Below are 143,408 nucleotides of genomic sequence, written 5' to 3'. Positions count from 1 at the left end.
CTGTAGGCTTTATTAAGACCTGTTTTAATGTATTCTAGGTTTAGGGTTGGATTGAGAGGTACAAACAAACCAGTGCTAAAGACTATTCTACCAGGCTGGCACATACACTGATACATTTGACAGTCATGCATTTGATTTCATCTATGTCTTTGTATGCCGGTCCAGCCCCCATACCCAAAGACAGGCTTACCACCCTGTAAAGAACATAAAATAAACTTCACATGCCCAAAAATAATACTCAGTCAAGTGAGAAAAAGCGATTTTACAATGTGGATAGATTGTCTATTCCTCATTTTGAGAATAAAAGCTCTGGGAACAAGGTCTTTAACATTTCTGACATGACCCTGAAAGCTTTATCAAAGCCTGTTTTCATCAATTCTAGAGTTAGGATTGGGTTTAGAGAGCCCACTCTATAGAAGGCATATAGTAAGCTTCACATGATCAACAAATTTGTCAGTTAAGCAATCATAAGCAAGATTCTATTTTAGATTTAGGAATAGGGTTGGGTTTAGACTTACAATTGACATACAAGTACAGCTGCTATACTCAAACGTAGGCTCACCTGTCTGTACATTTCAGAAAATAAGCTTCAAACGATCGAACAAAAGTGTGTCCCCTCCCAAAGATTATCAGCAAGTTTAAAATGTGCTCTGACATTTTCCATTTAGGAGAATGCTTATGCTTAACAATTTAATTCTGACATGTTACAGTATGCCCTAGCCAGTTTTCACCTAATCTAGTTAGGATCAGGGTTGAGTTTTGAGATGATGGTTTAAGATTAGGTGACGCTGTTACAGACAGATACTGATTCTACCAGGAAATCCCAGATGACTTCACTTACCTGGGGATTATAACATTGCTCACCGGTGATCTTTTTGGCACACTTGGAGGCACCAAGTTTTACATTTCAGATAGCCTCTATTAATCAGACAAAAATAAAGAAACTTGTGAGTTAGTGGTTCAGTGTTGGTGCTAACCCAAGCTTGGTAACCTCAAGTAAAAGCCAATGGGACAGGTACGCGTCTGCTAAATGCCGTAAATGTAAGATGGCCTCTCTCTGTTGCTTCCTAGGTTAGTTCACACACAAGGGGTAGAAATGACTTTCATGGGATAGTGTTAAGAAAAGGCTTATATATCAGACAATAGTTTTCAAAGGATCAAGCATACGTGTCATCCATACAAAAACCAGCAAATTTTAAATGTTTATATAAAGCCATATATTCTGATCTGGAGAAAAAAAATCTTTGGCAACTAATTCTCACAAGTGTCCTCCAAAGCCTATTTTGTATTCTAGGTTTAGAGTTACAACAGATTCACCAGCTGATCAACAATACATTTGCCAGCCAAGTGTTAACCAACAACTTTAAAATATTTTTCGATTGGGAGTAAAGCTGTGGTAATGAATGCTTAAACGTCTAAATTCTGATGTGACACTAGGCAAGCCTGTTTTTCTATTCTAGGGTTATGGTTGCATTTAGAGATATCAAACTGGTGGCAAACAGTAAGCTTCAAATGAGAAATCGAGTTTGTGATTAAGATGGTCATTTTGAAATTGAGATTTGATCACTGACAAAATTAACCACCAATTTCTACTGATCTGTGACATTATTTTAATACTTATTTTAGTCTGACTCTTGTAATTAATATTACAAAAACACACAAAAAAAAAAAAGCTTTGCACATTTCCGCTTTGAATAGCCACAACAGTATTTAACGTTAGTAGTAGTAGTAATGCATTAGTATAACGGTGGGCTATAAGGAGGAGGACGCAAGTGCTGAGAAGAGCGAGATTTATTAGGAGCAAATTCAGAGTCATGGTCATTATCCGTAGAGTACGTGGACACATGACAAGAACAAAGGCTAGGATCACGAACAACTAAAACACAAACAGCGGCTAGCACGAAACACACGGAGGCTAGAATAAACGAAGTCTAGAAATGCAGGCTAGGAAAAATAAACACGACTTTACATACATGGAATACATACAGCTGTTAGACTTAGATAAACAATGAACTTACTGACATACATTAATTCAACGAACAGCAGAGACACAGCACCCCAGACAGGGTTTTAATGTATGAACTAATTAACTCTAAATCAGACACAGGTGAAAGTAATAACAGGCGTGGGAAAAAAACAGACGAGGGGCGGAGAAAACGAAACCAAGGAACGATACAACTAGGAAGTAAAGGAAAATAGAGACGCGGCAGAGAAACCATGGAAACAGGCAGTCAAGGAGGGTGGCCATTCGTGACAATTAGTAAAAAAAAAAACAATAGCTAATTTTGTTGCATTCATTTTCATGTATTATGAACGACGTCTTGTCTCCTTAAGCCAGTTATTTTTCCTGCTATTGTAGTATGTCTGTCATTATCTTGGCAATGCAACTAGGGTTCACTTAAGAAATTGTCTGATAAAAAGCTAACAAATAGTTTTCAATTCACCAAATAAAATGATATCAACATCAGAATAGGCTAAATTAAAATTAATGTGTGATAAAAAGCTTTTTATCATAAAAAAGATCACTGAGGTAAATCATAGCCTTGGTGAGGGTAACTAACAGGTGAAGGAGCGTCTTATTCAGATAGCGATGTCTCCTGGTGATGCTAGCTCTTTGTCAGATTACTCCAACAGTAAGAATGATTCAGAAATTTTGCCGCTGTAAAAATAGATTCTGGAACACATCAAACACTACATCACCTGGACCAGATATTCCAGATGTTAATGGTAGGTTGAGCCAGGTGTCCAAATATGTAGGCTATGTTTACTTTCAATTTATCAATAAATAGTGATCAAAACCTAAAAATTACAATTATCTTACTGACATTTTTATTATTTATTTTATAATTAATTTTGTGTTATAGTATAAAAAAGCATGCAAATTTCTAATTGACAAATGACTGCTATGCTATTTTTGTAGTCCTGGAATCCTGGGCTTTCCAGTGTTTCATGTTCTTGTGCTGTGGTGAGAAGCAATTCATCCTAACACCTGTTCAACCCAACCCCTCTGAGGTACTCCAATCAATTCCCCTTACAGAGCATGGTTAAGAAATGCTCCTCAATCACACACACTCACATACATACACACTGCTTCATAAAACAGTTTAGCAATCTAATCAATACATTCTGTTCTGAATTGTATGGCTACATAAACACTGTAATAAACAATAAAATGTGCTACCAAAGTGAGATATACTGCAGTGCAGAGATTTAAGATAAATCAATCCCACTGACCTCAGAAAATTCAGAGACTACAAGGGTTACTACTCTAAAAGCCAATGCAAAGTACTACTACTAATCACACTCACCCTGCATGTGTATCTCTCAAGTTTCCTATTGGTATAGTGTGTGGCTGTGTTTTGAGGCCATAAACATACATCCATTACTAAGCATATAACAGAATGTCTCCAGTCAGACTCAGATTGGGCACACACACACACACACACACACACACACACACACACACATATGAACCTGTACAGTACTGTAACTATAATTATAAAATATAACTGTTTGGGAGTTTGCTTATGCTGTCTGCTTATGTTCAAGTTCAAGTACAAGTGTGGTTTATTTGTCACATACATAGTCATATGTATAACTCGCAGTGTTCTGTCCAAACTGAAAAAAGAAAAACAGGGGTGCATAGAGAAATATATATTCTATATATATACAAAAATATATTAACAATGTATGTACAATATATGTATATTATGTTTATATACACAATGTACAATGTATATATGGATATGTATATATGTATGTACACAATGTACAGAATGTACTGTTCAATCTTGTAATTGACATATTTACAGTTATATGTTACATGGTGGTAATTGAACATATTTACAATTATGTTACATGGTGCTGGTGGTCCCCACAGTTTATCAGTTTCCCTGATTCAGGGCCCGAATGGCCTGTGGGAAGAAGCTCCTCTTCAGTCTCTCTGTCTTGGTCTTCAGTGAGCGAAAGCGCTTCCCTGACCTTAACAGAGAGAAGAGCCTATTGTTGGGATGGGTGGGGTCCTTCACAATCCTCCTGGCCTTGGTCTGGCACCGCTTGTAATAGATGGTCTGCAGGTCAGGAAGTTCCGTATGAGTGATGCGCTCTGCTGAACGCATCACCCTTTGGAGTGCTTGTCTGTCCTGCTTGGTGCTGTTCCCAAACCAGACTGTGATGTTCCCTGTGAGGATGCTCTCGATAGTGCAGGTGTAGAAGTTCCGCAGTACCTTGGAGGGCAGTCTGAAATCTCTTAGGCGTCTGAGGTGGTAAAGACGGTGACGAGCCTTGTTTGCCAGGGAGTTGGTATGGCGGGACCAGGACAGGTCCTGCAAGATGCGAACACCAAGGTACCTGAAACTATCTACTCTTTCCACTGTGGTTCCACTGATCCTCATAGGTTGGTAGTGCCGCTCCTGCTTCTTGCTGCAATCCACGATCAGTTCCTTTGTCTTACTGACGTTTAGGAGGAGATTATTTTCCTGGAACCAGTTTTCCAGGTGTTTAATCTCCTCCAGGTAGGCCCTCTCATCATTGTCCGAGATCAGGCCCATGACAACGGTGTCGTCAGCAAACTTGACAATGATGGTGGAGTTGGAAGTGGCTGTGCAGTCGTAGGTGTACAATGAGGAGAGCAGGGGGCTTAGGACACCACCCCGAGAAGCTCCAGTGCTGAAGGTAAGGGTGGATGAGGCACAGTTGCCCACCCGTACTGATTGTGGTCTGTCTGTTAGGAAGTTGGAGATCCAGTCGCACAGGGATGTATGCAGTCCTAGATCCTCCAACTTAGTAGTGAGTAGGGAGGGGATGATAGTGTTAAATGCTGAACTGTAGTTGACAAACAGCATTTTAACATAATTACCCCTCCCTTTGTCCAGGTGGGTCAGTGTGGTGTGGAGCAGATGTGCAATTGTACATCAGTGGAGCGGTTGTGGTGGTATGCAAACTGCAGTGGGTCCATGGAGGCTGGCAGTGAAGATGTGATGAAATCTCTGACTAGCTTTTCAAAGCACTTCATCACAACTGATGTGGGCAGTGGTTAAGGTACTTGATTTGTAATTGTAAGGTTGCTGGTTCAAGGTTCTACTGCCAAGTTGCCACTGTTGGGCCCCTGAGCAAGGCCCTTAACCCTCAGTTGCTCAAGTTATACTCAGTCATAATTTTAAGTTGCTTTGGATAAAAGCGTCAGCTAAATATTGTAAATTAAAGGTGGAATTTTGAAAAGACATGATATTGTAAAGTGACTTTTGCTGTATTATTATATAATGTGTATACATTTCATACACCAAAAGGTAATGGACAGACAGTCAAACAAACCAACAAATAGGCTTTAGACATCTGTGTATGAAATCAGAGTTTAAAAGTGCTCCTGGCACCTCCTACTGGTCACACTCAATATAATGATTGCCATGTTATGGCCCTGCCCCCTCCTCAATTGTCTTCGTGTGTGTTCATCTGTGTTGCCACACCCTCTAGTCATCCACCTGTTCTGTGTTATGTGTAATCATCTTGAGTGTATATATGTCTCCCGTGTTATAGTACGTGTTGTTAGTGTTTGAGTTGTGCGTAGCATCTTGAGGTTGTCATGTGTGTTGCATGTTTGCAGAAATAAAATTCTGTTTCATCGTGCCTCATCCCCGCATCCTGCTTGTCCTTGACATATCACAGTGATCATTTCAAGGCACAGACAGTCAAAGTTGTTTAATGTTTTCATACTTTAAAAATTAATCCTTTCCTGTTTCTATAGTACAAAGAAGCATCTCAGAGAAAGAATGGGTTTCAAACCAAAGGTTGAAATTATACACAAGTAGATCCACCTTATTCTCCTACTTGTCTAGGTAGGAGCGTAGCATTAAGGACATCCAAAAAAGGCAGAGAGACATACTGCATTGTTGGAGCCCAGCACAGACTTATGGTATACCATGGCATGTATTTTTATAGCATTGTGATGTCTCCTCCTTTTCATTTAGGGGCAATCGCTATGGCATGATATATTTTTGACTCGCATTCTCTTCTTGCACAAAATTAATCCTGCTTCTTATAATCTACTTTAAAATGTGCATATTATCATTTTATGACCAATTTAGGCATATTCATAAGAGAGTCAGGCTACCCTCAATCTCCATCATCCTCTGAAATTCAGAAATATGGTTAACAAGGAAATATTGTACTACATGTAATAACCTTGTGCTTTGACATGTATAAAATACAAGCCTTCACAACAATTATAATAAGCCTTTATAAACTAAAATGTATTTTGTTTAAATTATAAGCATGCTTAAAGAAGACGGTATTTCTCAGTATTCCACTGTCAGGAGCAGCTCTAGCTCTGAATATTCCTGATTAAGTTGATTGTTCTGAATAATTTGTCCTTCAGTTTCTTTGAGGAGTATGGTTTCATATTGGACAATGAAATTGATAATAGAATGATCTGATTCTTTTGTAAAAGTTTCACCTTTCCAAAGGAGGCCTTTGTCTTGTTTTGTCCTACCACATACAGGTTCTTCACTTAAAACATGTGCATGACTAAATCCCCTGTTAATCTGCAAGCATAAAGCTGCACTCTTTGTCCATCCTCTTCAAGGAACAAACAATGGCTAATCACAGGATCACAGTAGCTCTCAATTCATGTCAAAGAGAAATTTTGAGTGCCCTCTACCTCTCTCTATCCTCGTCTCCACCTTGCACAACCACTACTAGCCATATGTGTTCTGTGTCCTAACCCAACTCTTAAAATGTTCAGCAAGGGACCCATAATAATGAACTTGTAATTGGCTGAACCAGTTAGCAAACTAATCGCTTTGATTATTTGTCAGTCTCATGTAAACTGAGAAAATAACATCATGAGATAAAAAGCAATTAGGTGCAATTGAGAGATTTGCTAAGAGATTGACCTTTTTGTCAGATGTTTAAGATAACTGCATTAGTTTTGTAACGGAATTAGCATTGCTTTATTTGTGCTGGATCCTGCTAGAACAAGTACCTGTTATATTTGGAGCACCTGCATTCTGGAAAATTAAGTAATAAGTAATCATACTAATGTTAGGTCTATTTTGAATGCTACTCAATTAACTGGAGCACTTTTGCACCAATATTTTTTCATCTGAATGAGCCCCTTCAGTCTTCGACACTGGGCAAATGCACTAAGCAAAGCATACAAATGACTTTGTGCTTGTTCAGACTACAAGGCAGGATTTCTTGGTGAAATTAAAGTGACTTTTATTTGGAAAACTGCAAACTATCTAGGCCTATTTTGTTTATAGCTACCAATCTCTGCTACTTGAATATATATAAATATATATATCTCCTCAAAAAGAGGGTGGACAGCACTGATTAGGCAAGAATGGGTTGCCATCAGTCAAGATTTTGGCCAGACGCTGATATCCAGCATGCTAAGGCGAATTGCAGAAGTCTTAAAAAAGATGGGTCAACACAGTAAATATTAATTATTTGCTTAAAATGGATGTATTTGTCAATAAACAGTTTTTAAAACCTTATGAAATGCTTGTAATTGTACTTCACTATACTATATAAACTGACAAAAAACATACACATATATAATTAAGTCAGTGAGCTTTCCTAAAAGTATGACATGACATGGGCACATAGACACACACACACATACACACACATACACACACTTCAGTGCATCAGGGAGTGATTTTATGCATGCTTTTCACACGCAGTGTGAACTTATGTGGGATGCCCAGTTGAAGTAATTTCTCCTCAAGCTTAAGAGAGAAAGAAAGACAACACAGAAAACAATTCACAGTTATTGCTTGTTAAATTTCTATCACTTTACTGATTCTGTTTCTGAATATACAGTAGAATATGTGGTAAAACATAGCTCTAGATATATAAAACAAAGCTCTAGATATTGTAATACTTAGATTACAAAAATTTAGATTCCAAATGGTGAATATTATGGTATAAATACTATAAATACAAACTAAATAAATAAATGCTATGAATAAAACCTGAGAACCTCACCTTTATCAGGACCACATTCTCAATATAACTCACTGTTAATTCTTTCTGAGCATTGACCATTACCCTCAGGGTGATCACGTTACCTGTAAAATCCCAGTTAAAAGGCTATACATTGTAAGTTTGATTTTGAAATATTTTATTTCAAATATAGCTATTTATAACTTTAATTCTTCATATTGCTGCTTACTATATAAATGTGTACTTGCAAACACACCTACTACATATTCACAATATTTAATTTCTTTGCATGCAATTTCAAAGTATTTGAAGCAGCTTTTGAAAAATGGTAGATTTGATACACAGTAAAATAATTTGTTTTGTGTTTTACCTATTTCTAATTTATTTCTAATGCTTGCACAAATAATGGAGAACAAAAACACACATTTATGCAACACCACATACTTAAGTTTAAACACGTACTTCCTGGTTTAGTTTCACTGTCTGGGATGGATGATGGTTCATCTGTGGAACTCACTGTGAAAACCAAGTCAACCGTCAAACAAAAACTTTGCCTCAACATATCAGTGTGCATTTTAATTCAGAAATAATGTATAGTTAATGTATAGTTAGTTATACAACACGATAAGCACAATACATTGCACATTATTATGTAATTGCATAAATATGCGAGTTGATTTTGTAGTCTCATAAGGAAAATATATACAATCCTACACATTTATGTGAAGGAGAGCACAGCCTTAAATAAATAATAAATAAATTTAAGTATATCATATTTTAAATAAATGATTAAAAAAAATTGAACAGCAAATAAATTGAGCTGCCACCCCCAGTCCTGTCACTGCAATTAACCCTGAGGTAGCCCACAATACCCCTCTTGGAAGATCTCCTTATCAAGATGCATTGTGAGACTAGCCTTTGTTTTCCGGTACCTTCACCCCTAGGACAACTTATAACATCCATCCTGAGAGGCCTCTGTTATCAAGACCAGAATTCGTTTGGCTCTGACAGGATGGCACCTCAACCCTCTTATCAGGTCCTCAAAGCCACTCCATAAGAAAGGTTTATTACTCTGCAAGACTCAGAACTTTATGACCCCAGATCTGACCTTGGAAACAAAAAGACCATGCAATACCCCAATTGGAATTTAAGAATGACTTCACAACCCAGAATACCTCAATCAGAAAGAGCATATTCTTGAAGGACTACTGGATTTTAACCTTTCCCATACAAAATGTCACTATCGGTCCCTTCCATCTTCCGTGTTTTCCCTGTCTTGTGTTTAATTCCGTTCCATAGTTTCATTTTGTCTTCACCTTGTTTGATTGCTTACACCTGTCCCTCATTTCTAGTTTTGTGCAGTTCATGTATATAAACCCTATTGTGTGCCTTGGTCGTGGCTGTTCATTTGAATGATTTGTGAATGTGTTTCGTTGTGGTTCATTGATTGAATGTGTTTAGTTCATTGCATTTGCATGTTTATTTGCATGGTTGTGTTCGTTTGTACTCCGTGTTTCCTAGCCTTTGTGTTTCCTAGCCCCAAGTTTTTTCCTAGTCTTTTGTTATAGCCTGATTCCCCTGTTTGCTTTCGTGTACTCTTGTTTTGTTTATTCATGTATCCCCGTGCTCTATGTGTTGGCTCTTTGACCGTGGACTACGTTAACGACTCTGATTCTGGATTTGCCCCAATTAAATCTCCGCACATGCGTCTGCCTCCTTACCGCTCAATGTTACACAAAAGGCCTTCTTGCGAGCATCACACCAAGACCAAATTCAAATAAAGGATGGGTTCATTATTGAATTTCAAGGATGCGACAAGATTTTTTTTATTGTGTGTGCTATGAAACCACAGCATCCCTCAGTGGCTTTACCGGGTCCCCCATCTTGACTGAATAACCATGTATGGCCCAACACTGGAGATTATGATACACATAACAACCCAAGTATACTAAATTCCAAGTAAAAGTACTAGCCATCACCACTAAACTGTTGTGAGCCTCCCTCTCTCTAATTTTAAGTAACCTTTCCTTGTGTCTTATTTAAATTATTCATGAAATTATTATACCTATGTCTTGAGCCTATTTTCGTAGTATTTGAATATTGTAATGTTCCAAGCACAAGCAGATACAGAGTTGAATACAGTATTATGGTGGATGCAGTTTATCAGAGAACAGGGAACGTTCAATAATGTAATCCAAATATACACACGAAGGTCAAAGTCTAGAAAGCAGTCAAGAGGCAACCAAAACAAAGCAAAAATAAACATCCTTTATGTATCACAGCTGCTCTTTGCATCCTGCCAAGCCTCCCCACATTACAAAGTATCAATATATTTCCCTCTGTAAGGTTTGGCACCAGATTGAGGCCCCCACCAGGGGAAGGCCTCGAATCAGGCACACTACCAATCAGGCTTGATGTACAACAGCTGTGCTAGGTCTATATAAGCCCAGTGACCCAGTCACTCAGTGCTGGGTCTTTGCTAAAGTGTTGAGCCAAGCTCCTAGCCGGGAACTCTGGGTATTGAGGTCTGTGAGCCCTTTTGCTACACATCTCTTCTGCTCTTCGAAGGTGCCTGTGTTTTTACACTCCCCCTCTCTTCTCCAGTTTTCTTCTTCAAGTCTGTCTCTCTCTCTCTCTCTCGGCTTCCCTTAGTCACTAAAGCACCTCCCTGTTATCGGTTTTTGTTTGGGAAGTTTTAGAGTTTTGTTTTCTCCAGTACATTGGGGCTGCCATTTTTCCCGTGGTGTCCTTTGTTTTCCCTTTTTTTCCACGCTCAGAGTGGTGTTTAATTTTTTTCCACCTGTTTTTTTGTCCTCCATCCCAATGGGGATCCTTTGATATACGGAGAGGTCATTTAATGGCCGCCACAGTCTAGCAGGATCTCGTTTGCCTTGCAACAAAGCGGCCAGGGTTCCCTCTCCATGTTTGTTTGGTTTTTTACTTCTGTTGTTTTAACTGTTCTAAGATCTAACTGTTTTTCACATGGGCCCACCATCATTAAAGCGTGGTAGCTCACCCAGTGTTGGTGTCATCACCTATCTGACCTGAGTTCAAGCACCATTACACCCACTTTCTTTCCTTTACTTACTATATTAAATTACTCCATCAAAGCCAGAGATGAGACAAAGAAAGCATGAATAAACCCAGAAGTAAGTTAGGAGAAGTAAGTGCTTGAAACATCGTTTTATTTTACATGTCTGTCTTGTATCCAATTTGTTAGTCTAAACTCATTTAATTTGCTTTCCACTACTCTGTCAATGTAAAGTCATCCTCTTTTGTTGTTAATATTAGTTTTGTTTGGCCAACAGTAATTAGTTTTAGTTTAGCCAAACTTAGTTTTATTCATAGCTATGTCCAGGACACGCTCCCACATCGATACCTGCAAGATACGAGGAACACCTTTACACCAGCTCAGAAACCTCAGGGCAGTCCTTGGGCAGTGGATTAGGGTCACTAATAGCACAAAATGAAGTTTGGAATCCATGTGGCATATGCTCACCCAACATTGATTCACAACAAAGCTCTCCTACCATGAGCGAACTAACTGAGAGCTGTGTTTTCCATTCATATGCTATCTTGGTGTGTCTTTAGCAAAATGTAATCCTATAGATAATTCTGTCCAGATTAATATTTTCTCCCCTCGTTAGTCTAAATAGCAATAGGAATAGAAATACACCCCCCCCCCCCCCCAAGCAGTTCCCCATTAGCTCTGTTAGATATGAACTAATTCAGAAATGAGACTGACATAACGTTAATGAACTTTTGGTAATTAACCTGTAATATATGATCATTGTTTCCCTATATTTAGGATGGTACCCCTTTTTCATAATTCATAAAATTATATATTTGCTACCAAAGAATAATGAAAAGAACACAGCATAGTTCAAGGGTCACATTAAACTGAGCATTACTTGAAAATTTTACACCATTAGGAGTTAGAATAGATTCAAAATCACATTTTATATGGTCACATGCCTATTATACTGTGAATGATGCAATAAAGTCCAGCAGTGTGGGTCTATGGTAAAAATATTGCTTTAATTAATAGTTCCATGATCTAGATAAATATTGTCTGATGGAGATTTAAAGTGTCCTCCAAATTGCCAGTGGAAGGTTCTTGATTAAAATATTGTACCTCTTTGGGGAAAAATACAGTTTTAAAGATTTATCCTGTATCATAGTTGCAGGATGAGATATCAGTGTTCCAATGAAATTTTTGACACCCTAGGTTTCCTAGTAGGGGGGCTGAACTCTGCCACTGTAGATAGTGATAGCCTTGTGGTGTTTAGGTTTATCCTAATTTATGGCTGGATGATTGAGACATCCTGGTATCAAAACTGCTGTGTGGGAATTTATATATATATATATATATATATATATATATATATATATATATATATATATATATATAAAATTCTCCACTCACCCTCCCCAGGTGGTCTTTTTACTCAGGTCTTCTACCAAAGGCCTGGAAGCTTGAAGGTCCTGCATAGTATCTGAGCAGATCCCAAGATTGCACTCTGCTTAACAGAGATTTCAGATGTTGCTAGAGCCACTCTCCCAGTTTGGGGGAAACAGCCCCTAGTGCTCTGATTACCATGGGAATCACTGTTACCTTCACCTACCATGGCTTTTCCAGCTTTTCTTTCATCCATTAGCATTTTTCAAGTATTTCATGTTCCTTGTTCCTTGATCCTTATGCTGCTATCACTTGCGATTTCTACATACATCACTATGGACCTCTTATGCTGTTTGTCCATCACTACTATGCCCGGTTGGTTATCCATTACCATCCTTTACCATCAGTCTGTATATGGAAATACCACAGGATCTTAGTTTCATTCTCCTCCAATTTTGGGGGCATGTCCCACTTTGACCATGAAACTCCAGTCAGTACACAGCACAGATGTTTCTATGTACTATGCTTGCCACTTGGTTATGGCAATCCATGTATGGCTACCTGCTAGTATGTTGAATCCTGCTGGATTGTCTCAGGAGCATCATTGCACAGCCTGCAGCTGCCTGGAGTGGTAGATCATAGCCTCTACTGCTCTCATATTCATAACTTGTTCCTGTGCTGCCATGATTAGAGTCTCTGTGCTGTTTTTCAATCAAACCTTTTCCAGCCTTTGGTAGGATTTTTCTATATCAGCCACCTCCGCTATTTGCCGATGGCATATACCATGGGGGGGGTTATCCTCCCATGATGGTTCCTGCTCCACCTCATTCCCATCCTCCTCGGGTTTCTGCTGTCTGAGGTATGCCACTGCTGTCTGCTGTCACTAAGCACTTCATCACTTGGGGCTATCTTCCTGGTGTACTGTTTCATCCTGGATAATGGCTCTCAGCTCCCCTCCTTCCACTTAGTGTACAGTGTCAGAGTGCTGTATTTGAGTTCAAACCCTTCATGCAGTGTGAGGGGGTTTCATTGCCTTGATGTCAGTAGCTTCTAGCTCCATTTACTCAATAGCTTCTATCTCCATTTCTATTCCATTTCCAGTAGCCCACATCATCAGCTTGCCCTTGTCCCCCCAGCATCTGACAATTCTGGGCGACATCCAAGCCAGTGAAGCACATCCCAGAAACAACATCTGAGAATCTGAGATCTCTGTCCAGAAGAGATCAGTCCTGGGAACAGCTAAGATACTATGCAAGACCTTCAAGCTCTCAGGCCTCTGGTTGAGGACAAGATGAGTAGGGAATTTTTTTTGTAATATATATAGAGAGAGAGAGAGAGAGTTAATACATACCTTCTGGTTGGGGTTTGGCTGTGTTGGTCACTGTGCAAATACATTATTATTAATTATTAATTAACTAATTAGCACTTGTATGTCTTTATATAAATTTAAATTCAGGAGATGCAGACCATCATTTCTTACATTTACAGATGACAACACCAATAAAGCATTTTTTCATTGCATGTTTTGATTTCAATAGTACAAACCTTCTGGTTTGGGTTCACTGATTGGGGTGGCAGGGCAGTTGGTGGGCGTGGTCACTGTGCAAAAAATGAAAGATCTCTGTTCTGTTCTAGCCAATGTTGGTATTTTATGTTTTGTCAATTTCCTTTTAGACTTCTGCTATTGTGTTCTGCTTTTTGTTTGTTCAAATGTATTCTAGATCTGTTCATCTCGGTCTCCTGACTCTTGACAGTTTACAAGACCCTAATTATGCATTTTCCATTATTAAATCTCACTCTTTGCCACATTTGCGTACACCTCGTAATCGCTCCTCATTACACCATTATTCATATATATCACTACCAAATATCTGACCCCAAACATTACAAAGAGGAATCTGTAATGAGGAAAGATTTGAGAACAAGTGCAAGCACTGAGAAGGGCAATTTTCCATTTATAGCAAATTCATACACTGAGTCAGAAGTATGTTCAAGGCTCAAATAACCAAATGTTGGTATTAAATAACCAAATAATCCATGGACGGAGCTGTACCATAATACATGACAAGGCTAAAGAACAGGACATGGGAATCCAGACAGAGAAGTAGACCCAACAGAAAACACAGACATGGGCTAGGTACACTGAATGTATGACTTATTTTTTGTACTTTTGTAAGCCTCTCTGGATAAGACTAAATGCCGTAAATGTAAAGATTGACATATTCAAATGTGCCACTGCCAAACGTCCAGCCCCGAACATTCTTTGGCTGATTTCCCTTGATCTAAAGTAAGGGGAAGCCATATAAATTTGATGTCTCGGCTTATTTTGGTTCAGACCGTACATACCTTCTTGTTTGGGTTCATTGGTGGTAGTGGTTGGGAATCTGATGGTGTTTGTAGTGGTGTTAGTCTCTGTGAAAAAAAAAAAAAAAAGAATGAATGAATATGTGTCTACGTCTTATTAACTGTTGCATTGATCAGTTAATATATAGGAATTATTGAATATTGTGCATAAAAATGAACAAAGGGAAACAAATTGACTATGCAAACAAGGTAAAGTGCATTTTCTTTCAGATAGTACATAACTTCTGGGAAGTTTGTAAGTTTGGCTATATTATTTGTTGATAAATAAATAAATAATCACACATGTAAATACTAGTTACATTAACATAAATAGTAAAGTGAACAGTACATTTTAATACAATAGATGCAGACCCTAATCTTTTACATTCACCAATGTCAGTAGCAATAAAAGGTTTTCTCATTGCATGGCTTGATTCAGATAGTACAGACCTTCTGGTTTGGGTTCACTGTTTGGGGTAGCAGTGGGTCTGGTGGTGGTAGTCACTGTGCAAAAATATATTCATTGATGAATGAATAAATGGATGAATAAGCATCTATGTATTGTATGTAGTGTTCGCAGTGACTAAAAGATTGCACTTCAGAAAATGTAATAAACTAAACTGTAGTAACTAGGTCCAGATATACTTTTCCTATATTCTTATATGTCATTATCAATTAAAAAAAAACATTTACATGACCACGTGCTTTGGATCAGATAATATGTAAATTCTGGTTTAGATTCACTGGCTGGAGTGGAAATTTCTGTGTAGGAATCTTAGGAGTGAATGAATGAACAAGCGAATAAAGCAGTTTTCTTATCCATCTTATATAATTTACAATGATATATAATATTATTATTATTTTAAATGGAAAACTGAATTTGATTTCTAAGCATATGATTATGGGAAAAAAATGAATTAATGTGTATTTCTGTCTTTATATACCATTTATTCTGGTATTAATACAAAATGAACAGTTTTAAGGCTGAGGATATATGGTCAATACTATTACTTAATATCAAGCATTTATGTCTACATGTATTATTTAAGGAACTACTGCCAGAAATCAAGTTGTAGTAATTCACACATCCATTCCTATAACTATGTCATTACAAGTAAAAAACAGTTATATCAGCACACATTTTGAATCAGATATTATGTACCTTGAGTGGGTTCAACTGTGGGATTCACTGTGTGAAAAACAAGCAATTAAATGTTGTTCATCTTAGAATTATATTATTTATAATAATATAATTTAAATAACAAAAGCAACTTGAATGTGATGTTTAATGTCTTACTGGGAACAAAATCCACCTAATTGTTTTTTAATCCGCCTCTCTTGCAACACCTCACTGACCATCAACAGCAAAGATGTTAGTATTCTGGACTTAGAACTCCTTGCGCTTTTGGGGGTCATAACATTTCATTGTTTTGGGCTAGTATTAGGCTAGGGACAAACTGACACTGAATAACTAAGGCCAATTTCAAGTGACTGATGATCACCTATCATCAGCTCACTGTTGCCCCTGATCGCTTGTGTGTATTTACACTCAAACAGACCAAACAGACTACAGCTGATGAATAACACACACACATTCTGCATCTGCGCAAAGGAAAATAACTCCACAGGAAACCGGCACTTCCCAAGGCACAGGCTTCTTATAATGAGTAAATTGAGTTGTGAGTGACTCACACTTTTTCTTGAGCACCTTCCTTCCATAAAATTGTATAATGTCAACATAATAACAAATGTTCTACTTGTACTCTAGGTAGCACACCAAAACCACTGTAGCCACAACGCATAAAAAATTCTTATTCAGTTTCTGTCTATATTATCTCATTTGCAATTATATTTAAGCTGAACAACCAATCATACAAATCTCCCTCACAGCCAACCACCAATGCTGATTCAGCTGGCCAAAACAGCACAGACGAAGACTGACTAGAGCCAATGGTGCAGAACCCAACACACTGAGTACAGGTGACAGTCAGTCACCAATTCCAATGGCTTGATGCCATATGACAGCTGATAGTTGAGTCAGTGTGTCCCTAGCCATAGATTTGCAGTATGTTACTGATTCACATATGTCAGTACAAACATATTTGTACGTCAGGATGCATCTTCTTTCAAATAGTACAAACTCACTGATTTTAGGTCATTTTTTTGGCTGTGTAAGGCACGTTTGTCAATGCAAAGACAACCTAATTACAATGCACATAATAAATTCTGCATTATTGATGGTGTATGGTGTAAGCTTTGTTCAGTCTGAACTCACAACTGTAGCAGATGAAAGGGAGAGCAGAAAAACAGTTCTCATTTGTCCATTTCCCATTGTTACTGAAGGACACTGCTGTACAGTGCTGATCATTGGAGTCTATCCCAGAGTTTTTTCCATTGTCCGGCTCTAAAGATCTCCAGAAAGTGAAAGTTGAGTTATTCTGATCTGACCATGTAAGGGTTTTGTATAATCCTATCCAAATTCCCATCCAAATGCCATCCAAAAATGTTGTGTCTATACTTTCCAGTGTTCTTTGGAAGATCTCCATGTTCTCCTCAAGGTTTCTCACACTGGCCAAGTCTAGGTAATGTTCTCTGCAGTAACTCTGAGCATCTATCCAGTTTTTTGGCTTAGACACTGGAACGTAAGTGGCAATATTTTTACCTGTAAATACAAAGTCAGATGACTGATCAATGAAAATCAATGAAAAAGTCAAACTTATAAAAAAATAGAACATTTTCTTACCATCATAGCAAACAAATGGATGTTCTTCTGAACAAGATTTATCAATCCACTTTCCACCGTATATTGACTTGGTTTCATATAACATCAGTCCACAATAGTCATTTCCATCTTCATTACGAGGATTGTATAACCATTTCCTATAGTCTCTCTCTCCCTCCTTGTAGAACTGTGGGTCTTCCAGAGACCATCTCCAACTGTTCTTCAGGTCGTCATACAGTCCAATCCATGCAGAACCAGTATAAGTGTCACTGACAGACTGCAGTAGCCTGCTCATGTCCTCCATGTTGTCTACAGTGGCCAGGTCAGTTTGAGTTTGTCTGCAGAAACTCTGAGCCTCAGTCCAACTCTTAGGCTTGTTCATGAAGTGGTACTGATGATGGGAACCAGTTTGCACTACTGACAATGAGAGAAAAATATGAATATGACAATGACAGATGTTTTGTGCCAGCTATGACCAATCTCATCATGTTAAGAAATTATAAAAAATGTGGGGGGAAAATATTTGGTTTAAAATTAATGTGCTTCTTTTCCAACCAAGAAATTAGGTCTAGACACAATGTTACTTTACAATTAACAGCTTTTATATCCAGTCACACACCACTGAGAAGCAGCAGCCAATTGCACTCTTAACCAGAAAACTCAGCCCCCTGGGGGACTAAAACAATTGCAGGAGGGGAGCAAGGACAACACTCAGTAAAGAGCACACTTCAACACTAGGCAGATACACAATGATTCACACACACTTACTAGGACCATTTTATTAGACATGCAGACACTCAATCATGCACACAGATCAGCACAGTTTATTTGGGATAGCTAATTTACCTAACCTCCATGTTTTGGGGCTGTGAGAGGAAACCCATGCAAACATAAAAATAGGGATTCAAATATGAGACCCTAGCACTGAGAGGCAAACATACTAACCACCAAGCCACCATGGTGCCCACTTAGACTAGTTACTTCTATGACTATATATTTGTTTGACATTTTTGGCTATGCTTAACTTGATTGATTGTTTACCTGAAGGGGAGATTATGCTAGGAAGATCAAGATTGCTTCTGGAGATCTACACTTCTGAGCTCTTTTCATAAAGAATCCCAGTAACCTAACTCAGCAGCTCCTGAAGACCCTAATTAGCCAGGTGATTGAAACTGTACAAAAATCTCAATTGTGCCTAAGCACCTTGGTGAAACATGATATCTTTCTCTACAAAACAAGAGTACATCTCTAGTTGTGCAGAGCTGGATTCTTGTCCTGACACAATGGATTCAACTCATCAGCTTATGCTTGCTGTGGTCTTTCAGAGATTGATTATATCCAAAAAGACTATACCTAAGTTACTGTTTAGCTGTACTACACTAGATACATTACCTGAGTAGCAAATGAATGGGAGAGTAATGTTACAGTTCTCCTCAATCCATCTGCCTAAGTCTCCAAGGCTCACAGCAGTGCAGGCTGGACTCAAATCCTCTAATCTTGAGTTTACATGTTCTGTTTTCCAGTACCTAAAAGATGAATTACTCTGATCTGACCATGTTCTGGTCCTGTGCAGTCCAATCCAAACAAAATTCTGTCCCACCAAACTGGCAATTCTAGAGTTTTCATCCTGGTTTTTGATGCTTGCCAGGTCAGTGTGATGTTCTCTGCAGTAGCGCTGAGCTTCTGTCCAGTTTTTATAATCAGCTATCAGAACCAGGCTCTCATTGGGTTTTTCCCTTCCTAATGAGAAAGACAAACATACTTTTATGTGTTATCATTTTAGGTCCATTCTTAAAAGATCTGTTGCATGTTAGAATAATATTCCATAGAATAGGTCATATTTCTACCTTTCTTTGTAATTAGTTCTGTAATTTCTTGATATGTTTTCCAAACAAAATCTACAATTTTAAATGTTTTTGATATAATAAGAAAAATGATTTGTTGTAGAGGAATATTTTCAAGATGCCCCAGGAGAGAAACTAGATTAAAATTCCTTTTTGTGGATAAGTTCTTATCCTCCATCTTTCAAATCAAGTGCTTTGCCCTAGTAAGTGTTTTCTCTGCTAATCTACATCTGAATCACATTAACAAGCCTTTGGCTGAGTCTGGCTTGTCAGAGTAGAAGAAACATTATGTAAGCCAATGAAAATGAGGAGAGTTTCGGATTCATCCAGGTTATCCAATAGTAGTAAACCTTGATTGGATATGGCATGTGATTGGATGTATTTTGCATAGGGAAGTAATTGTAGCCCCCAGTACAGAGTTGTGGCAAACAAGTTAAAAACTCAGAAAAATGAACAAAATTCAGAACTGCTAAAATTTAAAGATTATTTAATTTTGTCAGGAATGGCTGCCCTCCTGGCATCCCTGTTTCTGTGGTTTCCCGGTCGTGTTTGTTTTCCTTTGCATCCCTGCTCTGTTCCTTAGTTTCGTTTTCGCTACCCCTCGTCTGCTCCTTCGTTCCAGTCTGTGTTTTGGTTCTCCCTGTTCCTATGTTCACCTGAGTCTGTTTACTGCCTAATTGCCCTGGTTATTTGTAACCTGTGTTTTGTCTCCTAGTTTGTCAGTTATTTTGGTAAGTTTGGTTTGTCCATCGTGTCAATATTATGCTTGCTATTATTATCCTCACCCTTGCCTTGTCATTTGCCGTGTTCATGTCTTACCTTGTCTCTGTGTTTTCCCCTTTGCCTCTGTTGATTTTGCCCTCCATGATTGTTTCTTTCATTTAATAAACCACCTCCCTGCACATGCACTCTGCCTCTCGTCTGTTCCTAAGGGAATTTGTTACAGAATAATCGACCTAATTTAAAGAGAATGCAGCAGGAGAGCTTCAGCCCATCGCATCCCATCCTCTTCGCTTCAGCAACCCACACAACGAGGGACGCTGGATTACTCCCTGAGGCAGAGTTGGATTATCTCAAGACTCTGCTCTCCACTCTCAAGGATGGGAAGCCTCTGGTTTTGCCCTGACTTATGGTGGCTCCAAATAAATATGATGGGGAGGACCAGTTGGTGGGGAGATTCGTTATGCAGTGCCGCATCTACCTCCAGTACCTGACCTGCCCTAATCCCCCTGAGCTAGTGAAGGTACTCTTCATGAAGACCTTTCTTTGGGGTAAAGTACTAGATTGGTCTGAATTAATATTCCAGCACAGAGCTCAGGAAGCCAGGACTGTGGAGGGTTTCTTCCAACTGTTAACAGCACGGTTTGCAGCAAAAACCACAAACCTGCCTTTTGCAGCTACTCCCCTCTCAGCTACTCAGCCAGCCAGAAGCGCGAGAGATGATGCCGCCCAGCCAGACCCAGTCCCCGGCGCGAGAGATGACACTGCCTAGCCAGACCCGGTCCTCGGCACGAGAGATGACTCCATCAGTTCTGTTCCAGTCCCCGGCACAGGAGATGTCACTCATCCTGATGCTGTTCCTATGCCCAGCATAGTGGATGCCATTGCCATGAATGTTCCAGGCACAAGAGACACCACCAGTTCAGTTCCCTTTCCAGTTCCCGGTGCGAGAGACGCCACAAAGTCTATTCCGGTTTCCATTCCCGGCGCGAGAGACGCCACCAAGTCTGTTCTGGTTACCGTTCCCGGGCATGGGAGACACCGCCCAGCCCGATCGAGTTCATGTTGTTGGTGTGGAGGTCGCCACCTGGCAGGATCCGGCCCCCATCGCGAGAGACACCGCTCGGCCGGATCCAGGTCCTGTTCCCGGCATGAGAGACACCATCCATCCTGTTCCTGTTCCCAGCCTAGTGGTGGCCTCCTGGCCTATCCTCACCACCCAAAAGGTCTCTCAATCTGTTCTTGTTCCCTTTGTCAGGTTTGTGCCTGTAGGTGTACTCTTGGATCTCCCTGGAGTGCCGCTGACTGCCATAGCCACGCCACCAAACCCTGCAGCACTGCTGAGTAGCGCAGCCCCATCTTCGGGCCTCCCCGACCCGCCACCGACCAGCGCAGCCACGCTTCTGGACCCGCCACCGCTGATCACCATAGCCATGCCTCCAGACCCTGCAGTGCCGCTGAGCAGTGCAACCCCATCTTCAGGCCTCCTGGACCCACCGCTGCTGAACGCCTTAGCTGAGCCTCCAGACCTCCCTGCAATGCTGCTAACAGCCGAGGCCACACCTTTGGGCCTCCCTGCAGCACCACTGACTGCCGAAGCCACACCCCTGGCCCTCATGGGCCTGCCGTTGACTGAGGTAGCTGGTCCCCTGGTCCTTCCTGGCCTGTTGTCAGGACCTACCTACCATGGCTGCTGCACTGCTGGAGCCCCAGCCAAACTCCGTGCCTAGAGTGGAGGACGCTGCTTTGCCTGTCCCTGCTTCCAGCGTGGAGATCATCACCCTGTCAGCCCCTGCTCCTGGAGTGGAGGAGGCCACTCTGCCCGGCCCAGCGCCTCATGCCCAGCCCGTCCCGGCACCTCATGCCTGGCCTGCTCCTGTGGTCGCTCCTTGAGACTCCCCTGTAGCTACTACAGGTGTGGCTCCAAAGACAGGGAGCCAATAACCCTGGAGGCCCCTCTGTCAGCCTCCCAGCCTCCCAGACCCATGCCTGGTGTCATGTCTGTAACTCCTCTGCCCCCTAAGGCTGCTGTGCCAGCCCCCAGTACTGCTCCCTTGTCTGCCTCTGTATCCTCTGTTCCTGTTTAGCCTGCTCCGGTTACCAGTTTTGTCTGTGTTCCTGTCTGTAGATCCATGCCTGTTTGTCAACCTAGTGAAACCCATTACCCTACCATATGGAATAAGTGTTTCCTTGCCCGTCCCAGTGCCTGTGTCCATGCCAATTGTGTATTTTGTTCCTGTTCCCAGGTTGGTCCTGCTAGATATATTTACCTCTGTCTTTCCTTTTGCTTCTGTTGCTGTTTCCATGTCTGTGCCCACTACCAGCATGTCCCCGCTCTTCTCCTCTCCTAACTCCACGCCCACCTCCCGTTCCGGCCATGTTACTAGTCTGCCTGCTTTTCCCCATCCTACTACCATCCCTAGGTCTGCCCTGACTCCTGTGCCGGCCCAGGGTTTGGCATTGGATCCCCTATGTGCCCCGGGCCCTGCCACTAAGCCTGGCAGTAGTCCTGCCCCTGGAACTGTCCCTTCATTGTTTACTCCATGTGTTTCCTCATCTGCTTCCAGTCTGATCTTGTCGTCCCTAACTCCACTTTTTGGCCCTGTCTCTGCCTCATTTAGCCCTTTGGTTCCTGCTGTCTGCCTAACCTGAACTCTTGTTTGTTCCTGTGTCTAGACTGGTTCCTGTCCCGGCTCCTTGTCTTACCCGTTCTGTTTCTGCCAGTGCCTCGTCCTTGTCCTGTGTTTCGTTTTGCACGCCCCGGTGTTGTGCTTTAATTGGGGGTTCTGTGAGGAATGTCTGCCTTCCTGACGTCCCTGTTTCCGTGGTTTCCCGGTCGTGTCTGTTTTCCTTTGCGTCCCTACTCTGTTACTTGGTTTCATTTTTGCCGCCCCTCGTCTGCGCCTTCGTTCCAGTGCGTGTTTTGGTTCACCCTGTTCCTAGTTTAACCTGAGTCTGTTTACTGCCTAATTGTCCTGGTTATTTGTAACCTGTGTGTTTTGTCTCCTAGTTTGTCAGTTATTTCGGTAAGTCTGGTTTGTCGGTCATGTCAGTATTACACCTGCTATTATTGTCATCACCCTTGCCTTGTCATTTGCCTCATTCATGTTTTACCTTACCTCTGTGTTTTCCCCTTTGCCTCTGTTGATTTTGCCCTCCATGATTGTTTCCCTCATTTAATAAACTGCCTCCCTGCACATGCATTCTGCCTCTCGCCTGTTCCTAAGGGAATTCATTACAATGTTTTTGTCAATTTCTAAGTTACGCATATACTGTATGTATCATTTTAGTTCCTCCATTAATATTAGTTTATTAAATATAATTTTAATCCCAAAGGTAGCCAAGATAGCATGTCTGAGGAATACATAAATTAGTGATGTATTAAAGGATAGATTTTGAGATTAATGTTCCATTAAGCAATGTGAGACTATATAGGAAAGTTGAGGTGCTCACCATCAAAGCAAACAAATGAGACGGAGTTATCACAGGAATAAATGACCCATGCACCATTGTAAAATAACACACAAAAAAGCTCTCTCCCATAAAGACTCGATAGTGCTGGGATCCAGTTCCTGAAGTCTCTCTCTCCCTCCTTGTAGAACTGTGGGTCTTCCAGAGACCATCTCCAACTGTTCTTCAGGTCATCATACAGTCCAATCCATGCAGAGCCAGTATAAGTGTCACTGACAGACTGCAGTAGCCTGCTCATGTCCTCCATGTTGTCTACAGTGGCCAGGTCAGTTTGAGTTTGTCTGCAGAAACTCTGAGCCTCAGACCAAGTCTTAGATTGATTCACAAAGTGGTAATTACTAGGAAGGCAGGAGGACAGCAGCCAGACTCCTGTAGTCAAATTCAAAATATTTTGTGTACTATATGTTTATTTCTATAAAAAGAAAATTTCTTAGTTAAAATTTCCAATTTAACATGAAAATGATCATTTTTTAACTGGGGAAAGGAAAAATTATCATGCAATTCAAAGCTGACCTGATAATAGTAGGATGGAAAACATGACTGTCTTGACAGAAAAATTCAAGGTGTACTGAAAGAAAAATTCAAGGTGTTCATTCATTTTATGTAGGCCTCTTTTTTTACAATATTTTTCTATCATACATTCAGGTGTGCTGACTGTCCTGTGATTTGTTCGGTCAGTTGGCTATTTAATTTGCAATCAGCAATTAAAAAAACTGAATTGGCAACAGTCACATATAAAAACAAATGAGTATTTAAAAATATTAAAGAAACAAATAAAGGTCTTACCAGTATAAAGGTCTTACCAGTATAACCACTTCATCGGAGTGTAAAATTCAGATAAAATCACCTCAGTGTGTTACCAGAAAAATGAACCTTTCTCAGTGAGTTAAAAACTATTCACTAGCATGAATAAGCCTTTGTAGGTTTAGTGTCTGGGATAAGCAATGAAAACAAAGAGATGCTGCACTAGTATCAGTCTAAGCCCAATACAGTAATATGATCACAGACTGACCTATATACAACATGTCCTTTTATTACTGAGCAACTCCTACCAAATCCAGCAAGACAAAAGATGTGAGTTACAGGAACCTGTCAGTACAGGGTTAAATAACAAGCAGCCATAGAGAATTAAATACAATAGGATTGGGCATCTTTTAAAATACTGAAGTATCTATGAATACATTCATTGAACAGTATTAAAAATAATTATTGGATCATTTATACTACAACATTCTAAATGCCTAATCACAATGAGTGTGTCATCCATACAGAAAGTGTTAACAAGAAAATGTTACTACACAGTAACAATATTGCAAATATATATAATCTGCAACAAATAAATATAATCTGCAAAATATTTAATGAGGAGTTGGGAATTAAATTATGCACACTAATTTGTATATCTGGTAGGGGCTCTAAATTTTTAATTAACGTTGTTCATACCATTAGGTAACAAATTATATACTTCAGCATTAGTAAGCTGTAGGTAATGTTAACAATGTAAGTAACCCATTTTTAAATACATTTCAGTGCTGCCTAAAATAAACTGTGTCACGATCAGTCCCTTCCATGTTCCGTGTTTTCCATGTCTTGTGTTTTATTCTGTTCCATAGTTTCGTTTGTCCTCACATTGATTGCCTGTCCCTCATTTCTAGTTCATGTATTTAAACCCTGCTGTGTGCCTTGGTTGTGGCTGTTCATTGTTTCTTTGGAGGTTTGACTGTTTGTTTCATTTTTGAATTAATGTTTGTTTCTTTGTGTTTATCTTAGCCTGCTTCCCTAGTTTGCCTTCGTGTGTTTTTGTTTTGTAATGTTTCCTCGTACTCTCTGTGTCGGCTCTGGGACCCTGGACTGCCTTAATGACCCTGATTTTGGATTTGCCCCTATTAAATCTCGCTCCTCTCAGCACACGCGTCCGCCTTCTTACCGCTCAAAGTTACACTATGATTAATGCTTGTAGATAATTGGGAAGTTTAACATTAAGCATTATTATTCAAATGTTCGAGGTAATATGGTTACAAGAAGCAAAAACAACTGGTGTCAACTGGAATTAATAGTTTGTTAATATTTATTAGTGCTGGAAAAATTGCTTTCAAATTATTTTGAAGGTAAGCAATTAGACCTGTTGGTTAACCAATATGCAGTACAATGCCATAATATATTACAGATGCATCAAATAACAGAAGGTTACTTGAATGCATGTATGAAAACTAGCACCACAAACAAATATATGAAGCAAATATTGAATATAGAACGTTTCACTCAAAATTACAGCAATGTTTCCTATTTGCAGCACTTCTTAAAATGCTGTGCTTTCCTTAATCTGAATCAATACAGTTACCAAGCTCTTTCAAGCTTGGTCAGGTAAACTGGAGCAGGAAAAAGATAAATATGACTAAAGAGTCCACATGACTAGAAACTGTTGTAGTGCCGCATGTAATCTGACCAAACCAAACTGGGCAGTTTGACTGGTTACAGTCACCACCCCCAGTTTACCTGAGCTGATGTGAAATATAATAGAGAGAGAGAGAGAGAGAGAGAGAGAGAGAGAGAGAGAGAAGGAATCTGCTTTTTAATTAGCTACACTGTTGTCATTTAGTCATTGAGTGGTGTAGTTACTTAGTACTAATTCATTTGAACACTGTGTTTATCAGTTAAGATGATCTTAACATTATAATGCTTCTAGGTGCAACTGCAACACATGCATCCACATAACGGACATCTGAGATGCTAGATAAAGGCCCCTAGGGTTATTGTATTATTAGAAAAGGTGGAATAAGAAATCAATGCTCACAGGTGTCAGGTAATTCCTCCCCTGGGGGAAAATATTTTTAAAAATAAATGAAATACTCTCTAAAATCAGAAACATTTAATACACCTGAGAAAAAGCTGAGACCAGAAGAATATTTTGTTTTGTTTTGTTGTACTGTGTGGTTGACCCTGATGTCCTAAACAAGCTAGAGCACAACGATTGTCATAAGCTGGCAGTGCAAGGTTAGAGTTATACATTCTTTGTAACAGTTAAGATGAGTTTAATATCACAATACTTTTGGGAGATGTGACCCTGTGGTTTAGTTTTAGATCCAGACATCATCACTGGCAGAGATCTTTTTTCCAGTCAGTAAGAAATCATAATTTGCACTAGATTTGATTTATTAGGCACCTGGGAAAATGTCATCCTGCTTTTTCAGAAGTTAAACTTTTGAGCCAATCAGTCTGATTAATTATATATATTTTCCACCACTTTTATCTAAATTGACTTACAATTATGAATGAGTACAACTTGAGCAATTGAAGGCTAAGGGCCTTGCTCAGGGGTCCACTGGTGGGGCTTGAACTGGCAACCTTCTGACTACTAGTCAAGTACTTTAACCACTAAGCTACCACTACCCTGTCAGTCCTGCGCAAATACAACAGCTGCAATCTTTAAATATATTTTTCCGGACTGTTTTCTTTGTGTGAAAGTAAAAGCAAAAATAATGCAACATTACTAAGACACAGAAGAGTTTGAGTCAGATTGACAGAACTCTCAGGAATTCCAGTGTAATGATGTGAAGACACAACAGGTTAAACTGCTGGATGGGGAGCCAAATAAACAGTGTGGGCTTTATTTATAATTGATTTATAATTTATTATATTATATAATTACAATTGATTGATTTAAAATTGTTCTAAAGTTGGTGTCAGGCTTAACTTTTGAGTCTAGACAATATCTGTCCCTTGCAGGAGGGTGCTGTTCTCATTTCTCATAACACAGAACTCCACATTTCTTTTCTCTGCCAAGCTGAAGAAATGCCCCTATTGTATTGTATGAAGCTATTGCAAGCTTGACCATGAAGGAGAGTTCATATTAATCTACCCATCAGAGCAGCCTGGCCACCATGGACCCACCCATGGATCAGCTGCACATGATTGGCTCATATGCCTGCTCCACCTATTTTCCTTAAAACCAAAAACTAATCCTGGGTGCAACTGATACTGGGTGCATCACCATCACCATGAACTCTCCTGATCACGTTAAGCTGTTTTACTATACACACTCTGAATGGAACTAACAAATGATTCTCACAGAATAATACAAGTAATCATTTCCTAAGGTTTATAAGATATTCTTAGAAATAAAAACATATTGATAGATCGGATTGATTGGTTTGATGTTGTGGGGTTCTCTGAGCTTGACATTTTGGTTGCAAATGTTTTATCACCAGTCAAGGTGACATCATCAGTGCGAGCATCATTGTGTACTTAGTCATGGGTTTTTGTCATTATATAGATAAGTGTTGTTTGATCCTCAAACGCCACTGTTTACTCATCAGTTGGAGGCAGTCTTCTGATAGGACATTGAATGGCTGGTTAACTGGGTCTTGAAATCAAACCTCGGTCGCAGGTTGTAGGCTGACCTTTGATTGATTGATTGGATTGATGTAGGGCCCTGGTCCAGCTCGTCGTCATCTGGCTGAGCATTGATTGACAGGTTGGCCACATGCCGGTTGCCGGGCAGGGCAGATTGGTTTTCTTTTGGTAGTTCATGTCCTTCTTTCATATTGGGAAATATGAATTGGCCAGTTCTATGTGCTTGTTCAGAGATAGCTCCGTAGAGTACCATGCCACCAAGAATTTTCTTGCATGCCTTGTATTTGCTTGGGATATGATTTATCCATATCTAAATTGAATTTGTGTCCCTCATTGTCTTTATGAATAAACATCAGTGAGAGTGGATCGTGTTGCTTGATGGCTAACTGGTGTTCCTATAGGCGAGTGGAAAGCCTTATGCCCATTTGTCCAATGTTGTGCTTGTCACAGTTATTGCACTGAATTTGGTAAATAATGTTGTTTTTTTGCTTGATTTGAAGCTCAGAGAATCCCATAACACTGAACCAATCAACCCAAGCTACCAATATTTGTTTTAATTTCTAACTCATTTGGGTGTACTGCTCTCAATTCTGCTCAACGATGGGAGGACTTTGCCTACCGGCAAGTTTCGACTCACAAGCAACTATTCTTTCTTCACAAATGCCTTTCACATAGTATTCTTCCATGGATTATCACCCACAGACCTCCAATAAACCATCTGCAGGCATTGACAATAGCAAGACAAAATGGTGAATGAATGAATGAATGCTACGCATGCTCATCACCGATGCACATAAATGATTGAAAAAGTATGAATGAGAATGTCATTAATGAACAAAGAAATGCATGTCTACAACTACTTGGTCCTAAACTGTTACAACAACTGGAAAATACAATAGAATGACAGACTAATAATGTTCGAGAGGAAAAGAGATCCGTGTTGAAGGTGAAACTATCAAAAATAACCAGGGAACCTACAAACAGGCAACAAGATGCATGGATTAAGAACATATCCCCATGATCGCTGTCTACAATAGAACAAAACATTCTTGTCAAGGGGTTAAACTTTAATTTCAAAGATGCAGCAAACAGAGAATACCTGGCCGACTTTGAACATGTAATCAAAACAAACAATCTACTGGAACAAATACAACATAAAATATGACAAACCATAGTACTGGCATTATACCGCAAACACACAACTCATGCTCTCACCAAAACTGAGCAAAACACACTGAATAACTTGAGGAACAACAAAAGCCTAGTCATCCTACTGGCAGATAAATGGCACACAATGGTCATCATGGACAAATCAGAGAGTAAAGGACCTTCTCATAAAGTAAAGGTCCTTCTCAATGACATCACAACCTACATGCCCATCGACAAAGACCCTGGTTGACTAACAAGATAAACACAACTCTTAAAAAGCTGCTAGAATTACAGCAAATAGCCAAACAAGAGCACTGTAAGATGAAAGCAAATGAAAGCAATATCGCACAGTTCTACAGACTGCCAAAGATTCACAAAGAAGGCCTGTCTAAAGAGCTCTGGAGAAAATTGCGTCATCTCATCAGTAGATCAAAACACTCAATAAACAACTTACAACAATTTCTAGAAAAACTCAAAGGAATAAAATTGGATGAAGATGAGACAATGGTCATTTGACGTTACTGCATTATTCATATCAATCAAGCAAAACCTAGCCATGCAAACTGTAACAGATCTTCTGAACAAGCATGAATGGAATAACCAAACTCTCACATGTGAAAGCATTTGCAAACTCGTAGAGCTCACAATGTTAACCTATTTCAAATTCAACAGACAAATCTACAAACAAATACAAGGGACACTGATGTGATCCCTGATGTCTGGATTCATCGCAGAAGCTATAATGCAAGAACTGGAGAGAAGAATAATGCCCAGCATCAACCCCAAACTATGGATAAGGTACATGGATGACACTTTTGAACTTGTGGAAAGAAAACTCAATGAAACCCTTGAAACATCTGACTATCGAAAGAAGACACACACTGACCAAATACTCAACTATTACAGCAATCATCCAAAATGCTACAAACAGAGATGCGTAAGAACTTTGTTCCATAGAGTAAATACACATTGCAACACAGAAGAGCTAAAAAAGCAAGAAGGACATCACTTGTTCAAGGTATTCGCAAATAACGGATACCTACAAGCCTTCCTGAGGAGATGTCTTATCAAGAAACCGAACACTGTACAAAACACACAAACAACAACGAAGCAAGTAACTTTACCCTATGTCAAGAATATCTCAGAGATGACCGCAAGACTACTTCAATCTTATGGCATCAAAGTTTCACACAAACCAAACACAACATTGAGAAGTGTGGTTTCCAAACCGAAATCAAGCAAAAAAAAACAAAACGTTATTTACCAAATTGAATGCAATAACTGTGATGAGCACTACGGTGGACAAATGGGCAACAAAAGCTCTTCACTCGCCTACATGAACACCAGTTAGCCATCAAACGACATGATCCTCTCTATCAGTGATGTCTATTCATGAAGACAATGAGGGACACAAATTCAGTTTAGATACAGTTAAAGTCATATCCCAAGCAAATACAAGGCATGGAAGAGAGTTCTTCGAGGCATGGTACTCTATGGAGCTGTTTGTGAACAAGCACATAGAACTGGCCAATTCACATTTCCCAATATGAAAGAAGGACATGAACTACCAATAGAAGGTCAATCAAGAAACTCAACCAGAAGACAGAGAGACAGCCAGAATTTTTTTTAGCCCAATCAGAGAGGTGTAGCTGGCTGCCTTGCCCGGCAACTGGCATGTGGCCAACCTGTCGATCAATGCTCGGCCAGAAGATGACGAGATGGACCAGGGCCCTACATCAATCCAATCAACCAATCAAAGGTCAGCCTACAACCTGTGACCAAGATTCTGTTTCAAGACCCAATTAACCAGCCATTCAACGTCCAATCAGAAGACTGCCTCCAACTGATGAGTAACCAATGACATTTGAGGATCAAACAACACTAACCTATATAACAACAAAACGACTAAGCACACAATCACACTCGCATTGATGATGTCACCTTGAGTAGTGAGGAAACGTTTGCAACCAAAATGTCAAGTTCAGAGAACCCCATAACATTGAATTCTTATAACGTTTATAGCAAATCAAAGTTAAAAGGAAAAAAAAACATTTTGTGTTCTTAGTTTGCCATTCAGTTAGAATTTATTCATCTCAGGGTGAGATTGCCTTTACTAGCTCATTTAGGGCCCAGGACCCTGATTCTCTGTAAATATGATTCTGTAAAGCTTCTTTGTGACAAAGTGTTGTAAAAAGCATTTGAATTGAATTGATCTGTTTTGTTTATTTTCCACTCTTCACATAAGACAACTTTCTCCTCAAATGAATAGGTGTTCATAGGAACATTTGAATTAATCTAACTCATCAACTTAAAACCCCTAGCCACACCTCCTAGAAGTAAGTTAAACAAAAACAAACCCAAAGCACACCTACATATTAGTCTGTACTTGTATGTTCATAATATACCAAGTAATGTAATTGGTTATTTCATATCCTTCTGGGATTGGCCACAAAACATCAGTGTGTCAGTGAGAGATGTTTAGCACTTAATGAAGAGCTCTTATTAGTCATGGTCTCTTACTAACCAGAGCTAATAGCTTACAACTGGCTAATTCACATCTAATGATCCTGCAGGAAAAGCTGACATTTTGCGAGCTGTTGCACAATTCTTATGGGTTCTACACACTATTGTGTTGAACCCATGCCAGAAAAACCATGTTCTGCCTCCACAAAAAAGCTCGTTAACAATTTTACCGACTAATTTATTTGTTTAATGAAGTGATTTGATGCATACTCAACACTCTTTTTGAGCCTTCTCTCTGGCAATACTTTCATCATTTCATGTTGCAGTCAAAATTAAACTGCAGCTTCTTATTTTCACCACACATTCAATCTATACCACTGACAGCCCATTTGACCTTCAACTTCAACCTCTAATCACATGAAGAACTAATAGGGCACCATATTTACAGACATTAACACCAATTCAGACATTTGTGGTGACTGGTGTTCACTGATGGAGATGGAGGCATGATAATAAAAATCATTTTTCTAGGCATGGAGACTTCAACATTGTCACAGTGCACCAGGTGCCTAGAAGGAGGGACACACCCACTGCTACACATACACACACACACACACACACACACACACACACACACACCTGCCAACCTCTCAATTACCAGATTACTAGACCCATGCACCTGTGCCTTGTTTGCTCTGTCTCTGATTTAAAGCCCACAAGTCCTCTCTTATAGTACTGTACCTTGCTTGCCTGTACAGCCCCTAGAAAATTATGCATACAAGCCTGCTCTCACTTTGCCTCTTCATGAGCCATTATTGCAAGGTGCTTGTTTTAGCATACTTGTGTTTATTTGAGTTAGCTCAGTGAACTCACAGCTGTAGCAAATAAAAGGAAAAACAGTGAGTGAAGGATATTGCTGTGCAATGACAAGTGTAATATATTGTTTAGGCTGTACCATGGCAAAATCAGTAGGGGGTAGTAGTCATTTAGCAGTACAGAGCACAGTAGAATAGAATCAAAGTTCAAAGTTTCTTCGTCACGTTCATAGTCATATAATAGAATACAAACAAATACATACAATAGAATAGAATAAAACTTCATTGTCCAACCAAGGTTGGAATTTCTTAATTTAGACCTCAAATTCAATTAAAGTATACAGAATTATCAATTATCAAGTGATTGTCTTACAAAAAAAAAAATCTATGCAGTTAAAATTTTAAATTTTTTTTTGCAATGTGAGAATCATAGTAAATAATATATAGTAAAAATGTTCTATACTCACTATATAATGTATATATATATATATATATATATATATATATATATATATATATATATATATATATATATATAGTACTCCACATTTTAACAGTGCAATTAAAAAGTAAATAGATATATATACAATAAATATAGTGCAAGAATGTGCTTACAAAATGTATTTTGCGGTTTGTCATACTGAAAGCCTACAATTAGCTTTACCTTTTCTGTCTGATTGATTCCTTTCAGCTCTGATTGGAGGACCATAAGGATACTTTTGCACCCGCCAACCATGAGTCCTCTACCCATGGGCCTGATGCCATATTCAGTGTACATGCTGATATAGGAACACCAGTCTCAGTATCCATGCCATGTCCTACAGTGACCATTTGGTCAAGCACAGAGATGCTTATTACTCCTATCTGCAGAAACAGTGGTATGGTCAAATTACCCCTTTCCTCTATAACTGTCTGAAACTATATACCAATGTGAAGCTTTTGTTAAAAATGTTCAAGCAAATTAGTGCAATCTATTAACACTCTCAGCTGTCTTCTCAACTCCTGTTTGTTTAGAATCTCACGATTCCCTAAACTCTTTGACCCACTTTGCACAGACTGATTCAGACTTTGTCTCTGTACTCATTTCTAAATCTAGTCCTTCTAATCCTGCCAGTTTGATCCTGCTCCAAGCACCTTCAACAAGACCTTCTCATCTGTTATCTTATGCCCCCTCTCTCACCTCATCACTAAGTCTCCTGAGATCAAATGTACATGCACAGTTCTGTTCCTCTCCTTCTTAAAACTGCTGTGATTACACCAATTCTTAAAGAAGCTGAACTCAAACCTTCCGAACTATTTAATTACAGACCTATTTCTAATCTTGTGTTTCTATCCAAACTGCTGGAATGAGTGGTAGCAAGATCCATGGCTAGATCCCAGGATTTTAATGACAAGATGTGTTCTGATAAAAAAAAAAAAAAATTAATATGACAGAGAGAATGTACTTCTTGATGGCTGCCACATTCACCTGCCACTATTCATTTTTATTACTAAAAATAAACAAAAATATAAATGAAACTAAAGTATAGTTTATAAAATCTCAAATAAGTGTTTTCACTTATAATAAAGATATAAAGATATAGAATAAACGTTATACGAATAAAACATTCACTTTACAGTGAAGTTACGCTGGGGTCCCACTGTACCATTACCTTCCTGGCATATACCTTACCTGTACTTTTCAATGTGGTCGCTTGAGGGCGAACGAGATATTAATATATCATAATATGTGAACATTCCAATAGAAGAAGTCGAAACAACCGGCTGCTCAGTTTTTCGATTGACGGAGATACAGTTGTGTGTGCAACGATGGAGGAGCCAAAAAATAAAGAGAAAAACCAGCCTGAAAAGACGGAGGAAAAGGATAAACAGCCACCAGGGAAAGACAAAGAGAAGAAAGAGGAGCAAGAGTTGGTGAGCAGTATCAGTAATTCCTGCTGAAACAGTTTTAACTAGCTAGCTTTGTCTTTAAAGACTAGCATAGGAACGAAGCAGGCTTGCTAATTTGCCTGAGTCACTGCCTGCATAGGCCAGAATGCTGCGTTGTTCTAATGAATGCGCTTATTCGCTATAGTACCACAGTCGTAAACAGTTTCATGTGGCGTTATTTTCGTTCGCATTATTTGCTACCACTGTAGCAAGGGCTACTTCTTTATATTGGGCTGTTTTTGTAAAAATCGACAAGCTAGTTAGCTGGTAGGCTAAAGCGAGTTAGCTAGCTGCTGTTACTTAGCTTGCTTGTATAGTTACTTATCGTAGGTAGGTAGCTAGCTAGCTAGCTGGCTGTATTGAATGACAGCGGTGAAGTAGTAAACTAAGCTAGCTAGCTAGCTATGGGTCGACAGACTTGTGCTGCAGTATTTATAATAAGTCAAAAGTGTATTTAGTCTTTATTTTTGTATGCAACACGTTTAAGGTAGTTGGATAGTCTACCTTGATAATTACCGACTCTTGTTATAACTGTATAGAGAACCCTAGATGCTCTTCTGGTAGCCTGTCTCTTTGGCATACGTGGACTAACCAGTTTTTAAGAAGTTCTGTTTTTGTTTTGCTAAGACCGAACTAACCTACTTTGTTTGAATTTTGTCTAGTCGGAGGAGGACAAGCAGTTGCAAGAAGAGTTGGAGTTGCTTGTTGATAGGCTGAGTGTGAGTATGGCTTTTAAGTACTTTTTTAAAAATGTGGTCCTTGTTTTTGTTTGCATGGGTTTTTTTGTTTGTTTGTTTATCATCTTGAAAAAACTGGTAGGCTTGGATGTCTTATTATGTCGTATAATAATTGTACGTTTTACACTCGCTCTCTCTTCCCCCCCCCCCCAGGAGAAGGATTCCTCTCTCTACCATAATGCTCTGGAGGAGTTACGTCGGCAGATTCGCTCCTCCACAACATCCATGACCTCTGTGCCAAAGCCTTTGAAGTTCTTGCGACCACACTATGGCAAGCTGAAAGAGATTTATGAAGGCATGGTTCCTGGGGAGAACAAGGTGTGTATGTTGACACCAGTGTATGCATAAATGTCAGTTTTTTGTTTACTACTCCTCAAATTCAGGACTTGATCATCACAGTCAGTTTGTGTGAAATCATCTTTCAAAGCAACTAGCATATGATTGGTTATTAATTTTCACATGTTGTAGTCATGAACAGTTGTCATCAGAAAAGGCATAGGAAGCTTAAATTCATGAACACACAAACCCTTGAATTCAAAAATAGACATAAGGCATCCTTATGGCTTCTTTGAAAAATGTTCTTTTGCTTCATTCTTTCAGCGATTTTGTGCTGACGTGGTGTCTGTCCTCGCCATGACGATGAGTGGTGAACGGGAATGTCTTAAGTACCGCCTACTGGGCTCTCAGGAGGAGCTAGCATCCTGGGGCCATGAATATGTCAGGTAAACATTGCTAATCACCAGAAATGTGAAACATCGATAACAACCAGACAAACACCAGGTTAGCATCTCTAAAGAAAAAAAAAACGTCAGGTAAAAATCTCTACCATCATAAATGTGCTAACCATCGCTAACAACCTGGAATTCCTTAGAGGAACATCACTAACAGCTGGAAATATGTTAAATAAACATATTCTGCTAATATCCAGGAATAACTTGAAGGAATATTGTTAGACTTCATCTGGGTTATAAACTCATCATGAAGCATAATAGTTAGGAAAACATTGCAACCGACCAGAAATGCATCAGATAAGAACCACTAAGAACCAAGAATAGCTTTAAGGACCATGAAAAACAACCAAGAGTGCAGCAGGCGAACATCACTAAAAGCCAGATATAGACCAGGTTAACATTGTTAACAGCAAGGAATATGTCAATGGAACACACCTAACAGACTCAAATATCTTAGTGGAACCATATTCCTGTAAGATCACTGAAGATCTTTTGTTTCTCTGTCTCTCTCTTTCCATCTGCACGTGTGTGTGTGTATGTCACTCATGCATAGGCATCTGGCGGGCGAGGTCGCCAAAGAGTGGCAGGAGATTGAGGAGGGTGACAAGGTGCAGCAAGAGACCCTGCTGAAGCTTGTCAAGGAGATCGTACCCTACAACATGGCCCACAATGCTGAGCACGAGGCCTGCGACCTGCTCATGGAGATTGAACGCCTCGACATGCTTGAGATGTACATTGATGAAAACGCCTACGCAAAAGTCTGTCTCTACCTCACCAGGTAAGCCCTCCTCTCATCTCCTCCACATTGCCTCTAAATGGCATATGCTATATTAGGATATGTTACATGGGACTAACATTTCACATTAATATAATGCTTCCTCTAATCCAAGTTTCATTTTCTTGTATTTCTCTTGCTTTCTTTGTGTTTATTCTTCTTCTTTTGTTTACTCTCTACTGCTTTACTATCTCTCCTTCTCTCTCCCCATCTTTGCTTCTCTTTCTCAATTTCCTCTTTCACTCCCTCATTTCTCTCCCTGTCTCCCTCTTTCTGCTTCCCTCCCTCTTCCCTTGCTCTCTCCCTCCAATCTTCTCCCTGTAGCTGTGTCAGTTATGTTCCTGAGCCAGAGAACTCTGCTCTCCTGAAGTGTGCGCTGAATATCTTCCGCAAGTTCAGCCGTTATCCAGAAGCCCTCAGGTTGGCGTTGATGCTCAACGATGTGGAGCTGGTGGAGAACATCTTCACCTCCTGCAAAGACATGTAGGATGTCAGCATGTTTACAGCCGTCATGCGTCTACCATCACACAGGCATTGTGGCTCATTTAAACCTAGTTATAATAACCACAGACCAGTGAAAATTATGTATAACACTACCACTTTTAAATTAATGTGTTGGTGCTGTGTGTAGCGTTGTTCAGAAAGAGATGGCCTTCATGCTGGGGAGACATGGCATGTTTCTGGAGTTGAATGAAGATGTAGAAGATTATGAGGACCTGACAGAGATCATGTCCAATGTACAGCTCAACAGCAACTTCCTCGCCCTCGCCCGTGAGGTAGGAAAGTGTTTGTTTGTGTGTGTGTGTGTGTGTGTGTGTGTGTGTGTGTGTGTGTGTGTGTGTACAATTTAGTTTCTTTGTGTGATATGTGAATGTTTAGTGGTGTGTTTGATGTAGCTTTCAACTCAGTGGTGTTGTAACTGTAGTTTCTGTACTGAAGTTGTTACTTGGACTAAATATAATGTAATAAAGCATGGAGTATTTTATTAGCTGGATCACCAAAAGAGGATTGGTTCTCTCTTGGTCATCCCAAGGTTTTTTCCTTAATTCCACCCAGGGAGTTTTTCCTTGCCACTATCAACTTTGGCATGCTCATTAGAGAGATACATCCATACATTTTTAAAGCTGCTTTGTGACAGTTCGTGCTGTGGTGATTGTACTTGTTAAGTTTGCTCTGTGAGTAGTGTTGTAGTAGTTTCTGACTGTGTCTGAGTTCTTTTGTGGTAATTGTAAAAGCACACTGAGAGTAGTGGTGTGGTTGTAGCATCTAAGCGTGCTCTATGAGCAGTGTTGTGGTTGTAGTTTCTAAGCATTTTTTGTGAGTGGTGTTTTGGTTGTTGTAGCTTCTAAAGCGTGCTCTATGAGCAGTTTTGTGGTTGTTATAACTTCTAAGCATGCTCTGTCTGTGGTGTAGTTTCTAAGCGCGCTCTGTGAGCGGTGTTTTGGTTGCTTGTAGCTTCTAAGCATCCTCTGTGAGCATGTGTTTTGGTTGCTTGTAGCTTCTGAGCATCCTCTGTGAGCATGTGTTTTGGTTGCTTGTAGCTTCTGAGCGTCCTCTGTGAGCATATGTTTTGGTTGCTTGTAGCTTCTGAGCGTGCTCTGTGAACATGTGTTTTGGTTGCTTGTAGCTTCTGAGCGTGCTCTGTGAACATGTGTTTTGGTTGCTTGTAGCTTCTGCGCGTGCTCTGTGAGCATGTGTTTTGGTTGCTTGTAGCTTCTGCGCGTGCTCTGTGAGCATGTGTTTTGGTTGCTTGTAGCTTCTGCGCGTGCTCTGTGAGCATGTGTTTTGGTTGCTTGTAGCTTCTGCGCGTGCTCTGTGAACATGTGTTTTGGTTGCTTGTAGCTTCTGAGCGTGCTCTGTGAACATGTGTTTTGGTTGCTTGTAGCTTCTGAGCGTGCTCTGTGAACATGTGTTTTGGTTGCTTGTAGCTTCTGAGCGTGCTCTGTGAGCATGTGTTTTGGTTGCTTGTAGCTTCTGAGCGTGCTCTGTGAGCATGTGTTTTGGTTGCTTGTAGCTTCTGAGCGTGCTCTGTGAGCATGTGTTTTGGTTGCTTGTAGCTTCTGAGCGTGCTCTGTGAGCATGTGTTTTGGTTGCTTGTAGCTTCTGAGCGTGCTCTGTGAGCATGTGTTTTGGTTGCTTGTAGCTTCTGAGCGTGCTCTGTGAGTGAGTGGTGTGTTTGTAGTTTCTGAGCGTGCTCTGTGAGCATGTGTTTTGGTTGCTTGTAGCTTCTGAGCGTGCTCTGTGAGCATGTGTTTTGGTTGCTTGTAGCTTCTGAGCGTGCTCTGTGAGCATGTGTTTTGGTTGCTTGTAGCTTCTGAGTGTGCTCTGTGAGTGAGTGGTGTGTTTGTAGTTTCTGAACACTCTCTGTAAGTGGTGGTTGTCATTTCTGATGTGTGCTCTTCCATCCGCAGTTGGACATAATGGAACCCAAAGTTCCAGATGACATTTACAAAACTCATCTGGAGAACAACAGTAAGGCTTTTCTGCTCACGCTTTCTTTTCTTCTTTCTTTTATACTCTCTCTCTCGTTATGTCTTGCGCATTTGTCTTGGTCCTGAATCAATTTCTCTTTTCCATCTTGCTTCCATTTGTAGTAGTTTAAGACAGCTTGTGTAGCAGTATTAGTAATTTTTTCACTTTCTCTCTCTCAGGATTTGGTGGCAGTGGGTCTCAGGTAGACTCTGCTCGTATGAACCTGGCCTCATCATTTGTTAATGGATTTGTTAATGCAGCATTTGGTCAGGACAAACTTCTCACGGAAGACGGCAATAAATGGCTCTATAAAAACAAGGACCATGGTAAGACACCTACATATGAATAGCACGATTCCAGGAATGTAAATATTTTATCAGCTTTTTAATATTTATATGATTTTTTATGTGATTGTGTGTGTAGGAATGCTGAGTGCTGCAGCGTCTCTGGGCATGATCCTGCTATGGGATGTGGATGGAGGTCTCACTCAGATAGATAAATATCTCTACTCATCCGAAGACTACATCAAGGTACATATGCACTTATTTTTGCATGCATTTTGTGGTTTAAGAAGCAATTAATTCTGCAGCTCATGTTAACTCAACTTACTTTATAGATTTTTTTTTATTATTATTATTTTTATTTATTTTTTTCTTCCCCCCCCTCTGTGCCTAGTCTGGGGCCCTGTTGGCATGTGGTATAGTAAACTCTGGCGTGCGTAATGAGTGTGATCCTGCTCTGGCCCTTCTTTCGGACTATGTCCTCCACAACAGCAACGTCATGAGGATAGGCGCCATCTTTGGGTAACGCACTCGCACATTATTAGGAACCTTCTTGTGCTATTCATGTTAGCCTATGCTATGATGTGTTCATGTTTAAAGTTGCTGTATCAATGTTCCAGTTCTTGTTAACTTGCACCCAACTACTGAAGGAGTCTACCTCTTCCCTTTAGTCCCATAGTTTCCACTCAAACCTCTCTCCAAAGCTACTCCCAAAAAGATATGCATGTTTAGCCCTTAGCCTACCCTTCTGTGTGTCATGTGTATACACACAGTTATTGACCGGCAGGGAGGACAGCTTTTCCCATAGAGAAGTCTCCTGATTGATTGGTTAATATAGGTGGACTGGTCTTGTTGGAGTTTCTATTAAGATTAACCATGGACCTTTGTGATGACCTAGGTTGGGTCTGGCTTATGCAGGCTCGAACAGGGAAGATGTCCTATCTTTGCTGCTGCCCGTAATGGGAGACTCCAAATCCAGTATGGAGGTCCGTCTGGTTTTACACCTGTCATTCTTTTCTCTTTTTAAACTTGGTTTGAAATGTATCGATGTGTTTTTTCCAGTAATAATAAATGCATTTTTGGTAGCACTTTGTCAACTTATTTTAAATAAGTTTCATACAGATAAAATACAGAGCAAAAAAGATAAAGATCTTAAAGATCTTTAAAAGATCTGCTTTCCTTCCACTGTTTTTGGAAGGAGGTCTTGGGCCTTTATTTGAGCATAGTCTCTTTACCTTTTGTGCGGCGTGTATGTAGGTGGCAGGTGTGACAGCATTGGCTTGCGGGATGATCGCCGTGGGCTCCTGTAACGGTGACGTCACCTCCACCATCCTGCAGACCATCATGGAAAAGAGCGAGCAGGAGCTGAAGGACACGTACGCACGCTGGCTTCCCCTCGGCCTTGGCCTCAACCACCTTGGTAATGGTGCTGTGGAAATGTAGACCAGGTGGTCAAGACCTGGAGAGTTTTAGTTCCCTCAAACAGATTATAAGAATTTTCTGATGGTGTAAATAGTTGAACATGGTAAACTATGGACTGGCCAAGGATGGAGCTGAAATTCCCTGTATAAATTCCTAGTGTTCCTAGTAACTAGATGGAGAATTCAACTTCCAGGCCTGGATTATGTAATCACTGGTGTTTTATTGAACAGTTTACACAAATGACTGGCCACTTTGTGGCTACTTATCTGATTCCTAGGTAAAGGGTGGGATAATTATAACACCTCAATGTTGAGGATGGAGATTCAAATACTATATGGCCAAATGTATGTGGACACATGACAAAAAAAAGGGGATATGTGACCCCTCGGTCAAAAGAGCTAATGCTCTAGGCAGTAAGGCTAGGCACTGATGTTGGATGAGAGAACCTGGCTTTCATTTCATCCCACAGGTGTTCAGTTGGGCTGTGTTCAGGGCTCTATGCAGGCCACTGTATTTCCTCCACACAATACCATGTCTTTTATGGACCTCGCTATGTGCATAGGGTTACAGTCATGTTAGCACAAGAAATCACTTTTCCCAGAGTGTTGGTTCAAAGTTGGAAGCATATACTTGTCTAGTGTCTTTCTATGTGGTAGCATTAATATTCTCTTGAACTAAAGGCCTATCCCAAACCCTGAAAAACTTTGAGAAATTTTCCTGTTGGCACCATTTATTGCCTAGCATATTGCAAAAATCAGATTTGTTTGTCAGACTGCCAGGCAGTGAAGAGTGGTTCATCCCTCCGGAAAACGTTTTCATTGCTCCAGAGTCAAGTGATGGCGTGCTTTACACCTCTCCAGCTGGCACTTGTCATTGAGGGTAGCGACCACATAAATCCATTTCATGAAATTCTCGACACAGTTCCTGCACTGATGTTGCTTCCGTAGGGAATTTGGAACATGGTATTAAGTGATGCAACAGAAATCAGATGTTCTTTACAAGCAACATGCTTCAGCACTCAGTGTGACCACTCTGTGAGTGTGCGTGGTCTACCACGTTGTGACTGACCTGTTGTTGCTCAATGACATTACAAGTGATTGCACAGTTTAGGACTGGATTTTGGTTTTGAAGTCTAAAATAGGTTTAGCTGAGTTGGTCTAGAATAAGCTCAAATTGAAAAGGTTGAGTTCCTAAATTGAAAATGCTTTTGCGGGGTTTAATCTTTACGTGGACAGCCATTTCACTGTGTTTGAGGATGCAACAGATTTTGGGTTTATCAGTCTACTTAGACCTTCACCAACCAGCACATGCAGATATGTGATGCACTGTCTTGAAGTGTGTTTTTGTGTGTGTGCAGGCAAAGGCGAGGCAATAGAGACCACTTTGGCAGCTCTGCAGGTTGTTCCAGAACCCTTCCGTAGCTTTGCAAACACACTTGTGGACATCTGTGCTTATGCAGGTAAGAGTATTATTCACACATACACATGCACACTCATTGCTTGAGGCCTGTACAGGTCCATACATTCTTATACATACCAGTAGAGATGTATAAACACTTCCAAGCTGCTCACCACTTTATCCTTCTCTCTCTCTCTCTCTCTCTCTCTCTCTCTCTCTCTCTCTCTCTCTCTCTCTCTCTCTCTCTCTCTCTCTCTCTCTCTCTCTCTCTCTCTCTCTCTCTCTCTCTCTCTCTCTCTCTCTCTCTCTCTCTCTCCCCACACACACACACACACACACATTCTCAGGTTCAGGGAATGTTCTGAAGGTGCAGCAGTTGTTACATATCTGTAGCGAACACTATGACACAAAAGATAAAGAGGACGACAAGGACAAGAAGGATAAAAAGGACAAAGAGAAGAAGGAAACTGCAGCAGACATGGGCTCCCACCAGGTGCGTGTGCATGTACTGATGTCAAGTTATCTGTTGTGAGTTAGCAGACAATTATAAAATATGTCTGGTAAATGGAAACGGGACAGACGCTTTTATAGGATTTAAAAACATCCGGGGCTTAGGACAAAACATCCGGGGCTAGTCAGGAGCTCTGTCTTGCTTAATAAAATACATTAGCTACCTATTAATTAGAACTACTTCTATTCTACCAGTACCTGTCAGGTATTGGTATTTGCTTTGGTCTGATGAAAACTGCTCCAGACTATACAGTTGACAGGATGCACTGACATAACTGAGAGCCATGGAATAAATACACAAGGCATGCAGCAAGAACACAATGCAATTTACAGTATGTATATAGTAACATTAGAGATACATATACAAGTAAGAGCTTCAACAAGACTCAGTTTGACAGTTCAGTAGTGCAGACTGTGTGAGTCGCTTCAGTCGTGATTATATTTAATTGTTTTCCATCTTGCCTGTTGTGTTTTCAGGGAGGGATGGTGGACAGTTGAGGCATAGGTTAACTATGTTCTCACATTCAGCAAACACAAAATCAATTGCCAGTGCCAGTGTTTGGCCCCTGAGCAATTGTACTCGAATTGTACTCTGTCACAATTGGAAGTCACTTTGGACAAAAGTGTCTTCTAAATGCCATAAATGTAAATTTAAAGCACCTATTCCTCTAGGACAGTGTGTGTAATAGCCACCAATAAAAATGTTATCAACAATTAACATTCTACCAAACTCTAGTGCTGTCCTGGAAGAAAAAACATTCGGGGCTCGAGCCCCAACTGATGAGCTCTAGTGATGCCCCTGTAAGCAGAGTATCCTAGAGTTGGGTTTCTTTGACCGTTCTTGCTCTGTGGTGCCCCCATACAGGGAGTGGCAGTGCTCGGTATTGCACTCATCGCTATGGGAGAAGAGATCGGATCAGAGATGGCACTACGCACATTTGGCCACCTGGTTAGTCAAAAAAAAGTCTAAACTTTTACCTGTTTAGCCTGGGCACAGTGAGCCCCTGAATACCCTATTTATCTGCTTTTATTTAATCTGTTCTTTCCAACTCTTCTAATTTTCTCACTCTCCTTTTCTTCCCCCCATTATTTCTTGCACTCCCTTAATTTCCTTTAATTTCTCCTTTCGCTTTTTGTCTTGTTTTTATGAACTCTCCTTCTTTCACCATCTCTCCCTACATCCTGCTCCTGCCTCCCTCCCTCTCTTTCTCTCCTCCCCTCTCAGTTGCGCTATGGTGAACCCACCCTGCGGAGGGCAGTGCCATTAGCTTTAGCTCTCATCTCCGTGTCCAACCCGAGGCTCAACATTCTAGACACGCTCAGTAAGTTCTCCCATGATGCCGACCCTGAGGTCTCCCACAACTCAATCTTCGCCATGGGCATGGTGGGCAGTGGTGAGTCAATGTTGCATACTGTGTGTGTGTGTGTGTGTGTGTGTGTGTGTGTGTGTGTGTGTGTGTGTGTGTGTGTGTGAGAGAGAGAAAGAGAAAGAGCTTCAGAGGAACTCGTTTACCATTACTTAGCTACATATATTTCTCCCTTAACTAGCTTGATTTAATACAACTGTTGGTTGCTAAAGAATTTTGTCAAAAATACCTGTTCTATGGCAATACTGAAAGGTCATGTTTTCAATGGATCGCTCAATTTCCTCACCCTAGATACAAGTAAACCATTGTAAGTGATTGTATGTTATGGCAAGTGGCCTTGGGTTTAATGAGACACATACTGTGACTTTTGGTTTAGTGAGATTCCCTTAACTCAGTCGTGAACTCAGTGGTGAGCTTTTGTGACATGGTCAGCATGACATCACGCTGTGTCACTGCATCCCATGAGCAGGGACCGTGCTATCATCGTAACTGTGCATTTCCTGTTTCCAGGCACTAATAATGCACGTCTGGCAGCCATGCTGCGACAGCTGGCCCAGTATCACGCTAAGGACCCCAACAATCTGTTTATGGTCCGACTCGCACAGGTGAGGAGTGTATCCGCATGCATGTGTACATGTGTCTGTGCCTGTATATGCTTGTGTATGCATGCGTACACATGGACTGGGGAGGGTTATGTTGAGCAGAAATCCTTCATCGGCCATGCTGTAGGAGGTGAACTGCATGGTTCTCGTCACCATATGTCTGTGTGTGCATGTGTCTCTGTACTCCCCCAGGGTCTGACTCACCTGGGAAAAGGAACCCTGACTTTGTGTCCATACCACAGTGACAGGCAGCTGATGAGTCAGGTGGCAGTAGCTGGGCTCCTCACAGTCCTTGTGTCCTTCCTTGACGTCAAAAACAGTAAGAGCATACTCCTCTCCATCCTGGCTCAGTTTACTCGGTTCTGTAGACTGAGCATGATTGTTTCATAGCAACAGTGCAAATGCAGTAAGATACCAGTGGGGAGAAATAGTATAAAGTCTGTTGAATTACAATAGAATTGTGTTTCTTAGCACATTTAAATATACTCAAGTTCTCTATTTTGAAAAAAGCATTGAGAGCAACAAGAATAGAAATAATTGGATACAGAACAGAAAATGCACAACAAAATAAGGAGGTAGAGTACATTTTAAAAGACAAATAAAGCCACTGAATAAATGTAATGATTGTGAAAAAAATATGCAGTCACTAATCAGCATTACTTGCCTCATTGAGAAGGCACACTGAAAGAGATGAGTTTACAAGTAGCCATTCAGACACTGCTGAGTCATAAAATACAGCATTACAGATCATGGGAAATGTTAATAATATATGTTCATTCTCCCAACCCCTCTCCCATCTCTCTCTCCTGCTCCTGTAGTCATCTTGGGAAAGTCTCACTATGTGCTCTATGGCTTGGTAGCAGCAATGCAGCCTCGCATGCTCGTCACCTTCGATGAAGAACTCAGGCCTTTACCCGTATCTGTCCGTGTTGGGCAGGTAGGTGTGCGTGCGTGTGTGTGTGTGCGTGCCTGCGTGCGTGCCTGCGTGCGTGCCTGCGTGCGTGCGTGCGTGCGCGCGCGCGTGCGTGTGTGTGTGTGTGTCAGAAAATTGTTTATATTGCCCTTGTAATGAACATTTGTAAAATGTTTTCAGCATGACTAGCAGCAATAATAAAGAAATAATAAATGCTCATTGTTTTCAATAAGGGTGCAGAATGTTATAGATTTAAGGGGTGTGGATGTGTGTGTATCAACTTTTGTGCCACGGTCACTTAACATTCCATATATAGGAAGGCAATGGTTAGCAATGCTATGCTAGAGAAGCACAAATGTGTACCTTTTTACAAGAAAAAAGTTGGGTATAACTTAACCCCTTTCCTTCATACTAAATTGTTATTTGTATGAAGGTACCCTATAGGCTCAACAGCAGAAAAACATTATCGACTTGGAGGTTACAGTGAATGTCAGTGACTCTCTCTCTTTTTTGACCCTGTCTCTCTCTCTCTCTCTCTCTCTGTGTAGGCTGTGGATGTGGTAGGGCAGGCAGGCAAGCCCAAAGCGATCACTGGCTTTCAGACACACACCACACCAGTGCTGCTGGCACATGGGGAGAGGGCGGAGTTAGCCACTGAGGAGTATATCCCGGTCACACCCATCTTGGAAGGCTTCGTCATCCTGCGCAAAAACCCCAACTACGATGCCTAGACACACACATGCACAAAACGCACAGTTTGTCTTTTTGGGACCTCTATTACTTTTATCAGATATTTAGAGAGACCTGTTGCCCCCCCCCCCCCCACCCTTTTTGTTTTGTACGTAGAGCATGACGTTTGCTTAAATCTAGCTGATTATATTTCATTTTGTTGGTTTTGTTATATTGTTCTGTAAAATGTTGAGATATAAAAAATAAATGACAAAGAAATGTGGTAAGGTGGTTTATTGCTTCAACTGGATTATGATGGGTATGCTATATTGCCAAAAGTATGTAGACTAATTTGGGAAGAATTAAAATGTTGACTGATGGGTCCCAAATTAGTCTACATACATTCTAATTCTTCTGAAAGGTGTTCAATAGTGCTGAGATCAGGGGTTTGTACAGACCACTTGAGTTCCTCCCCATCAAACATGTCAGATCATCTTTACAGATAATGCTTTATCCTTAGAAACAGTCATACTGGAACAGAAAATGACCTTCCCCAAAGTGTGCCAAAAAGTAACAATAAAATGTCTTTGTAAGATGTATTAACATTGCCATTCACTAAGGGACCAAGCTTGAAAAACACCCACACCATTATTCCTCCTCCACAAAAACTTTGGAACCAGGCACCTCTTGGCATCTGCTCAACTCAGATTCGTCACTCCAGAGAATACATTCGACTACTTCAAAGTTCAGTGGTGGCATGCTTTATACCACTGCAGTTGACACTTGGCATTGCACAGTGTTCTTGGGCTTGCATACAGTGGATTGACCATGGAAACCCATTTCAAGAAGCTCATGACATACAGTTCTTTGAAACTCTTGTGACTGATCCAACAGAGCATAAGCAATATTTGTGTGATACTCATTTCTGCACTCTGCAGTTCCACTATGCGTTTGCATGGTCTAGTGCTTCACAGCTAAGCTGTGTTTCCATTAAATAACAGCAGTTACAGTTGACTGGAGCAAGTTTGCAGGACAGAAATTTTATGAACATGGGAAGAACTTTGACAATACAGTGTATATGGAGAAGAAACAGATTATAGGCAGATTCTACCTACTTGTTACAGCAGATATATTTATGGTATTTAGCAGGCACTCTTATCCAGAGTGACTTATAAAAGTGATTGGTCATCTATTCATAGAATGCATCCTAGTCAGTACAATAGGTTAAAGTCCAAGATACCATTAAACTAAGATAGTGCTATGTACAGGAGTCATTGCTGTTCTATAATTACAAAATAAGTATATCACAAGTGCAATACTAAACAACTATAAATACTAAGAGGATTCAATCAAATGATAGTAGGAACAGAATTGGTAGTAATTTAAATATTGCACAAACAGTTGAGTCTTCATTCTGATTTGAAGACAGCCTGTAGAATTTAACTCCAACATATGAGAACTAGGACAGAGAAGAGTCTTGATGCTTATCTTCCTGTGGACTTTGGAGGATAGTGTTCCAAGTACATCCCTTGACACTGTGAACTTCAGGAGGAGCTAGTCCATTCTTGGTTCTGTAGACAAGCATCAGTGTTTTAAATATGACATGAGCAGCTACTGGAAGCAAGTGAAAGGAGTGCAGCAGTGGAGTAACATAAGAGAACTTTGGACAACTGAAAACCAGTTATGCTGCTATGTTCTGGATTAATCGTTGGAGCCTGATGGCTTGTAGAGGAAGACCAGCAAATAGTGACTTGCAGTACTCGGGTGTTGAAGTGACAAGAGCCTGAATAAGCACCTGGGTAACTTCCTGAGAGAGAAAGGTCGGATCCTTTGCATGTTGTACAGGAGAAACCTACATGACAGGGTCAGGTTGGAAACATAAGTCAAGAAAGATAACTGGTCGTCCAAAGTTACACCAAGGCTATGTGAAGCTTTAGACAGAGTGACCAGGGAGCTCTCCAAGGAAACTGTGAGGTAACAGTGAGGACCAGGATTCCCAGAGATGTAAATAAACTCGATCTTGCTGGGATTGAGCTTCAGTTCGTGAACCATCATTTATGAAGCGGCCAGCCAGGCATGCTGAGTTACAACTCTAAATCTGAGTGTCCAAAAGTGGGAAGGAAAGGATTAGTTGAGTGTTGTCAGCATAGCAGTGATAGGAGAAAGCATGAGTAGATGTTAGTTCACAAGGCACCAGTGGAGTCTACATGGAGTGGATGTGGATCCTCTCCATGTTAACTGATAGGACTGCCCCTTCAGATAGGACTAGAACCATTGCCATCCAGTGTTTTCAAAGTTGGAGAGAACAGAGAGGAGGATGTAGTGGTTTACTGTGTCGAAGGCTGCAGAAAGATCCAGAAGAATCAGAACAGATGATATTTTGTCTGCTCTGGCAGCATGAATTTTCTCACTGTTATGAGGGCAGTTTTTATGGAATGCAGTGGTCTGAAGCCAGATTGGTACAGATCCTGGAACTGGTTCTGGGTGAGAAAGATTGATTGTAGACTGATTGTTCCTTTGGGAGGAAAGAGCAGAGGGATAGTAGTCTGTAATTTCATATGTCAGAGCTGTCAAGAATGACCTTTTTTAGGACTGATACCACCCTGGCAGTAAGCATGTCCCAAGGATAAGGAGTTGTTAATGATGTCAGTGATGAATGAAAGCAGATCTCTCAAAACTGTCTGGACCAGAGAGGAGGAAATGGGATCCAGTGGGCAGGTACTTGGGTTGCTGGATGTCAGGACTTGGATCTTGTCTGTAGAACAAATATAAAAATGAGTGAGGAGCAAAGATAGTGAAAAGCTATTTACTTCCTAGTATTGAAACGAAATTATCAATAGGAATGATTTTTAGAATTACCAGAACATTTGGGTAATTAAAACTTCAAAATTACAAAACACCAAATAATTTTTAAATTGATAAACATGAAACAAAAATGACTTGAATAACATTTAAACAGTAACTTCCTACCTACCTTTGTAAACAGTTAAATTCCCACTTCAGTGTAAATCCATATAAATAGTGATTCATCAGCATCTCATCACTGGGCCCAAGCTCTTGTGTTGCTTTAAGAGTATTTCACTTACTTCTATCAATATGCTCCATCTCAGCCTTTCACAGACAGCTGCAAAACAGGACATTTAAGTACTACTGTTTACAGATGGAGTAACAAGGTAGAAATATCATAAACAAGAAAAGTGTACACACACACACATCTTTTTAATTCTATGGCTTTGCTGAGAAAGCTAGCAGCTCAGTTTAAGTAAAGGACACTGTACACACTGTGCACACTGTCAGCATATGGACTATATGGACTATTTAGCCTATCATGTAGTTATAATAGGCAAAGTTATTATATGGTTGTTCAAACAGATTATAATACAGCCTATCATGAAGTATGTTATTCAAGAAATGCTTTTAATTCATGCTCAGAGGAAACTCCCTGCAGCTGCTCAGTACACTGCCATGCAAAGTTTCTGAAGCAGCATTTCATCCACTTATACTGCATGCATTCAGTCATTTCCTGTCATTCTGAAACTCCACCTGAAACTTTAATCTTTCCTATAAGATAAAGACACCAGATGTGAGCTAGTTCTGCATTTGTGCATTTAATGATCCTAGTAGTGTAATTTGGGAGGGTGGGTGAAGGTTTGAGCTTTGGCATGACGTGAGCAAATCTGTTTAACAACCATTTGTATCACATGTAATTACAATTGCAATTTCTTTATATTCTCAGCTAAATTACATAAATTTGGGAACTTCCATGCCAACATTTTTACCACAGACTTACTTAAGATTATACAGTGGAAGCAAGATTCTGTAGAATCGCTATAGCTGCTCTTACCTATACTGCTGATTAACACACATAACCTGTGTAATGAATCTATATGTCAGTCTGTATGTCGACTTTCTTAAATCATTATACAGTGACTGGATTGACTTCATATGACCATAAAGGGACATATTTTGGTGAAAATGCCCCTTGGGAGTTTTTAACTGTCTTGAGGTTAACGGTCTTGAACCACAGAATACCTTATAAATAAAGTAAATGTTAAGCGGGGCAGCATTTATTTAAACACCTTTACACTTTCTATTTAAAACCAAAGACGGTATATATAGTCTATGTTTAAAACATGTAATCAGAAACGTGTCGTCCTTTCTCAATCCTTTCTCTGTCACCTGACAGGGAATTCCTATTGTCATTATGACGGAAATTGTCTTGCAAGCTTCCGGAGGGATTCTGTCCGGTCCTACGGACTCAAGGAGAAAGGTAACGTCATAGTTGTTCTGTTCGTTTTTATTTTAAAAAATAACCGATATAAGGGTTTCTGCGTTCTTGAAAAATGCTTTCCTTTGGTGGACGTCATTGTTGCCCCCCTACAGGGACGCGGCATTTATCAGTAGTTTGTAAACTCACAAGTCTCCGTCTTGTTTTGTTGTGTTTCGCAGGGAAATATTGTATGCGTACCAGTGCTTATCCTCACTCTAATCGGACATCGTATAATCTCATGTTGGATCTTGAGGATAAGTGCTCGAATCTGTAAAACGAAGTTGCACAGAAAGGGCAGCCATCTCTGGAAAGACCCCCTTGTTCCCGGTGTCACTGATCCACGACAAAACTTCGCTTCTTTCTTGTGAGTAACCGTTAACTTCGCCGGTTAGCAACTGAGCCAGCTAACTAGTTATCTGTGTTGATGGCAAGATAACAATAATGTTAGATAAAGAGCTAGCTGCTTGCTGTCATTCGCCAAATTTGGGTATCGCGAATGGGGTTGTATATGTGTCACGTTGGTTTATGGCTTACTTAGTAGTGAGTAAGCAATAATACAGCCTGGTTCTGGCTAGCCCGTTAAGCGTCGACAGATTAGCGATTCTTCGCAGTATACACCAGAACGTGGTTAGTTACTAGCTAAATTAAATCAAATACGTTTTCAACTTTAGATATATGTCTGCGTTGTATTGGTCATCAGTTACATGAAGCTCCGAGTGACCATCCCTATTAGTCCTTTCGCTAGTCAGCACTGTTTCGTTGCTCAATTAATTGCAGGCTATCTAGTTTAGCTAGCTGTAACTTTACTGTCTAAAGGGTCCTCTGACATTTGTCAAAGAGGAAGATTAATATACGGCTCCTGCACAAATAGCTAACGTTTTAATGAGAATGCAGGGTTTGCCTTGAGTCCAGGCCAGTGTCCGTGGATGAAGGATTGTAGTTTGCTAAACCCGCTAAGCCAGAGGCGACGTTGTTCGAAATTACTGTTTTAAGGTACAGCCAAAATGTCAGCAAGTACTGTATCTATTATAGCTAATTTTGCGCGCTTTTGAGTTGTTTCAGCAGTAATTTTGTCTACATCGCTGATCATTTTGTACAGTGTTTCTTGAGTTATTTTCCGTTGGCCCTTGTAACTTTATCTAAGATGGTATTCTGACATTGTTAGTGTCCGACTGAATAGTGAAACAGAGCTGGTAGGTTGGGAATTATAGTGTAATGTTCTCTTTTTGTCACTTGGATTGATATGTCCGTTAAACAAGCTAGCTAGCGAGTTTCATTGTGCGGATGATATAACGTTAGATCGCTAACGCTAGCTAACATGTCAAATCAGACTTGAGTAGTAACCTAGCTTGGTTAGGTGTCTTGTCTTTCAGTTGAAACATCAGTAGTTACAGGCCTAGATAGCTGTGCGGTAAGATGGGTTGGCTAGCTAGCGAACCGGACAGCCGTGGTAGTGGTCCTGAATTTGAAGCATACCGATAAATCTATTTTAGCTAGCTAATCTTCAGTCGAAATGAGTCGTGATGGTTTGGGATAGCCCGGAACTCTATACTAGCTACTTGTCCAAGTTTTACAATACCAGCGATGTTGTGTTGTGCATGTATCCGATATACATTCTTGCTATTTAGCCTTTGTGGAAGTTACTGGGTGGTGTTACTGGGATGAAGGTGATGTTACTGGGCTGACACGTCAAGGCCCCGAGGAATGAACGGGCTAGCTAGCTTTACACAGCTATCTGCAAAGTCTGTGCTGTAACCGTTGTTGGTTAATGATGTTCTTCACAAGACAGTAATTAGAATAATTTATTGATTTGTTATTTTTATCATACTACAGCTTTGCTCTGCCAATTAATGTTCGACTGTAGTGGGACGCCGGTTTTAACTGACGCGAGCGGCAGCGCGCGCCAAAGCCTGGACCTTTCACGTGTTCTTTTAGCGCTCCCGACGGAGACGCGACCAAACATGGCGACTCGCTACACTCACACACCCGCCGCACATCTCGCGTTACCGCACCGGGAATGAGGGACTCAACCCGTGTACAAGGACGTGTAAAGCAGTAGATACAGCATCTGCACAGTGCCAGGCAGGCTTGCTGTTCTATCGGTGTTGATGTAGTTTCTGTGATTTCTGTCACTTTATTATTTATTTATTTATTATGATCGTTTTCTTTTGTGCAGCCCTTTTTTTTTTTGCAACAATTAAACTGTTGAAGAAGCGCAGTGGTAGTCATTAAAGACATTTTAGACTGGCCAGCTGCTTTGTTATGGAGGTTGGCTTGCAGATCAGGCTGGTACCCTGCATGAGTGGACACTTTTTGTAGAGTGAATAAAATGTGGCTCATTGATGTAATGCTCTCAGTTCTAAAGTACCAACTGATCATATAATAGGATTGAGATGCTGATTTTCATTTATTATTATTTTAAATCGTTGCAGCTGATGAAATGGCAATTTCCAGACCAATCTCAACAGGAGACCCAAATCTCTCCTGTTATCTCAAAAGTAGCCCCAAATTGAAAGTGTGAAGACTCTTTATGAAGTCGGTGGCTTTGTCATAAGCCAGCAGTCAGTTTGTGTCTACCCTCCTAGAGGAGCGCAGTAACATGTTTGTATCTGGATGCCTGAATCAGTACACCACCACCTAAACTCCGCTTAAGTATTTGACAATCTTCCAAACTGCCATCCAGTCAAAGTTCATTATCTGTCTAAAAAATGGGCAGAGCCCCACTGCACCTTCATGCTGGAACCGTGCGTGTGTGTGTTTGTGTGTGTTTGTGTGTGTGTGTGTGTGTGTGTGTGTTTGTTTGCAACTGTTATATTTGTTAGTCACCATTGCATGGTTGCCACACTAGTGAGCACCATCTCAAATTGCAGATAATATCTCAAATGCATGTTTTGTGTCCGAACTGCTAAAGAGGCACAGATGGGATTTCAGCTGTATGTGTGCTATTTGCATGTGTGTCTGTTCTTGTGTTTTCGTGGGGGGGGGGTCCTTGGGTATATTTAGAGATTATGCAACACTAACTGAACTCCCCATCCCCCAAGTATGCAAAGCAAGGAGTGTTTGGGAGATGACCCCCCCACCCCCGGCCATAAAACATTGCTGGTCTGCATTTGTTGAATGCTTACTTTGATGATTTTTGATTATTATTAATGGCTATATTGTCCAAGACTTATCCACCACTCTAAATATCAGGAATACAGTAATTACTCTACATGGAGACTGTGCTTATTTAACAAGGAGCTTACACTGAAACTAAAAGCATAGATGTATTGTTGACAGCTTTTTTTGGTTATGCTGTGTAAAGATTTTGAATCATTTAAGTTCCTGCATGAAAAACATTTGCAGGTTAGCCATCATGAGACTCTTATACAGTATGTTGTATTGAACATCATTGCTCTTATACAATATGCTGTCTTGAACATCATTGCTGTTCAGTAGACTTATTTTGAAGTTCAAAATGAAACATGTTTATGCTACTATGTGATTAATTATGAAATATTAAAAACAATAATATTAACATTGTATATGGATACTTGTATGGAAACACCATTGAACATTGGAATCTTGTAAACTAGTTTGCAGGCCATCCCAAGTTGGTTGATATGACTCTAATGACCCACTCAAACCTGCTCAGAAATGTTTCAAACCTTTAGTCACTAATGTCTGTCAGTCATTAGTTATTCCTGTGTAGTTGTTATTTCAGTCACTGAAATCTCCTACTTGTTGCTTTTCTTATAACAGATGCTATGTAGTTATAGTACCAGTGAGATGTATCTTCTGCTGTGACAGAACTAAAGGTTGTGATATTTGATATTTCATATCTGCATTGCTGATGCGGGTGTGCAAGTTCAGGGCTTCTTCAACCATCTAGTTATCACGCAAGGTCTTCATGACCGAGTAAACGGGTAGATACTAGACTGATGTTGGCATCAAGTCTTCCCAGGGTAGTAGGACCAGAGTTGGTTTAAGTTAGTCAGGTGCTGGTGAGACTTAAAAAGGCATGGTCATTACCACTGACCTTGGCATAAACTGAGGACTCCAATGATGAGTCACAAATGCCTTCATAGTGCATTTCAACCCTCATGGCTCACCATGCTGCTGTTCTGCACCAGCTCCCAGCACACCTGTGGCAGTCAACAGACTCATGGCTGTCCCCTACTGGTCACGATTCATATCCCAAAAGTGACAGACAGTACCATGCCTGGTTGAATTTACCACTTTTAGTCTCCATCTTGCCTTTCTATTTTCCTTTGCACTTTTCTCTTAGAGCTCTGTGTTTTAGCCACCTCTGCAGTGACACAGAGCTTGATTTTGCATTGTGATTGCACATAGTGACTCTACTCGGACACCATCATGAAATCAATATGCAGTAAACCTTTCTTGCTTGCTAGGACGTAATTGGCGATGTAAATGACTGGCTCACTCTCCTCCCAGCTGCCAAGTCCAGTATCAGGATGGAAGACTTGAGCCCAGAAGGGCTGTACAATATATCGTCTGTTACTCGTTATTGAAGTTTTGGCCTTTGCAATACTGATATTTCCACAGTTTTTCACCAATCGCGAAATGTTTATATAGTATGCTTTGACGATTCTGACCAATCTCAGATGTTCCAGATGAGTATTTTCTATGTGTTTTGATAACTGAATTATGTAAATGTTGTTAATTGTTTTTTTTTCTCGTCAAAATAAAGCTGGCCAGCTTTTATCCATGACACAAAGGGATCACTAGTGTGTTTTTAAAATATTTCTAGGTACACTGTAATTGCAAAATATAACACTGTCATCATCATTTATCCATACCATTCAGCACTTGAGCCCAGATGGCCACAGAGTATATGAATGTCATCTTATTCTAGCTAATTATGTAACTGTGCAGCCTTGCAGGTCATGTCAACTTAAGTCAGATTTGCTTATAGCGTGCCTTTTACGACAGCTATTGTCTCAAAGCAACTTTATCGACCTCCGGTCTATAAGCCCCCAGTGAGAAAGCCAAAGTCGACAGTGGTAGGAAAAAACACCCTAAGAGCATGAGGAGGAACCAAGACTCAAAGGGGAAGCCCATCCTCCTCTGGTCAACACCAGACAGTGCAACAGGAACAAAATAAGCAATCAAGACCAAAATAAGTGATAAGAGCAACATAAGCAATGAAGTCTATTCTGGAGGGTTTCTGAGTGGCACAACAGAAAAGCATTTGCCCTGACTTTGAGAGATTGTGAGCCTGAGGGAGCGGGGGAGGCATTCTCTCTGTCTCTCTCTACCTTGTCAATTACAGGGACAATGACTCCTGTTACTAACCAGTCAGCTCATGCATCAGAAACGGGTGGATGGCACTACCCACTGAGTATGTTGCTCCGCCCACTGACTCTGCATGTGCCAAAGCTCGAAAAGACATGGTGATTGGCTGTACGTGCCACAGAGGAAGCTTGTGACAGCCCTCGCCATCATTTTTAGAGTGTTTTGGCCACTGTCGCGTGACAGGAGAGTTACCTGACAGGTTTAAATTGGACTCAATTAAATTAGGGAGAAAATCGTGAGGGGGAAAATATAAAAAAACAGAAAACCCAAAAGAGAAGTCAGGATTCAATGAGTGCAAGTTTGTCTGGCACAGGAAGCACTCAGGAACAGCTGCCCAGTATTCAGCCTAGCAGATTCTAGTCGGCCTAGTGCCTCCCTGATGTTCTGGGAGTGAGGTTTAAGGTCCAGGCAATTACATGTGCTAATCGCATGGAAAGCTAAAATTTTTCACATTCAGTGATAAAGAAGCTGTTTGAATGTCTTGTCTCACACACACACACACACACACACACACACTGTTCTCAGTGTGCAAAAGTGAGATTCATCATGTTTGTGCCATGTTTCTGACCTTTACCCCCTCCCCACCTCTGATAGGCTGACCGACTGACAGCCAGCGTAGGATAACACACAGTCCTTCCACAGTGTCCAACACGTTTAATAACAGTGAGTTCGAAGTTTTTGTGTGTGTCGGGGTGGGGTGGGGTGGGGGGGATGTTTGTTTGTATCTTTGTTGTGCATTTTGTTTTGCTCTCTATCTGCTAGCCATTATGCTTCTCTCTCTTTCCCCACAGCTTTCCTCAGTAGATGGGTGGGGCTCAATGCAGACCCAGATGAAATGAATAAAGCAACACAGTCTCTGACAGGAGCCCCTTCCACTTCCCCCCACCCCCCTGCGCCCCTCCCGGCACCCTCCCCAGGCCTGTCCCAGGTAATTCCACAGGCCAGACGTGCCCGTTCAAAACCTTCCTGTTTTAGCTTTAGTTTCGAAATGAATCCCTTAGACACACATACACACTTGTGTTATGTATTCATTTATGGTGCTGTGGATTTGATTTTGAATGGATACAACTGCCATTTTTACCCATCAGTCTGCACCTAATCACCGATTGTGAAGAATTGAAAACATTTTTTGACAGTTTTGAAAATGAATTAAAATTCAAAAACTTATTTCCTTTTCACAAAAGCATTTAAACCTTTTGCTGTGTCACTCCAGATTGTGATTAGTTGCATCCTGTTTGGTTAAATTATTCTTAACCTGCAGTGGAGTCCACCTTTTGTAATTTGAATTGACTGGACATTGTTTGGAAAGGCACACTCTTGGGTCTGTAAGTGCCTACAATTTCCACTGTTTTGTCAGGACAAAAACAAAGCCAAGCAGTCCAAGGTCATTATGGGTGATTAAGTGTAGCTCGATGGATTAAAATGGTGTACAGCAAGGGGTCTTAATACTTCCTGTATCCACTCTATATAGTATAGTGTGGGCACCACCTAGTTATTAACTGGTATAGATGTAACTGATGAGAGAGTGTCATCTTAATAACATGGTGTTTTGTAAACTGAAATCCTCTTCCTTTGTGTCTCCAGCCAAACTTTCCAGCCTCTCAACCAGTGGTTTTTGCCACTCCCCCTCCCCAAATGAACCCCGCAGCCCAGCCCCGACAGGTATGTCACCCCAAACAGAGCATGCTAGTGGACCGTCATGGTAACGTATCCCTGTGAAAAACATTTTTTTCTGTTCAAAACCGGAAGCTATAATCACTTGTCAGATTAAAACGACAAAGAAAGGTTTCAGAGAAAATGCTAGGAAGAGTGACCTGTTTAGTTAAAAAGCCTAATGTATAATGTATAGCAACAAACATGTGTTAGTGTGCTGGGTGAAAGAAGTGGTGGGGGGGGGGGGGGGTAATGGAGAAAAGGTAGGCGGTTGCCTGAATCCTCCTAGCTATGAACATGTGTGCGCGAGAGCGTGTTCTCACGTGCAGAAGTAGTTCAAGCGCTCTTCATTTTTCCTGCTCTGGCTTCTGTTGCTTGAACACTGATGCCTGCTTGTGTGTCTGTCTGGCTTTCTTTTTCTAGTTTGCACCAGGGCCTAGAGCTTTACACCAACAGGTACTAACACCCGTCACTTACACGCATACATGTAAACACATGCATACGCACACAGAGTTACAGGCTTTCTGTGCACGCTGCAGTTGTTAAACTAACTCTGCTTGTGGATAATGTGCACTCTCTCGTTTTTCCTTCTCTTCTTTTCCTGTGTGCGTGCACGCACATGTCTGTGTGTTGTGCTCCTGAAGGGAGGCTTCAGGTCACTGCAGGTAACCCATCCTCATCTCTTTACCCACTCTGATGTCTCTGTAGGGTGGGGTATATCCAGACCACCGTCTACGTTCCACTCCAAGCAAATCAATTATTCATCCTCCCAAACACCTGACTGTTGGCCAGGCCTTGGCCTCGTTTTACATTAGCCATTTTACAGCTGTGAAATAAACTGAGGCTAGAATTAACACACAAATTTGCATGTTAAAAATTCAAAATAAACCATACTAGTGGTCTATTATGTGTCCCTGTGAGAACAGTTTTATATTCAAAATAAGAGGCTATAAGTACATGCCACAGAAAAGTTTTAAATATTAAATCTTTATCTTTATTTGCATACTTCAGAAATAAGTTTACCTAAGATAGAGGTTTGAATTAAAGCTGCTTTTAGCAGTTTTGTAAAGAACATTCCAAAGAAAACATCCTTAAAGCCATCACTAAAATACTAATAACAAACCTCTGTGAGAAATAAGAAACCTTGAGCTCTGCAAATAGCAGTTAAAAAATGTATGCACAGTTTAGTTGTATTAACCAATCAGGAAACTGTACAGGAAGCTGGTCCTCCTTAGTTAATAATTTTGTGTGTGCAAAATTGGAAGGGTAGGTTTAAGGCTGAGCATGCATGTCTTTGAAGGGCTATATGGAGAGAGGTTTGGCCCCTATCCTCAGCAGTCCCTTATGACATGTCAGCGGTAAACCAAAAGTGGCTGGAAATAACGGATACGTTTTTCTTCATTTACTGGCTGAAATTCTCATGTAATGCTCATTTTTTTGTTGTTGTTGTTTTTTATATATTTAATTGTGAATAGTATAAAATGCAATGCTCCCCAGATGTTACTACTGTTTTTTTATGCTTGGTACATCGTTTTCTTGAATATATTCATCAGTCATCACTTCTCTCAATCTCTTTTTGTCTCTCCTCAGCCGTACTATGCTAGTCGGGCCACTTTACCCGCAAACTCTGCTCGTGTTCAGCCTAGCTCCGCGCCCCGGACCATTCCTCCTCCTCATGGAACACACCCTCCTCACGTTTTCCAGCCTGGGTCCCAGATGATGATGATCCCACAGCAGCCAATCAGCTTTCCAAACTCACAGGCCCCTGCCTACTACATACATGGACAGGTAAGACCAAAGATTTATCATATACTACAACATCCATGGTGTTATTGGAATGATGAAACACTAAACTCTGGAATGGTGTTCAAGTACTTTTATAATGCGATCTCTACAAACCTAGATTAAGTAGTTACTTGTTTACCCTGGCCTATATGTGGTTTATTATAGCTTTTCCATTTTATTTATTTATTTATTTTTACTTTAAACTAAAATGTTATATTGTAAATGGTAATTATAACTATATGTATGTATTTATTTTTAACAAGGAATGGACTTTTTGGGTTTTTTTTTAGTGTAATGGACAAGATTTATATCATGGACAATAATTATATATGCAGACAACCCTCTTGTCTTGTCTTTTCTGTCCACTGACCATAGAGAAGCGTGCACACAGGCAGTCACAGTCTCACACATGATGTCAGTCCTCTTACCATGATCAGTGGCAATGGGCGCGCATTCTGCCTCAGAATTTTTGGCTTTGAGAGAAACCTGATGAGTGTGGTTCTGTAGAAATGCATCATGGGTTTTGTGGTCTTCCTGCTACACATTAGTCGGGCCTTGGAAGGAAAAGACATATTTTATCTTGTATGGCTAGTTTCTGGGGATTGTTGAGTGCTAATTATTAATGCCTTAGATTCTCATTTAGTTTTTGTATCAACAAACCAGCAAATGTGCTGAAATTGTAATTGTACCAAAAGGTGCATGACTTCTGGTGGAGTTATACTTTTGTTTTGTTTTATATTTTTTTCCTACCATTCTCCACATCTGTTGAAATTGAGGCCAGAAACTGCAGAATGGTCATTTGAAAACCAGTTGCCCTCTGTTGCATCCTCTCCTACACTGTAGTTTTAAAAGGCCACTTTTACAAGACTTCAGCATTGTACAGTTTCACTTTTTCACATTCTAACAGACTCGGTTTAGCTTCTGAAGAGCTCGAGAGCTAGCTGACAACTCGAGGCAGGTACTTTTGAGCTAGAGTGCACGCTGAGATGTGGTGCTGTGACCCGTCAGACTGTGCGGCCAGAGTGCCCTGTGGTGTATGCAGTAGATGTGCATAGGCGCTGTTTCAGGCTCTGTTCTGCAGTCAAGTGCGTGACCCTGCGCTTGACCCTACGCTGACCAGTGGGGCGGTGTACATGAAGAACAGGCAGGGTCGGTAATAGGCCTGAGTCAGCAGGTAGAGAGATGAATGCAGGGCACCAGCTATGCTGTCTCTAGGGAGATCAGGAGAAGTGTTTAGGTAGGGGTGCCTTTTGTCTACCTGTGTGTGCCTGTGCGTGTGTTTGCCTGCGTGAGTATCAGAGAATGCCTTTGTGTAAGCCACATTCAGACATATGCAAATACACGGATTCTGCTGATGTCCCCACATAGCCTTTCAAAAGGGTGCTAGTCAGGTCACTGGTTCGACTCTCCTAATTATCGTTGGACACTGAAGTGTGTATGCCTGTGTGTAGGCGCTTAGGTGTCTGTAGGCTTGTACTCTGTGTTACTGGAAATTTTGTTAGGAATGAGAAATGGAACAGGGCAAGGATGTTCCAGCTCATGGCATGTGGTGATGGAGAGAACAGTGAGTGCGTGCATGTCTGAGCACGCATGTGTATGTGTTAATCTGAGTGAGATGCATTCAGTCATTCTTATGTGTATAAACACTGTTTGTTTTTTTTTCTCTCTCTCTCTCTCTCTCTCTTTCTCTCTCTCTCTCAGTACCGCCCTTCCTACGTGACACCCCAGCAGTACCAGGTGGCTGGTTCTCCAGGGTTCTACCCTGGATCCAGCCCAGCTGAGTATGGTATGTATGGATACCAATCACACATATGCTGATCTCACTATAGCTAGAATGGATCACTTTTTGTGTGTGTGTGTGTGTGGGTGATCAAAGTAATCAGAGTGCCCTTGTCAACCAGACTATGCTGTAAAATCTCAGTGGTTTCTCACTATTTGTAACTAGTAGCATCTGATAACTGAAACCTAAGTAGTGTCTGTGAATAGTAATCTGTTTGTGGAATGTCTTTGTATGAGATCATCAGGCTTATTTTCGATTGTCCTCATACATGTGAAAGTCTAGCTCTGAGCACTCTCCACCCTAGCAGCCTAATTACAAACCCGGTGACTTTCCTGAACCCTCTGTTTTGTCTTGTGCTGATTTGGCTGCTGCTGTTATGGGCTTTTGTGCTTTTCGTTCACGCTCTCTAATATAATAATGAGTGTTTGAAGAAAATCAGTACCTTGTAGTAAGATGCTGCTGTAAACTGTTGGTGTGTTTTTGGATAAATACATAATGCCTAGTTTAATTTATTTCTGCATTAATGTATTTATTCCCTGTCATCTAGTACTGGTATTTACCCAGCTGTGGCAGTATTAGCTACCTCTCAAACCTTTTTCTAACCATTTCACCAAAAGAAAAAAAAAAGGGGGGGGGGGGTGTGCAAAACTTAACATCTCATAAGTTTCATGACCGGAAAGGCATGCACAAATGGAAAGAGTATTTTGAGAGTGTATTGTGGACATGATTTTTTGTAGCAGAAATTAATTTCAGTCTTTGTTTTATATTGATCTATTCACAACAGACTTCATCACAGAACAGCATTACAAAAATCTGGTCCAGACTGATAAAGAGCAAGCCAAAGGTAATGGTGGCCAGGAGAAGCTCTCAAATGGTGTGAGAAGGAGAGCTTTTGAGGAGCCAGTCTAAAAAGGGGACCCTAGTCCACCTAATACACCTAATAGTGTGAGTTTGATCTGAAATGACGAGTAAAACTTAAGCATGGGAATCGTACAGGCCATGGGTGTGATATGCTAACGACCAATAATAAGAGCCTGGTGATCGCGGGATAACCTACCTGCTGTGCTAAAATGAGGACATGGGGGTTCAGAACCTCAGTGTCAGCATAAAACAGGTTTAATATGTTAAAAACAACAGGGTTCATGCAGGAGTTGGAATCCAGATGCTTCTGAGCAAGGACAGATGTTTTAACAGTTGAAAAGGGCTGGGAAAACCTCTGGAACCTGCATATGGGGCTGTTCAAGACAGCAGGAGGTGAACTACACATTCCCATAGCTCAAGAGTGAGACTATCCATAACACGGCAGCGAATCAGGATTCCAAACCGAAATATGGTAGCAAACATCAGACTGGTTTCTCGGTCTTGGGTAGAACAGTCTGGACATAGTATTACTATTTTGTTAAGAAAGCTTGATTGACAGTCTGCTGTCACAGGCTTGCAGCCTTCCAAGCTAGTCTAGCAGAGCTGAATATAATGGTGCAATCAGAGGGAACCATACATGATAGAACCTACCAGTGAAAACTTAGCAACTTCTGTGTTTCCAGTACCAGACTCTTGCGGGTGTGAATGGAATGGTAGGTTTTTGTTTTCTATCAGGATGAAAAAAATTAAAGGTTTACGCACAGAGAGCTATCTCTGTGGACAATGGAAAAAATTTCAGTCTGAATTCCAGATTAGTAGCGACATTTTGTAACTAATATGGAATTTAGCAACCTACTAGTATCAGTAAAATAGGGCCAACATGGCCAAGCATTCTTGTTCCAATAAGCACCGGCAGCTTCATTCTGGAATAAATAGAGCTTGTTTAGATTCCAGTTTTAACATCCCAATGGCAAGGTCTATTCCAACTTCTTGGTGATAAAGGCATGCCCCCCACATAGATATTATAGATTTATAGGCATGTGATATAATGCTTAGGAACTATTGGACAATTTAAACGTATTTGTTTAAAAGAGACAGCTCTTGTTTATAGTTGGCTGTACTGCTACAGGACTCCAGCTCTGTTCCACTTGTTTGATTGCTAGTATTGTATCACCTAACTTGTTTCCATATTTCCCAAGTCAGACTTGGAGTAAATCTGAAATTGGCTATGCATGTGTTTATGAACCCATTGGAACTTGAGACCTTGAGCAGATCTATACCTACTTAGGGCTACTGTTGTGTAGGAAGATGTATCGGTAAATCAGTCAATATTTAGATGGATATCCTATTTGTATGTGAGGGTCCTATTGGCTCCCATTATTAAGGGAAGGAGTTGTCAGGTGTCTGGTTTCAAGTGCTTACACTGATTGATGCTTGCACTTGATTGACCGTGGCCTCCTGGCCACAAAGGAGCGCTGTGAGTGTTCACTTCTTGGGTAAAGCCCTGTTCCTCCATGCGGATCACATTGAGGATAAGTTACGCCCTTTAGAGTGACTAAACAACTTCTGTCAATTGGGAATGACTTTCATATAGTTGTTGGTATGATTATCATGCACAAACTTGGAAACACCCATCCACACAGCACACTTTCTTGTCAAGGTGGTCATGTGGGAGCGTGTTATTTTTATCACGTTGCTGAGTGATTTTAGCCCCCAACTTCCAATACTGTCAGTGCAATCCTCCCCAAGGGATCAAATCACTTGGTCAAAAAAAGAAAAAGAAGAAAAAAAAACAAAAACAAAAAAAACATCCTGTTGTCAGGTCCGCACGCACGCATGCACTCATACTCAGACACTTGCTGCCCTGCCTTCATACGGTCATGACACTCGTAGAACTAGCCAGTCTGCTGAGAGAGAGAGAGAGAGGGAGAGGGAGAGGGGGAGAGAGAGAGAGAGAGAAAATAACGTGGTCTCACTGTGGTATGTTGGAGGATTTTGAGAGAGGGAGAAGAGTGAAACGGAGTGGGTAAGAGGATTGTTAGAAAGGAGAGAGGGAAGATGGGGAACCGAGTGTCCAGCAGGAGTGCGGAGGGTACGTGTCAGCGTGAGTGAGCGATATTTGTGAGTGGGACTGTGACGTCTCGTCTACTTGTTCTCCTGTTACACACACACACACTCTCTCTCACACTCTCTCTCTCGCCTTCCCTCTCTTTCTCTGGTTTCTTTTTCATCCTGTCCGTCAGTACCTTCTCTCTCCTTTTTTTGCCTTTCCTGTGACTCATATCTCTTGTTTGCGTATGTGGAATTCCCTCTAAGAACTGCTTCCCCCTTTTCTGTCTCTGTCTGATGGTCTGTCCACTAACCCTCTCTTTCTCCTTCTCTCTCGCGCACTCCCCCTCTCTCTCACTCCCATGTTGGATTTTGACTATATTTAGTTGCTGGCCTCCCTAAACAACAATGCTGCCTTAGTAGCTCCAGTTTATATATGTGTAAAAGAGAAACATAGAGAATTAGAACAAAATGCAGGGTATTGAGGAGGTGAGATGTTGACTGAGAGGAGACCTTGAGAAGCTCTTAATAACAAGGTGATGTGAATATTTATTTGAATCCGAGCTCCCCTGAGCTTCTCTGCATATTAACGAATTGAATGAAATGGAAAGAGTATATTCAGTTACTAATATTTGAATATTTGTGATCTGCTTTTTGTTCCGTTACATCAAGTTACTTTACATTGTATTTGTGTTCACTTTCCGTATGTTTGCTACTGCATCGCCAGTCTTTAGCTGCAGTTAACATCTTTCTCAGTCATTACCATAACTTGCTGCATCCAAGATTCTATTGACATTTGCCAAGCTGTGAAGTTAGACTCTAAATCCACTATTGGTTTGGCCTTTCTGTTTGTCTGAATGTCTCTCTGTAGGTAGTTATTTATGTATGAAATTATGTCTATCTATCTGTCTGTAAGCCTTTATATGTTTATTAATAGTACCATCTGAAAGGAAATGGTATGTGTTGTCAGCTTGTGTGTGCTTGTGCTAATGTTCAGTTCTCCACATGTGTTGTAGCTGGAGCATACTACTCCACCCAACCCCAGTTCACACCACCTGTACCCACTGCACCTGTCATCATGAACCCGGCCCCCCAGCAACAGCAGGCTCCACCTTCACAGCAGCAAGTGGCCCCGACCAAACGGGAACGTAAACAGGTAACGGTCAATCACTGCCGCCCTTTGCTACGCTGTGAGACACTTCATGTAGAAGATGCCGATGTTATTCACATACTATTTCCTGTTCCTGTTCCTATCTGCATGGCAAGTTTAGTGCATTATGATTCTGCAGAATTTGTTGACTCTAGTAAGACTCTTGTGGAATATAATGTTCTATTGTTTGCCATTTTAGCTAAAGAAAACTAATCAGTCTTTGTCACACTAAATAATTTCACTAGGGCTTTTCCACCAAGGGCCTAATATCTACAGGCTTTTGGGATTTTTATTTTTTATCTATAGACAAGTAATTAGTATGCCATATTGGTTAAAGAATTGGAGTTATTTGTGAAAGAGATGGAACCTAGCAGACACTAGGGAGTCTTTATTTAATTGAGGGGCTAAACACTCTCTTAGCCTATTCTGATTTACCCTATTGTCACCAGAAGCCTAGAAAATAATTATACACTGGTGTAAATGAAATGCTGCAATAAATTCAAGTCTTTAGATGTGAACATGGCAGATTAAATAAAGATTTCCTTTTTCCAGCAAAAAGTCACAAGTCACAAAAAATATCGCTGTACATAATCTGAATCTGAGCAGAGAATTGCTGTGTTTCAAAAATATCCAAATACGCACTGAATTGACATTAGAACATTGTGATATCAAATTGGAACGTCTCTGCCGATTCCCACCCAAAACGAGCAGTGTTCTCATTACTGACTTGACTAGTTCTAGCAGAACAGTCGCACAGAAACACCAGCATGCTTAATCAGGCCTTCCTTCTACCCTCTCTTTGTTTGTGGGTTAGTCTGTGCCAATACGGAACAACCAGCACCATCACTGAACTAAAGCTTCCCAGTACTTAACAAAAGCTTCTCTCTCTCAAACAAGGTTAATGAAGAGGAGAAAGGGTGCAAATATTGTGCCTTTTGAGTGAGTTATAGTCCCACTAGCGGGTGCTAAGGCACCCTATAAGAATCAGTACTGTGTATGTGTGAGAGAGACATGCTGTGGTGTTGCACTGATTTCATTGTATGGGCTTGAATGCAAACATCCAGCATAGCATTGTGTATGTTGAACTTGGAACTAGTTTCAGCTGGGGCTGGGGAGTGGTATTACATACAAGCAACTAAGGTTTTGTTTATTGTGTTGATAGTGTTTGATTCCTGTGGCAGTTTTCTTTTCACTTCCACGCTAATTTAGCTTCTTAATCCTCTAGTTCGGTCACTGAAGGATGGGATGTCTGTGGTACTTCAGTCAATGTAGAATGGGCTTTTACAGCATAATCTCCTTTGTAGTTCTGATATTATTATAATCTTTATGGTAATAAATTGCACTGCTGATGTAATAAGTGCCCCAATAATACCCCCTGCCTTATGAATCACATTTAACAATAAAGCCAACCTCAATTGAAGCAGCAGTTTTTCCCTGCAGTAACTGACACTGCAAGATTTTTTAGGAAGTAGTGTTATGGGGTGTGGGGGTGGGAGGGATTTCTGCTATATCTGTTTTAAAAAATGGTTTGAGAGATTGTCTCAGTAACTATGGTTTAAGGTAGCCATTATTTCAAGGATCATAGGCTCGGTTCTACAAGAAAAGCATATTTTTGTTTGAAGCTGTGGATCCAGCTGCAAAGGTGTTTATTGTTTGTTTTATTTTAGTTTTTTGTTTGTTTGCTTGTCTTGTTTTTATTTTTTGTGAGTGGGTCTAGACAAGCTGTCCCAACATGCCCTCCATGTTGAAATCAAATGTATGCCACTGATCTGTGATTTAATATCTATGATGATTCTTACACCCTTGTCTTCTGTGGTATGTTAACATACTTTAACCTGTTCATTTTGGACAGTGATTTTTAAAGATGAATTCTGTGATCTCTACTGCTCTAGTCTTTTGACCACTGGTTTTGCTGATTTAGTTTGCAATTTCTGTGGTAAATCCAGGTTGTTAATCCTGATTTGTAATTTTACTTCTTAACAGTGATGTGTTTAATCCCTATAGGACTGCTATAGTTTGCTGGACACTGGTAGTGTGGGATAATTCTGTGTGTGCTTGTGTGATCTCTATGGCGGGACTGGCAGTGTAAATAGATGTGGAAAGACACAGCTGGTTGGGATTGCTGGGGTGCACTTTGACCTTCTGGCATGAACTCGTATTTCCCTCACTGCGCACGCGCGCACACAGGAAGGGCAAAAGAGGGAGGAAGAAGAGCACAAATCAAAGAGTTAGCAACAGGGTCTGTCAGTCTATTTCTAACTGACTGGCCATCTCTGTCTCTAACTGGCACTGGGTTGATAACATATATATATTGATCTTGTTTAGTGAGAATTTAAACATGAGTCAATATCCTATAGATTCTCTAAATTGGAACATAGTGTTTTTAGTTTATTCCTGTAAATGATGAATGTCAGTGTCTTTTCTGATGTGTTTAATTCCCCTTTTATTTTTCTCATTTCTTTCTATTGATAGGGTTAGATTACTTTTCTTATATAATAATAATACATTTATAAAATGTGACTGATTCATGTAATTTGAAAAAGACTTCAGAATTATAACAGCCAATATATTTAGTAGATTTAGTAGTGTAATTGTTATAGTGATGAGACCGTTTCTCAGGAAGATTCTGCCAAAAATGCATCAGCTCATTTGTCTCTGACTGGCTGTCTCTGAAATGTGCTGTTATCTGTGGATTAGACGTATGCTTAACATGCATATTGAGCTGTGTTCGAGTGTGTATTAAAGTAACCTACATACTTTTGGCTGTGTGTTTGTGTTAGTCAAATTGGTAGTGCACATTTATGAAGTTTGAATGTTAAAAAAACTTTGTGTATGTCATGGTTGGTGGTGGAGCAGCTATGATACTGTAATGCAATGGCATCTCTAGCTCTTTGGCTGTGCTGACCTGGGTTTTGCCCACTGATTGGTGTGTGAGGGGGGGGGGGGTAAAAGTGGGGGGTAAAGGACAAGTCAGCACAGTTCTGCTGCTCCACGTGGCTTTGCCCCCCACCCCTGTTCTGAAGGAGAATGCCCTCCCCTTATTCTCTCTCTCTCTCTCGCTCTCTCTCTCTCTCTCTCTCTCTCTCTCTCCATTCCCACCCCCCTTATCTCTGAGTTGTGGCAGGCTTCGTGGTACATCGCTATTTAGAAATACTCCATAAAGTACACAGATATTATTGACAAAGAGCTGAGAGTGGAGCTCCATTTTAGATATCATAGCCCTTCTGTGTGTGTGTGTGTGTGTGTGTGTGTGTGTGTGTGTGTGTGTGTGTGTGTGTGTGTGTGTGTGTGTGTGTGTGTGTGTGTGTGTGTGTGTGTGTGTGTGTGTGTGTCTCTCTCCCTCCCGACTCTGCTGGGTTAGTCTGTCTGCTTGCTGTTTGGTGGGCGGGTGCACATTCCAGTACACTCATTTCACAAGGCCTCTAGCATGCTCCCTCTCTCTTCCTCCCCCCTCCCTCTTTCTGTTTCCCCTCCTTCCCTCTCTCTCTCTTGTCCTCTAAGCTTTTTTCGTGCGTGTGTTCGTATGAGTGCTGGGAGGCCCAGTCCACCGTGTGAGTGTGCTGCCCAGCTGAGAGGAGCAGAACTGGGCCTGGCCCGAACTCCAGCCCCAGGACAGCCCGGGCCTACTGGCCTTTAGCTGGGCACCGTCGCGCGGGCAGGTAGGAAATCTCATTCCTCCTCTGCTGACGACGCACAACACTGTTTGTGCACCCATGCTGGCGCGCATGTGTGAGGGGAGAGGCCGTTGAGAGTGTGTAAACGTCATTGCATAAAACATTTTCACGGACTCTGGTTAGGTAAGATGGATGAACAGTGGGCATTTTTTTTAGCATTTGTTGCACGACAGAGTCAGCATTTTAAAAGTTTTGGGGTTTTTCATGGTTTTTAAGACGGTACTTGGCTTTTTTAGGTGAGACTGAGGAAGGTCTTGGTATGTATGTCTGCGTATGTGGGCACACGAGTGAAAGTCATATTTGTGGTATGTTTCATGTCTTGTCAGGGTATCAGAATATATGAATGCACAAACTCACTCTGTAACTTAAACCTTTCAAACTTTCTCTCTCTTCACACACTCTACTTTTGCACTTCTTCCTTCTTGTACACTCAATCTCTTGTTCTTTTTTTTTCTCCTGCCCCTCCCTCTCCCACTCCAATTAATTTGTGTGTATCACACACTCTTTCCATCCTTAGATAAGGATTCGAGACCCTAATCAGGGCGGGCGAGACATTACAGAGGAGATCATGTCCGGGGGACGCAGTGCCCCTACGCCTCCACAGGTAACACTTGAGCTCACCACATTTGCATCCCAACTGGTGGGTGACAGCTTTCTAATCTAAAGTAGAAACCTAATTCTAAACTGCTGCCCCACAAGGGTGCCATCTCACACACTCCTGCCTTCCGTTTGCTTTCTGGTTCACAGATTTGGCATTCGGGTTTTATTTAATTGTGGGGATATTTGTTTTGGCACACGCACCTATGCCTGTAGAGCACGCGCGCGCGCACACACACACACACACACACACACACACACACACACATAGCCTGACCTGACTCGGTTCCTCTTCATCCTCAGGTGCCACTGTCTTCATCAGAGATCGGAGTCACTGGCCAGTCTAATGGCGAGAATGCCACGCCACCTGCCATAGCAACCAGAATGGGTAAGTGGGCGGGTGTCATTCAAACCCTGAAACATGCCGCCTCATTTGGGAGTGATGGAAAGAGTCCAGCCACTGGAGAGATATTTGCCAGTTTTCTGTGAATGTTAACATCTGTCTGTTGTTTTTTTCTCTTTCTTCTGTCCTTTTACTTTTTACCCTTTCTTACTTTAGTGTTTCATGTTGCATTTTTAAAAACCTTCCGTGATCTCTCTCTCTCTCTCTCTCTCTCGCTCTCTCATTCTGTAGAAGACAGGGTGAAGCCAGTAGTGTCTCTAGAGTTTCCCATTCCCCCAGGAGAAAGCCCTATACCAGACACTCCGCCCACACCTCCCCCCACCAGTCCAATCAGTGACGCAGTTGACATCCCACCCCCCATCACTGTGACTGACCACATGATCCCTAGCACCATGGAGATGGTTGCTCCCCCTGCACAGCCTAAAGACATGATAAAACGGGACATGAAGTTGTTGCCAGTCACAATCCCCCAAAGCACTAACGGTTCTGTGTCTTCTAAAGAGATAGGGGAAGGGCCTGTAACAGTGAGCCTCCCAGTCTCCACCCCAAAGGCGGAGGCTGCGACGGAGTCTCCCATTGCACAGCCAGAGGAGCTGCAGCTGCTGAACGGTGTAACTGCGCCTGAACTGCGAGAGTGTGTGGTCCCTGAGCCCACCACCGACAGGGACATCAGCCCCATTGCTGAGCCTGATGTTACCAAGGAAGCACCCCCTGTTGTTGAGAAAAACTCTGCTAGGACTATCAAAGCCATTACACCACTTGGCAAAGAAACTCCTATTCAAGTTTTCAAGGAGATTCCGGTACCAGTTGTCAAAGAGTCTTATGTTCCAGGTGTAAAAGATATTCCCACTTTAGTAGTTAAGGAGACAAGTGTTCCACTTGTCAAGGAGAGTCCCAGTGCGTTAGCTAAGGAGATTGCCAGTCCTTTTCTAAAGGAAACTCCATCTGTAGTTGCCAAGGAAATCTCTGCATCAGTTGTAAAGGAGACCTCTACACCAGTTGCTAAGGAGACCCCAGCACCTGTTGTCAAGGAAACTCCTGATCTCAAAGAAACTCCTGTTGTAAAGGAGATGCCTCCTCCGGTTGCTAAGCAAACCAGTGAACCTGTTGTTAAAGCAACTCCTGCCCCTGTTGTCAAGGAGCTTTGTCCTGTTGCTAAGGAGTCCCCAGAACCAGTTGTCAATGAAAACCCTGCCCCCTCAGAGGCTTTGTCTGAGGCTTCTAAAACCATGCTTCCTCCCTCAGAAGAACGAGAGGATACACCACCTCCACAGACAACTGCCCCAGAGAGTACTATGCAAGGTATGTGTGTGTGTGTGTGTGTGTGTGGGCACGCATGTGTAATGTAGGTATGCTGTAGGTAAACCTTCTTTTAAGAAGCCACAGTTTTCGATTAGAGTTTTGCTGGTTTAGTCTAGCAAACTTTTAATCACTAGCTCTGAGGGCTAGCGGGTTACTACTTTGGGTGCCTCTTTAGAGTTCAGCCTACAAACAATGGTTGATGTATAGCAGACACAGACCCAGACCCAGTGGCGAGCATCTCTTAGCAGTGTTGCTGCCTTAATGGTAGTCACAGGGGCTCGTTAGACCCGAGGCTGCTGTCCTGCATCTCCAGGCCCACCCTTAAGCGCACATCAGCTGACAGTATGTCATCCTGTCCTGTGACCACACTGAGCAGTCACCTTGTTTGTTTGGTTGTTTTTTTTTTTGTTTTTTTTTTACCTATTTAAGTGATTGTCTAAGAGCTAAGAGTAAAATTGTGTGTGTGTATGTATGTGTATGTGTGTGTGTGTGTATGTATGTGTGTGTGTGTGTGTGTGTGTGTGTGTGTGTGTGCCTGCCTCTGGTTTCCATTGCCAACCATGTGGCATAATTGGTTTCAATAAGGTTAAGTGTGTGCCCTTTTTCCTCTGCTTTCTCCAGCTGTTTCTGTGCCAAAGAAGAAAAGGAAGATGAAGGATCTGAACAAGAAGGAGGCTGGCGATGTCCTCGATGCCTTTAAAGAGGTATGTGTGTTTGAACATTTGAAACGTGAGATCTGAAATTTGCAGACTGCAGATATTTTATACTGCTTAATTTTGTTTGGTTGGTTAGTGGGTTGGTTGGAGTGTGTAGTCACACTGCAGATAAAAATGACCCAAATGGTTTCTCCTTCCTGGTGTGACGTGGATTTGTTTTGCCATGAGGGTATAAACAGCAAAACTAAAGAAATGAATCTAAGAATCAAGGGCTTATAAAACAACTTGAATGGTAATATACTGTTATACAATTATGGAAAACCCATCCTTTTACCCAGCCAGCTTTGAATCCATCACATCTAGCTTGTACTGCCAAGCGTAATGTATTAGGTATGTGCATTCTTACCTTGTTCTCAGCAACACAGTTGTGGCAATGGCGATGACTTAAAGAAACTATTAGTTAAGCTACTACAAGTGTCAACAATGGCATATAAAAGTCCTGCTAACCAAAGTTCAACAAACAAGTTGGGAATGGAGCAGCGGTATTCCTGAGAGACACTCAAGGCAGGTTGTTTAAAGCAACAATGTCAATGTTCTTGAGCCAAGCCTTCTCTGAGGGATGGAGTGTCTTGCGTTTGTGCATGCGAGTCAGTTTAAGATGGGAATCTGTTAAAACTATAGTGTCGGATATGAGCCACATTATCACATTGAAAAGATCAAGCAAACCAGATTTCAGCAATACATTATAATTGAGTACTTGGTGTTGTAGTGTCAGTGGTCCCCCAGATGTGTAGAACTAAGATTTATTTTAGATGGTGAGTGTCACTTCCTTGCACTCTGTAACTGTCGATGCTTTTAGGGAGGAACCTTCGCCTGTGGACATCTGTGTAGGCATTGACTTTTTTCCATGGTTAAATGACCTCTTTCCCTCTAAACTAGCCATCGCTCCCACAGACAGAGGCCACACCCTCAGCAAAGGTGGATCGAGGGGAAAATGTCCTTGTGGCTCAGACTCCTGTAGAGGAAGTAGAAGAGACATGGGAGGAGAAAGAAGACAAACTTGATGCTGAAAACATCCAACCACAGAGCCCCACCCAAGCCACACCCACAGAGCAGAAATACCAATACAAAGAGGGTAGGAAGGGGGGGGGGGGTGAGAATGAATGAATGTTACCCTTGGTCATATGAGTACATTTTTTTTCTTTTTGTAATTTTGAAATGCATGTAAAGCAAAAATGTTTATCAAGACTATCCTCTTGCATAAATCACATTAACAGAGAGCTAGCTAGTGCTAGATAAAGCTGTCAGAGAGCGTATATCTTGGCCCATTTTTGTGCCATAAAAATTTACTTCATTAATCACATCATTGAACTAGATAATGGTGGCTGCTCTGGTGTGATTGACACCAAGCTAATAGGTTTATTTTATGTATGACTCATTGTTAGTATGTATTTGTATACCATGTGACTGAACCTGTCCTCCCTGATCACCACAGACCAATGGAAGCCTCTGAACCCAGAAGAGAAGAAGAAATATGACCGAGAGTTTCTGTTGGGGTTCCAGTTCATCAGTGCCAGCATGCACAAACCAGAGGGGCTGCCACATATTAGCGATGTGGTCCTGGATAAGGTAGACACACGCACACCAAACACACTAATTATTGAGTTCAGGTGTTTCAGCCACATTGTCATAGGTACCAGTGGTAAATTTTGGCCCTGCTGAGCTTCCCTGGTTAACTATAAGTAGTTGTATTGTAAACCGGAAGCCTCCTATGAGCAACAACAGATCAGTCACAAAGTGGTAGACTAGTCACACTCACAGAGCGTTCCCACCCAGTGCTGAATTCAGTAGTGGGTAAAGATCTGTTCTCTGGTGAATCATTCACTGCGGTGTTCCAAACTTGGTAACGTCAGCACAAGAACTGTATTCGGAGTTTCATGAAATGGGTTTCCATGGCTGAGCAGCTGCACAAGCCTAAGATCACTAAGTGCAATGCCAAGCGTGGGCTGGTGTGAAGTACACCACCACTGGAGCAGTGGAAACGTGTTCTCTGGAGTGGTGACTCTCGCTTCACAATCTGACAGTGTGATTTAATACCAAGATTTTGGGATGTCCAACTCGTATAGGTATGATGGTTAGGCGTCCACATACTTTTGTCCACGCAGTGGCCCTGCTCTGTTAAACCCTGTTGTCTGTGTCGCTCTGTCTAGGCCAATAAGACCCCACTGCGGCCGCTGGACCCAAGCAGACTGCCAGGGATGAACTGTGGGCCAGACTTCACACCCTCCTTCGCCAACCTGGGCAGGCAGCCCGTGGGAGGCCGTGGTCCGGTCAGTCTCTACTCATAGCATTTACTCTCAGTCCTGTCTGCTTTTCCATTTTTCTCTAAATTCCTTCCACCCACACACACTGGCTGTCTTTGTGTCAACTGGCTGTCAATTCCTTACTCTCCCACTCTTTCTCTTTCTCACTGTCCCTCCCTCCTTCCCTCCCTCTAGCCGGCAGGTATGGGTGGGCCAAGGCGCTCTGGCCAGGGTCCCCGCAAGGAACCTCGTAAGATCATTGCCAGCGTGTCCTTGAGTGATGACGTGCAGCTGAATCGTGCCGAGAAGGCGTGGCGTCCATCAGGTAAGCGGGGCTCCCGCTCTGACGAGGATGACCCCGAGGGGCTGAAGACCCAGGAGCTCCTGCGCAGGGTGCGCAGTGTCCTCAACAAGCTCACGCCGCAGATGTTCCAGCCGCTCATGAAGCAGGTGACTGAGCTGACCATCGACACGGAAGAGCGGCTGAAAGGAGTGATCGACCTCATCTTCGAGAAGGCCATCTCCGAGCCCAACTTCTCCGTTGCCTATGCCAACATGTGCCGTTGCCTAATGGCGGTGAGTGGCGAAGACAGTTGGTTCATACGTGTGTGTGTGTGTGTGTGTGTGTGTGTGTGTGTGTGTGTGTGTGTTGGGGGAGGGGGCTACACGTGTGGATACGTGAGGGTCTGTGTGGGGTGGTGGGAGTGTATGGAGTAGGTGTGTTGAGGTCAGTTGTGGATGTGTGTGAGTACTGTGGAGTGAGTGTGGGTGGATGTGTGTCTTGAATAATTGTGTAAAAGGAGCTGAATCCTGCCTATAAGTCTGCTCTCAATGTAGGTGGGCATTTGTGATTCTCTCTCTCTCTCTCTCTCTCTCTCTCTCTCTCTCTCTCTCTCTCTCTCTCTCTCTCTCTCTCTGCGTAGCTGAAAGTGCGTACCTGTGATAAACCAGGAGGGACAGTGAATTTCAGGAAGTTGCTGTTGAATCGGTGTCAGAAGGAATTTGAAAAGGACAAGGATGATGATGAGACTTTTGAGAAGAAGCAAAGAGAGCTGGATGCTTCCACTGTCGTACGACTGCCAACACACCTTACACACACTCCATAATGTCTTTAACCTCGTGTGTGTGTGTGTGTGTAGACTGCAAAATAGACCATCCTTATCCAGTCCTGAAATGTGCATTTAACATGGCACAGACATACCCCTCATCACTGTAATAGTCACTATAACTATAAGTCACTCCTCAGTGTCCATCCTCACTTCCTGTTTCCTGTCTCTGCCCCTTCAAGGAAGAGGAGAGGCAGAGGCTGAAAGAGGAGCTGGAGGAGGGCAAGGACAAGGCACGTCGCCGTTCCCTCGGCAACATTAAATTCATCGGCGAGCTGTTCAAGCTGAAGATGTTAACAGAGCCCATCATGCATGACTGCATCGTGAAGCTGCTGAAGAACCACGATGAGGAGAGCCTAGAGTGTCTGTGCCGCCTCCTCTCCACCATCGGCAAGGACCTGGACTTTGAGAAGGCCAAGGTAGCGCTCACAGCTGCTGAACAATACAGCTGCAAAAGTCACATTGTGTGGTCATATTTGGGGATTTTGACTTTTTATTTCCCCCTCATTTTGATATTAATCTACATAGTGATAATATGGTTACATTGTGGCAATTGTGATTATATGCTGTAATCATGTTGAATCCCAAAGTACAGTAAAGTACATTTCTCCAGAATTTTTCCTCTTTTCACATAAAATGTGTGCCATTGTATTCAACTCTACTTAAGTAACAAAGCAGGTTTTCTAGTTTGACAGCTTTCAAGTTTTGCTCCAACTTGACCATGCCCAGACCATTCTGAGCTTGACAACTTCACTATGCCCAGACTATTCTGCGCTAGGACTGATTTTATCATGGTTTTTGTTTTTGGTTTGGTTTTGTTTAATGCTATAGTATTGATTAATATTGTAGGATCATTTTTAAGGTGTGGTCTATGGAACTTAAAAAACAAACAAAAAAACAGATTGGTGAACTTTTTTATAGCATGGTTAAAGATTGCCCGACATTACTTTCTTTGACTAAAATAATTGTTTGCGAACTAGGCCGACCACCTGAGTGGTGGTGGTGGTGGTGTTGTTGTTTGTTTGTTTGTTTGTTTGTTTGTTTTTGTCAGAGGATTGTCAGAATGAATGGCTAATCCCCCATCCAAAATCTCCCCCCTTCTGTCCATCTCTCTCCAGCCACGAATGGATCAGTATTTTAACCAGATGGAGAAGATAATTAAGGAGAGAAAGACTTCGTCCAGAATCCGTTTCATGCTGCAGGATGTCCTCGACCTGCGACGGGTAATTAGCATGACCGTATATCCTTAAGGAAATGTTCTGACAAAGTTCAGACACCGTTGACAGAATGAGAAGGAATGTCTGTGACCTGCATGCTCTGCGTCAGAGTGCTGTGGCCAAATGTGCACGTTGAGCGAGGGTGTGCGGAGAGCCTTGTAGACTCCCCTGCACCCCTGGCCCAGGTGGGGTTAGCAGATGCCAACAGCAGCTCAGCTCTTTAATGCAAGGTGGCTCCTAAAGTGGAGTTGTGCTGAGCCGTTGGCTGATACAGATGTTCCGTTGGCTTTGGAAGCGTACCACGTGTCTGTGCTTTCTTCTTCCCTTCACTGGCTGTTTGTAGATTAAAACATTCTGCTCTCCTGATGAGTTCTGATGACAGCATGCCTAGCCACACATGCAAACAGAGCTTACTGGAAACACCAAACATCACATTTTTGTGAAATAATGTTGTAGTGTCTTATGCATGTGGGTGATGGTGGAGGAATAAGACTGGGTTAATGAGTTTTTGCAGTCCTAGTGTGTTTGCTTTATCATTGCCAAAGACCTTATCCTGTTTGGCTATTTCAGCTGTGTGTGAGTGAGTGTGCTTATGCTCGCCTCTCTCTCTCTCTCTCTCTCTGTGTGTGTGTGTGTGTGTGTGTGTGTGTGTGTGTGTGTGTGTGTGTGTTTACACCCCCCCCCCCCTTTACTGGAACAAGCCAAAGTTTCATTTCTGTGGAAGTGAGAGAGAGCGTGTTTTACTGCCTTGTGTGTGCAGAACTGCAGATTGGTATTAGCTTTGAATACCTACATCTCCCTTTGTGTGCCTGAAATCGTTTTACCCCAGTTACTCCTTTAAGATTTGTTTTGTTTGTTTTTGGTTTTTTGGCACTCTCATCGTTCTTTGGTCATGATTGCTTATTATTTGTTCTGTCCCCCACTTCCACTTTATCCTGTTCCTTTGTCCCTTTCTTTCAGAATATCTGGGTTCCTAGACGTGGTGATCAGGGTCCTAAAACAATTGATCAGATCCATAAGGATGCTGAGATGGAAGAACACAGAGAGCATATTAAAGTCCAGCAGCAGCTCCTCTCTAAGAAGGAGACACGCGGAGGTGGAGGAGGTGTGGGTTTGGGGCCCCGCACCGGCCCCCACACACCGGGCTCCCGCAGCAACCAGGCCCCTGATGAGGGTTGGAACACAGTCCCCATTTCCACCAAGACTCGACCCATCGACACCACTCGCCTGAGCAAGATCACCAAGGTACGATCAGTAGTTTAATAGTCAGAACCTGCCTTAAATAGATCATTACGGTACAATTACTAGTAATAATCAGAACTCACCCCAAATAGCTCACCAAAAGTAATGTGTGATCCAAACTAAGGTATGATCAGTAGTCTAATAATCAGTACTGTCCAAGATAGCAAGATCAATTTTGCTGAGCAACCTTTTAAGAGGCTTAACTAGTATATTTATTCCATGTGTTCAAATGCGCGTGTATTCCAATATGAATCCACCAGTAAATCTCAGTGGAAAGATCATGATGGCTTTTTGTTTTATAGCCAGGAGCATTAGACTTCAGCAACCAGCTTCTTGCCCCAGGGGGTAAAGGAACATGGGGCAGCTGGGGTAAAGGAAGCAGTGGTGGTTCTGGAGCCAAGCCCACTGACACTGGTGAGCTGCATGTGTGTCTGTGACTATGTTCTCTTTCTGTTTGTGCAAATGGCTGATGCGGGAACAGTCGTCTTCTTCACCTGCCAGTATTTTCATACATTTCTTAAATGTATTTTAAGTTGCCTTTGTTTTCATTGTTGAAAGAGGAATTTAAATGTGTTTTTATGTATTTGTGTTTGCACGCACGCTCTTCTCAAGACTCTGGCCGCACGAGCACCTTGAATCGTTTCTCTGCCCTTCAGCAGCCATCATCGTCCTCATCCTCCAACGTAGATGCAGACAGGAGAGTTCCTCAACGGTCTGTACCTTTATTTTATCTTTTCCCTTTGGACATTAGATTGCCGTTCTATGTTCACTCCTGCACTTCCAGTTCTTTCTTTATTATTGTCTCAAGAGCAAGAGGGAGAAACTCACTCAGCTGTTGACGGTGGGGGGGGGGGTAACTCTGTCAACTTTTTAAAGACCTGTATGTTCAATCTCAAGTATTTTAATATATTCTCTCTCTCTCTCTCTCTCTCTCTCTCTCTCTCTCTCTCTCTCTCTCTCGCATTCACTTACTCTGACAAACACACACTCGCAAATGAACAGGAGCAGCTCTAGCCGAGAGCGTGGTTTTGAGCGTGCGGACCGCGGCGGCAGTGAGCGTTCGGATCGTCGCGACGAACGCGCAGCTGACCGCATTCGCGCCACCGTGGGTAAGCGAAGCTTCAGCCGTGAGGCAGAAGAAAGGGGCTCCGCCGAAACAGTGCGCCGTGTGGCTAGCATGACGGACGAGCGCGAGCGTCCCATCCGCGACCGAGCGCCCAGCAAGGAGAACGGTGAGGAGAATCGACAATCATCAACTCGCGCACACCAGTACTGCTTGTAATGAGCAGTAGCTTCCAAGCACCACTCCACGTCGAGCTCATGACACACGCTAACACGTCCACCCGTAGCTCTTGCGCATTTCGCACCACAGGTTACAAGTGAAATGCGTAACTTGCTGGGAGGTGTAAACAACATAAATATGAAGGTGCAGAGGGGACCGTCATCAGGGTTCAGCAATAACGTTCCCCACTGGCCCACTGAGGCCTACTTTTTACTCAATTATGAAGTGCCTTTTAAAAAATAAATAAATATTGGTTGTCCAAGTTCAAGCAAACAAAAGCCTACATACAGAGTATATTTCTGACATTTCATGGTCAGCCTGTGGAAATACAGGTTTTTTTTGTTTGTTTTTGTTTTTTTTCTCACCTCAAAGTTGACAAGCTGCCATTTTGTATGGACCAGGTGATGACATGAAACAAAGGCCAGCGATAGCATACAAGGACTTTTTAATAGTGTAGTTAGCTAGCTGGCTAATAATTGTTAAAATACTCAAGGTTACTAATGGACATGCATTTAGAACACTTGATGTTTAGCAGTGAATATTTAGTTAGATAAATTAATTACTCTAATGTCTAATATTAGCCAGCTTAATACAAAACCTCCAAACCTGTGTCCCATGGCTTGTTATAGGAAGAACCACCAGTTACTGAGCTTGCATTTATAATGTCAGATATGTTTAATCATACAAAAATGTTATCCGTATTGTCTACTTTCATAGCTATCTTAGCATGAGCTTGTTGTGGTTTTCAGTAACTCTCAACTTAGGTGGCACCAAGTTCAAAAATACAATTAACAAAATGGCTCCATAGTGAATAGAGAAGTGTGTGATAGCGTTTGGGTGTAGAAAGAGTTTTGATGTGTGTGTGTGTGTGTGTGTGTGTGTGTGTGTGTGTGTGTGTGTGTGTGTGTGTGTGTGTGTGTGTGTGTGTGTGTGTATAGTGAGGAGAGAGTCTGCCACCATGCCCCCACCAGCCCCATCAAAACCTGCTTTGACTGCAGAGGAGCTTGAGAAGAAATCCACTGCCATTATTGAGGAGTACCTTCACATTAATGACCTGAAGGTGCGCGCGCGCACACACACACACACACACACAAACCTGACACTACAGTCCTCTTCATTTGTGCATGCATGTTTAAATCTTCATGTCTTTATATAATCTATCATATACATCATATGATGCATCTTTTATATTTATATAGTTCTTGCAGTCCATAGACATGTACAGTAAACATCCATAAGAAAGGAGCTGCATCTTCCTCACTTAGTTACTCCTTCAGTAGTGCCTCCAAATTTTGCTATGGTAGCTGTGCCTTTCAGGTAAAAGTCAACTTCAGTTGTGAAGAAAAATGAGCGTGACATGACACATTATTTTTCTAGTCGTACACTCAGATCCACTATCGATTTAACAGTCTGACTGAGATTGAGACATTGCATGTGCGCTGCGTCTTCCTGTCCTGCAGGAGGCACTGCAGTGTGTGAGCGAGCTGAACTGTGCCACCCTGTTGAGCGTACTGGTGCGCACGGGCATCGAGTCCACGCTGGAGCGCAGCAGCATCGCCAGGCAGCACATGGGCCTACTCCTAAGGCAGCTGGTTAAAGTGGGGACGCTGTCCACACCGCAGTTCTACAAAGGGTACGGCTGCCTGCTTCCACAGACGCAGCAAAGATTCTCATGCTCTCTTATGGGTTTCACTGTCTTAAGGATTTTAGGTGTAGTTTTACACGATTGTCTAAAATCAGTGTGATGTAAGTGAATTTTAAAGTCCAAATACACAAATTTCTGACAATGTTTGAAACCCAGCAAGGATCATTAGTTCTTAACGTTGGTTTGTGGCCCTCCTTTCTCCTTTGATCGTGTCTGTGTGTCTCCCTGCGCATATGTGTGTGCATGCCTGTGTGTAGGTTGTTGGAGGTTCTGGAGGTGGCTGAGGACATGGCCATTGATATTCCTCACATCTGGGTGTACCTGGCCGAGCTCATCACACCCATGCTGCATGAGGGGGGGATTCCCATGGGACCACTCTTTAGGTGAGCCTCACACACACCCACTACTGCTACGGCCAGGAATGACCCTTACCTTATTCAATTATCTTGGCACAAGTGAAACAGTATTTTGACTTTTGAAGAAAACAAATACAAGGTTACATATAAAGCTTAGTTGCCATAAAAAAAAACAAAAAAACATTTGAGTTGTGCAGTGTCTGTAATACATTCTGTGTAATGCTTTATGCTAAGCTTTTATAGTGGTTCTACTTAAAGAAAAAACATCACACTTATTTAGCACTATTGAAATCTAATGTTTAAGCATATCAATTGTTATGGATGTCCAGTTTGTTTTTAACAACTGTGTGTAAAACACTGCATAACTCTTTTCTTTTTAAATAACTTCAAATAATTCAGTTATAATTTATAATTCAATAAGTACTTCTTTGTATTAAGAGTTTTGCAACAACCCCAAATTTGACCTGTTACCTACAGGGAAATGTCTAAGCCGCTAGTACCAATCAGTAAAGCTGGAGATCTTCTGGCACACATCCTCAACCTGCTCTCCCAAGAAATGGTATGCCTGCATGTGTCTGTCTCACATTCGTGATCGTCAGAACAGTTGCATTTGTTTGCATGGTGTGTGTGCGTGAGCGGGAACACTGTTAAATCTGATTGACCCCCCCCAGAGCCATAAGAAGGTGGGAGTCATGTGGAGGGAGGCCGGTCTAAGCTGGAAGGACTTCCTAGCAGAGGATGAAGACCTCAATAAGTTTGTGACTGAAAAGGTTTGATCAGTAATTACTCATGAATCAGTCACTCTAATTTACCTGAAACTGCATGGACAACTAGCACTTGTTCCTTGAAATGTTGGTGATCGTGTGTGTGTGTGTGTGTGTAGGAAGTGGAGTATACTCTGGGTGAGGAGTGTGTGAAGACCAGTAGCAGTAGGAAAGCTGTCAGCCCAAATGAGCTTTCCAAACAGCTTGATCAACTGCTGGAAGACAAAGCAGACAACGAGCGTGTATCTGACTGGGTGGAGGTAGTGCAGTGTGTCTGTGCATATGTCTGCATGCCTCTCTCTATGTGGCTAAGGGACACATTAAGCCCAGTCCCCTTCAGAATGACCTCAATACTGCTTGTCAATTGAAATTGGAAGTCCAGAAAATTAGCCTTGATTGTTTCATGCTACTAGTGACAGTGGAACACACAGAGCCATTTGTTTAGTATCATTCACAGACTAGGTACATTCATTTCTGTAGCATTGATGAGCTTATGTTAACCTTTGACCTTTGTACCTTTGACAGGCGAACCTGGACGAATACCAAGCAGCATCCGACACCTTCGTAAGAGCACTGATGACCTCCATCTGCCAGGCAGCCATCATCTGTGAGTTGCTTTTGACTTTAAACCTGTGAAACAGACTATGGACTGCAGAATGCATAAATGATCAGTTAATTGTGTATGATGGAAGACTCCTGTGTTCATCCATGGGTCCTGTCTTCATAGTACCTGCATGCTTCCGTACCATACACCACTAACATTTCCAAACTCAAGACACGGTCTCCAGAAATGTCCTTATGCCTGCAATTAAGACTTTACGTGTGTGTGTGTGTGTGTGTGTGTGTGTGTGTGTGTGTGTGTGTGTGTGTGTGTGTGTGTAAAAGAAAAAGGGAGAGAGAGTGTGGGTGTCGGTGACTGCATGCCTGTGTGTGGGAGTGTCGAAAATATTTAACGTGTGTGTGTGTGTGTGTGTGTGTACACATGCAGGTGAGAATCCATATAAAGTAGATTCTAAAGAGATTTCCCAGAGGGCCAAGCTGCTGCAGCGCTATATTAAGGACGAACACAAGGAGCTCCAGGCTCTTTATGCCCTTCAGAGCCTAATGGTACAAATGGAGCAGCCACCCAGTAAGTGTGTGCCTGTTTTTGTGTATAGACCTGTGAAGGGTTGTTTGTATGTCTTACTTTATTGTTTCAATGAGTAATTAATTGCTAAATTAAAGTAATTAAAAGTTATTTTTTCATTGTAAAGCATTCTTGGTTTTGTGAAAGATATAAATTGAAATGTATTACTGCTCATCACATCTTGTCTCACTCTACCTGTGTCTCACTCTCTCTCTATGCAGATTTATTGCGGATGTTTTTTGATGTGCTCTATGATGAGGATGTGATTAAGGAAGAGGGATTCTATAAGTGGGAGTCCAGCAAAGACCCAGCCGAACAACAGGGCAAGGGTGTCGCGCTCAAGTCTGTCACTGCCTTCTTCACCTGGCTACGGGAAGCCGAGGATGAATCGGACAACAGCTAGATTTCTGGCAGTGCTCAGAAAGCATTTCTGAGTAGGAAAGTGAATCATCCTAAGAGGAATAAAGTATTTGAAAAGAGGATGTTAAAGAGCGATTCTGCTTTGAATTGCAATATCAGCCGTCTTTTTTGTTTGTTTGGGGTTTTTTTTTGGTTGTTTTATGCTACAGAATGTTGTTTGAACTGAAACAATAATACAATTTCAAGAGAGAGGATAAGAAGCCTTATATGCTGCAGGAGGCCTTGTTCCGTTTAGCTGTTCTAATTTCTACATAAACTTCCTTCTTTTGCCATGGGGGACACCTTTGACATCTCCCTGACTTAACTCCACAAAGTCACTAAATGATGTCACAACAGCGGTAGAGGACTCTCTCTCCACCCTGATTATGGAAAGCTGCTCAGTTTGTTTTTAAATTATCCTCACGCATTGCATTGGACACTCATCATGGCCGAATGGGTGGTGTGTGGTACACAGAAACACTTGCACAGGGGAGAAGTAGCTGTTGTGGTTTCAGTTTCTTCTCTGCTTTTTCCCCCCGTGTTAAATGAAGTGTGGTGTGGAATGTTTTCTCTAAGCACCCCCCCCTCCTAAATTTTTTTTTTTTTCCCGTTTGACTACAGTAAAAAAAAAAAAAAAAAAAAAAAAGTGAAATGTTTGCATTCCGGAGCCACAGTTGGACAGACCGAAGGAGGGGTGAGTGAACTGCTTCCTGTTGGCTCCGCTTGGTGTTGCAGAAGAAAAGGGATGGTTGGGACATGACCTTTTGACTCTTGCTGCTGCTGAGGGGGCAGATTTACACTACTGCCACCGCAAACCTGTCTGGTTTTACCTTCCCCCACTTAAGGGGGGGTGGAAGACCTGACTGAATGAAGGATAGAGGAAAAAAGGGTTTACTCAACCCACCGTCTGTAGTACATTTTATACAGAGAAATCATTATTAAAACTTGAACATATTTAGAAAGATCAACTTAAAAAAAGACAAGTATTAAAATAAATTAAAGCCAAAAAAAGAATGAAGCAGTAGGAATCCTAAAGGCCTTTTCTGCTACCTGGAGTGGAAATGCATTTCAGGATAGTCTGTAAATAAAAGTTTTGTTTTTGTTTTATTTCTGTTTCAGTAATAAAAATGCTAACTTTTAATGTCATGTAATCCCCACCCCCTTTTTCTTTACGTGAGTTTTCTGTATTTATGTTCTATTGACTCTGTGATTTCGCTGTGAGGCTTTGGGATAATTATCCTTCTCAAGTTTACTGATTACAGCCTTTTGTAAATAGTTGTTCTTTTTTGCTTTACTTTATGAAATATTTAAGAGAAATTAATTCCTCTTTTCACATCTGAAACTGGAAAAGATAATAAAGGATGTTACAAAAAAAAAACCCAAAGCAACAATTCAGAATGTGTTGAGATTTGTAGGGTGAGGCAAACTTCCCCGCTTTCCATGTCTCTCTTGCTCTCTATCACATCAGTGTGATTATAGAATATCTCACACTGACGGTTCTATATTTATACTTGGAAAGAAGAAATGGTCCTAGGCAGCTGTTTAGTTTTGTTGTTTTTTTTTTTATTTGTTGTTTTTTTTTAAAAAAAACTTTATTTTATTGATTTCAGCCTATTGATTTATTCAGATCCATTATATCTGCTAATGCAAACATAACATGAAAATCGGGGGCAAAACAAAACAAGCATTACTGGTAATTAAACATTTTTGATGTGAATACCAAATATTTTGGGACATTTTGGGTAAGTATACTTACTACACAGATGGTCCATGGGGAGGGTAAATGAACAGGGAAAGCCTTATAAACTGGATTTTGTTTAGTTACACATTATTTAATTGTGAAAATTACTGCAGTGTTTAAAAAAATGTAAAAAAAAAAACAAACCCCTCAGGGGCACCCCTTTCATCCTTTAAAACCCTGAACTCCCAGCATAATCTCTAGGGCAACACCACCACCAATACCCCCCAATCCGAAATCCTCCCCTTCTCCCTCACTTGTCAGGCTCTGGGGGGAGGCTTAGGCTGCTCTCACTCCCCAGCAGCCTTTCAAGCTCTGTGGCCTCTGCCGTTGCCGTGGCCCTGCTCGTGCTCCGGCTGTCTCGGAAGCTGGTCATGGGGGGGTGTGTTGTGGTCCCGTGCACCTTCACTGTTCTTTCTATGGCCTTGTACACCTACAACAACATGGCGGACCCTGTGAGGCCAGGCCTTGGTACGGTCCTATAACTGCTGAATTGGTTATGTGCAGCTGTTTAGTCCTGTTGAGCTAAAGGTTGTTGCTGGTATCAAAGTCTAGATCTTTATGCTTAAAACAAAAAGATAGTAATAATAAAATTCATATACCACTTGAGATTGATCTGCCTTCTGGAGAGAACGTTCACCTTGTGCAGGGATACGTTGTGTGCCTATAACGGCATTTCCCCTTTTAAATGTACTTTATTTCCTATACTAATGTTGACACGGAGCTTCTGAACCCTCACCTCTTGACGAGACACAACCCCTGTGAGTTTCCCAGTGTTGGTCACGTAGGCTTGTTCCAAACCCATCAGAGAGAAGATACTGATCACCTGAACAACAGAAGGAGAAGGAAAATGGAAGAAGTAAAAGAGACTGTTTTGTGTGCGTGTGTGTATACATACACAAGACATAAGCTGTATGACTGGATAAGAAAGTCTGCTTCATGAAATGGTCACATGGTATAAGTTGCAAAAAGGGATCCATTATTTTTATTACACCAATGTACACGCGCACCTTCTGAAGCGACGTGTATTCCACAAGCTGAATGGAGGCGGGGTCTATCTTGCAGTTGTTGAAGTTGACCTGCGCATCCATTTGTTGCTCCTCCAGTGCAACAGTCTGCCCATAGAGAGAGAGAGTGAAAGGAGGCATGTTCAGGACAACAAAACAGAAAAAGGTGTTGGTGTATGATGGCTCAATTGTTGGGTTTGTATTTTTGGGGTTTTGTTTTGTTTTTTTACCAGCATCTGAAATGTCTGCATCTGCAAAAATGAAAAAACAAAACTTCCCCCATGACCCATATCTTTTCGGGGCTGTCTGTCTATCTTAGGATTCTAAGCCCCTCCCTTAAACGAGTCTAACCAAAGATATGAAATGTTGAAATCAAACAAAGTATAATAGCATGAGTTCAGTTAGATAATTGGTCTTTACCTTGAATGTTTAGTTTAGTGAATCCAGCTCTCCAAGTAAAACTGTAGATTATGCTTTATGGTATAAATGATTGGTTTTCACCTCCTAACATACAAATTGTGTGCGAGATCATGTTTGTTTGCTCATTCAGTGCTTTGCCCCTGACAGATCAATCTGTGCATACAATGTGTTGTACTGTTACCGCTTTTGTAGTCAAGGTGTCTTTCTCATCGGCATCAACCTAGACAGAAAAAAAAAGAACAACCCTTACCCTGAAGTATAAAAGACCAAAAACAATGAAGGCTTAAGAGCAATGTTGTGACTGAATGCAGAAAATCTCAGTAGCACATTTATTTTTAAGTAATATCAGATGAGTGCTTTTACCTCTATTCCAACTGCTGAAGCATCACTGCTGGCCTGACTCTTTAGGGAAACATGTGAATCTTGAGAACCTAAGGCAGAAGGTTAGGGATAGTGGTTATGTGCCTCGCAAATGAGTTAGATTAGCTGCATGGCAGCCATTATCCAGTGCCTTCTTAGATGGAACCACAATCCAGTTAAGATAGGATTTCTCAACCCAATCCTTGGTACACAACAGACAGTCCAATTTCATTTATTTATTTATTTTCCTTTTTCTACCCCAACTCCCACCAAGAACCAAGCTGTTAAAAACACCAGCTTCATTCATGTGCTAGTAGCTGGGACAGAGCAAATATAGGGATTGTTTAGTGAGTTCCTGAGGACTGGTTTGGGAAACCCTGTGCTAGCAGACCTGAGTTCAGTGCTAACAGAGTTCCACTTTCCAAAGCAAACCCTAAGCACATGTGGAAAAGCCTAGGAAATATTCTCAAATCATTACCTTTTTCCACAGGATCCCATGCCTTTCTGCTCAGGATCTGCTGCCCTGCAATACAACTACAGTCTAAAACTCCTCACCCAGCTAGAGAAAGGGCTGCTGGAGCACTGGAGCAGACTGTTACTTAAGGAAGTGTAGGACAGCAGATCTCCAGGAATGGGATCTCAAACTCTGTGGACATCGTACAGGAGAAACCGTGGATAGAAAGGGCAGCTACAGGCCCCTTGGGAAGCACCAGGGGGATTGAGCAGTGATTGGAAAAGAGGCTTACCACCAGGAGGAACCAAGCACCAGCCACCTCTGCTTTACACCCATGTCCACTCTGCAGTGGAGACTGTGGATCTGTGATCTGCCATCTGTAGCCATCTGGAGATCCACTGGACAACCATGCTCAAGCTCGTGTAATGCTGAGCAATGTTGTCTTTTCACTTAGTCTGCCAAACGCAGTGTTCCTTAAGAAATAATATTTCACTCTGATGCAAAGTACACATGCCTTGCCTATACTGAATGTATAGATAGCTATCAAGGAAACTAATTTCCTTGTGTGCATGTGTGCGCACAGTTGTATGTGTTTGATGCTATCTCAATCTCTGTACCTCTTTTCTTTTTGTGTGTAGAGTCCTGCAACACACACACGCAAGCTGTTAGGATGTGTTAGCACTGAGCTAAAGGAGATTAGTATAGTGCACTAACAGCACTATTCTTGAGCTGCAGGGCTAAGGTTCTTCGTTTAAGGCATTCGAAAAAAGGTCATGAACATGCAATGCAGTTCATTTCTTGGCCTTATTTTTACTCTGACATCCTCCATGTGAACCTGATGCGTATGGAACAGGTGACCCCTTCCGAAGTGTGAACAGGCAGCGAGTGCAGCATTTTCCATGGCCAAACTTTTACCACTGCTACCTCATCTTTTATCATTGTAAGGGAACAGAGCGTAGAAACAAAGTACATTAGATGTAATGCTGTTGAACTTTCACAAAGGACAAGTATTGCCCTGTATGGACAAGGGATAAAAATTCATAGTTATTTTCTATGACAGTGAAAAAGGTAAGTTGACATGAGAAGAAAGAAAAGTTAGGTACATATTATTTAGTAGTTTACCCAAAGCTATACTGTCAATGTTAGTAGATTGGTATTTTCTTTGCATTATAATAAAAATGTTAAATGATTAAAAATAAATGAGTTATTTAAAATGCTCTCTCCTAAGCACACTATTCTGCACATTGGTACAGGCACTTCATCCCCTTGTCTTAGACCTGACCTCTTGGTTGACATTTTGGCTCTCATCTTCATTGCTGTGTGTGCTTGTCTGCTGAGGTTGTTCGCACAATTGCTTCTTTTGGTGCGGGCAACTGACCTGGCACAGGAGCAACTCCAACTGGGCACGCTCAATGGAACCCACCAGCAACATCGACTCTGAGAAGGAGAAGAAAGAGATAGAGGCTAAACTAAGCAAACCACCAACAACCCTGCATCACTGCTTTTCAGTGCAAACCATGGCTTTGATGCTGGTTGGGGTGGTTGGGATGGAGGGGATTGTGGAACTGTAAGTGGGGGGAGGGACCTTTGGGCTGGAGTTGTGGCCAGGCTCAGTGTGCACGATAAGGGAGAGAAGGAGTACAGCGTGCAGGGAGGAGGCAGGATGCAACATTTCATCGCAGAAAAAAAGGGTTTAAACAGGGAGGAGAAGATGTTTCAGATGTAGTTTTTCTCTCCAGCATTCTTATATACAGGATTTGTGTGGGTGTACCTGCAGACTTCACCAGAGGGAATGTGTCAAGGTTGTCTGTGAGCAGGATGTTATGCAGGTCTCTGTAAGTGCAGTTTAGATTCAGGTGTTTCATATCAGTCGCCATGATGTCTTTCACCTGCAGATTTGTCGTCCTACAAAGCAACAACGGGGAGAGACGATGTCATTACATATATGGCACTTATGAAAACGTTCATGAAAATGTGTGTGAGGTGTGTGTTTTTGTCACATAAAATCTATCATGTCAAACCCGCACATGAATGCCCAGAATAAACTACCCTATGCCCACACACCCACATGACTTGCATATGAATTCATGAATGAACTAGCTGTAGGACCTAATATGTAACAGAGAGAGAGGAAACGGATGGTGAGAGTAACAATGGTGAGTGATGCTCACGGCGGGTGATCCCAGCTGAGATCGGGCAGGCATGGCAGTCTCTTGATTTGTATGAGTGATTCATACAGTGATGGCTGGAGACTTTGGGCCACTACATTGGCCACTATGACAGAGAAGATGGTGGGGAAAAGATAGCCAATCTGACCGGTCAGCTCAAACACAATCATCGCCGTGGAGATGGTGTGAGTGGCTGCTCCAGACATCGCTGCTGCACCTATATGTGCATGCGCACACACACACACCCCAAAGCACAACAGGCAGAAAGGAATCTGTCATTATGTGCTTCAACATGTTGGAATTGAAATTGAAATTAAACATATTTACCTCTATATAGGGTGAGGTTTTTTTTTTTAAATAAATGTTTTATTAGTTTTGTATTATATGATTTATAGTTTCAGCCCTTATATAACACTCTTGGCTCTAATATTAAGATTCTACTGAAAACCTTGATCGACTGAATCAGGTGTGTTAGTAGGGTTGGAAGTTGACTACAGAGAGTGGTAGATCTCCAGGATTGCAGACGGGCTTAGATGGTGATATGGTTTGCCTACCAAAAATGTGTTTGTGTTTTATATTACCTGCTACAGCATAGCTTCCTGGTACCACATGGAAGATGGTGTGGTTTGCGTGTATTGCTTCAGGTAATACAACAGCCGTTACCTCACCTACCAGCCGTCCAAGGCCTGCACCTGATTTACACAATGACACAAAGACATATTTAGGCTCTTCAGTTTTGTTAACTTATCTTTCACACTATGCATAAATACACATTTCATACACACACTTACCAATGACGAAAGCTGGCACAAAAGCACCACAAGGCACGGGCATAGAGATAGCTACGGCCGACATGAAGAACTGGTAGACATAAAGACATACAGCATTTATAGCACAGTGCGTGTATGTGTGTGTGTGTCCGGACATTAACATGTCTGACGACGATGATGATGAGGCTGACCTTCATGACAACAGAGATGGTGAGGGTGACGAAGACACTGACGTAAGGGTGTTTCCAAGCAACTGAGTGGTCTTCGTGCTCAAAATGATCCCCTGTGAGGTGCGTTGACCATGTATAGTTGTCAAAGAATGCGAGCAAGGTCTCCCTCTGTGTCAGCTACGCACAGAAAGTTAGTATGAGCAGGCAGGAAGTGATGTGAGATGGAGCCAAATATATGGGGTGTTTTTATACTCTCTTCTCTTTTAAAGATAGCAGACCTCAAAACCTCAAAATGACCTCGAAACCTCAAAATGACCCCGAAAGCAATGTACATCACTAGCTAATGATCTTCAACCTTTAAAGTTGTGTGCCAATTTCTGTGCAGGTGTGTATGCGTGCGTGTGTGTGTGTTTTACCTGGCCTGCCATGAACTGTCCAAATCCAGGGGGAAAGGTCAATGAGGCAATCACAAGAGTGACCAGAGCAGGATACAACAAACGCCTGCACACACCCACAAACACATCCAAGAACAGATGATATGCATGTAAGGAAGAGAATAGATCACCTATCTCTCTATATCCCTCCTTTCTGTCTGTCATACTCGTTCTCACCGTTTCTCTCTCACATTCTCATTCAGTCACTCTAACATATACATACACATGCACAAACTACACAAGCTGCTCCATGACTTTTTTAGACACTCACGTCTTGGCGAGGAACTGGCTCAACCGTGTTGGGCTTCTAATGAAGCGCACCATGACACTGTTCATGAAGACGAAGAAAGCGCCAGCAAGACCACTCAGTGCCCTAAAGAGAGAGGGAAGAGAGGTGGAAGAGTGAGGGAAAGGAGACAGAACAGTGAGAAGGGAGAGCGAGGAGGGCAGGAAGAGGGAGCAACTCGTTGTTGTGCAAAAATACACACACAAATGCAACAGCTCAGGCCATTAAAGTTCAAAAGCATTCGGAAAAGCGATCTTATACTTGCAAATGATTTCACTTTACAGGAAATGGACTGACTAAATCTAACAAGATTCAAAAAGCAGTCTTCAGATCATCTCCACCACTGCACAGTGTACAAAGTGACATCTAAACATCTAAACTTTAAACTTTGACCTTTAACCTAGAGAATAGGCACACCTACCCAAGGATGCAAAAGGAAAGGATTTCAGAGAGTTCATAGGGGAATTCCAAGCGGTAATGCGTGTCAAACAGAGGCGTGATGGTTTCTGTAGAGAAGCATGAAGTAATTATTATTATTATTATTATACTATTATATACTTATTTAATCTCGCTTTCTCTCTCTGTCTCTCTCTCTCTCACACACACAGACACACACACAAACCCACCATAATGTCCACTCCATACTGGTAGTATTCTGAAGATGAAGGCACTGATGGAAGCAGCAAATAATCCTTTCCAGTAGTTTCTCACCATAAGGAAAGATGAAGCAACCTCTATACTGTAGAGCAAGCCTGAAACACATACACACACATAGTGTAATGAAGGCTAAGAGCAGCATCCTCATTCATTTCAAACACAGGTCTTGCAAGAATGCACGATTATGCTCCCAGTCTGCTGGTTTCCATCACATTACCTTCTTCTTCAGTGAGTGATGGCATCCATCAAACTGCCCTCTCCTTCGGGCAGCATAGTCCTGTATTTCACACCCTTTGTGTGTCCCCCTAGCATCTACCCATTGCACCCCCCTGCCTGCAGCTTTCATTCCCACACTGCCTAGGCTTCTCCCCACTTCTGACGCCATTCGTAGTGATATCCACATTTACATAAAAGTGTTACACCCGATTCCATTCAGATCAGCACAGGTTAGCATTTGTCTGTTCTAACCCCACCTTATTCACACTCCACATGGCTCCCTGAGAGGGCTAATTAGCACTGAGTCGGGTGTGTTAGAGCAGGATACATGCTACTCTGGAGCAGAGCAATGGGCCTCTAACACAAGTGTGTTCTCACCTCCAACAGGGGAGCCAAAGCAGGCGGCGATACCCACAGCACTGCCAATTACCAACAACTCCGCATTCAGAGACTCACGCTGGGACACAAATACATACAATCGAGCAGTTATCGTGAGATGTTACACAATGCAGAGGATGAGAAGAGGCTCCAAGTCACTCTATATCTTAATCAGATTCCATGAGTCAGTAAACACATGTTACATTGTAACATATTTGTCATGCATTTAAAATTCTTTTTAAAGGATTTTTTGTTACTGTTGTTGTTTGCTTATATGTTGTTGTTTTTTTGTTTGTTTGTGGTAAAGATTTGAAGGTACCTCCTTCACACCGCCGATGTATGCAGCAAGTCTGTTCAGCTGGGTAGCACACACACCTCCAATGTGCACAAAGGGACTCTTGAAGAATAGAATCAAACAAACAAAACACATTCAAATTGAGAGAATAGGGGTTAATGGAAGAAAAAAGAGCTTCTTTATGAGCCTCTGAGTCAGTTTATGTGTGTGTGTGTGTGTGTGTGTGTGTGTGTGTGTGCGTGCGTGCGTGTACCTCCTTCCCTAGGGGCATGCCGCTGCCCAAGGCACAGGTGAGGCCCACTATTTTGGCCACTAGAGTGTTCAGACTGAGGTGATCTTTGACCATGCCTCCTTTTACAATTGTCTTTATCTCTGGGATTCCAGATCCTGTTGGGGTCACATCATAGTTCATTAGGATCTGATATACGCATTACAGGTACCACATGAGCTAAGTGAGAATGTAACTGTTTATACATGGATCATACTTAACAGCCGTTGTGCTTGTGTATGTGTTGTGTTGTGTTTGTCAGAGGGCTGGTGTTTGTGTATGTGTTGTGTCATATTTTAAAGAGGTGTTGATTGTATATTGCTTTTAAAAGGTTTAGGTGGTGGTACAGTGAGTTTTTTCAGAGATAGTTGTGTGTTTGACAGTTTTAAGTTTATAATTAAGAGCTTTTGATGGTGGTATTGAAGTCTATAGCCTTGCAGTTGCCAATGTGTTTAGCACATTGTTTGCATGTGTTCTCAACTTCCCATGTGTGTTTTTTTGTTTGTTTGTTTTTTGTGTGTGTGTGTATACCAGCAGCCTGTGGTCCTACGAGATAGGTGAATCCTGCTGCAAAGCAGATGAGCAGTATAGGGATGGACACCCAGATCAGATACTGCAGGAACAAATTATGGTGCGCTAACTCATACAGCCATAAGGTAGCTAGACAGAAGGAGAGAGATTCAAATCATCTTGGAGAAAGAAGACATAAAATTCAGACCACAAAAACTTACATGTGATAGGTGAGAGTGAGATAGAGAGAGAGAGAGAGAGAGAGAGAGAGAGAGAGAGAGAGAGAGAGAGAGAGAGAGAGAGAGAAAATTGAATAATAAAACATAAAGAATTTAATTATCGCACCCCCCAAAGGTATGCCTTTTTGATACCATAAATAGAGAAGATGCGAGACATTTGGCTTCACTCTACCCTACTAAATCCCTCACACAAACTCACTGTGCAGGAAAAACTCGATGGCAAATTCCATGGCCCAACTGGCGAAGGCTGTGAGGATGGCCAGCAGAGTGAGAATGATCCAATCCTCCCCAGCATGCAACATCATGAACTTTTCCCACCGTGGGCTGAGGACTGCAGATCCCACCGCAACAACCACAACACACATGCCGCCATCATACACACACAGCAATGACACACACACAACCAAAACACTAAATATGATTGATGTCACCCGCACTGGATGGACTGCAGAGAAGTCGCTACTCATCAGATATTACAAATCTGACATTGCATTGCAAGAGCTTTGTAGCAGGGACCATTTACCATAAAGAAGAGTCAGCATACAGAAATAATGAGGTATAATAGGAGTGACTATGCCAGAAGCCATGCAGAATCTCACACACACACACACACACACACACATACATACATACATACATACACATACACATACACATACATATATATATATATATATATATATATATACATATATATATATATATATATATATATATATATATATATATATATATATATATATATATACACACACACACACACACACACACACACACACACACACACACACACACAAGCAAAGAAACATACAGTGGAAAATATATTAAGGGCAGTTTCCTGCTGCTAATCTCTAATAATCCTGCCCTGAACCCAAAACAGCCAAGGGATCATAAGAAAGCTCAGAGTCGTACTGAATGTGAGACCAGCGAGATGCCCTAAACAGCTATCTGAGACCATGGAAATGTCACTATACAGAAATATAATACGAGAGGACATTACCATTCAGCAGTCACTTTGACTGTGGCTAAATTGTGTTTTCCGACTGCAGATTTTCTCAAATTGTCAAGATATAAGAAGACTACAATTGGTTAATTGTGATTGAAATAACACTAGGATTTGGGTAACTTTCCAGTTAGCTGTCAGAGAACCAGCACCAAGAGTATATACACCTGCAAAATTCTTATTTATGGAATTTGGCAGACACTTTTAACCAGAGTATCTTACATCAGCTGCCTAGGAATCAAACCCATGGTCTTGATATTACTAGCACCATGATCTACCTGCTCCAACAGGTGAGCTGCACTGTGCTATAAGCGTTGGGAAGAGCATCTACAAACCCAGAGGAACTGAAAACACATCTACTGCAGCACAGGTCTTAAGACTAATCCAACTCATGAATTAGGTAAATGATTTGTAGATCTGGTACAGTTTTCCATGGATGGCAGGGGTGTCAGTTGAGTGGTTGTGTGCATCAGGTATGAACTGGGAAGGCAGCAAAACTTGCTCATACTGTATCTGTGCAGTCAGTGGTTTCGATGAGAAAACAATGTGAGTGGCTTGTATATGACAGAGACTTGTATATGAAAAATTATCCCGTTCCCTCCAGACAGGATTCTTCATTCTATAGCATCCACAACCGACAACCCTGACCCCTGGTCAACTGAGGAAATCCAAGACCAAGAGGGCTAAGGACACATAGAAGGTAGGGAGGTACCACTCACCACCTACTTTTATAATATTATATATTGTTACTATATTAGAGTATTATATTATTTTATGAAGGTGTGTAGTCAAACATCATGGCCATGCACAACTTTCGTTGACTATCCTCCAGCCATTCATCATTGGTTTGTTTTTAGATTACTGGTCTTCTATTAGCTGGATGGGTTTGGGAGGCACACCACTTTCAGGTGGAACCAGTAAAGGGGTGCAAGGTTTTAAGCTTCCATGACATCTGTGGAAATAATTCCACCTCTCAGGATGTTTAAGATTTTAACAAATATTTGTGTTTGTGTTTTGCTCCTACTGCTTAGGAACAAGGACAGTGGCTTCGAAAAGCACATTTCCAAAACAGTCATTATCAGTTGCCTCTAGTCAAAGTCAGTACAACTAGTTCAGTGCTACATAGTCCCAAGCTTCTGTGATTACTCACATCTACACATGGTCTGGCGGAACTTGCTGGACGCCTGTGATTGTTTCTGTTCTGTAATGACCCGTTTGAGCTGGCCCTCATCTTCTGGGTCATCTGTCTTACAGCCAGACATCTGTTGAACAGCAAGAAGCTTAAAAGAAATGCAAACACACAAATGCACAAACACATACACAAATGTCTTGTATTTCTGTGTTTGTAGGATATTTCCATTGTGATACGATAGCTAATTAATACTATCCATACACCTACACAGTAACCAAAAGAAAGTGTTTTGGGTATTTTATGTTTTACAATAACATTATAATTCCTTTTGTTTTGTTTTTTTTGTTTTGTTTTTGTTGATGTTGGTTCATTCATTCATCTTCTTCTTTTGAAAAACATTTGTATGCTGTATGCTAGTCTAGCAGAATTCTAAGTAGCAAGTGAATATTAATTCAGCTGATCTTCCTTTCACTCCTGTTCCTTGAACTGTTGGTGGTGACAGCCAGTGAAGTGTCTTCTGATATTACATTGGTACAGCCACATAAAAGAAAATGAGTCTGGCCAAAACAACGCCTACTATAACGTTTTGTGATTATCTTTATTATGGGTTTTTATGGAAATGCCATCTTTTTTCTGTAGAGAAAGAGACTCACTATGGACGTTTCCATTTAAACCTCCATATCAATTCCACACACACAAACACACACACAGACGCACACGCACACACAATGTTTACAATCTAAACAGCGTTTGCTGTGTGATCGAATAGACGGAAGCAGGCTAAATGTTATTAGTTTGCAAACTGATAAAAATGATCTATTAAATGATTAAAAGCCAAAACAATATTTACATGGTAGTATGTAAACTGACACATCATATTACCACGTTGAACAAGTTAGACGAGAAATTATTTAACATTATTTAAACATACCATGAAGTTAGTATAACATCAATTAGAATAGCATTCTACAAAACAAGAAACTAATCTTACCCCCTTCCCATCATTGCACAATAACTACAACCTCTTTCTTGTTTGAGTAGAATGAAATGAGGGTTTCTTTGATTACAGAGAATGGAAGCAGCTGACTGGCGGTTGCTATTTGCGGCACTTGGTGCAAAACTCACCAGGGGTTGCTCACACTGCTGCACGCCTTTATCTCCCGCCTCTGCGGCCATGGCTGCGAAGCGTCTCAGTGGCGAAAAGAAATAACTTCCACGGTGACAGTGGTGTGCCACTATTGAGTAGTGTTGCTGCATTTTATACCCCTATTAAATTTTGTAAAGCTGGACTGAGGCGGGACAACAAACGTAGAGAAAGACTCGCCCATTTTCCACTACAACTAACTCTGACTTCTCCAAGAAACACAATGACTGTGTAATCTGAAGATTGTTAAGCCTCCGGCGCCTCTTCTGTGTCTGTACTGTATTTTCAAAGTAAACTATACTTTACTACTTTAGTGAACTACTGTACTTTGTACAGTTTGAAAAGAATGGAGATGCTAGTTTTCGATGATAGAAACAGTATTTTTGTTTTTTTCTGTCATATTTTCCCTTCAGTGATTAAATAAGAAACGGACTGCTTTCTTAATAGATTTTTTGAAATAAGAGTTACTATAGAAGTCGGTTTTATGCACCTGTATAGACGTAATATAAAATAAGTATTGCGGCGTGATTTAATTCCGACTGATTAAGTTTTTAATTTTGGGCTGAACCCAAATAAGCCAGGACAGCATATTCGAGAATGAGCAGAACCCCTCAATAAAACTGCGGACACTGAGCTTTTCCTATTGTCTATCATGCATATCATGGAAAAGTGAAAGATAAAATACCTAAAATACAATACAAAGTTTGTTACCACATTTAAGTAGAATGACTCAAAATGAACAATTTCAAATTTTTTTAGATTAGGAAATAGTAGGACAGGACAGCAAGACTTGGAGAAGGTCGTAGTAGCAGTATTATTGCCCTCTGTTGCCTTTAGTCTCTGTGGCAAACCCGTACATCTACCCATAGTCCTACATTAGGAAGGATAGGGTAGTTCCTCTTCCCCTCCTCTCCCAGTGTGCTGTATAACACAGTGGACAGCAGCTCATAAATATACACTGATTCATGTTACATCATTCAGAGAAACTAACATCATAGTCCACACATTCTTAGTTTGGCAACTGTTGTTTGCAAGTTAGCCTATTAGCTAGATTAACTAGGCTAAACCTCTCAAAACAACTATGCATAGTACATGCCTGATAGCTTGTAAATTGCAATCAAATCCAATCAAAACATAATCAAAATAAATCTCTGAGTCTGACTACTCGAAACATTATGTTGTAAAATGATGGTATTGACAACATAGCCAAGCCAATACAATTGCAAAATTCTATATAAAGTTCATCAAAGACTAACATTTACTTTACCTGACTAATGGTTTAAAACTCGTGTTTTCTGTAAGCCAATTCATGTGGGCTTTTCTGCTAGGATAAGGAGAAGTAAATAAATTGTTATCAAAATTTTGCATTAGTTAAGTGATGACACTGGACACAGTGGCCAAAATGATAACTTCCATTCAAAGTAGGACTTAATAGTAATGAGCCTAAAGATTGCTCTATCCAAACATTTACAAAGATATACCTATATACTTTTATATAAGGTATATAAATATATCTATATTTCTAGATCATTTCAATATGAGGGTTGCAATCATTTGAAACCACATTCATCACCCACTTTTTTAGAAATATTTTTACTCGAAACAATTTGAGTTTAATATTGTAAAAGTGGCACAAACTGGCATTCCTTAGCCCCTGTGTAATGGTCAGTTTCTGACCACTGCGCTGTTACTGGCTGGGTATTTTTAGATGACAAACCAATCTCAATGCAGCAGGTTTACGGAACCATGAAAAATGTCACATAAATACTTTTGTCACATAGACGTGATTCACCCGTACCAACACAACACCCATTACCATGCTACTACCATGTCTGTGTTATGGTGATTAGTCAGCCTACCACACAGAGCGCCTGTGTTCAGAGACTGGGATAGAGGGTGGCTTGCAAATTGAGTTTGGCAACAGATGAGCATCAGTCTGTAGAGGTACACCCATAAAATGCACATTACAGTAATGTAGGCCAGTGAGTGTTGGTGCAGGTCTAATGAATAATGGCCAGTGAGTGTATATTTAGGGAAGAGTCAGATGCCTATAGAAGACATTTCAGGCCCAACTGTGAGTACATATTAATGTCAATATGCCCTGAAAACACTAGATTCTAAGATATATATATATATCAATATAGCAATATTTTGCTTATTGGAAGCACTAATATAAGCATAAGAAAAAGGTTTATCACAAAATTGAGAGGATTATTAATAGAACTTGGGTGCTTTGGAAACACTTATTTACACAACAGCATCTACTGTTCACAGCTCAATGATCCTTGATAACAGTGCAAAGAAATATCAGGCTATAAATACTTACATTGGCACAGAAGATCTCAGATATTATAATGTCGCCAGGCTGGGAATGCGTCTAAGTCACACACTGTACACACTGCAGAATTTTCAAAGAAAAAATAATTCCCCACAAGTATGTGAATTACCTGTTCTCAATTTCTAAAAACAAGTCAAAGATTTCTGTATTAGGGCAAAACTAAACATGTCAAATAAAAGACCTGTCTGTCAGAAAAGTCTATATGAAGTTTTTATATGGACTGAAAGTCTATATTGTATAAGCTCTGAAATATTAAGTGCTATTATTGCTATTTCAGCATCGATCTTTGTTTTGATGTTAGCATTTACTTTAAACATTAAGTATTAAATGTTTAAGATAAGGTGTTGAGAAAGTAAACATTTCAGGGGGTGAGTTTTAAGCAGTTACTCATGAATGAAAGTCCATTTAGGGGTGTGTACAGATATCCTTATATCTCTTTATTTCAATTGAAAGTAAAAATATAACTTACCACAAGTAAAATACATGACTTAGAATATAACCTACCAAAGGAAAATATATTAGAAGTTATTAGTGTGGTACCTCTGTATTGGTATAGAGGTATAGTGCAGCTCTCGAGTACAAGTCCTTCAGATAAGTCTGTCATGTATATACAAAGTACAGGTAAATAATTTCTTTCTTTTAAATTGGCATTGCATGTATGTGTCCCAGGAAGAAAGAAAAGACCCCCATAAGACAAGGACACAGCTAATGGCATGTATACAGCATCTCAGTCATAATACAGGGTCACACTGAATTTCGAACTTTTAAAGCCTGCAGGTAGTGCTTATGCCTTACTGTGTCAACAGATGCTATAATTGCAAGGCCCTAGGTTGAAGCTCCTGCACTGTGCTTCAGGACAGCTTTCCAGATTGCAGGCATGAAGGTAATAACTGCACTTCTACTGTTTGCTGTTATGGATTAAAACAGTTCCATTGTTTTCTGTTACTATTTTCCATGCCTGAACTATAATTTTAGTTTTGTATTCGGGTTTCGATGATTCCGAGGGCTAGCTAAAAACATCCCTTCCCAGAACTACTTTCCCAAATCCGAATTATTTCTCCTTGGTAGGAACACTTGATCATCAGAACTTGATCTTCAGGTACTTCAGAACTATGAATTAAATTCTGAGGTAAGTGGAACTGATTAGCTGTCATAACTGAACAGATCATACAGATTAAGTAGAACTACTGGTATCCCACATGGACTGAATCAACCTTTATTTTGGTCTATTTTACCTTGGTTAGTTTCACCTGGCAACCCTGTTGTTGGTGTTTTCAGTCTAATGGTCTCTCATGGTCTTCCTCCCTGTGTGAAATTTTGAGTAACCCATTTCTGAGAAAAACTGGAAGTGCATTCTTATGTGAGATACAACAACAACTGAATGCGTAGAGACACAGCATTTTGGTAACATTTTACATTACACCATTTGGCAGATACTCTAATCCAGAGTGACTTACATATGTCTACCATTATCATACAGTGTGTGTGCACTCCTTGGGAATCAAACCAAAAGCCTCTGTGTTGTAAGCACTCTATGTTACCTGCACTACTGGATGAGCTACAAGAATATGTCACTAGTGGTACAGAGTACCTATACCAATAATATGAGTGAGGGAAAATATGTACCAGTACATTGGCACTCTGTACTTACAGTACCATAAAAAGTGTTTACCTCTGTCTGAATTCCTATATTTTTGTAAATGTTTTTGGTACATTACATTTAGTCTGGTTTTATAGTGGATTATTGTGGTATATAGATTCAGGAAAATTGACAGAAAAGTCTGTAAGGTAAGAACTATCCAGCCATCAGGTGTGAAAAGGTGTCCCCCCCCCCCCCCCCCCCCCAGTAATGCAAACAAAATGAAAAGTTCATTAGGATAAGTGATCAGTGCGACTGCTTCAGTTAATGGCTTAACCTTTGATTTGGCAGAGTCTGGGGCCAATCCAAATTTTACTTTGGGACTTTAAATCTGAATGAACTTGGCAGCATCCAGTCAGGGACATCATCCAGTCAGGGACATCATACCACAGAGAAGAGAGATTCCTGAAGACATCAGGAAAAAAAATGTGTGGGTGCCTGTAAGCCTGGGAAAGGTTACACAGCCATTCCTAAGACTCCAGGGCTCCACCGAAAGAACAGTCAGAGCCATACTGTCCAAATGGAGAGCTGGAGCAGTATTCACTTTTCACAGGAGTGGACATCTTCCCAAAATTTCTCCAAGGGCATCAAATCATCCAAGAAGTGACAAAGTATGAAAAAATAATATCTGAAGAACTGCAGACCAATGATCCAAAACACACAAGCAAGTCTACCTCACAATGGCTAAAAAAAGTAAACTTTTGGCAAGTCCACACATTAACTATTACTGTAATGCGGAGGGATCTGTAAGGCACAGTTCATGCTCAAAGGCCTACAAAAACATCACTAAGCTGAAGCAACTCTGAAAAAAGGGGATTGGGAAAGAACTCCTTGACAACATTGTGGGAGACTATTTAAGGCTACAGAAAATGTTTGGTTGACTGTTGTTGCTGCTAAGGGGGTTATAGCCATCTATTGAAAAGAATGGGGCAATAACGTTTTCACACTGAAGGATGGAGTGTTTGGACTATCTTTTTGTAATAAAATATATAAAATATCCACCACATTCTTGTATTTTTTGTTCCTTCTTGGTTCTTTCAAGCATTATTAGGTCTCGGTTTAAGATGTAATTTTTAAATGTAATGTTTGAAATGTGTACAAATTCAGGAAATCAGATGGGGCAAACAATATATGGGGCAAACAATATATATATATATGTTTGTATTTGACACTTTGTGTGTTGGTTTTTGTGTGTATAAGAGAAAGGGTGTTTATGTGATATTTCTGTGTGTATATGTTTGTGTTTGACACAGTACATTTTTTTGTGTAAGGTGTGCAGAAATAAAAAAAATATTGTTCTGTGGTGCTAATGACTCAGCATCATCCTTTAACTGTCTTTTTTAAGCGATGGGCTAATTCACGTCTGAGTGTGGCTTATTCCTCCATCCTTCAGTAAAGTGTGAAGGCTGCCTTTCTAGCAATTGCTCATAGGAGTGATAGTTAGTTTCAGGATGATAACATGCCACTAGATGGCAATCTAACCCTACTAATGTTCCAGGTGTACCAAAACAATTTTGAGATATTGTGTGTGGGTAAAAACTCGTGTCTTGAATAGGCAGTGAAAAAGATGTAATGATTCATGTGTTTATTTGTGTGTGTGCATGCACAAGCGAGTGAGCGCACATTTAACACATGAAAACTATTTACAACATAGGCTTAATGAAAACTGAGGTAAAGGTCTGAAGTGTGTCTGTGCATGTCTGAGTGACGATACACTGCAGTAGAGGATTTTAAACACTGAAGCCATTAGCTTGCAGCAGCGACCACTGAGGCTGATTCATCAGTTTAGCCTTCTGTATGTGCGTGTAAGCCTGTAGCAGCATAATTTCATTCCTATATAGGTTATGCACTAAAATTAAAAGTGAGTCTTCAATCCAAGTCAATTGTACACTACAAAGCCAAAACAGCAAACAATGTGTCATATCCTGTAATGTTTGTACTTTACTATGCCCGTATGATTGGGTGTGGATGTATGCTCATGGCAGAAGTATATTCATGTTTGTGAATGTTCATGTCTGTGTATGTGGGTGAGTCTGTGTGTGTGTTTGTGATAAGATCCCCTTTTAGTCATTGAGCTCTGCTTTCTACTCCTCCATTTTATGATCCCACTCTCTGGAAGATGCCTGTGTTTTTCATCCTTGGCAAGGACTGAGTGCTAAAGTGCATTGCAGTTCTGTGCCAAACAATAAGGTCATACAATAAATAAATAAATAAAACAAATAATTGAAATTTATTCGTTTATTAACAATATTTTGTAGTGTAAATTTAATATGGCACAATAAGTGCGACCTCAAACGATCCTTGAAACATGAGTCCTTCTAATTGTGAAAGCAGTGATTATTTGGTTCGATATACATATACTTAACTAGGTGAGCCATGATTCTGTGGTTAGATGATAGTATTCCTAATTGTCTAAATAGTGATTCTTTGGTCAGATATGCAGTGAACTGATTTAGAATATAATTGGGCTGGTTTTCACACTGGGCTCCGTGCTTCATCTTGAGTTTAACTTTGTGAAAGACTGTTGGGGATGTGTGCGTGGGTAGGTGTATAGGAGGGTGTGAAACCCTCCTGGTGATCTAGCAGCCACCTAGACTGAACTTTGTGTGTATACAGAGAAAGTATTTAACTATTATTTTTTAAACGCACTTGAAGCTGAATAAATTAAGCTAATTTGATCAGATGTGATAGTTTTAGCTGTTGTTAATGGACTTGTCCTTTAGTGGATTTGTTCCTTGCTACTTTTTCTGACTGATTAATTAATTCATTGCTGCATTCATAGATTTTTTTTATTGAAATTTAGTCCAAATTTATTTGTTTTAATTTATAGGTGTACAGTATGATACTGGTCAAAATGCAGAATATATTTGTTATGGTGCTTTAAACCTTTCCTTAGGGTACAGAACTCTGGCCAACAACACAAGCCCATTACATTAATACTTGCAGATGAGAGGTCACTGCTGCTATGATTGGTTTATGCTGTCTCAGAGAATGTGATTGGCTTAGAGAGTGTAATTGGCAGATTGGGGTGGCGGGCTTATTTAGCCAGCTCTTAGGATGGAGTGAGGTGCGGTCCATTTGCCTTCAGTCATCATGGATTCTGTGAGACAACTATCCTGTGCTTGCACTGACAACACCGAGTTTGGGTGCTGCCTGATGTAGGTCCATGTTGCTCTCCATGGTGAAAACCTAGAGGAATACACATAATGTACTGTCAGCAAAAGCCAGTGTCATACATGTCTGTTGTTTCTATGCTTTTTTTTGTCTGTAGCTGTCTCAATGTCTCTGATCACATATGTCTTTTCATGGGTGTCTCTTCACCTGTCTTACTTTCACAGTGAATACACTTGTGATTTATTCTTAAAGGTATTTTGCCACTCATCTGAAAGACTTCAAAAGCACAGCTAAATGGTGGGGAATTGTCTGTGGGCAATTGAAACCTATAATGTAAACTTGTTAAGGTCACATGACATTCACTGATGTTCAAAGGTCTGAACTAATGCAAAATATTCCATCACCTGATGAAACCTTTCAGGTGGGTGGCAAAATGTCTTCAAGATTATATTGCACGTGGTTATGACAGCATGAGAGAACAGTGAGAAAAGTCAAACTCCCATTGTTAATCCTGTTTTTGTGTCCTGAACAGCTTTAGAAACAAGATAAAGAAGACTTATATAGTTTTATTTTGTAGTGTTTTATGATGTCATCCCACAAAATGACTAAGAATAAAAGAGAAATATCCCCAAATTAAGCCAAGTTAACTGTAGTAACACCCCTGACTCCTGTGTTTTCAGGCAGACATGGAAAATGTTTAAAGAAATATCAAGGCAGGATTGATGATCACCTGAATTAAATAAAAATAGAAAGAAAGTTCCCAACGACTGCCAAGGAAAGGGAGAGGTTGTACAATTTCAAACTTCAGTTTTGAGAATGCCATTATGGATCTTTTAAATATATGGATATTAAAACAGCCTATGGAAAATTAAATGAACTTGATAATAGGTAAAGTCGACGATGTGGAAAATTGTTTTAGGCGAAAGATCCTAGGCCCGGTTGGGTTCCCTATCAGAGTTGAGGGGAAAGATGCATTCTTCCTGGAAAAGTGGCCAACTACCTAAAATCCTCAGCATTGAACAAGACCTACCATTTGAAATAGACCGAGCACACCGCAAATTTAACCAAATAGCCTACATAAATAAAAACATAAGATGTGCTTAGAGTGAGTGTAAACAGAGTTGCAGGGATGTGTTGAAAATATACATATTTAAACTATTTTATTTGTTGTGGAGACTCCTCCACGAGAAAGCCGCTCACGTTATAGGTGGACCAGGACATTTATTGTAAAATCATTTCTTGTTATATTTTTTGGAATACTCTTTACACCACGATGTCAATCGATTCGGACGGATGAAATTATTGGATTGCGCACCTATCTACCTACGTACCAAACAACCTACTCACAGGTGCACGCTCTGATATCGGGAAGTGCGCACGTTTGCTCCTGTGTGGTTTAGTTCACACGGCTCTACACACACACAGCTGAAAACTAGCGAGATAGTTACACCGATACATACAACACCTTGCACTGCTAACCAAATGAAGAAAAAAGTCAAGTAGATAGCTCTACGAGCCAAAAAAGGTCAAACCTTAAGGTGGGATTTTTTCGACATTTTCAAAACCTAGAGTACACTTACTGGTACAAAATTACCTTCTCCACCGTTACTATTTCCAAAAAAATTAAAAACAGATGTTAGTAATGATGAAATAACTATGAAATATTAGGACGGTAATCAAAAACAAATGGTACAATTTACAATAATGAGAATTGCTTCCTGCTTTGTGTGTATGGCGGCCAGCCTAGTGACACATCCCGATATGTGATGTATGAATGAATTAAACGAAGATTAGCTCAATTGAATGAAATTAATCAATGACGTCATTGACAGACGGCAGCCCCGTACTTAACACGTCTTCCCGCGCGCGTGGCGAGAAGCCGGGCGGGCTGTTGGAGGTTACTGCAGTTGCTTCGCTACAGGGACAGTTAGGATAGCTGATGCTACAAGAGCGGAGAAGGTGTTTGCGCCAATTCGAACATCAAGGTCCTACGTGAAATGTCTACGGTCTGCTGCAAGAAAAAGCAAGCCTTCGCATCTTTTCGAAAACAATGTGTTGTCTTGCTATATTGTCTCCGGCCATCCCTCTCCAAGATTCGTGAAAGGTTTTAGGGCCGCGTTTGGCAAGCCTGTAGTACAACTGTTTTTATTTATTTTTGTTAAAAATAATTTGTTTCGTTATAGGAAATCTAAGTTATGTAACGTTTATCTCGGCATCATAAGAACGAACGTTTACTGATTGTCATTAGGAACATAAAACGTTTTATTATATATTATTACTTGAATTATTGATCTATCAAGTAAAGATAGCTTGTAGAGGAAATACTTTAGCCAGATGAAATAGAAATGCAGATTTTTTTTTTTGAGCGGTGTTTTTTTTTAGTTTTGATCAGTTTGATTAATACAAAATGGAGGGAAAAGAACAGGAAAGCCAAAAAGGAAAGGAGAGAGATAAAAAGACGATAAAAGGGACGGATCCGAACCCCACTCAACCCGCCTGTGTCGCGGAACGCTGGCCTCCCGCGAGTCACGTGGCTTGGCCTGTGACGTCAATTGGGAGGATATTTGTTTGTGACCACACCCGCACACACCTGCACCTCGTCTTGTCTTTATATAAACCCGTGTCCTTGTGTGCAGGGTGTTGGTCATTGTTAATGTACTTGTAGAAGTTTATGTAGCGTGTTATTGTTTGTAAAAACGTAACTGGTTGTCTTGATCGTGTTAAATGTTAGTGATTAGTGTGTCTGTTTGTTGTTTGTACAGTACGTAAGTGCCACTCGTCTTTGTTTTATGTAATTAAACGTTCGTCCTTGCCAGGAGAGTCCGCGGCACTCGGCTCAGCACGTTACAGAATGACCAACCACCACAGGACGCCAGCTCCCTCGGCAAAAAACGGACTTCCTAGCGGGAGGTGCGTAGGCACCCCACCCACTGCTGCCTAGATCCCAGGACATTGGGGAGAGAACCCCGACCGCTGTCTGTCCTCTCCAGAAGCAGAGGGGAACACCCCCAGGAATTTCTCGGGGAGGGCCTAGGGTTGTTGAGACTGGGCCGAGGGGCACCACACCGACCAAAAAGAGGGCGGTTGGGTGGAGCAGTTGGGATCTCCAGAGGGCAGAGCTAAAGCCCAAGTCCCTTTCCTTCAGTGGACTCGCCAGCGAGACTGGCGGGATCTGCCCATAGCCCCGGAGGCAAACCGCCTCTGGGACACTCCTAGAGCGGCAGGAAAAGGAGGACTGTTGGGGAGGGTGGCACGTCTGGAACCGGGGAGGACGTGCACCCCCGCGTGTCCGTTGAGGCCACGGACACATCAAGGTGCCTGCAAGGATGGCAGGTTCCACGTCACTGCACCGCATATGTTTGTGTGTGGGTGCTATTGTTTGTTTGTCTATGCACCTTTTGTATGTCCACAGGCGTAACGTCACTGGGAGGGTACCGGGCTACCCTGAGAGAGGCAGGGAAGCTGCTTTTCTCCCTCTTGCCGCAAGGTCTCCCTTGCTGGTGGCACCTGGCCCGCCTGGTACTGGGTAGGCACCGGGCACTGTCGAGCTGTCTTGTGTTTACATGTACACGGTGCCCAGAGGTTCGCGTTCATTGGACGGACGCGTCGGGAGCTGCGCCCCTTGGGAGGGGTTCTGGCACGGAACACTCGTCTCCTGCGACTCGCGTGGTTTGGCCTGCCATGTGAAGTGGGAGGATATTTGTTTTTGGCCACACCTGCACCTTGTCTTGTCTTGATGCATATAAACCCATGTCCTTGCGTGCAGGGTGTTGGTCATCGTTAATGTACTTGTAGAAATTAATGTAGCGTGTTATTTGTTTGTAAAATGTAACTGGTTGTCTTGATTGTGTTATATCGTTAGTGTTTAGTGTGTCTGTCTGTGTAGTACGCAAGTGTCACTCTTGTCTTTTGTTTTATGTAATTAAATGTTTGTCCTTGCCAAGAAAGTCTGCGCGTCCTGCTTCATGACCTTCTGCACTTGGGCCAGCACGTTACACCCTGCACCCCAACATCACATACAGATCAATAATGTATCAATAAGCTGATAACTAAAAGTAGCTGAGCTCATTGACAGTAAGAGTAATTATAGTGGTCATAAAGTCTCATAATTCATTATGCATAGTCTGTCCCCCCCCCCCCCCCCCCCCATAAGTAATGACAGGCTGCCAGTCAGAGTAAAATCTTGCACCTTCACCTTGTACAGTGTAGCAATTCTTTTTTTCTAAAGTCAACTAGCACATTAGATCTTTAACTCAGTGAATAAATGTAGGAGGGGACTCATCTTTCCATTTTAGCAGCACAAACCCTCTTTCCAAGAAGGTTAAAAAAGCTATCCTACCTTTGGCTGAAGTATTTATATGAATATTCTGTGATATCATTCCAAATATTGCCACCAGTGAAGAGGGTTCAATCAAGCTTTCCAAAACTCCTGAGAGTAAAGTGAGTATCAATTCCCAAAATAAAGTCAATTTGCTGAATGACCAGAGAGGGTGGCTAATTCTTTTTTGCACCTGTCAATATTTGGTGAAATATATTTGGTGAGTTTTATTTTGGACCAGTGTAGACGGTGGACAACCGTAAACTGCATCACAATATTTCTTTGGCAGATTGAAGAGGAATGTATTTGTATATCTAAATATTTGTATAGATATTTGTATATCTAAATCCTCCTCCCATTGTTGTTTTAACACATTTAGATTTTCTGAATTATGTATAGAATATACTTTGTCAATTATATTTTGAGATGTCAGGCTGATTTTAAAAATAGCATCCAGAGAAGATTTAGATGGTAAGGTGGGACGTAATTGGGAGTAATTTGATTACACATCCAGATAAGTTTAGTGTGATCAATTTATTAATAAAAATTGTGAAAATAAAGAAAAAGGAAAATAAATGGTTTTAAAAGTAAACAACAGTTCAGTAGGACTCTAACATTCCTTAAACATTATTCAACAGTCCTATTAATTAACACTGGACTAGGCTTCATTACCAGGCTGAAATAAAATTAGATACTGATCAGTCAGCAGACAATCATTAAATGAATAAGACTCTCATCTCACCAACCTCTACCTTCTGTTGTACACCCCCTTAAATACAGGAAGCCCTGCCCTGGGATAAACAAATATCTCAGGCAGGTGGCTCTACAGAAGAACAATAAAATCAGCCTTAATATATTACAATGTATCATGAGTCATGTGATAGCCAAGTTAGCTAACCAGCACATCTGTTAGCTCACAAGAGTAACACAGAGAACAAAAGAGTAAGGTAATTTAAAATGGAAGAAATTGATCATTTGATCTCAAAGATTAAGATGAGTTGCAAGGTCCATTTTACCTGGTATGCGATAAATGGGTCCGACTCCAAAGTATGAGAAACATCTCCAAACCATTATGCTTGCACCTCCATGTTTTACAGTCTTCACAGTGTACTGTAGCTTGAATTCAGTGTTTATGGGTTGTCTCACAAACTGTCTGTGGCCTTTAGACCCAATAAGAACAATCTTGCTCTCATCTGTCCATAGAATGTTGTGCCACTTCTCTTTAGGCCAGTCAATGTGTTCTTTGGCAAACTGTAACCTTTTCAACACATCTTTTTTCAGCAATGGTACTTTACAAGGGTTTCTTGTAAATAGTTTGGCTTCATGTAGGCATCTTCTAATTGTTGCAGTACTCACAGGTAACTGAAGATCTTCATTGATTTCCCTGGAGCTGATCATTGGATGCTTCTTTGCCATTCTTGTTATTCTATGATCTATGCAGATGGTAGTATTTCTTTTCCTACCACGTGTTTCGGGTTTTGTTTGCCATTTTAAAGCACTTGAGATCATTTTAGCTGAGCAGCCAATTATTTTCTGCACTTCTTTATATGTTTCCCCCTCTCCAATCAACTTCTTGATCAAAGTTCTTTCTCCTTCGGTACAATGTCTGGTATGACCCATTTTACTCACTGAGCTGTTCAGTAGAGCCATATTTATTATATATCTTTCTGAGACACCACATGCTTAACCAAAATAGTCTTCAGACTCCACATACATTTCTATAATTAACAATATAACTCAAAGGCACCTTGTTTAAAGACATTAGTACTCATATCAATTATCCATATCCTTATTATAACATTCAGTAACAAAAGCTTTTGCTGAGATATTGATCAGACTATCAACTACAGTTGTTTTTCATTAAGGCCGAACTAATACATAGTCTTGGGATGTAAACTTTTCTCTCTCTCTTCTCTTCTGTCTTTTTTTTTCTCTGGCAGAAAAATGTACATCATATTAAATCAATGGGGAAGATTACCCTCCTGCTCTGTGTGTTATTCTGATCATATACACAATCCTGGTAGTGAGGTGGTGTGTTCATGATCCTTCAAGATTATACATATTGGCTTTGTGTCCTTGGATTATTTTATGTCTGGCTTCAGTCCAGTGTCAACAATTGGTTGTTATATCTGGACTGCTATAGACTTTCTTGGCATCATCATGAAGATGTGGCTTGGTGAAGCTGATATTTTTGTGAATTTGCTGCATTACTGGGTAAATGCATCTTTGCTGTCATGGTTTTGTTTTAGAATGCCACTTGTCATGGAATATGGAATGAGTGCTTATCTGACCTTGAATAAGACTCATGCCTGCATTGCAACATCATCTGTAAAAGGCCAGTAAGTACGTAGATCTTCTGGTAGGTCTTGTATCTTTTCCAGCCATTGGCAGTCTCTGTGCAAAGGGCGTCTTGATTCACAGGAGAATTTGTGTGCAAGGACCATTTGGTTTTCAGGGCGGTACAAGACTTGATAATTGTATCCTTGTGTCTTAATCAGCAAGCTGGTGGTACAGCAGTTTTGTGCATATGGTGACCATTTACATGCACGGCATTTAGCTGATGCTTTTATCCAAAGTGACTTACAATTATGACTGAATACAACTTGAGCAATTGAGGATTAAGGGCCTTGCTTGGGGAAACAACAGTGGTAACTTGGTGGTGGTGGGGAATTTAATGGCAACCTTGCTTGATTACTAGTCAAGCACTTTAACCACTGAACAAAAACAAAATGTGGTGCTTAAAAGTTAAAAGTGCAGTGTCATATTTGAGATGCAGTGCCATGGGAACTGAAATAACATCTAACTTGAGCCAAAAGCCTTGCCAATTAATTATGTTTTTAACTTTGATTTAAAAACATCTAATGTTGGAGCTCTTCTAATATCCTCTGACAGCTGGTTCCATTTAGAAATGACATAGTAAATAAATGCTGCCTCTCAAGTTAGCAGGACTAACTTATTAGTTCCTAATGACCTAAGAGTTCTACTTGGCTCATAACTCTGTAGCAAATCAGATAAATACGCTAGTCCTATACCATTAATTAAGTGATTTATAGACCAGTAATAATACCTTGAAGTCAATAGTATACTGGTATACTGCTAGCCAGTGTAAGGACTTAAGAATAACGGTGATCTCTTCTTTTGCTCTTATTGAGAACTCTAGCAGATGCATTCTGAATCAACTGAATTGTCCTATTTTTTGTTCGATTGTCTTATTAAGAGGCCTTTACACCTACCCCTTGGTGGCTATAATGGCATTGTTTTAGCATGTTGTCCATCATCTGGAATGAGCATTTGTCTGACCTTGAATATGACTCATGCCTGCAGGCTTATCACTAAAAGGCCAGTAAGCATGTAGGTCCTTTCCAGTAAGCATGTAGCACGTAGACAAGAAAAGACTTACCATATAGATATGTATGGTAACACTGAATCCCAAACACAATGGTGAGCATTTCACATACAGTGTTGCTGTACCTTGACTGATAGTCTGTCAATGTTTTTGAGCCAAAAGCAATGGGTCTGTAGTCCTGTACCAGCACAACACCCAAGCTTCTCTGTGATGCATCTATTTCAGTAGTCAGGGGTACATTTGGGTCAAAGTATTTATGCAGGCATCCACAGTGATTACAGACTTTGAAGAATTAAAGCATTTCCTATGGTCATAATTAAATTTTTTTTAGCAATCCTCACAGCATGTGCAGTGTGTGTCTGCAAATTTTGAAATATATGGTGATGTGTAGAGAGCATTAAAAAAATGAAATGCTTGTCTGTTTTATTGTACACCTGCCACTGTTTCTGCTGTTTTTCCTATTTATGAGTTGTACTTGGAGTCAAAGTTGAAGCAGTTTAGAGTTAACAGAAGTTCTGATTGAAATGGATTGAATGGAGGACTGTAACTGTGGAGGGATGTCAGAGCTATTTTGTATATAAAAAGTAGTATCAAAAAGCTGCATGACTGCTGCCTTCTTATAAAAACCTTTTCTCTAAATGACGACAGCTCCATCTTATCGGCTGGTTTATTGTCACTCCTGTTGTTTAAATGTTTAAGTGCGGAATATTCTTCCTTGGGTAGATTATGTTTTTAGAAGGTTTGTTGAAATTTCATTTTACTAATTGCTTTTATGTATTAATATAAAAATCTAGTGCTTTCAATTCGCCTGTATGAGGGGTCCAGGAAGATTTTGTTGAGTTATATTTAGATAAATCAAGGTTTCACTAGAGTCATGTGTCACAGTTGGCCCTCTCTAGCATCCTGTAACCCTATGGTTACCCTGTCTCGTGTCTTTGACTTGGTTTATTTCCTTGTAGTTACATTCCTTAGTTTCGTTTTCTCCACCCCTCATGAGTTTCACCTGTGTCTTGTTTCGCCCCATTAGTACCTGTATATATAGCCTGTGTTGGTTCAGTCTTGTTGCTGGTCATTGTGAATCCATGTCACCTAATCCAATTTACATTGTGATGTTTGTGTGTATAGAGAGTGCCACCCATTATTATTAAAATAAGCATGTAATCATAAACGCTGGCAACACTATTTAGTGTGAGTCTTCTGCCTGACCCCTGTGTCCCCCCCAGACTCTGCCACGTGTTATCGACCTTGGAACAACCTGACTACAAATATCTGCCTGACCCCGCTGATCTGTTTGTTCTAAATAATAAAACCTCTTGCGAGTGGATCTTCTTCCTCGTTTGTGTGTGCAATTGTTACAAGAATAAATTCCAAATCACATGGAACAGTAACTTTACACTTTACTACAATTTTCAGTGTGTTATATATATATATATATATATATATATATATATATATATATATATATATATATATATATATATATGAGCGAGAGGCAGTAACACTGCAATTTTTACTACTTCTGTATCATTTACCACAGCACTTTTTGGAATGTTTCAGTTAAATCTGAAAATTCTGGTTTAAATACAGTGACACAATTTAATTTACAATATCAAAGACTTACTCATTCAAAAGTGACATATATAATTAATCGAATAATAACTGTGATACAGTAGCAACCAGTTTAGATGTGCTACGTGTAAATTTAATAACAAATCTACTAAAATAACTAGCACAAAATATCAATCATCGTTCCTCTTCACGCACTAATGTTAGAGTTGTCCATTATATTTCTTACTAGAGATGTAGTAGTTTTGCATTGGAGAAACCAAGAGATTGCTTGCTGAGTTCTTTCAATAAACACCTTCACACCATCACAGTTAAAGAATCATTTCTGTTTGCATTGCCAGTTGTTGCTATGGCAGCAATGAAGTTAGGAAACTTAATGAAAAAACAAAAACTGTTCAATTTAAGAACCATGGAATGAGTTTTCTGATTTAAACATTTGCTGTTTCAATCATAAACTGATTCACCTCCTGGAACTTCAGAAGCACTTTGCTTGCACAGCTTGATAAATGGCCTCTATCTGAAACATCCTGTTTCTCTGAATGTGAGGAGAGGCATGTGCTTGGTCACGTATACAAATCCAGGCAGTTAGTGTACAGCTGTCCTATGAAGAGGTGTGAGCATCAGCTCAAAAAGATGTGCTCACTGGGGCCATGTGTGTCAGAGGAAGCGTTCACTCTCTAGGGTTGGTAGTAGGTAGGAATTGGCAGTGAATAAATTCATTTCTTTAATGAGAAAATTTAGCAAATTAGAGATAACATTAAGAGTAATAACATGACAACAGGTAACTACTTAGAGATCAAAACAGCCAAGCCAAAAATTACTCTAGAATCCTTTTCACCTATCCAAGAGGCAGAACTTCTGAATCATGGCACACACACTTTCTTAAGGAAATCCTACCTGAAGTAATTTAACCTTTAATAATTTTAATAAACTCCTCCTTCAAACTTTGCTTTATTCCTAAACCATTCAAATTAGCAGTAATTAGACCACTTATCAAAAAATCTAACCTCGACCCATGTCAGCTGTCAAACTACCGGCCGATCTCAAACCTTCCTGTCACGGAACGCTTGCCTCCCGCGAGGCACGTGGTTTGGCCAGCCACGTGCAGTGGGAGGACTTTCATTTGTGGCCACGCCTACACACACCTGTACTTCGTTTTGTCTGTGTGTATTTAAACTCACGTCAGGGTGTGTGGCGTTGTTGGTCATTGTCGAAGTAACTTGTCGATGTAACGTGTTAATGTAGCGTATTAATGTTTAATGGTAGTGTCGTTATTACATGTATTCACGGTTATCGTGTCTGTTTATTGTTAACCGTTTCATGTTCCGATTCTGTAATACGTGTGAGTGCCGTTGTGTTTATATGTTTCCGTTAAATGTTCGTCCCTGTCGAGGAAGTCTGTGCGTCCTGCTCCACGCCCTTGGGCACTCGGGCCGACACGCGTTACACTTCTATTAATTTCCAAGATCCTATAAAAAGCTGTAGGTCAGCAGCTAAGTTCATATCCGAATCAGATCCAGATTCATGAAGTCTTTCAGTCAGGGTTTAGGCCTCATCATAGTACAGAGACAGCACTAATTAAAATAGTTAATGACCTGTTGTTGGCTTCTGACCAGGATTTTGTCTCTTTGCTAATATTGCTTGATTTGAGTGCAGAATTTGACACTATAGATCACAACATTTTACTAGATATACTCGGAAATGTTGTTGGGATTAGGGGAATAGCCCTTTCCTGGTTTAAATATTATCTACCCAGTCACTCCCAGTTTGTTAACATAAATAGAGGCTTCTCAGCATACAACAAGGTTAGCTATAGTGTCCCTCAAGGATCTGTTCTAGGGCCTTTGCTTTTTTCTTTATATATGCTACCTCTAGGTGACATTATGCATAAACACTGTGCTAGTTTCCATTGCTACACTGATGATACTCATCTATATGTCTCAGCAAAACCAGAGGACATATCAGCTTAGTATTATTGACTAAGGCATAAAGGATGTCGCACACTGGATGTTGAGGAACTTTCTCTCACTTAATCCTGACAACACAGAGGTGCTTCTATTAGACTCAGGGACAGCTAGGTCCTCGCTCTCTAATTACTCAATGAACCTCAATGGTCTCCCAATCACAACTTCTTGAACAGTTAAAGGTCTTGGAGTTATTGTGGATCCCAGTCTCTCATTCAAAGCTCATGTAAATAATACTTCTAGGACTGCCTTTCTGCACCTTAGGAACATTTCAAAGATTGGGAATGTGCTCTCCTTACATGATGCAGAAAAGCTAATCTATGCATTTATCACTTCAAGATTGGACTGCTGTAATGCTTTATTACCTGGCTGTACCATTAAGTGTCTAAACAAGCTCCAGCAATTTAAAATGCAGCAGCCACAGTTCTTAATAAAACTAGAAAATTTGATCACATTACTCATATCTTAGCTATTTTACATTGCCTCCCAGTAAAATTTCGTATTGATTATAAAATACTTACTAATAACCTACAAAGTACTGAATGCCCCACAATACCTTAGAGAACACCTATTGCATTACGATCCACCACGTCTGCTTAGATAAAAATGTGCAGGCTCTTTACTAGTACCAAGTATAAGAAAATCTACCACAGGGGGCAGAGCCTTTTTCTATAAAGCTCCCACACTATGGAATAACCTTCTTGTAAATGTTCAAAACAGACGCAGTCTCAATATTTAAGGCTAGGCTGAAAACATATTTGTACAGTCAGGCATTTTATTAACTACTCCCCATCTTAGGTTAGGTGTAGATCTGAGGGTCCATTGGGCATTGAGTTCTGGTAAACTGGGATGTTGTGATGCTGTCACTTCACCTCTCTTGTATCACTCAGGTTTGTTGACTGAGAGCGACGGGGTGCTGATGTTCCAGGGTGCCCTCATGCCTGTGTTTCCTTCTGGCGCTATCCTTTTAGCTGAGTTCATCTTTGCACATTGTAATTCCCTAATTTACATACCCTTGTACATGGACATTATTAATTATTTATTATTTCTCTTAAAATTGTTACTATTGTGGTGACTGTTGTTGGCCAGAGGAAGATAGGCCCCACCTTTGAGTCTTTGTTCCACTCAAGGTTTCTTCTTCATGCTCTTGGGAGTTTTAACTTGCCACTGTCTCTGTTGACTTGCACACTGGGGGCTTGTAGTTGGACATTTGTATAGCTGCTTTGTGACAACATCTGTTGTAAAAAGCACTATATAAATACATTTTTATTTTTAATTGATTAAATGAGAGGGGCCAAATCAGAGCACAGGTCAGGTCAGGTCAGGCAAGAAGGCTGACAAAATGGCCACAGCACACAGAAAGGCCACCAGCAGGTCTGGCAGGTCAGTGGCAGCATCGTATTTGCCAGGGACGGGAGGCTGAGTGGTGTCTTCCTGAAGAAGAATATAGACCCTCCTACATGATGTACTGGGGAGGCCTGAATCAGGGTGCACAGCCCCTACAAACACCCCCCAGCAACTGAGAACATTTGATGCTTCCTTAACAAGCCTTGCAAGGGCCACCTGCTGCATCCTCAGGTGGTTGGCTATTTTGTCACTCAGAGGCCCAACAGTGGCAACCTTCTGATTACTAGACAAGTACCTTAACCATTGAGCTACAGTACACGTACATGCTTCCAAAAATATACAGATCACATGTAGAAACAATAGAGAATGTACAACAGCAACTGCGAAGACAATCATAAAACACAGGGCTTAAAAGGACAGAATAACAAGGGTGAAACAAAGTACAGTTGGGAACAATTGAAGGCAGGTAAGAACATAATGAGAAATGAAAGCAGAACTAAACCAAAACAAAATGCATATGATGCCAAAGCAGGGGCAACCATCACACACACACACACACACACACACACACACACACACTAACCAAAAGACTGTGCTTACAAATTTACAAACATGATTACTTTGAATTTTATTTAGTCTTGAGAGAAAAAAATAGTGGGGGTTTATGAGTTTGTATGTACATGTGATGTGTGTGTGTGTGTTTTTGTTTTGCAACATGAATAAAAAAATTAGTCAAAGTGCAAAACTAACTGAGGCTTTTAAAGCACTAAAGATGTGAAAAGAGCCTGAAAGCAAGATTCGAAGAGCAGAAAAGGAAAGAAGCAAATGGGTGATTCACTGAGAGGAGGGAATACAAGTGCAGAAAACCATGATGGAATGCTAGCTGTAGGAGGGTGACGTGAAAAGAGAGCGCACGAAAGAGAGAAATGGGGGTGAGCACAGGTGCAAGAGCGGGTGGGTGATAGAGACAGACTGAGAGAGAGCGTGCTGGATAAAGAAAGTATAGAAAGAGAAGGGGCAACTGAGTAGAGAGATATGGAAAAAGAATGGAAGAGATGATAGAATTAGAGAGACAGAGAGAGAGAAACAGGTGGGGAGAAACAGAGGGTGGTAGACAGCTAAAGAGAGAGAAAAAGATGCTCTCATGATTGCCAAGCTGCTGTGTGATACATTATCTGCATACATTTACAACACTGGTGAACATCTAATGCTGTTTATTTCATGATGTGGCACATAATGTAGATGCTGTAAAGAATCGTAAAGCACATGGATTAATCCCACAGTGCAGCATGTACCAGGGTACAAACTACACTGGAATCCCTTATCAGCTCTCCTCTCTGAGAAAAGACTTTCTTATACATACACTCTCTAATCCTGCACCAAAGATAATGCTATACTGATCTATCTATCACATGGAGGTTTCTGCCTAGTTGCTAGCTAGAGTCACTCCTTATTTCAGGAACACACGTCTGCTCATAAACATAAATCTGTGTGTGGGGCTGTGAGCATGTGTGTTTACATGTTGTATAAGATAAGATAAGACTTTATTGATTCCGAATGAAATTGCAGCATCACAGTACTGTACAAATTGCCCAAGCGAGAACATGCATTAAATCAGAATAAATAAATAGGGTAGGGTTGTAGAAGGAAGTTGCAGAAGTACAAAAGTGAGAGTTGTAGAAGTGAGTTAAAGGAATAACAAATGTACAGTACAGATGAACTATAAACCTTAACATTATAAGAGTTAGCAGAGTCAATATACATATATAAATTATGTACATGACTTATGCAAGAGCAGCCTTGGAAGGTCTTTCAAGTACTGCAAACATAAGTATTGCACTAAAAGGTATTGCACTAAGAAACATATGTGGTAGAACATATTAAGTGATAAAACATATGATAACACAAGTGAGAAATGTCTACATACATAAATGACTGTGTGTCGTTTTGAGACTCACAAAAAGTTTGGTTTTCACAAAGATTACTGCCTCAGTTTTTTCGATCCTTTTGTCAGATGTTTATATGGTATAGTGAAGTACCTCTTTGCCTCTGGGCAAAATATTGACTGATGGCAACCCATTCTTGACTAATCAGTGCTTGGAGTTGATCACAGTTTCTGTGTTTTTGTTTGTCCACCCTCTTTTTGAGGATTAACCACAGGTTCTCAATGGGATTGAGATCTGGGGAGTTTCCTGGCCATGGACCCTAAATTTCAATGTTTTGTTCACCGAGCCACTTGCTTATCACTTTTGCCTTGTGACATTGTGCTCCATCATGCTGGAAAAAGCATTGTTGCATCATTGGGAGAAGTTGCTCTTGGAGGATGTTTTGATACCATTCCTCATTCATGGCAGTGTTCTTTTTGAGCAAACCCAATTCCTTGGATGAGAAGCAACCCCACACATGAATGGTCTTGGGATGCCTCACTGTTGGCATGTCACAGGACTCATGGTAGCGCTCACCTTTTCTTCTCCGGACAACCATTTGTCCAGATGTCCCAAACATTCTGAATGGGGATTCATCAGAGTAAATACCTTTACACCAGTCCTCTGCAGTCCAATCCCTATACTTCCTGTGGAATGTCAGTCTGTCCCTGATGTTTTCTTGGAGAGAAGTGGCTTCTTTGCTGCCCTTCTTGACACCAAGTCATCCTCCAAAAGCCTTCGCCTTACTTTGCGAGCAGATGCACTCACAACTGACTTCTGCCATTCCTTAGCAATCTCTGCACTGGTGATTACCTGATCCCATAGCTGCATCGTCTTGGTGCTTGCTTGACTTTCTTGGGTGCCCTGAAGCCTTCTTCACTGCAATTGAACCTCTCTCGTTGAAGTTATTGATGATTCGATAAAAGGTTGATTCGATAAATGGCTGATCAGCTACCTTGTCCGTGTTAACACTTTCTCCTGAGCTAAAGAGCTAACAAGAAGATCCCCATTTCATGGCAGGGCTGAAATGCAGTGGCTGGAATGCAGTAATTTTTGTGATTAGGTTCATTTTCATGGCAAGGAATTACTTTGCAATTTATTGCAATTCATTTGATCACTCTTGACAATCTATAGTTAATGCAAATTGACACCATAAAAACTGAAGCTGCAAACTTTGTGAACACCAAAATTTGTGCTAGTCTCTTTGGCCATGACTGTAGATTATATAAACAAGAGGTGATAAGTGATTATTGCCCTAATAGAGTAAATAAGAGGTGAACTTCTCAGTAAATATATTATTAACAATAGGAGACAGTGAAAAAAAAATTGGTCAGACTAAAGTGTAAAAATAAACTGAATTTAGTACCAGGTCAGATAAAAGTAACAGTGAATATGACTCACTGTAGAGTCTTATTGCAGTGGGGAGAAAAGATTTCAAATGACAGTCCTTTACGCAGGTGTATCAGTCTTCCACTGAATGTCCTTCTCTGTTTGTCCACTATAGTGTACTGGGGGTGTGATGCATTGTCCATAATGGCCAGTATCTTATTAAGAGTCTGTTTTTCAGCCTCAACCTCCAGAGTGTCCAGCTTGACTCCTACAACAGAGCTGGCCATCTTGATCAGTTTGTTCAGCTTGTTAATACATTGTGATCATCCTTGTCCTCTTTGTTGAAGGTATGCAAGTGCATTTTTTTGGAAAGTAAAAAAACAAAACAATCTCTTTACAACAATCTCTCTCCAGTGCAGTATAAACCCTGCTTGGCACTTTGTACAATACCCTATAAACAGCTATAACAGCAAGTTAAGTCAACACCTACCCTTCAACATGGACATGGGCATAATCCCTTCACTGTCTGCCTTCCTTGTTTCCCGAATGTCTTAGCAGACTTATTTTAGGCTCATAGAGTGGATCTGCATGACGAAAGGAAAGGTACAGTAGGAGGAGCCACAAGGACAGAGAGAAAGAGTGAGAGACAGAGAGAGACACAAATCAAATTTCACTATATGTTTAACGCATTGTGTACTGTCCACAATCACACTTCCAGTAGTGAACAAAACAGGGACACAAAGAAGGAGAGAGAGACAGAGAGTGAGAGAAAGAGAGAGAGAGTAAGAGAAAGAGAGTGAGAAAGAGAGAGAGAAGGAGGGAGATAATTGAGTGAGAAAGGACATTGACAAATGCATACATTTCCCATAGGTGGCTCATTATATGTGTAATAAGACAGACCTGGATGCAGACACTACAGACTACCTCATGGGTGAGCATGCTGCCCATGCATATTTTGCAGATGTTCTGGAGGGGCTAATCCCAGCATCACTATTTGGTGATGGGTACCCTGTTGGGACTTGCCAGTAAGAGGTTCAAGGTGGACAGGGACCCAGCCATGGATAGCTCCATAATCTACACCACTGAGAAAAGCGTTGTCATGCTGAAAAAGAACCCCAAATGATTCTAACTTCTTCTGGAGGGTAATCAGTTAATCAGCCACACAAGCAGCCAGTCAATTTGTAGAAAAATAACAATCAATCAGAGTACCAATTAAAACAACACAATCAAGCCACCAATAAATCATTCAGAGTCAATAAAACAGCCAATACAAAATCCATCACTCCTAAGTCAGCATTTTATGATTTAATTTATGTCTTATTGTCATGGAACGCTCGCCTCTCCCGAGTCATGTGGTTTGGCCTGCCACGTGCAGTGGGAGGGCTGTTTTGTCTGTAACCATACCTGCACCTCTTTCGCTTAAATGTATATAAACCTGTGTCAAAGTGTAAAGACTGTTGGTAATTGTTGGAGTAATGTGTGAGTGTGACGTGTTAATGTTAAATGTATCCTTGTGTATCGTGTTGTTTAAACATTAACCACTTCATGTTGCTTGTTTGTGATAAGTGTGAGTGCCGTAGTGTCGTTTATGTAAATAAATGTACGTCCCAATCCGTGCGTCCTGCCCCTCACCCTGCGGCACTCAGGCCACCACGTGTTTCACTTATATAGCTGAGCTTTAATCAGTGTGGATTCATGTGGGCAATTTGATCAGGGTTACCATGCCATTGCACAAAATTGTTGCCCTTGATAATGCTATTAGCCAGGTGCTGAAATTGATCAGTGAAGAATAGACATTAACCAGTCACTGCTGCCAAATTCCGTGCTCTCTCTTTTAACGAATAGCCCTTCAGAGGGAACAGCTTTGCGCGTAAATATGTATATGTGGAGGTGTCTGTTTTGTTTGTGGAGGATTTTTTTTTTCCTTCTCCCATGTAGATTTGAGGATAATCAAAACAACACATATTGATAAACAAAACTGACTTTATAACAAAGAATAACTATCAAACAAGGTTAGTATCAGTGAACACTGGCTGATGGATGTGCATAATTTTAAATACCCTACAGGATTCTCTAAAAGTTCTAAAAGGATCTCTAAAAGGATTAGATTCTCTAATCCTTGTGTTCTTTGACTGGCTTGTTCCAATTCTCCTGACTCACTTACATTCTCTTTATTTGCCACTAGGTGTCCCGCCTATCACTTTTGATAACTCATTTGCCTTTGGGGGACTCTAGTGTAATCTAATGTACCGGAGTCACCTGGTCAGCTAGTGAATGTGAAAACAATGCAGATATGGCAGATAAGACCCATGCATCGGGTCAGACTAATCTCAGCGATGTCTTCCTTTTCCTCCCTCATCAGCATTGACGCAGCTCTCAAATATGTACAGAGAGTTTGGTATGGCCTGGTATGAGCTAAAGCTATTAATCAGTTTTATTGGCTTTTTCTTGGGTCTTGGAATTTGTTTACCTCAATTCTTCCTGATAGCGATGGGTACAGCTCAGCGCACTGCTGGTGCCCAAGCATGCTTAAACTCACACACAAACACAAAACTCAGTTCAGCATTTCCTCTCAAGTCACATTTTAAAACATAGAAATAAATTGTGTATAGTAGTATAAAAGTAGAAAATGTATGTTCTGATTATTATTCCACATTCACCCCTCAGTTGATCAGTTGATCAGTTCATTATTTGATCACAGTCATTTCCAATAATCATCAATTATCAGTATGCTTAATAACTAGAATAGCTCATTACATCATGATTCTAAGTCATAGGATTTAAAAATTGGATAAGGCTTCATATGCAGTCATTCTCCAGAAACAGGCAAAAATCCCTCTTCATATTGCCAAGCGAAGTGAGAAAATTCGTGTTTTACCAGCTTTTGTGTGTGATAGTGTATCAATCACCTGGGATCATAAAAAGACTTATGAAGTCTTACATCATTATACATAAATAAGAATAATCCATGCTTTTGTTACCAATTCTGTAGTCATTTATATTGTTATTTTAAAGTCCCTATCTTGTTTAAATCAGTAAGCAGAAAGAAAGTCATCCAGAAGACCATCATGAAATTATTTCAGTTATTTTCTTTATATAGTATTTGTGTCAGTTTATTGTAAGACACATAATTGGACTGCTGCTCCTAATATGACTGTTTCCTCATCGCCTTCCCAATGATCTAATGCTCCCATGGCCTATGACCCCAATTATTTGGTTTTTACCAAACATTTTATTTATTTTATAATAGGCTGTTTATATTTGTCCTGTGTCTTTTCTTAGCTTATTTTGCCTTATGCGATTTTGTACAATGCAGAGAGGCTTGTTAGAAGTCAGAGAAGAGGTTACTAGCACTTCACTCTATCCTCAGTTTTCTGTGCCTTTAGGAATTCAATTATCTCATTCATAGAACTACCGGACGCTTCAGGTGGACTACAGTGGTTGATGTGGATCCACTGGTTCAGTCCATCTACTTTAACTACTGCAGACAATGCTAGGATTACCTTGGATATTCCCTGGACCCTAGATTTAGTCCACTTTCTTTTATGTATCATAATGTAGACCCAGTTGTCCATCTTTTACAGGTTGTCAGGTTTCACTGGTTCTTTGTGAGATGAGTTGGCTTCCTTTACGTGATATACAGATGTACAAAAATTTGTCCTTTCAAGAATTTTGATATTTCAGTCTCTAATTGTTACAACTGCAGGCTTATATATTCTGGCAATGTGAAGGGAATTGCCAATGGTCTTCCAAGGATCATTTCCCACAGCGTCAAATATGTGCTATGATTTCCTAAGTGCATCTTCAAAAAACGGAATAGACATTCATTGCTTATTTCTTTATCTTTATTACTATTTTTCTTCTCACTTCTTATTCTACTCTTCATTGTTTATATTGTTATAGTTTATATTGCTATTGTAGTGTCCGTTGTTGGCCAGAAGAGGATGCCCCCCCCCCCCCCCCCCCCGAGTCTTGGTTCCTCTTAAGGTTTCTTCCTCATGGAGTTTTTTCTTGCCACCCTTGTCTTGCTCACTGGGGGCTTTGACTTGGACATTTGTAAAGCTGCTTTGTAATAACAGCTGTTGTAAAAAGCACTACATAAATACATTTTGATTTAATTCGAGTTGACTATTTAAGGTGCATATCTTGGACATAGCTTGGACCACCCAAGGAGAATGGGCTCCCTCTTAAGTCTTGGTCTTCCCAAGGTTCTTTCCTTAATCCACCCAAGGAGTTTTTCCTTGTCATTGCCACTACCGTCTGGCTCATTTGGGACATGGACCTTAAAATCTGTAAAGCTGCTATGGAACAATGCATGTTGTAAAATCTCTTGGCCTACATGGTGGGCCTGGGAACCAATCAGCAACACTGTGCTAACATTGTCTCCAATGCTGGCGCTGCCTGCAAATGGAACCACTGCATTTAATCTACTGAACTGTTGTTTTTTTTATTATTCTCACCCCTCTACCTGCAAATACCCCCTGTAATAGGTCCCTTCCTGTCCCTTTGTATTTGATCCCAAGGGTAATTAGGAAGCTGCGTGTGTGAAGGGGTTCATGGCAGTATGCCCACATACCAATAAATAATGCATCATGTTGAAAGATCAGTTATTTTTAACATATTTTAAGTGATTAACGTGTGTGAGTGCAGAGGGGGTGGGTTGTGCATACATACATGTGTGTGTGAGTGCATGTTTGCCAAAGCATTAATCCTAGTGTGTCAGACTTACCCATTAGGTTCCACCTGTGGTATGATTGACAGGACTGATACTGCAGTGCTGCAATCAGAGGATATAGGTAAATACCACTTAAACCATCAGACGATAGGGGGAAATATCACTTCAACCATCAGAGGATATGGGGAAATACCATTTCATCCTTCACATGATATAGGGAAATATCATGTCTTGTTTAATAGGATAATTTTGTGTTAACATGCTTAAAAAGAAATTAAAGAGGACTTTAAATCACATAACACCAACATAATATAAATGCATAGTTTAAATTTCTTTAGGAAAAAAACAATTTAGGGTTCAGGAAGGTATGAATATAAGATTATATAAGTATGTGATATTCTTCTGGGCTATATCCAAAACAGCTCAAAGCAGAATCTTCTTGCAGCTACAGTGAGGATGAAAGAGCAATAATGTGAGAAAAAGCTAGATGCATTCCATTGGCCTGCTGCAGAGGGAGCTGTAACACTGCCCAACTAATGAACCGCAGCACCATGTGCACAGGGCAGAGATAATGGGGATGATGGGGGTGGCGGGTGGTAATAGCGGAAGGGGTGAGGGGCACTAAAGATAAAAAATGAAGGGGGGGGGGTCCAAGAAGGAATCAGACAGCATAAAAATGGTGAGCAGTCATTAACTGAGGTGTGTCTTTTTTTTCTGTTCACACTCTGCTTTTCCAGGCCATGGAGTTGCTGCAGTCCCTGTTCTGCCCTCTGGCCCTGCATCACTACCGGGTGCTTCATGCTGCACTGCTCACTGCACCTCTGTTCACTTGAGATGTGCACAGCAATGACTTCAGAACTATTTGAATATTCAGAGATTCAGGCTAGCGAATATTCAAATCTTCAGCACTTCTGCAAAGGAAAAGTTCATATATATGTAGCAGCTTTTCTACAGTTTGAAACAGTGTTTAAGGATGTTGGAACATCTAGCAGGATCATTTAGCAGTGAAAAAAAAGGAAGTAATGGTAACAAATAATAGCAAGTGTTTTATTCTATTTCATTCTATTATATTGTATTCTGTTCTATTCGATTCTTAGCACTCAATGTACCACCACTGTCCAGTTAACTGCTCTGCTGATGCTAGTCTTCAAATATTAAGTTTGTATTTAAGTAATTCTGTCTCTCTCTCTCTCTCTCTCTCTCTCTCTCTCTCTCTCTCTCTCTCTCTCTCTCTCTCTCTCTCTCTCTCTGTGTGTGGGGGGGGCGGGGGTATATGTGTGTGTGTGTGTGTGTGTGTGTGTTACAATAGCCCATTTTTTAATGCTTTTGTCAAACAGGAAGTGCAGCATATGTGGCAAACACACACAAAGCATCCACAGTAAAGGCTGGTGGGGCCACACTGGACATCCGGCCAGGACACACGATGTTAAAATTAATTTAATACCCCTCATTAATATACTGCAGATATGATAGTTTGTGCTCACTCGCTCGCTCGCTCTCTCTCTCTCTCCCTCTCTCTCTCTCTCTCTGGCTGTGTGTGTGTGTGTGTATGTGTGTGTGTATTGGTCATCACCAATCACCTGTTATGAATAACACTCTTGCCTTATGTTCACCAAATGAGCAGGTTACTTTTGAAAAAAGTGAAAACCCTTAGTTAAAGATTATATAAATGAAGGGCACAACCGTCCAAGACCCTCAAACGGAACTCTGTCTTTCAGAGAATCCCCGAGAATGTAAAGCTATTTTGCAGTAGTGGGTGTGATTACTGAAGTTCTATTCATTTGCTCCCACTCCAGCGATCTTCAGAAGATCCCGTGGCGAAGCCGGACTGCCTCCCACCAGCGAGCTTTTGAGGAGAAATAAAAGCGCGAGAGTGGAGGCGCGTGGGTCAGCACTCGCGGCCTATGTTTAGTTTGCGGGTGGGCGTTTGATAGGCGCATGGTTATACAACTCACTTACAACAAGCCGTCCTCATTTATACGTCGTCTCTAAGTTGGCGTCTACAAAACCAAGTCCACTAAAAGACGCAGTAAACGTTGCGAACTCGTACAAAAAAAACCAAAGAAACAAACAAATGTTTTAAATAGTGTTATCCCTTTGGCGTACCAAAAGCTTCAGGAGAAAATTCTTCCAGGCAGTGCCACGTGAGTGTATGTTCGATGTAAAGACTCGCCCAGAGTGCGTTAACGTGCAGAGTGCAGAGCGGCAAGCAAGGTCTGCAGCCATGGCTCATTCCCAGGGATGCGGAATACAAGTCTAGACTCTGATCGAGACGTTTCCCCATGTTCGACAAGACTGTGTGGCGAATATCCAAACGTACTCTCTCTCTCTCTTTCTTAAATATAATAAAACACCACCATCAACCAAAATGTTTTGGGCGGGGTCATTCCAACTTTAACCAATCCGACTTCGTTCCGCCTCCGATATAGAACTGGAGGTGGAGGAATCAGAGCCCCATTTATAAAGGTAGTTTTCGCGTGCAAGATTTTCGGTCCGGCTACCCTTTAAGCTAAGAGGGGCGACACTAACTAACACGCAAAACGCGAAGCTCGTCGGCACCGGAGGGCCCGTACTGGTGTGTGGACTTCAAGTGAGTCTGAACAGAACCGAGCCGCGAGTGACGCCAATGCTGCTGCCGCTGCTTGGGAGCTCGAGCACACAAGCGCTGTCCAGCCGCCAAGGTGCTGAAACGCACGCGTCGACTCTTCCCTGCGTGACGTAGTGGTGAGTAAAAACGAAGAATGCCTGCTTAGACCGCACACGGTGACTTTTTATGCACGTTCATGCGGCAAGACAATATAAAGTTAAATGCGCATTAGCTACCTAATGCGATGTGATGACGTGAGGTTATAAACGAAGGAGCAGTCAAACAGCGATGATCAGTAGGTTAAGCGCAGCATTCGATTCGAAGAACATGGAAACTGGATTTTTCTTCGCTCCCTGCAACGCAGAACCTGACTTGCTAAATAAATGGAGTCATAGCTTGAGAAGGAGAGAGCGAGGTGAGCAAGTTTAAGATTTCTACACTGCAGGTTAGTGACAGGCGGTGAATATGGGTTGCATCGGCTCCAAAATCCCAGTAGGTAAGAAGCAGTCTTTAATTTCTGCTCCTCATTTCTGAGCACGAAGAATGCGCGAGAGAAGCTTCAGGTGCTGAGCACGTCTAAACGCGTGAAACCTAAGCCCGTCTAACCCTCTCTCCCTAGAGCTTATGCTAATTGTTTAGAATGAAGGCTGTGCACGCGGATACTGCAAGCTTGTGTGTGTGTGTGTGTGTGTGTGTGTGTGTGTGTGTGTGTGTGTGTGTGTGTGTGTGTGTGTGTGTGTGTGTGTGTGTGTGTCGAAGTCAGTGGTGGATGGAATGCAGCTAGTGTTTGTGTATATGTGTCCATGTGTAACGCTGTCAAGCGGAAACAGGAGGATGCGAATTTATGCTGCTGCTGTGCTTGCAACCGCACGTTGCATTGCAACACGTAATAAATGCCTCGGAAACACTGTTCTGCTTTTCAAAGACGTAGCAACGCATGTTATTAGCATGCCCTAACTTCTTTAGTTGTTGCCAAGGGACACGATTCGCCCTCGCACGGACCTACCGTCACCATCGTCCTCCTAATGAAAGAAGACATTGTTTACTCCTGTCAATTACTCTCCATTAATCCTGCGACAGTGCACGCCCTCTCGTCCGCGTTCTGCCCACGGCCAGGTCTTTTTCGCACTGACTTTGAAACATGATTCGGTTGAGACTGGAGTCTATCCCAAACACTATAAATCATGCAGGTCCCAAAGAATTCTCCTCTGCTTCACATCAGCGAGCAAAGAGTAGCACTACAAAACGATGTTCCACTCTCAGGTGAAACAAATGACCGCAAATCTATTCTCACAACCGTATCGATTGTAACAGCCTTAGGGGTAGATTATTAAAAACACAGAATAGTGTAAAGTGCATGTAGGAACGGGAATTGACGGAGAACTAAAACATGGGACTTTTTTGTTTAGATTATTTGAGAATATTTGTCATTTGAAACTACTACATGTTAAAGTACACATTAGACATCACTTTGCTCGTCCAAATAAGAGGTTAGGATATTGATATGGTTAGGATATTGATCTGGCGAACAGCTGTCAAAGCCACGCAGAACTACGATTTTATCTAGGTAGGCGAACTAGTAAGTACATATATTATGATACTGAAAAATGTAAAACTCAGAATTAATCGAAACCTGTCTTTAATTAATTTGTTTTAAGTCGTCTTCCTGGTGGTTTCAGTTTTATCGGCAAGACCGATTAACCCGATACATCGAAACGATATTAAGTGCAATCTTTGACTGTGGGGGGAATTTTATCACTTCCCCTCTTGGTGGCCTTGGCCTAATTACTCTCGCCTTTTATGAGTTTGATCCCGGCAGAGACAGGCGCAGCACAGTTACCACGACAACGACAGGACCAAGCTCCTCTAAACGCTTCACTGTGAAATATAAAAGTCAAACGCTGCTTAGAGGGAAGACGACACACACGCACACACATACACACCAAGTTTAGATGAGGTCATTTCAGACACGAGCAGTCTACAGATGGCCTTATCCGCTGGTGGCCACGAGCCTTTCCATGTGCCTTGTTCTTCCGCCTGTTGCGCAGTGTGAAGCAACTAACCGGTCTGAGAACAGACGGACTTGATACGGTCAACCGGTGAAGACTGAGATTTGCCACATGGGTTCAATCATTGCCGCAAGATAGTTGTAGATTATAACTATTATAATAAGAATTATTATTAATTATTATCATTATTATTCAAATTATCATCATTATTATTATGATTATGGAGTAGACGTATAGTAATTGAGTTGCGTATCAGTAGTATATTTCTTGCAAAGTTTTTTTAATTTTACTTTGTTCACTGGTTGGCTCTGTTTTCTACTTGTACAGCCTCCTCGGTGGGCACGCTTCCCACCAACTTAATGCAGAGAAGCTTCCACCAGTACATGCCCTAATGTACAGGTCGAGCCTGTTAGCAAATTAAAGTAAGCTACAGAGAGAAACTGGGAAGAGGGTGAAATTGGAAACAAGAACCACACAGGGAGGGAGGGAGGGAGGGAGGGAGAGAGAAAGACAGAAAGAAAGAAAGAAAGAAAGAAAGAAAGAAAGAAAGAAAGAAAGAAAGAAAGAAAGAAAGAAAGAAAGAAAAAAGGAAAGAAAGAAAGAAAGAAAGAAAAAGTAAACCAATTTCTAGTTTCACAAATAAGATAAACCAATAACACCTCTAGAGATTAGAGAAAATGACACCTCGTGTGCTGTAATATTTTTCAAGACCTGTTCTAGTGCCTTCCACGGGTCAAGCCAAGAGACCATCACCTCAACGGACACCACATCACTTTCATCAGTAATAATGCCTGCAGGGTATCGGATATCAAGCAGTACATACAACAGGGGATATAGAATTCTACAAGGGCAACCCGAGTCACTAAAGAGTGTCAACAGGACGGTGGGAGGCAGTTTTGAAGAGATTGATGAAATACAGACCTGACTCAGAGAAAGCAGTATCATACACTATCATACACTATCTTTAAATTTCAGTTATTAAGCATTAGGCCATGCACAAAACTAAAGATGTAGCATATTTAAAAACGTAAAACGATTACTGTTAAATAGCCTACTTATTTTGTATAAATTACGCCAATAATGGGAGGAGTTCTGAGAAGCCAACTAGTGCTTAAGTAAATGTCATGGGGAATAATGACATCAATGATGATATCACCAATGTCTGATAAGACTTTTAAAGTCTCACCTCAGGAGCTATGACATTTGAGCACAACGGATGCCTCCTGGCATTCATCCAGTGAGGTCCATGTGTTGGTGACGTATGCACGTGAATCACTTGAAACTATTTGGGGGTGCTCAAGCTGTCGCATGAAGCTCGGAATAAGAGACCTTTTAAAAAAAAAAAAAAAAAAAAGGAAACAGATGAATAGATAGAAGGGTATTTAATAAGTACAGAGACAGTTTAATACATTTTGCATCTCCGGCCATCGCTTAAAGAAAAATGTAGTTATATGCCCCACTTTTGAATGCATGCATGATTGCATCAAGAGACTGCATGGGCAATCCCCTACCATGGTAGCCCATTTAGAAATGACTGTTATAGTCTTGTTGGTCTTGGTGCTGAAACAGCTAAGAAAGCAAGATGTTGGTTTAGCAACAAGTAAAATATGTAAAATATGAGCTGACCTGATACAAGGAAAGTCATGATCTTGACTGGTTTTGTTGATTTAGGACTCAAAAACAAATAACATGTTATTGAGTGGTTACCATGGCAGTGGACCGAGGGCCATTGCTGGTCTACTTTGTGTCAGTGTTTTCCTTCTTTCCCACAGTTGCAGGCGTGGACTGGGGCGCAGAGGGTTTGTTTCCTAACCTCGCGCTCTTGGGCAACACACAGACCAGTTTGTCACGTGACCCGTGCCTACCATTTGAGGACCTGGACCGTTACCTTGAGGTGCCAAAGTCTTACTTCAAATCAGCTCTCTTTCTGTGAATCACAGTGTTCAGGAATAGCAAGCATTCTTTCTACTTCGTTTTTCATAGTCCACATCATCCATGCCTGAAGTGACCCATTAGAAAAGATACATATACAGAATGCATTGTTGTCTTACTCCAGAGCCTGCCAGTCACACGTGCTTTATTATACTAGTTTATGGATAATGGGTCTCCTGGTGGCAATATTCGAATAGCCAGTTCAGCCTGCTGTCTGTCGACAGAGAGAGAGGGTGCTATTTTGTTAGCTTTGTGGTTAATATAGAGATAGTCTATTGGTGTGTATCCGGTATATAACAATTGAACTGTGATAATGTTTTTCTGACGTTTGGAGTTTATGCTGGCAAAAAAATGAACAAACTAACAAAAAGTAGATCTTTGTCCCTGGGCTTTGGCACGCTATCTATGCGCACCATTTGAGGATCTGGACCAAAAAGAAACCAGATCTCTTCCCGTGATTCACAGTGTTCAGGAATAGCAAGCATTCTTCGTTTTTCATCATTCACTTCAGAGCATCAGCAGGCCCCCGAAGCAAAGTGAGCAGCTCCCACGCATCAATTGGTCCATTAGAAAAGATGATACTTATATAGAATTTATTGTTGTCTCACTCCAGAGCCTACCAGTCACACACGCTTTCTTATACCAGTATATGGATAATGGGTCTCCTGGTGGCACTATTCAAAAGACAGGGCATTATTTAATTAACTTAGGTAGTTAATCGGAGATAATCTATTGCCGTTTATCTGGGACATTACAATTGAACTCTGATAATGTCTTTCTGATGTTTAGACTTTGGTCTGGCAAAAAATAACCCTAGCAGACCTTTGTCTCTGGTCTTTTAGGCATGTTAGCGAAAACGACATATAGACTTAGTTTAGGTTTTCAAAAAAGGTAATGTTATTTAAATATAACAGAAACTTAATGGGGTTTATGTCAAGCACAGAGAACGTCTCACTATTATACCTCATACGACAACACAGTTTGTACTGACTGGTGATTTCAATTGAGTTTCCAACAAAATGTAGTAATTTCCACGTTTTAAATAGAAAATTATTTTTAACCTTTCTGGGAATGATAAATATGTAATTAACTAAACCATCAGAGTGGTTAGATACCTGATTTTGTCTTCGGTTCCTCACCCTGCATTTCATTAACTGTTCACCAGTTAGTTTTCTAATTATTCGCAGGTCATTCGATGTAATTAGCAATTAATTCCTAATGATTTTTCCCAAATAGAATCTTCAGTGACGACTCTTGTAAAGGATTTTGCCTTGAGGTAATGTAATTTAACGACCACATTGAGTGTGGTTGGTTCATAGCCTTTTTCTAGACAAAGGCCTATACCACTCGCAATGCTCTCCATGCAACGATCCACAGGATCTACAGTATGTGGGTGTCACTTGTTGTAGATCGTTTAAAAGAAGCTTTACAGTGCGCAACTGAATTGTATCCCTCGATGTAGCGCATGTGACGTCATCTGAGAATCAAGCCGCATATCCTGGGAGAATGTGTTCCATGGTGACCGGTTGCTATAGAAATGCTCGTTTTTGATTAAGTTGGTCGACGAGACACCGTTTAACCGGCATAGGGGCGCGCGCGAGAGAGTGGGCTATCCACTGGCCGACTACGTGGCATGTCTGCGAGGACCGTCTCGCGCTGCACGGTGTTTTCCATGGAAAAGCTTCTCTTTCTCTGCGGTGCGAGCGGGGAGCCAGCCACTGTGGTAGTTCACGTCTTTATATATTGTTCCTCTTGCAATTGTATTTTTCTTTGTATGTGTAGGTTCGTTTTGTTAAATTGAGCATTTGTCTATTGATAACTTACAGCATAATGTATATTGGCATAACTATGAAAGTTGCTCGGTTTTTTTTTTATTTCGGTAAACGTTTTTGTTTAGCCACGCTCGGCGGTCGCTGTCCAGTTCTGAAACGGAAACCCTCGATAGCTGCGCTCTTCTGTAACGTTCTGTCTTCCGCGATATTCGCGGGCTTCTTACGTACTGTAACCTTGCTCCTTTCTTCCGTCTTTAACAAAAGATCTTCAATAATATACAACTGGTGTGTTATTGACCACCAGGAACCCGGGAGTCAATAACACACCAGTAGGAGGAATCCGCACACCTCAGAGCCTCGTCTGTGATTACTGTGTTTGATGGCAGTTATGAAACCTGTGGCGCTCGCTACTGCAACCTTGACCACCACGGAGCGAAATTCGCTTATCGGAGAGGAATTCACGTATGTTTTGTTTGTTTTGGCATGGCGTCAAAGGAAGCTCTCGATACGGAACGTTATTTACAGGTTGCAGTTATTTAAGCATTGCTTCTTTTTTACCTCTAGTGCATTTTTCTTTAAATTTCACTAGAGCGAGAAAACAGGCCTAACTAACGTCAAATGACAAAAACCGCGTGCTGAAGGTACGAGTGCAGGTCATGGAAACCTTAGAAGTGGGTACACCTACGTGTAAGATGCAGTGTACTCTGCGCTGTTTCCATGCCTCGCGAGCTCCCTTTGCCTTCTCTCTCCTGAGCTCCGCTCTCTTCAGCAAGCCTTCTCTACTCGCGCGCTACGTTCAGTAGGCCAGTAGGGGAGGGTTTATGTGTGTCAGAGGAACAAAAAAAGCCACAGACCTCTGTCGACCGGAAGAGGTTTTTATATTCCAGCGTTAGTGTTGTTTCACTGGGTTCGAAAGAGAGGATTATCGCATCTTTTAGACGTGCCGTGATACAACAGTAATATCTCGCGAGGAATCTTCTCATCTCTCCTGGCTCTAAGGAGTCGTGGGTGCGGAGCTTTTGCTTTTGCTTAACGGTTAACAAGCGCCCCTTCTTGATTAAGCAGCTCGAGCTTCAGGTTTGATCGAGCATGATAATAAACTAGATGCACGTGCCATAGAATGTCAGCGGCTCGTGTGATAATTACTCACACGAAGGATGGAAACAGACGGAAAGATGGGACAGACCGTGCGTTTATGTAGGAGTACGCTTTTTGTTCACGGACACGTTGACAAGTCTTTCGGCATTCTCGTGCATCGTGCGTGCTCTGGGTAAGGTAGGCGTCTGTCCTTTTGCTAACAATATCTTCACTACGCGACACAGTGTACCCTGAAGATCTGACAATTTTAAAAATGAGAACTCACACAGAGAGAGAGAGAGAGATATCATTATACCTCGAGTTAGGCGTCTCTCCTTTTCTCTGAGTGTTAAGTGTTCTCTGACAGCACAAGAAGGTTTAGGCTAACAAAAACAAAGAGAGAGTGAGAGTATATAATCTTCGGTTGCCACCCTCGCAAAAATCAGTCTAAGGACTGTGATGATTTATGTGCTATGCTTTTTTTTGTCCACTGAAGATGTCTTTTTATTCCCAGGTAAATGTTGAGAACCCTAACAATATGTTACCGAAATCCAGAAGAGCTCTCACTATTCAAGAGATTGCAGCACTTGCTAGATCTTCACTTCATGGTGAACACACACACACGGTTCTCTTTACACATTGTATAGTATTGCTTCCAATATCATTATACCTGTTGCACCTGCGCTGTGTGAACCTGTGCATGTGTGTATGCCATCAGGCATCTCTCAGGTGGTTAAGGACCATGTGACAAAACCCACAGCAATGGCCCAGGGACGAGTGGCACACCTCATTGAGTGGAAGGGTTGGTGTAAGCCCACAGACACACCCGGTGCCCTGGAGTCTGACTTCAACTCCTACTCTGACCTCTCGGAGGGTGAGCAGGAGGCACGCTTCGCCGCAGGTAAGTGGCTGCCAGTGTGGGTGTGGGTGGGGCTTAGACGTAAAGGACAGCAATATAAAGTCTTGCTTTGGGGGGGAACCAAGGGAAAAATAACTGTTATGAATGGTATACACCTGCATTACACCTTTTGTTCTCTCTCTCTCTCTTTTTCTTTCTCACACACACACACACACACACAAATACAATATACGCATTCATCACTCTCTTTGCAGTTTCTATAAAAGTGAATTAGTTCTGTGTCTGTTGTGACAAAGCTTTTCTGCTGTTTTCACTCTCTGTGCTTCCATAGTACCTTGCCGGGTTTACTCACAGAGCTTGGTGTAGTTCGTTTAGCTTGCTGTCTGTTGTCTCTGCTGTCTGTCTGTCTCTCTCTTCTTCTCCTGCTCTCTCTGCCTGCTTCTCTCTCTCTCTCTCTGGCTGTTTCTCTCTTTCTCTTAATGTTTTTTCCATGACCTTCCTACTGCAGGAGAGAACACAAAATATTAACACGGTTAATATTTGTGTGTATGTACTATTGGTCTCTTTGCTCTATACAAAAGAGGTTCAGTATTTGGGTTGTACATATGAGAGTGTGATGGACAGCGGTATCCACTGCAGGACTGTGCATTTTTGTCTACATTTCACACACACAGACACACACACACACACAGATTCTCTCTGTATCAAATCAAACTGCATACATCTAGGAAAACTGCCAAAGTCCAACAGCAGAATACCCTGCAGTGTGTGTATTTGGATCGATTGTGTTTGCATGTGTGTGTGCTTGCTTGCAAGCATGTGTGTGGGGGATGGTGGTGCTGTTTACAAAGGGCTCTGAGAAAGAAGATGAATGTGTAGAATCAATCTCTGAGCCAAAGAGCTCTGATTGGTTGATTAATCAGGTGAAGGTGATATGAGGAAGTTGGCCTGGACAGCTTATAGCAGCCTTCATATTTCTCTATATCTGTGTTGGTTCAACTCATGTAACCACAGTGACTTAGTTTGTGATATGACCATCAGTATAATGACTATGGAGGTCAGCTAGTGACATCATCTTCCCATCTGGTAGAGGACACTGGCATGTCATTCCAGCTGCAGGCAGCCTGCTGTTGAGAATGGCCTGTCAATCAAACATTTGACAGTGTTCTGCATCCTATAATAACCTGCCCTGTTTCCATGGCAATGTCACTCCCTCCAGCAGAGTGCTCCATTATAATGTCTAAATAATGTGATTGCAACTGTGAATGTTGTGCAAGTATGTGTAAGAGTGAAATGTCTAGTGTGTAACATACAGGAGGATACATGTTTGTAATACATGCTGTGTGCATGCATCTAATTTGTTTAATGTGTGGACCTGCTGAGTAGTAAAGCATTTGTGTGGGGGGGGGGGTTTCAGGTGTTGCTGAACAGTTTGCAATTGCAGAGGCTAAACTTCGTGCCTGGTCTTCAGTAGATGGCGATGAGTCTAATGATGATTCATACGATGAAGACTTCCTTCCTGTCAATGAACCTACCACCCAGAGTACAGGTACACACACACACACACACACGCACACATTTCACACCATCTTACTCCCTCAGTCTCTGTTTGGTATGTTTGTTACGTTTTCTTACTCTCCCCATCTTTCTTTTTTTCTGGCCTGCTCTCTCTACATTTATTTTTTTGTCTGTCTCTACATTCAGCATCTTCTATCTAGCATGGCATGAATGCAGTACAGAGCTTACTGTCCTAGGAGTCTCTCAGTCTTTTTTTCATTTTCCTCCCTGGTGCAATTTGATATCCCAGCATTCATTTCTCTTGCAAGTTTAATGTGCTCCAGTGCCTGATGCAGCTGGAGAGGAGAGATGAAAAGAGAAAAGAACAGCAATAAAAACAGAAACATGCAGCTGTAAGATAGCAAGATATATAAAAAAAAAAAGAGACAAAAAGAACAGACAACAAAACATTAAAACCTGGATTTTAGTAGAACACTTATAAAACTATAGCTAGCTTTTTAAATTCACTGTTACTTGAAAATGTCTCTCTTTGGTGCTTTTTGGAGAAAAGGTAATTGAGTGCTAAGCTTCAGCTTTGATAACAAAGCATTGCTATGTACAAATATGTTTACAGGTCTATTTGACAAGTTAAGGCATATTAGATTAGTCTTCTGATAAACTCTCATTGCAAAGGGTACAATGGTGATGTTACATTACTGAGTTAGCACACACATACACACACAAAAACTAAGTATGTCTAAAAATTGCATTTATACACACACACACACAATTAAAACTCTCATGCTGTATTGTGTGTTCACAGATCTTTCGTCGTACCCTCATTATCTGCGGGACCTGTTACACACACAGGTGTGTCAGGCTCACTTGCAGAGTCGAGGTTTGTATGAGGTTGAAAGCGGCGTAGGTGTTGATCTTTCCCCTCCCGTGGGGTCACCAGGGTCACCAGGGTCACCGTCAGACACACTCTGTTCAAGCATGTGCAGCTTAGATGAGAGACACCCACTGCTTCGTGACCTCAGTCACCGTGGCGACACCCCAGCAGCTGACCTTGCTGCCAAGATACTGAGGGTGCTGCATGGTGGGGAGGAGGTACTCCTGGCCCGCCTCCAGAGGGCGGGACACAGGCCGGGCCACTCGCCATGTTGCCTGGCAACATACTCTGAGACATTTGAAGAAGAGGACACACCCTGTAAAGACTGTGGGGGTGGAGTCTGCTGCCAACCAGAATATTCCACAAGGAGGAAGGTGTCAGACGTCGCATCTTCTGGTGTAGTTTCACTGGATGAGGAAGATGAAGATGAAGGTGCTGAAGAGGTAGAGGAAGAGGAGAGAGAGCCATAACTGTGCATTATTTGCTTTCCTTTGATCCTCCTCAAGTACCTGAGTTCTCCTTCCTGGTTGGGAATGACTCGGCATGTTTCTTTTGGACTCCTCCGTTTTCATTTAAATAAGGCTTCCCAGCCACTGGTCTAATTTGAAATTTTTTATTATATTTTATTTTATTCACAGCGTCTCAACAATCTTTCCTACCATGCAGTGGAAGGAGATTTCAAACCTGAACAGACAAAACAACAAAAAGCAAAGATTAGGTTTAAAACTAACACCTAAAAAAACCCAGACTCCAGTCATTTAATGCGGAGGAATCAAAGACTGAAAGCAAATGAACTGAAACATTTCTTGCATGTGTTTCAAACCTGATCTTTTAAACATTCAGTTCTGACCACTTGGTCTTTAGCACGGTTTGTGAATTTGGCTTTCTTGTTTAGCCCAACCCAGATCTTTGGCCCCACTGCATTCTGGGTCCTGGTAAAACCCAACCCCTTCCCCCTTATGAGACACAGTTGCATCTTTTGGGCATGGCTGCTTGCTAAGCAAACTTTAAATATCTGCCAAACTATTTTAGCCTGTCACAGTCTGCTCCAAGAAAATGCTGGAATGTTGAATGTTTGTACAATGATGGGAATATGTATTTCAAAACAAAGCATATCAATACAAGATCAATTTAGATTTTATAAAACAAATTTTTACTTGTATAATAATAATTAAATATTATTAAATAAACAATAATAATTATTATTATTATTACATTTATAGAATTTGATAGAAACTTTTTGTTTGTTTGTTTCTCTGAATAGTAGAAATTATTTTAAAACCATAACCATCTAAAAAGAAACCAGTTTGGCAATTGTGGTTGGAGTTGGCTAGTTAGTGAAAAAAGTACAAAGTGTTGTAAATGACCAAGGTTTGTGTGTGTGTGTGGTGGGCTTGGCACAGTATGCTGTCCAGGCTGTCTGTGTCAGAGAGTTGGGGGACAGACTGTTCTATTTTTGTATCTGTGAGTTTTGCAGTAACGTGCATGTGTGGGGCACGCAAGTCTGTGAGTGTTTGGCACGTTTGAAAGACGCGCCCTATGTGTTACCAACTCACTTGCTCTCTCACTTTCCTTCTTTCTCTCTTTTTCTGATTCAGAGCTATCACTGTGTGATATTGTCTATACAATGGTTAAAAAAGTCAACACATGTGAACAAAACAAGCATGTTTTGCATTTCTCTGTGTTTGTTTGTTTGTTTTAACTTTATTTAACCAGCAGGAGGATAGTGGGGGTGTTTGATAAATCATGGCCTTCTTTTTGGCCTTCAGCAAATTCTCTCATGTTTTTCAATTCATTCACCATAAATGTCAAGTACTCTTTCTCTATCTCGCTCTCACCCTCCTCTCACCATCACACTTCTCTGTCAATCACTAATTTAGGTTATTGTCATTCACCCTGCTGTTACCATGGTTATCTGTAATTCCCTCAGACAGACAAAATTACAAAGGCCCTCAACCTGTGAGCTCAGGAAGTTTGGTTGGCTCCCAGATCGAATAAGCCCCTCCTATTATGTGTGTATTAGTTCAGGACTATGAGAGAAATACCCTTCCACCACAGCTTTGTGCAGTGTGTTGGCATACTGGGTAGACAACCTATGTGTGTGTGTGTGTGATGTAATGAGCATTTCTGATGTGCATTTCCATCAGAAAAAATCCCCAGTTTAGTAAAGACATGGCTCGCTCCCCAATATGTAGATAGATGTGCATTTCAAAGAATTAATGGGTACACAGTTGTATGAGTTCTACAGAATTTTGTACAGAATTTAAATGGTTTGAAGATAAAACCATTGAATGTTTGTTGTCACAGTCTATATTTTAGTATTTGGGCAGAGGTGTGTGTGTGTGTGTGTGTGTGTGTGTGTGTGTGTGTGTGTGTTTTTCTTCTGGCCATCGCACAGGGCTTTTTAGCACCTCAGGGGAATCTAAAGCACTGTGCCTTTACGCAAAGCGTGTCACTTCTTGTATGTTACTTCCTCTCTGCCCTTACAGTGCATTAAGGGTTTCCATGGCAGTTTTTGGGTATTGCTAATAGTTTACTAAGATCACAAAGGGACTCAGAAATGGAGATTTAATGTTTTGTTTTTTTTGTTTTTTGCTGAGGGTCTCTAATTAATCTGAAATGAGGTTTGTGAAGCTGTTCCCTGACTCACTAAAAGCATTCATATGTGTGGGGCACCAAGACCTCCACATGACATTTTCAGATTCAGATGACGTGATGTTCTACCAGTGCTCTGTCTGCTTCTCTTTGTCTTTCTCCTTCCCTCCCTCCCTTGCGCCTTTAATTTCTTTTACATGTACTTCATTGTCTTTGTGCTTCCAACAAGCAATCAGGACCCTTTCATTTTTCCTTAGTTCTCTCTCTCTCTCTCTCTCTCTGTCTCTCTCTCTCACACACACACACACACCACAGGGGAGGATTATGTAAGAAGTTGAATGTTACCTTTGCTGACAGGCAATTAACCAGCAATTATGAAATCGCCCCACAAACTCTAGCATATCTGTGTCTTTCCACCTCTCTCTCTCCCTCTCCGTTCCTCACTCACTCCCACTCCTCTACCCCCTCAGCTAAATTGGTTTTTGAGGTTAAATGCTCTAAAAAGCTATTTAGGTTTTTTAGGACAGGATGTTGTTTGCCATCCTGCTCTGTGATTGGTGGGTTGTGCCACCTATAGCGCTGACTGACAAATGGCTGATGCAATCATGCGTGAGATACGTCACAAGAGCCAGACCTCTCCTAGTGACCTCATTCTGCAGTCTTGTGGGTTCATGTTTCTGTGAACAGACCAGCAGTTGTCCTTTTCTCACCAAGATGTCCGTTCTGTGTCATGGAGAGAGAGAGAGAGGAAAAATGAGAGACAGAATACATTCATAAATAGGACTGGGAGATGGAAGATGGTGTGTGTTAAACACACATTAGTCTCACACGTTCTAACACTCTTAATTAAGATTTCCCATGATCCTCTAAGGTTTCAGCTATGAAATGATACACATTTAACACACATACACTCACACAGGTTAATTAGGCAGTCTTAGTCCCTTGATAATGTGAAGACAGACTGGCACACATGCACGACCTTACCCTCTGTCTCTCACTCTCATACACACACACACACACACACACACAACTACAAACCAGTGACATTTGTAAACTCTCATGTTTGCTTGATTTCTCCTCGAGTATTTGAATGCGTTGTTTTGAAATATAAACCTTTTTTCTGCATCCAAACTGTTTTGAAGTTATCAATAAAATGATCAATGTTATTTGCAAGATGTCCTATCTTAATTCTTAATTTAGTGTGAAATGTGCCACTTACAGACTCTTTAATGAACAGCTGCATTACTTCACTTTAAACCACAATATATCTGTCTCCTCTCTGGGTTGACTGACTGCAGAATTTTGGTTCCTTCTGTAGCAGTGATAGATTCCAGCAGCCAAAACTGTATGTGAAATGGATCTGGCAGAGTTTATATGCTAATGCTGCCTCAAAGAGATGTGACACTAAGGGGACTTGGATCTGCTCTAAAGAGGAGTGCTGTGTCACATTTGGCTCAGACAGGTGTGAAGACCCGGCCGAGTTTCCAGCTCACACATTTGGATATGACACTTGACATACAAATGTTGAGAATATTTTATTAATTTTGTCACTAAAATAACATATATGTTGTTATATAATTAATTATAAAGGAAACCATCATTGCATAAGATGTAACCACTACTATTACCGATAATAATAGTTAAAAATGTGAAGATATAAATAAAATGAAAACAAGGACTCAATAAAAGAATTTATGTATTTATGTACACTCACCACCCCATTACTATGTATGCATTACTGATGAGACGAGAACGTCTACTCAGCAGGAGTGATGTGGTCAGATACTGAGCAGAGATCAGTCTACAACTGCACAGCTCTAAAATACATAAAAATACTGAATGTAGGTACACATTTGGTGGTAAATAGCATAGGCAACAACACAAGGTATAGAATGCACGTCAGTGGAGTAGATTTAATTTTAGAAACATGGGTTTGAGCAGACAGGGATTTAGATCCATGGGGGTTGGCGGTTGGGGTATCTAAGTATCTCCCACTGATTCTGAAGTGTCCTCTGAAGAGCTTTTCCATCTCTTATCAGCTGTTCCGTTATTCCGAGAGGGCAAATTCGAGGAGCAAGACCATGTATGGAGAGGGAAGAGTTGACCCACAATGCACTGGGGCACTTGTTAACCCAGACCTACAAAACAGCACAGTTCTTCAGTATATCTTAGAAGGCGGCGGCATCAGCCATTCAACTTCTTTCTTTCAGCTCTACATCCTGTGGCTTGGCATGCAGAGCACAGTGCCTTTGATCCATCAATGTCCAGCACTGCACTAGGTTTCAGGATAGACCAGGTCATACGCTTATATTTTTCTGAGCGAGAGTGTACCCTCCTTGATATACTGTAGATATAAACTGCAACGATCTTTCAAGACACTTTGTAACACCCGTCATGACTTCCCTGGCTAACTCCTCTCCCTCTCACGCATCCTCATCCTTATTCTGCTCGTCATCACGCTACAGCTGCACCAGCATCAGCTCGATTCGGATGGAGGGCTCTGCTCCAGAAGACCCTCTCCTCGGGCCCTTCTTAGACCAAGGATCCGACACCCTGTTTGGGGAAGAGCTTTGTGCCTCCCCACCGTCCTTACCATCCCTTAGTAACCACTGCAGGGGCTCCTACTCCCTATACAAGGGTGATCAGGAGTCCTTGCCAGGTTACCACAGTGACCGTAGCTCTTTTCAGGGTTACAAAGGGGATTTGGATTTGTTCAAAAGCCATGGAGGTGAGAGAGAAGGTTTCAGAGGTTTCCAGGGAGACAGGAAGTCCTGCTCTGGGAGTTACCAAGGTGACTGGAACCATGGAGACAGCTTACAGGGTGAGTGTAGATGTTGCTGCTCCCTTCATGTAGAATAGAGCATATGGAGCATGTAGTTAATGAACAATGTATGTTGAAATATTTATTTCTTATTTGTGAAATACTTTGAATATTCTGTGTAAAATAGAGCTGAAGAAAGTTCAAATTAAAGATGAATGACTACTGGATTTTTTTTTTAGTGAAACACATTCAGTCAAATTTTTTTTTTCACAAAAGGGCACCTTTAGTCTTTTTCACTTTCTAATCATTTCACACAATTTTATGACATTATTTGAGAAACGGAACCGGAATCTTTGAAAGTATATGTGGGTGTGTTCACTCTATGTAACTTTATAATGCATTATTTCAACTTTTTATCAATGCAGTTTCTTTAAAATGTTTGAAATCAATCAGAGCATAGGACTGTCTGTTCTCTCTGGGGAGGAGTAATGCAACTGGTGGCATTCCTCCGAGTCCGACTGCGTGTGTATGAGTGTGCAGTGCCACAAACAACATTACAATTAGAATGGACCAGCCACTTTCAGTCCTTTACACAAAGTCATGCTCTGCCTGACACTAATGTCTCCCAAAAGTGCAATGACACAAACATTATTATACAAAGGTAGCGCCACTACCATTTTGAACAGACTCTATAATAAGGAATATGATCATAGCCCAGCGTATTTGGGCCTTATAAGTGAAGAATGCACCGGAATACTCAGCACTTCAGATGAAAGGAGCATGAAGGGAGGAAGAGAAGGAGAAAGCGAGGGAAGGAGGGAGGGAGAATGCTAGTGCTGTACTTTTCCACAGGATCCTAAACAATTCCAATACATTTTTCAAATGGATGTGACACAATAAGGAATTAGATGAAGCCCCCCCCCCCAGAAAGGCAGAAAAATATTGGGCTAATGTTTAGACAGTATCCTTCCTCTCTCCGCTCATCCTGTTCTGAATTATGGAGGAGATGTCAGGGACGTGAGAGAGGGTGGACATTTTTCTTTAGTGTCTTTATTCCTCCTGAGACACTATTTGTCCCGGGAGGGAGAGGGAGAGGGAGAGAGAGAGGGAGAGAGAGAGAGAGAGAGAGAGAGAGAGAGAGAGAGAACTGCAGAGATATTCCATAAGAAAGAAAGCAACATAGAACAAGATAGTAAGTGAGAGACAGGGAGACAGAGAGGCGAATCATTGTTCATGGAGCCATGGGATGCTTAAACCCTATATTAGCACAAAC

At 41.2% G+C, this 143,408-nt stretch overlaps 6 protein-coding genes across 20 annotated transcripts in view; 4 read left to right on the top strand and 2 right to left on the bottom strand.

The window, feature by feature from the left end:
* Positions 1 to 7,646: 7,646 nt before the first annotated feature.
* LOC113580382 (macrophage mannose receptor 1-like) lies at positions 7,647 to 27,986 on the bottom strand. The gene is made up of 7 exons (XM_081700460.1): positions 27,820 to 27,986; positions 23,426 to 23,781; positions 18,801 to 19,148; positions 17,430 to 17,825; positions 16,962 to 17,348; positions 7,987 to 8,069; positions 7,647 to 7,727 (listed from the first exon to the last, which is right to left on the bottom strand). Exons 1-7 carry the CDS (start codon positions 27,984 to 27,986, stop codon positions 7,647 to 7,649), a joined length of 1,818 nt encoding a protein of 605 aa, XP_081556586.1.
* Positions 27,987 to 33,978: 5,992 nt separating this feature from the next.
* Positions 33,979 to 46,312, top strand: psmd2 (proteasome 26S subunit ubiquitin receptor, non-ATPase 2). Its single transcript, XM_027014893.3, has 21 exons — positions 33,979 to 34,137; positions 34,815 to 34,871; positions 35,043 to 35,207; positions 35,490 to 35,611; positions 36,174 to 36,398; positions 36,720 to 36,878; positions 37,027 to 37,171; positions 38,807 to 38,867; positions 39,047 to 39,193; positions 39,291 to 39,397; positions 39,543 to 39,670; positions 40,047 to 40,134; positions 40,406 to 40,568; positions 41,928 to 42,029; positions 42,316 to 42,461; positions 43,344 to 43,427; positions 43,704 to 43,872; positions 44,356 to 44,450; positions 44,640 to 44,766; positions 45,266 to 45,384; positions 45,909 to 46,312. Exons 1-21 carry the CDS (start codon positions 34,033 to 34,035, stop codon positions 46,089 to 46,091), a joined length of 2,697 nt encoding a protein of 898 aa, XP_026870694.1. The 5' UTR covers positions 33,979 to 34,032; the 3' UTR covers positions 46,092 to 46,312.
* Positions 46,313 to 50,207: 3,895 nt separating this feature from the next.
* eif4g1b (eukaryotic translation initiation factor 4 gamma, 1b) lies at positions 50,208 to 84,090 on the top strand. Of its 3 annotated transcripts, XM_035533928.2 has the most exons (35): positions 50,208 to 50,299; positions 50,479 to 50,663; positions 56,189 to 56,257; positions 56,386 to 56,522; positions 57,179 to 57,256; positions 57,671 to 57,703; positions 57,892 to 57,912; positions 58,838 to 59,035; positions 60,734 to 60,818; positions 61,597 to 61,656; positions 64,739 to 64,878; positions 69,064 to 69,150; positions 69,447 to 69,531; positions 69,778 to 70,848; positions 71,470 to 71,552; positions 72,444 to 72,639; positions 73,000 to 73,133; positions 73,715 to 73,834; positions 74,003 to 74,383; positions 74,731 to 74,877; positions 75,096 to 75,332; positions 76,032 to 76,136; positions 77,091 to 77,375; positions 77,675 to 77,786; positions 77,985 to 78,084; positions 78,375 to 78,604; positions 79,593 to 79,714; positions 80,115 to 80,287; positions 80,557 to 80,682; positions 81,133 to 81,214; positions 81,327 to 81,425; positions 81,539 to 81,679; positions 81,945 to 82,026; positions 82,408 to 82,548; positions 82,767 to 84,090. In XM_035533928.2, exons 4-35 carry the CDS (start codon positions 56,430 to 56,432, stop codon positions 82,946 to 82,948), a joined length of 5,229 nt encoding a protein of 1,742 aa, XP_035389821.1. In that variant the 5' UTR covers positions 50,208 to 50,299; positions 50,479 to 50,663; positions 56,189 to 56,257; positions 56,386 to 56,429; the 3' UTR covers positions 82,949 to 84,090. The 3 variants fall into 3 exon arrangements, with proteins under 3 accessions (XP_035389821.1, XP_081555804.1, XP_035389822.1); XM_081699678.1 differs by lacking the exon at positions 61,597 to 61,656; XM_035533929.2 differs by lacking the exons at positions 57,671 to 57,703; positions 57,892 to 57,912; positions 61,597 to 61,656.
* A 320-nt stretch (positions 84,091 to 84,410) lies between these two features.
* On the bottom strand, positions 84,411 to 96,757 carry LOC113580381 (chloride channel protein 2-like). 5 transcript variants are annotated; one of them, XM_081699679.1, is made up of 23 exons: positions 96,575 to 96,757; positions 95,468 to 95,579; positions 93,514 to 93,645; positions 93,097 to 93,225; positions 92,551 to 92,684; positions 92,322 to 92,399; positions 92,003 to 92,081; positions 91,378 to 91,503; positions 91,173 to 91,257; positions 90,737 to 90,838; positions 90,448 to 90,532; positions 90,053 to 90,208; positions 89,883 to 89,952; positions 89,673 to 89,783; positions 89,095 to 89,308; positions 88,695 to 88,828; positions 88,206 to 88,360; positions 87,541 to 87,565; positions 86,473 to 86,540; positions 86,291 to 86,329; positions 85,693 to 85,797; positions 85,422 to 85,508; positions 84,411 to 85,115 (listed from the first exon to the last, which is right to left on the bottom strand). In XM_081699679.1, exons 1-23 carry the CDS (start codon positions 96,704 to 96,706, stop codon positions 84,936 to 84,938), a joined length of 2,538 nt encoding a protein of 845 aa, XP_081555805.1. In that variant the 5' UTR covers positions 96,707 to 96,757; the 3' UTR covers positions 84,411 to 84,935. The 5 variants fall into 5 exon arrangements, 2 of the variants coding, with proteins under 2 accessions (XP_081555805.1, XP_026870685.2); XM_027014884.3 differs by having other exon boundaries at positions 84,412 to 85,115; positions 88,302 to 88,360; XR_014117788.1 differs by lacking the exons at positions 84,411 to 85,115; positions 85,422 to 85,508; positions 85,693 to 85,797 and having other exon boundaries at positions 87,216 to 87,565.
* A 29,779-nt stretch (positions 96,758 to 126,536) lies between these two features.
* Positions 126,537 to 140,540, top strand: fam131ab (family with sequence similarity 131 member Ab). Of its 8 annotated transcripts, XM_027014900.3 has the most exons (7): positions 126,537 to 126,878; positions 127,187 to 127,237; positions 130,523 to 130,644; positions 134,046 to 134,139; positions 134,250 to 134,432; positions 135,808 to 135,939; positions 136,711 to 140,540. In XM_027014900.3, exons 2-7 carry the CDS (start codon positions 127,207 to 127,209, stop codon positions 137,247 to 137,249), a joined length of 1,101 nt encoding a protein of 366 aa, XP_026870701.1. In that variant the 5' UTR covers positions 126,537 to 126,878; positions 127,187 to 127,206; the 3' UTR covers positions 137,250 to 140,540. The 8 variants fall into 8 exon arrangements, with proteins under 8 accessions (XP_026870701.1, XP_081556472.1, XP_081556471.1 ...); XM_081700345.1 differs by lacking the exon at positions 127,187 to 127,237 and having other exon boundaries at positions 126,548 to 126,878; positions 130,529 to 130,644; XM_027014902.3 differs by lacking the exon at positions 127,187 to 127,237 and having other exon boundaries at positions 126,548 to 126,878.
* Positions 140,541 to 141,523: 983 nt separating this feature from the next.
* Positions 141,524 to 143,408, top strand: part of hspb12 (heat shock protein, alpha-crystallin-related, b12) — a 2,872-nt gene continuing 987 nt past the window's right edge. Inside the window, exons 1-2 of one of the 2 annotated variants that reach the window (XM_027014892.3) lie at positions 141,524 to 141,670; positions 141,840 to 142,195. In XM_027014892.3, the coding sequence (XP_026870693.2) occupies positions 141,865 to 142,195 (331 nt within the window). In that variant the 5' untranslated portion in view covers positions 141,524 to 141,670; positions 141,840 to 141,864. Of the gene's footprint in view, positions 142,196 to 143,408 lie in introns of both variants that reach the window. The other variant, XM_027014891.3, reaches the window with a different exon arrangement.

This window comes from Electrophorus electricus, chromosome 17, assembly GCF_041902795.1.
Source record: "Electrophorus electricus isolate QZ-2024a chromosome 17, ASM4190279v1, whole genome shotgun sequence".
Lineage (NCBI taxonomy): Eukaryota > Metazoa > Chordata > Actinopteri > Gymnotiformes > Gymnotidae > Electrophorus > Electrophorus electricus.
Note: the sequence above shows the minus strand (reverse complement) of the source record. Positions and strands in the feature narration are given on the sequence as shown.

What these genes read in the sequence shown, in the direction of transcription:
- LOC113580381 (XM_081699679.1), bottom strand. Translation starts at nt 96,706, where the DNA reads ATGCAGCAACACTACTCAATAGTGGCACACCACTGTCACCGTGGAAGT. An exon ending in ACACCTTGACTACAAAAGCG is followed by an intron (nt 85,798 to 86,290) that starts GTAACAGTACAA and finishes CTCTATGGGCAG; the next exon opens with ACTGTTGCACTGGAGGAGCA. An exon ending in AATACACGTCGCTTCAGAAG is followed by an intron (nt 85,509 to 85,692) that starts GTGCGCGTGTAC and finishes TCTGTTGTTCAG; the next exon opens with GTGATCAGTATCTTCTCTCT.
- LOC113580382 (XM_081700460.1), bottom strand. Translation starts at nt 27,986, where the DNA reads ATGAAAGAAGGACATGAACTACCAAAAGAAAACCAATCTGCCCTGCCC. An exon ending in CCCATTCATTTGCTACTCAG is followed by an intron (nt 17,826 to 18,800) that starts GTAATGTATCTA and finishes TCTCATTGTCAG; the next exon opens with TAGTGCAAACTGGTTCCCAT. An exon ending in AGAATGTGGTCCTGATAAAG is followed by an intron (nt 7,728 to 7,986) that starts GTGAGGTTCTCA and finishes TTCTCTCTTAAG; the next exon opens with CTTGAGGAGAAATTACTTCA.
- psmd2 (XM_027014893.3), top strand. Translation starts at nt 34,033, where the DNA reads ATGGAGGAGCCAAAAAATAAAGAGAAAAACCAGCCTGAAAAGACGGAG. An exon ending in TGCTTGTTGATAGGCTGAGT is followed by an intron (nt 34,872 to 35,042) that starts GTGAGTATGGCT and finishes CCCCCCCCCCAG; the next exon opens with GAGAAGGATTCCTCTCTCTA. An exon ending in TACGCACATTTGGCCACCTG is followed by an intron (nt 43,428 to 43,703) that starts GTTAGTCAAAAA and finishes CTCCCCTCTCAG; the next exon opens with TTGCGCTATGGTGAACCCAC.
- fam131ab (XM_027014899.3), top strand. Translation starts at nt 127,030, where the DNA reads ATGATCAGTAGGTTAAGCGCAGCATTCGATTCGAAGAACATGGAAACT. An exon ending in GGAGGCACGCTTCGCCGCAG is followed by an intron (nt 134,433 to 135,807) that starts GTAAGTGGCTGC and finishes GGGGGGTTTCAG; the next exon opens with GTGTTGCTGAACAGTTTGCA. An exon ending in ACCTACCACCCAGAGTACAG is followed by an intron (nt 135,940 to 136,710) that starts GTACACACACAC and finishes GTGTGTTCACAG; the next exon opens with ATCTTTCGTCGTACCCTCAT.
- eif4g1b (XM_035533928.2), top strand. Translation starts at nt 56,430, where the DNA reads ATGAATAAAGCAACACAGTCTCTGACAGGAGCCCCTTCCACTTCCCCC. An exon ending in GCGATGTGGTCCTGGATAAG is followed by an intron (nt 73,134 to 73,714) that starts GTAGACACACGC and finishes CGCTCTGTCTAG; the next exon opens with GCCAATAAGACCCCACTGCG. An exon ending in AGCGCCCAGCAAGGAGAACG is followed by an intron (nt 78,605 to 79,592) that starts GTGAGGAGAATC and finishes GTGTGTGTATAG; the next exon opens with TGAGGAGAGAGTCTGCCACC.